Genomic DNA, 144179 nt, shown 5'->3' with positions numbered 1-144179 from the left:
CCAGTGCATTTCAGCTGTTTCTGGAGGGTTTGGTAAATTCAATATTCCTGCATGGAGAACTGATTATATAGAGTTGTTGCTTATTCCTGCCCTTGTCCAGGATTGACACATTGGGCCCAGTATCCAGCCAATTGTTCCTGAACCACCTTCGAGCACAATTAACTTAAACTGCTTCATTTATTCAGCCAAACCTCACTCCCTTCTGCTTGATCTGGGATATAGGTAAGTACTCATCCAAATAACGGGGTACACTATGGAGTGGCCTCAAGCAAAATATCTGCATGTTACGAAACACTAAAGTAGAGAAATGAGCTTATGAGATTTGTATTTTAATTTATTGGGGGCATTTTTAAAGTGCACGCCTAGCCCCACGTCAGTGTTGGTTTTAATTGTTTATCTTGGGCTGAAATCTGAAAGTGATTTATAGATCACAATAGATACAAGAGATGAGTAAGTTCCAAGGAAGGGTGGGCATGCTTAAGTGCCTAATTTACACTGGTGATTGCTGGTGGTGATCACTACCACTCATTTTTGGCGACGAGGAGTTATTGTTCATCATCCTTTGACCCAAATCAAGAGGGAGAAGACAGAAAATGGAGAAAAATTGAGGTATTGAGAAAGATAGAACAGTAGCAAAGGGAAAAGGCATGGATGAAAAAGACCCATCAACAGTGATTGAAAGAACGAGCAAGAATGGGTAGTGGAAGAAAGAGGCAGGACGTGAAATCAAGACCAGGAAACCTTGATATTGAGCAACCCTAGACTTTCAGCAGTACCGGCTGCAAGAAAAACATTGAATCTGCTGCAGTTTCTTTTTGTTTACCAAATAAGTACTGGATCTAGTAGTCCTCCTTCAATGATAAGAGAAGCACATTGTTGGAATAGTTTTTACATGTTGTAACTTTATCTTGCTTGTTTTGTTGGCAAAATATTAAACTCCGATGAATAATTGTTTGGAAAGAAAATTGATATGAAAGAGGGAGCCAAAATTCCTGCACTATCTGGAACAGGCCCTACGGAGGAAGGTTTAATGTCATGTCACTTTGCAGATGCCTGTGGTGTTGATTCAACAGGTTATTTGTTGTCATGGAACACAGATGGGGTCGAATGATTAAGTCATCAGCCATGGAACCAGTGAACCTACATTCCAGTGGCTGCCGCTACCTACAATGTTGTGCATCATGAGCCAATCATTTCTTTAACTTCCTGTTCCTTGGTTATTTTACTACCGAAAAGTGGAAGTAAAAAAAAAACACATCTATGCATTAAATAAATTGCTTGGTAAATAAAAATTAAAAGAAAGGAAATGATAATACTTTGAAAGTTTTAAATAAACAATGTAAAAAAAACAAATTAAACCACTACACTTTATTTATCATTTAAAAGTCATTGAATGTGGTGAATGAGAATGCTCTATTTTTTATTTTATTAGTTCTAGGTTATCACATATACTTAACATTTTTGACATTTCACAGTTTTAGTACTTTTCAAAGAATAATAAACTTTAATAATTTTCCTTACAGGGAAGCCTCCACCATGGTGGCAGAGATCTCAAACTACATGTGACAAGTTACCAACAGTAACCTGTACTTGTAAAGTCTGTTCTAGGAGGTTCCACGTCTGACATGAAGAGGGGAGACATCTAAGTCTTAATCTAAGTGTAAATCTACACTCAGAAATGGTGAATAGCAAAAAAATTGTAGACACATCTGGTATAAATCTACACTTAGAAAAGGCGAATAGCAAAAAAGTGTGTTATTACACCTACGCTTACTACTAAATATGCACATGAGTAAACATATATGTGTATAGTTACCTTTGTGAATGCCTCCTAAGTGTTTACATTTTCGTTAGTTTTATAAAATCTTTCGTTCCTTACTTCCGTTTTTTGACAAGCCTCCCTGTGTCTAAAAAGGAATAACCACTAGGAGGAGCCATTGGCTTCATTATCAGTTTCAGACAGTTTGCTATGAGTTTCAGAATTGTTCCTGATTACTTGGCTCGTGACAGGCACACACTCAAGGTCACTCAAAATATAGAACAGGAAGGAATGTTTTCAGTGACCAAGAGCGCAACTTTATTTAAATAGGGGAACATGCTCTACATCTATGAAATAGGTTCCTCCCTAATTAAATATAGCTGTTACTGTGGAATTGGGACTTAAATGAGACGGAAATTGATTTTATAAAATTACATTTTCCATGGTATAAAACCCTTTCATGAGAGTATTGGAACCTCTCATTCCTATGAAAGACATTAAGTGCACTGTAAATCAGCTAAAAATGCAACGTCTGCTTGGCTACAAGCCCATCAATATTTACCTAGGAGATATGATCACATAGTTGTAAAGAAGGGGTGCTCACCACCTAAACCACTGACTGTGCCTGCCCAGGGAGACACACCGTTGGAGAAGTGAGTTTTAGAATCACTCCTATTCCTTTGCAAAAGGCTAAATATTTACATGAACATAGTCACCTGCTACCTCCTGACATGAAATAAATCGGGGGATGGTGGTGGTGTGTGTGTGTGTGTGTGTGTGTGTGTGTGTGGATAGAGCAGAGCATCGGTGGAGCTGTGCCTGAATGGTGAATGGTGGATTGCAGAGCGGCTGGTAAGTGTGAGTGTGTGTGCTCATGCGCAGAGAGAGCAAGGATAGGTCCAGGGTGTGTTAGAGGGCAGGAATAGAGGGAGCACAGGCAGTGAGTGAGCTGAGAGGCGAAGCTAGAAGGGAAGCTGAGAGAGGTGCAGATAGAGTAGGCAGAGCCGAGGAGGATAGCAGGGATGGGTTGGAAGGCTTAGAGGAGAAAGAGGGACATAGATGGAACATGGGGGAGAGCAAGAGTGGGTGGGGTCACAGAGGAAAGGCAGTGCCAGGGGTTCAGGAGAAGAAAGAGTCAGAGGGGTAGGAGGGGTCTAGTCCAGAGAACAAGAGTGGGTGAAGGATATAGGGAGTATAGTGGAGTGAAGCCACTGTTGGCAAACAAGCAGAGCCCATCCCCTTGCATACAAAAGGAGTGATTACAAAGGATGTAGGTTTGGTGGCAAACCCCACCATTTGTATGCCCCCCCACTCATTGAGGCAGAGTGTGGGGAGTCAAATTTAGGGGAGCAGTATTAAAATGGGTGTTGGGTGCATTATTAAAGGGATGCTAGGATGATGCTGCCTGTTTTTTTTGGGTGCTACTCACGTTCTTGTTTATTGCGCCCTTCCTTGGGGGTACCCTCAAAAAGCAAAGGCCTACTGTGGTTGTGGTATTGAGAGGGGAAACAAGGAACATGTGTTGAGATTATGGGGGGGGGGAGTCAAATTTTGGGGAGCAGTGCTAAAAGGGGCATTGGGTGCAATATTAAAGGGGTGTTAGGAGGCACAGAATGATGCAGCCTTGTTTTGTGGGGGTGCCAGCCACCCACATTGTTTTTTTATTGTGTCTTCCCTTGGGGGCGGGGGTACCCCAGAAGGTTAGGGGGAAAGGGGGGCAGGACTTGGGGATCATGTTTCTGGCAGTTTTTATTACCAACCAAAAGGGTGCTTTGCACAGGCTTACTGTGGTTATTGTATTGAGGAGAAACAAGGAACATGTGTTTGGATTTTTTTTTTTTGTCCTCATTCACCGTGGCCATTAAAGAACCCCTCTTACTTTACCAGTAGTAGAGTAATAGAGTAATCCAGGCCAGGGTATGCCCTTTATTCTCAAACAATCCTCCATCTACCTAGATTCCATGGAGATTTCAGAGCAGGGGGTAAAATCATTAGACAGATAACAAAAGCAAATGTCTTATTCACACATAATATTTTGCCAAATTACCATTACCTAAATCAAAGTTTCCAAATCAATGTTTCCAAATCAATAATGGGTCCAAATATTTCCCCCAGTCCTATTATTTCCCCGTAACCTTAAATCCAATTCCGCGGTACGAAACACATCATTAAGCCATTCCGAATATACTGGAGGGGAAGCCGACATCCATTTTCTGCAAATTTCCCTTCTCCCCAACAGAATTACATAAAATACAAATTTGAGATTCAGGGTTATTCCTCTTCCACTCCTCCCCTGCTGATATTGTGGTTGACCAAAAATTACTAAAGAGAGAGATGCTGCAATTTCCCACTCCAGTATACTCGAGACAGTCTCACATACCTTTTCCCAAAAATAATGAATAACCGGACATTCCCAGAACATATGGATATCAGTTGCTTGTATTAAACCACATTTTGGACATTTCACCTCCTGCCCTCCTTTCATTTTAGACAACTTCTCAGGAGAGATGTAAGCTCTATGGATCGTATAGTAGTGGTTCTTCCTCAAAGCAGCCGACTTAACGGTGTCAAACAAAAAAGTTAATGACTTCTTCCACCACATATGAACTAACTCTTTAGAAAACAATTTACTCCACAAAGCCGTGGGAAGTTCGAACTCACCATCCACCCCTTCTAGAATCCCCCAATACCAAGCTGCCACTCTATGGGGACCTACCAATGGACTCGGAACAACCTCTTCCAAAGCATTGGGCATACTGACTCCTCTCTTAACCCCCTGTGCCCAATCCCTTATCTGCAGAAACTTCCATCTAGTCAGAGAGCCACCCGTGTGTTGCTTCAACTCTTCCCAGGAAAGGAGTACCCCACTCCTGAAAGAGTTCTCCCCAGTACTCTATACCTGCCCGTTTAATTGGTAAAGCCAAAACATCTTGAAAGCACTCTGGTGTACCGGGGGAATCCCAAATAGGTGCATTGCAGTTATAATACGCAACCTTTGCAACTTGTCTAAGCTGATACCAACATTCTGCCAATCCCTGCATAATTTTCAATTTTACCTTTTTTTTAAACTTAGGATCACCAAATTTAAAAATAAAATTACTTGACGCAACCCTTGATGGTAGATGCCATCACCTTAAACATGAGACCCGTTGTCGTAGAATCTGGAGAAATAAATAGAATCCTGGTATTTTTCAAGAGGAAAGCCCAAGCATAATACTGTAGTTCTGGTAATGCCAAACCACCCTTTTCCTTACACCTACGAAGCTTTCTCTGAGAAATTCTAACCCCTTTAGAGCTCCATATAAAATCATTTAGAAGCTGCTTCATTTTATCTATACATTTTTTCTGCATAGGGAGTGGGGAAGCAGAAAACAAGAAATTCCACTTTGGAAGAATGGACATTTTTACCAAATTAACCCTTCCAATAATCATTAAGGGAAGATGAGCCCAACCCTGCAGTAATCCCTTACACTCCAGTAGCAGCTTTTGCTAATTCCTCTCTACTAACTGTTTGATATCCTGGGTCACCAGAACACCCAAGTACCTTATTTCCTTCTTACTGTACACTGATTTATATTCCATATTCCAGGCCATGATCTCCGTCTTTTCCATATTTACCTGATAGCCAGATACCTTGGCTAATCTAAAGATCTCAGGAATGGCAGATAATAGATTATCTGTATACACCAAAAGATCGTCGGCATACATAGCAAGTTTCCTTGCCCAACCCCTACAACGAAAAGGAGAAATCACCGCATTTTGCCGAATCTTTCTAGCAAATGGCTCAATATATAAGTTGAATAGAGTGGGGGATAATGGACATCCCTGCCTAGTACCCCTGGTTATTGTAATAATTCCAGTAAGATTTCCATTCACAAGTATTCTAGCTGTAGGAGCCCTATATATCTGATTAACAACCCCACAGAAATTATTTCCCAAATTAGCTCTTTTTAAAAGTGATTTTAGATAGCCCCAACTTACTTGATCAAAGGCTTTTGCTGCATCAATAGTGATGACCCCCAAAGGAGAATCAAAAGACGTTGCCATGTCTATAGCCCCAATCAGATCATATGCCAATTCATACAAATATCTACCCTTCGAGAAGCCCTTCTGGTCCGGATGTATAAGATTATTCACTACTCTATTCAACCTATCTGCCACAATTTTGGCAAACAATTTATAATCACTATTTAGTAGTGAAATAGGCCTGTAAGATTCGCATTTTGTCGCGTTTTTTCCTGGTTTCAAAATCAGCGTGATAATCGCCTCATTCCATGTAGTTGGGATATCTATTTCATTTAAAAAAATCTTCCCGAACAACTCTGTCAAAATTGGGATGAGTGTATCGCCTAATACTTTATACAGCTCCACTGGGATACCAGCAGGACCAGGGGCTTTCCCGTCTTTGCCACCGAACAACACCGCCCGTACTTCGTCAAAAGTTATAGGGGCATTAAGAAACTCCTGCTGCTGTAAAGTGATTTCCTGTAACACATCAGGAACTAACCAGTCTTCCACCAACTCTTCTCGCCCCTCTACGCTTTCGGTATACAGAGATGCAAAAAATTCCTGAAACCCACACTCAATATCCTCACATCGTGTCACTTTCACCCCTGACTCATCCAAGTTGATTTCCTTAATATAGTTCCTGACCTGGTCCGATTTAGTCTTCCATGCAAGCAACTTTCCCGAATTTAGACCATATTCAAAGTGCTTCAGTTTGCTTGCCTCCCATCTTTTAACAATTCTTGCTTGTAAAATACTTTCCATACGATGTCTTAACTCGGCCAATTCCACCCTCACTGCATCTGACTGAGACGTTTCCTCTTTCCTGACCAACTTCTCTATTTTTTTTACATTTCCTGTTCTAAAAAACGTATTTCCTTTCTAAACATTTTACGCTTATAGCATGCGATACTCATGATCTTCCCTCTTATAACGGCCTTGAAAGTATCCCATACCACTGATAATGATGCCGAGCCTACATTAGTATTAAAAAAGACTTCTGTTTCCCTGCGTAATTGAGATGTCATATCATCCTCTATTAATAATGCACGCTCGAGTGTCCATCTATTATACATTCTCCTCTGAGACAGGGTTAAGTGCAATGACATTGCTGCGTGGTCTGATAAATGAGACGGTAAATATTCTACCTCATTCATGTTCTCCAGCAGTCTACTATCAACTAAAAAATAGTCGATGCGCGAAGCATGGCTATATTTCTTATTAATAAAGGAGAAGACCCTTGCATCCCCTCCCCTCTTCCGCCATATATCACACAGGCCTAGCTCTTTCATCATTCTCCTTAGATATTGCTGAGATTTTTGCGTGCCTAAGGATCTACAAGTATCCGTTCTATCCAATTTATTGTCCAGCACCACATTAAAATCCCCCATCATAATAACCGGGTCTGAAAATTCGATTAACTGAGAGAACACCCGATTAAGAGACTCAATGTCATCCCGATTTGGGCCGTAGTATCCAACCGATACTAAAACAGCTCCCCCAACCTGAGCTCTTACTATTACCCAACGCCCTGCTTGATCTGATCTTACTTTGAGTATTTCTATCCTGACTTGCAAGCCATGTTTGACCAAGATAGCCACACCACTCGTATGAAAATGATGACTAGTACAAATACAAGTTTGCACCCATTTTTGCATCTCAAATAGCTTCTTACACTCATCTGCTGCCAGATGAGTCTTTTGTAAGATAAGAATTTGTGCTGGCGAATCCCTTAAATATTGTAAAATTCTGTTCCTTCTCGCGCTAGTCCTCAGACCGTTGATATTCCAGGAAAGCATTTGCATAGTGTACCTTCCCTTCCTCTGACCTTTGCCTATACTAGCCATTCCTAACTAGCAAGCTATCCCTAAGCCTCAGTGAATAAAGAAATTTTGTATTGCTTCCCCCCAATTGCCCCCCTCCTTGTGACCCACCCTCCCCTACCTCCCTCAACCCTCCCGTAGAGAACCCCCCCACTTTGTCGGCCAACATGGCCCTTATTTTAGAGCGCCCTGCCAACCTGGGAGACTTTAGTGCAATCGGGGGAGAATCCCCCTTCACATATGGTCAGCCTGCTCTTTCCTAATAACAGCCAACAATTCATCTGCCCTGCCCACATCCCTTAGATTGTACATTTTATTATTGTGCATAATTCGGAGAAATGCCAGGAATTTCAACTGCGCAGAAGCCCCTAACTTCTTAAACTCATCCAAACGCTTTCCCAGCTTCCACTGCCTATCCATAGTGAGTTTAGACGGATGAGACCTGATCTCAAATGTCACATTTTCCACCCTTAGCGACTTTTGCCTTAATGCACTGATCAAAATCTTTTCCTTTAGCTGATAAGTTAAAAAGTTAACCAGGATTTTTCGTGGTCTGCTGCTATTTGACTGCCTCGTGAAAGGGTCACGGTGTACTCTCTGGATATCTTTCTCGATCTCTTCTTTACTCTCCTCCAGCTCACATGCAGATTTTATTAAGGAGACCACCGGAACCTTCAAAAGTCTAATATTGTTCTTTCGTGAATAGTTCTCCAACTGCTCCATCCTAGATTGTAATCCATTGCTCCTTTTCATTTAACTCTCGAATCTCCTCTTTATGGTGCTTCAACTCCTCCTTCATCCCCCCACCATTTCCTCTAAAACTTGAATCCTCTCCATCAAACTATCAAATTTTCTTTCCAGTACCTCGCAGGCCTCTCTAATTTCCCCTTGATTACTCTCAGAGCTTGCAAAGCTCTTTTTTATATCTTCCGAAATGGAGAGTATCACAGCCTCCATTGAGGGACTATAAGTTGAACCAGGGGCTAGGGTTTGGGCAGGAGGGGGGCTGGAATCTGTCAAAACCGGGACTTCTTCCTCCTGCCGCGAGATCAACGCAATACTACTTCGGCTAGCCAGGGGGGATTCATATCCTACTTGTACCACCTCTTGGTGAGCCCAGTCATCAACTGGAGTGAAAGAATTATCTTCCACCCCCTTACCAGAGCCTACACCATTCCCACTTGCCTGTACGGTATGTTCATCCATTTTCCCCTGTCCAGGAATAAGCACAATACCCTCCGGTTTCGCACTGAAATAGGCTCTTAGTGAGGGTGTAAGTTTGTTTTTTACTTTTTACCTTCCCTCACCTCCTCTCCTTACAGAGTTCCTCAGTGGTTCCAAAACTTTTGCACAGCTCTTCGCCTGTATTCCGCAAACTTCACTCCCCCCTCACCCTCCCTTAACCCTGGCCCCCCTACCAGAGATGGATTAATAATCTGCTTGGATTCCCCCGGAGGGTAATCCTTGCTGCGCCTCAGCGCACCCGACGGAACTCCAGCGCGGCACGCTCCCAGTGCCGGAGTCTCCCGCCGGGTGCCTCTCCTTCCTGCTCAAGCAGAGCCGACCGAATCCCTGTGCCTCCAAACGCTGGCAGGCACATCTGCAGGCTGACTCGTCTGTGCCGCGCCTCCCAAGGAATGGTGGGTAAACGCTCTAACGGGCTACCGCCTCCGCGTAGCCCGCCATGTTCTCCCTCCCAAAACTCCCATGATTTCATTGCCCCACTGCAGAACATGTTATAAGGTCCCTTGAGATGATTTTTCTAGACCTCATAACCCCAAAAGAGTGCCTGACATTTCATCTGTGAGGACACTTCTAAAGATATTCTGGGAAGAGCCTCACCAACTGTGCACTTTTATACACCAAACATGCAAATCTTTCAACCTGCAAAGCATCAAATCGGACATGGAAGCCTTGAGACAGTGTAAGTGTAATAGTTTTGGGGTGAATATTCTTCCCTGTTTCTCCCACCTGAGAACTGTGGATCTGTTGTTCTTCTTTCACATGTTGCTTCAAAGAGACAGATAACACACTCACTTAATCTCTCAGCAAGCATCTTTGGTTTGACACTTTTATCTTGCTGTTTTCCTTCCAAATCGGGCCCCCTCTTCACCACAAATACAGGCCAATCATTCCTCAGTACTCATCCACTCAGTCATTCCAGTCCTCCACTCTATAGGCTCATAAAAAACAACATGAACAAGAGGCAATTCAGCAAGCAGATTTAAAGCCTCTCTCTGCAATTATGTGCATACTGCTGTCCTCCAGTAACGCTACATGGCAACTGCAGCATAATAATAGGATTGAGAAAGGGGCTGTCCTATGCAAATAATGTCTTCCCATGCTTATTTTGGTCTGAGCGTCCGCTGTGATAAGACCTTCAACATATGGTCTTTACCAGATTTCTAAAGTTGCCAAACTGCCTTAGGCTAAGGATTTTACCAGTCGTAGGCTTTCAGATAAAGACCCTACTCTCATTTCGCAGGGTCCAGAATTACCTACAGTAATCCTCCATACAGAACCTGGGTGTTTGTGGGAGATGGTGGCCTTAATATAAAGGCTGGAGACTAAGACTGGGGTGTTTAAAGTCCCAGTCCCAGTCCCATGAACTATTTTTAGTCCCTTATAATATATCATGAAATTAATGACTAAACTCACACTTACCAATTCTACAGCTCCTATGCCAGCAACATGGCATTCAGGTTGACTCTTTTGTCTTGTAAATTGAATGTTAGTGCTCTAGTTGTTCATTAAACCCTGTGATGAACCTATAGTGAAATCAGCTGACAGTTGCTGTTGTTCGGCTTACATGTTTTACTCAGCATGTCACACTAGTTTTTTCACATGTTGGTACCCCCGATCAAAAGCTATCTTGGAGTACTCTACCCCTTGCATAATATTGCCTAATCAGCAGACCGCTTTTTCTTAATTACACACCTCTCTACATAAGCGAAGCTCATCGTCTTGCACTGGAGTACCCTGACATATTTTTTTACAGAGACTGACTGCAGCGTCCACTGGCCAGGGCCCAATGTATAATCTGTGCTTTACTTATTTTATTCATTGAGGAGTGCCTGTTGTGCCATTAAAAAATAAGAAGCTTAAAAAGAAGGAATACCAGCTCTAGAAGGACAATCATGTTAACAGATCTCAGGCCTGTCATAGGTTTGGAAAAGCCATAGGAATGTGGTTCAAAATAGTTCGGCACTGGGACGAACAAAAAAGCATTAGCATACCGCTTAAACTGGTAGGGTCGACATATGTAGCTAACTTTGCAGAAACGTGGATACAGTTTTTAGGTGCAAAAGAGATCAAAGTTGCGGGGTGCTTACGCAATAGTGCAGGTATTACTGTTGTTAGTGTTAGTAGCAAAGACATACTTTTTTTTATTAATTAGGTTATGGAACACACCAAGTACTTCCCCAAATGCTGATGCTGAAAGTGAAACTATTATGGCAATGTGTGTCTTCTGAGACCAAAAATTATTTTTGCTCTTAGCCGTTTTTCATATTGGCAAGGGCCCGTCAGCTCCACCAACAATAATAAAGTTTTACAAAAACCAAAACGAAACGAACATTGGCTGGTATCCAATGCCAGACCTATTTGCCTTGCTAATGCTTGTTTACTGATTGAACCTGCCTGGCTGTTTTGTACGTATAAAGTAAAGTTAATACCTATGTTCGTCTTGTCAAAATGTCCAAAGGCTTCTGATGTTTTCTACTAGTTTAATTGTAAATAAAAATTCAGCAATGAGGCAGTGTACCACTATCACATTTCCTAATGTGCACTGGTGTGTGAAAAATAATTATTTGTTATTGTATTCATTTTAAGACGTGCTTTGCTAATTAACTCTTGCTCGTAGATGCAGCTGAAGGCATGCTTTGTTGAGGTGTACAACACAAAACATGCTTTCCTAATATGTGCAGCACAAGATATGCTTCACAGTTTCAGGTTACATTTATTAAAGCGCATAGTTAATTACAACCGTTGCACAAACATGTACATAAAAGCTCTTAAAGGAAAGCTTTTTCAGAAAAATAAAACACATACACAGGATGGGTAAATCAGAGACAGTATCTATAGTTGAAAACGTAGTGCAGGATTGTGCTAATAAGAAGTACTAACTGTATTAGGTCGTCCATAAGATAAGCGATCAGAGCATGGAGAGCTGTCAGTGTTGGTGCAGCTCAGGAGAATAGAGTGTACATGAACTTGTTCACGTCTTTTTAAGTTGCCCCTTCATTTATAGCATTATTTAAGCAATTGAGTTTTTTGGTCGAATCTGGTCAGATATTTTGTGAAAACGCACCGAAGCTGAATGTCTCTTGAATTAAAACAAGCTATAATTGCAGGCCTGAGGCAACGAAAACCCCTTTGGTTCCATGCTGGTCTTAAAATAGATCTTCGGTCTTCCAAGTTTGCTTTGCATATGTAGATTTGGAGGACCATGCTCTCTGGAGCCGTTTTGTAAAATCAACAAAGCTCCATAGGGTTGGTCTACTTCGATGGAGGCAGACACAGGAGGGAAGGTAAGCAGCCCAGGTGGTGTCTTAAAAACGAAGCTTTGATCTGGCCTTTAAGAGTGATGCCCAAATACAGTTGTGGTATGAGCTTGGTGTAAGACCTCATTGTAAGCCAGGCATGCCGCCTCTGGCAAATGAATCTTTGTCTACCAGCAGCGAGTGTGCTTTAACTTTCCTGTTTACCAAGGCCATGACTTGCAAGTAGGAAGTAGTTGTCTCCCTTTGGTCTAGTAGTCTGAGGGTTGCAAGGGAATTAGTGAGATAGCCTCTAGCCAGGGAGTGGTTTCTGCTGGTGATTTCAGCCCAGAGATGATGATTCAGAGTCATGCAATTGGCTTGCCTTAGCCTAAAGCAGAGCGTAATGGAGGCTCCTTGCCTTGCTATCCATTGCTTAACTAGGCCAAATTCTAGACGCAGCTGGGCTGGATATGTGTATCCCAGCAGGGTCAAGGCTGAATTGAAAACTTTGGTGATAGACCAAAGTGGGCAGCACCTCTTCCTATTAAGGCTTTGCCACCATAGGTCATTGTTGAGACTAGTTTGGCCTGGATCACTTTCAAAAGAGGCAGGTGGGTAGAAGATGCGGTGGCTGCTTTTATGCACTTGAAGGCTACTGCGAGAGCTGTTGATTTCCGGCACATCAGCACCACGTGTTGATTGAAGGACCCGCATCTACCAAGACGCATGCTCAAGTACTTATACTCTCCTACCACTTCTATATTGTCAGTGCCTAGAGGCCAAAATCCAAGACTGCGGACCAGCTTCCCATGATCATTATTTTGGACTCTTTCAATTGATTTCCATTCCATTGCTTTAGAGTAAGAGACAGTAGCGCACAACAGTTTCGGAGGCTGATTTTTGTTAGACCAAGTAGCACTAAGTCCTCTGCATACATTAGGCAAGTGAGTTGGGTGTTGCTCAGTTTAGGTGGAGGCAATTGATCTTGGCAAGGCTGGTGGGCAGGTCAGCTAAAAAAGAGATTGAAGAGAGTAGATGCTAAGATGGACGCACCCTTGCAGCAGGCCTTGATTCGTTGGAATCTTTCTCGATAAAATGGATCAGTCGCCTAACCTATAATTCTCACCCAGGTGTCAGTGTGGAGAAGGATCAAGGTGTTCAGCAGCGGGTTGGGTATATTGCACCTCGCCAGTTTGCTCCACAGTTTACTTCATCCACTTGATCGAAAGCGGCATTATAATCTAAAAAGGAGAGAAAGAGGGGCTGCTTAGTAGCTTGGATTGATCAAACAGCAAATATATAGCCAGTAGATTTGTTGTTGTCCCCACTCCTGGGGCTGGTAGGCCTTCTCTTCGGCTTCTTGTGACTACTCATTCAAGGGTTGCAGCCTGAATGATGTGAAGTTTGTAGCAGAGTTTCCGATAGAGGTAGTGGAGAGGGCAGGTATAGATATCACTTAATGTTGTGTGGCCAGGTCCTGACGTGGCAAACTGTCCGAGTGGCTAAAATGTTTTGCGAGGTATTGATATTAATTTTCTTCAGAGAAGTTAACTGTGTCTCTTAGCTGCGAGAGGTCAATTAAGTTGTTCATCTTCCAGAATTTATTGCTCCTATTGTTTGAGCGCTTGTACAGTACTTTGGCAGTTAGATTGTCACTAGCATCTCCTTTTTGGGCCCACAGGTGCGTTCCGTAGGCAAGCTTGGACTTTACAAGCCTAGTTATCAATGTATCGTCGCTCGGTGATTTCTGATATTCTTATAGGGCTTGACTTAAATGCTGCTTTAGTTCCTTTTTTCTGTTGGTTGTCAGGTGGTCTGTTTTTGGCACATTGCTGGATTTACCTCCCGTCGCAGCTGGGTTATCGACAAATTCAGTTATAAAGTGCTCCCAGGTGGAATAAATTGTGCTCGTGTTGTTCAGTAGGGTTGTCAATGAGTGCTTTGCTGCCATCAGTTAGATCATGAATTGACCTCAACAACCATTTCACTTTTTTGTTATTTATCATATGTACTCTGGCTTGAAACGCATCTGTTGCATTGCAGTTATCTTACAATAGTGTGAGGGATAGCTCTTGAAGTAAGTGGTCACTTTTTACCCTCAGGGATACAGCAAAGCTAGAAGGCCTCGAGCCAACCCTGTTAGTGGTACCACTTGGGGGGATGGGTCCTAATATGATATATTGGCAAGGTATGGACACCTAGACATGGAAAATATGTGATAGAAGATCATAATTCTTTGCCTTTTGTGAGTTACCACTCCACTCCCAAGATACCTTGATGAAAATGGATTTTTTTCTCCAGAATTTTTATTATTGTGAATTGCATTATTACAATTTACAATGACAGTAATTGTGATCATATAAATTGATAATTGTAATAGTAATTATGATTATATTAAGTACACCAAATACAATGTATACATTTTTTTCCAGAGCTGGTGGTGAATGACCGTGCAGCCCCATGAAGAAGACTGAAACAAGCACATCCAGTCTCTCCGATCCCCCATATACATTTCATTTATGGTCAAATATCCAACATGAATCTAGGCTGACAAGCCCGCAGGACTATTCATCATGGATAACTTTGTCAGAGGCAGCTCAAGTAAGAAATCACATTCCACTGTTAGACATTGCGAAAAATGTGGAAAGCGACACAGTTCCCCAAGAATTTTACCATAGGAAGTGCAGGAGCCTGTTTACTATGGAGATTTATAGACTATTAAGTGAAAAGCTGAAATAAGTGTCAGTGATGATGCTGGAATGAGTGAGTACACAATTAAACACTCAAACAGAAGAACATCATTAAAGTCAAACGTGTATGCTAAAGAATGTATATTTTGTAGGAAGATAAAATGCTACATGGGAACATCAATGTGTAGGAAATTAATCAAGGCCACGAAGCTTAGAGTTGACAAAAGGCATTGAGAGTATGTAACCACTAATTGCGATTCAAAGATCTTAGCAGTTTGTGGTAGGGACATAGTGGCTGCAGAAGCCTTATGGGAACTATTCAAGGGTTAAAGCAAAGGAGGAAGATCATGCATCTATCATTCAAACCGATGATCACTACAAAAAATGTGAGAGATGAAGCATATGATGAACTATTTCAATACATTAGAACTGTGATTATTCCTAACAAAGAGGCAATCCGTGTGACAACTCTCACTGAATGGCTTAAAAACCCTCATGACACGCAGAGGAATACAGGGAATAGATGAATCAACCAAGAAGCATATTAGAAGAAAATTGGACTCCAAGTTCAGTCACAGCCTCCACATATTTCGAGACAACCAAGGAAAATGATTGACCCAACCTGATAGTGTTGTAGTATAGGACGTTGTAAGAGAAAACCAGAGTTTGAAAAGAGAATTATAAGTTTTAAAGGTTAAGGCAAAAGACATGAACAAGATCATTGATCAAACACCATCGTACATAAGAACAATGATTCAAACAAACTTGACATCAACACCATGGCCATATTATCCATCAGATGTTGATAAAGATTAATTTGCAGTCCCTGATTACCTTAAACATTTGCTATTAGGACTTCTGACTGGAGATCCAGAAAACACAAAGCTGTCCAAAGGGACACCTTACTTATGCAATCATACAGTCAGGACATTATATATGCAGTCACAAATGGCCAGCAGAAGCCCCCCAGCAATTGTTGATCCCATACGCCATAAAAATGTTGACAGGCAATGTTGAAATCATTGGCACTTTAAACAGACTTGGTCATGGGATTTCATACTCACAACTGGAAGAAACTGATACTGCCTTGTGGCATCAGAAACTTGCTGCCACCTTTAATAGGCAAATTGTTCTTCCAGCCGACATTCAGCCTCATGTCTTCACTAACTTTGCATTGGATAACATTGATAGGCTGGAAGAGACTCTAACTGGTGAGATGACAACTCATCAAGTCAACTGTATAGTTGTGCAGCCCAAGTTGTTTTGACCACAACCTTTTAAAGATCCTCTCACAAGCATTGAGAAACAAAAGCAAAGAACATTGACCACTACAAATATTGAAGAATTGTTAATGTATGTTTCTGGTGTACAAGTTTGGCCTCAGCCATTGATGATAAGTATCGAAGTCTTGCCGGAATGTGTTGCCCAATTGAAATTTGTACACAAAATAAGAACATAATCCGGGTTGTTACAAGACAAGAATCGAGCCTCACACAGATAATTCCAATTTGGACTGGATTTAACATCAGTACTAGAGACCTAGTTAGTGTATTAAGGGATTCCACTAATGTCCCTGCAACTGATTTGAAATATGTTTCTGAAAATTTGAAACAGTCAGGGCTGATAAGGGAATCACTGCATTTGGCAAACATTGTAGTGGTCATGGATCAAGCTCTCTACTCAAAAGCAACTGAGATTGTGTGGAAGCACAAAACAACGTATGACAGAATTATTATTTGAATGGGCACTTTTCACATCATTTACAATGTCATGTCCATTCTTAGTAAACGCTTTCAAGATGCTGGCGGCCTTCATGACTTTTGCATTGAAGCAGACATGATAGCAGAAGGATCAATATCATCATTACCTGAAGGTCATATGTACAATCGTGTAGTCCGAATACACAAGTGCGTGTATGAAGCAATGTTGAGACTGGCTTGGTTGGAATTTATCCCGTGGTGGAGAAGAATTACAAAGAGAACATTCAGGTTATTTGCTCCTTTATTGAGGTTGTTAATGACTTTGCAAAAGACCTATGCCAACAGAGATTAGACGACCTCTTGCAAAATGCTGTCTTTGCCGAAGTAAAACAGCTTTGGGATGTATTCCTGGAACATTTTTGACAAGACAAAGGAGATCGCTCTGTATTTTGGACGTTGTATGTGGAGATTGTTGAAAATGCCTCACTGGCCCTGCTGTGTGCTGCTTGAGAAGGAAATTGGCATTTACATCTTATCGCCATACGCTCTATGATCACATGGTGCTTTGCATATGACAGATGTTAATCCATTTGGACGAATTCCGGTCGATCAAGCAATAGAGGTAACAGTCAGAAAAAGAAACACAGACTCCCAGTAGTATGACAAGGTTCAACCTCAAGGCGGGTGCTGTGAAAAGATATTATGGGGGTCATTACAACATTGGTGGTAAAAGCTGATTACCGCCGTGCAGAAGATCGCCAACACACCGCCGCGGCTGGGGAATTCCGCCACGGTCATTATGACCCACAGCCCGGAATCTGCCAAAATCTAGACACCCACACAAGTCCACCACGCCAAAGGTCAGTGATAAACTGGCGATAACAAAACCGACACCGTCACGCCAACAGGAATACGCCCACACTATCACGACCCACAAATCCACGCGGCTGTCTTTCAACTGCGGTATTCCATTGGCGGTACACACCACTGCGCTCAAAATACACACATTTACAAAACACATCCACATTGGACAAATCAAAATACACACACCTGATACACATACACCCACCACACCCACACACTCAATACAATATAAAACACACACCCACATCCCCCACAAACCCTTACGACCACAATTGCGACTGAAGACCAGAGAGAGACACCACCAGAAACAACACTAGCACTCACAGGCACTCAACACCATCACGCTACAACCTCTAAATATCACCCCACACATCACAACACATACCACCCCACACATCACTCACACCACCCCATGGCCCCGCAAGGACACCCCAGGTTCTCTGAGGAGGAGCTCAGGGTCATGGTGGAGGAAATCATTCGGCACACCACCATAGCTAGGAAGATGGAGCTATGGCGAAGAATCATGGACAGGGTCAATGCAGTGGGACAGCACCCAAGAACTAGGGATGACATCAGGAAGGGGTGGAACGACCTACGGGGGAAGGTGCGTTCCGTGGTCTCAAGACACCACATCGCGGTTCAGAGGACTGGCGGCAGACCTCCACCTCCTCCCCCACAACTAACAACATGGGAGGAGCAGGTCTTGGCTATACTGCATCCTGAGGGCCTCGCAGGAGTAGTTGGAGGAATGGACTCTGGTAAGTCAAATCTTTCACTATTTCATCCCCCACCCTACCTGCATGCCATCACATACCCCCACTCTCGCCCTCACCTCCATCACTCCAACTCCTAACAGATGTCCCAATATCACAAACCACACATCCCAAACCCAAGCCCTTCATATAACACCAAAGCATGGACACCCATCACCAAAGCATGGCCACTGCACATACCCATACACCCCCCTAAACCATCATCACACAAGGTCCTACACAGGAATGCAAGCACTGGGGTACACAGTAACCCACCCATTGCACACCATGGCACACACAGATGCAATAATCATGCTTTTACACCCCTACAGGACCCATACCCAACATCACCGGACAGGAGGGTCCAGATATGTCCACTCCACCTACAGAAGAGGCCCACAGTGATGACAGCAGCTCTGTCCAACTGGATCTAGATGACCAGCCCGGCCCATCTGGGACCTCGGGACAGTCGGTTCCCCTCACACTGGCACAAGCCACTACAGAGCTTCCCCCTCTGGAAACACCAGCACAGCACCCACCCAGCGGGCCCATACCTCTGTCCCCAGGACACGTCAAGCAGCAGTGTGTCCACCACTAAAGGGAACCCAGGCTAACCCACCAACCCAACAACACCCGGGACCTGGGGGCAGTGGTAGTGGGCACACGGTTCAGGGGACAGGGGCACAGGAACACAGGGGAACTGGGAGGGCTGCTGTGCGACAGGGGGAGGACAGGCCCAGGGAACCCACTCTCCACGAGGCCCTCTCCAACATCATGGGACCCTACCACCATTCCCAGGAGACGATGGCAACGGTACTGGCCAAGTTTAAGGAGACCCAGAGGCTGCAGGAGGAACAGTATTTGGGGTTCAGGGAGGAACTCAAATCCATCAGTTCCACCCTGGGCACCATAGTAGGGGTGCTGAAGGAACTCGTGAACACCAGGAGGGACACTGTGGCACAACAAGTTGCCCCTGACACTAGCCTGGACGATGAACTGCCCACCACCTCCGCCGGCGCTAGTGGACAGGAGGCACCGCCACAGGACCACCATACCAGCACCCCATCCCCTGCAGATGGAGAACCACCCCGCAAACGGTCCCTGAGATCCAGGACAAAAACAGAAAACAATGCCAAGACCCCCACCACGAAATGAGACCACCCTGATTGTCATCATTTGTCCCACTTTGTCACCCTGTCCATCCTTAAACTGCCCTAGCTCCACTTCCTATGCCCCTTTGGACAATGCACCTGTGAGACTAATAAACTGGACTCTGCCATGGACATTCCTCCACCATCACCCCTGACCATTTTACAACCCCCTCCAATATTGAGCACTTAAATAAACACCCTTAAATCACAAAACAATCAGGAGTCTGTCTGTGATTTCGAAATTGTGTATTAGCAATTACAGTGGCAAAATGCTATATCAAATCTAATGTCGACATACCTATGTCACACAGCTCTAGTCCATGAGGAAACAAAGCAGATGTCACACAGTGGGACCCACATCTGTGAAATCGTAAGGGAAAGTCACAACTCAGTGACCATACACTGGGTGAAAATGACAGACAGATGAGAGGTAGTAGAATTAAACCAGATGTAGCAGGCAGTGTTGTCTTCTTACCTGTGTCTCACTGGAAGTATTGCAGGATCACAGTGTTCCTGTTGTCTATGTCCTCTTCTTCTGCTTCCTCATCTTCACTGTCCACAGGCTCCACAGCTGCCACAACACCTCCATCTGGACCATCCTCCTGCAGAAAAGGCGCCCGTCATCGCAAAGCCAAGTTGTGAAGCATACAGCAGGCCACGATGATCTGGCACACCTTCTTTGGTGAGTAGAATAGGGAACCACCTGTCATATGGAGGCACCGTAACCTGGCCTTCAGGAGGCCGAAGGTCCGCTCTATAATCCTCCTAGTTCACCCATGTGCCTCATTGCAGCGTTCCTCTGCCCTTGTCCTGGGATTCCTCACTGGGGTCAGTAGCCATGACAGGTTGGGGTAACCAGAGTCACCTGCAAATGGCGAGGGACAACTGTTAGACACACACTAACTCATAGGGACATCCCCAGACCCAGACAACTATTCACACTGTATTGGGTCCATGTCCTCACCTAATAGCCACACACAGTGCCTCTGGAGTTGCCCCATCACATAAGGGATGCTGCTATTCCTCAAAATGTAAGCGTCATGCACTGAGCCAGGGAATTTGGCATTCACATGGGAGATCTACTGGTCAGCCAAACACACCATCTGCACATACATCAAATGGTAACTCTTCCGGTTTCTGGAGACCTGTTCACTCCTGCGGGCGGGGACCAAGACTACATGTGCCCCATCAATGGCACCTATGATGTTGGAGATATGTCCCAGGGCATAGAAATCACCTTTCACTGTAGGCAAATCCTCCACCTGAGGGAAAACGATGTAGCTCCGCATGTGTTTCAGCAGGGCAGACAACACTCTGGAAAACATAGGCTGGGACATCCCTGATGCTATGGCCACTGTAGTTTGAAAAGACCCACATGCTAGGAAATGGAGTACTGACAGCACCTGCACTTGAGGGGAGATTCCAGTGGGATGGCGGATAGCTGGCATCAGGTCTGGCTCCAACTGGGCACACAGTTCCTGGATTGTGGCACGATGAAGTCTGTAGGTGATGATCACATGTCACTCCTCCATTGTCGACAGGTCCACCAGCGGTCTGTACACCGGAATATGCCGCCATCTCCTCACATGCCCCAGCGGACGGTGCCTATGGAGGAGAACAGCGAGCAGAGAGTCAACCAAAATATTAGCAAATCGACATATGCCTGTATGAGTGTTTAGGCAAGGCCTAGATATGTGTGACGAAGTCCAAAATAATGCCATGTGGCCCCCTGAAACGGCGGCTGCCTGACCTGTAATGTGGGACAAGGGGATATGAGGTGACTGCGCTGGCGTTGTACACCGTCGCGGTAGGCGGTCGAAGAACGTGGCGCAATCCTGCATTGGTTAACATTGGACCCTATGGGTCCCAGGAGCCAATGGCGATGTACGCCGGCGGTGACGGTACGCACCGCCGCTGACTTGACCGCTATTTTCTCTCTGTTCAATCACTTGATACCTGATCTTCAACAGGAGAGGACCTACACTGCAAGTGCTGTTGTGACCTCAGTCTGGAAGAGACAATGGCTCGTGTGTCTGGGGAAAGGGCCCCTGCCTTCAGCACGGAGGAGTTGGAGAAACTAGTGGATGGGGTCCTCCCCCCAGTACACGCTACTCTACGGTCCTCCAGACAAACAGGCAAGTACACTGTGAGCATGCTGTATGGGCAATGCCTGTGTGGAGTGGTGTGGATGAAAGATAGGAGGGGGAGAATGAGGCGTGCATGAAACGACGGTGAGTGCATGTGCGTCATGGCAAGGGTAGGGATGCGGGCCAATGACTGTGACGGTGCGGACGGTAATAACTCCTCTTTTTCCCCTGTACTATTCCTGTAGGTCAGCGCCCACCAGAAGAAGGACATTTGGCGTGCCATCGCCAAAGAAGTCCGGACCCTGGGGGTCTACCACAGACGGAGCACCCACTGCCGGAAAAGATGGGAGGACATTCGCCGCTGGAGCAAGAAGACGGTGGAGGCCCAGCTGGGGATGGCCTCCCAATGTGGGAGTGGTGCCCGTCGCACCATGACCCCCCTGAGGTTCATGATCCTGGCGGTGGCGTATCCGGAGTTGGACAGGCGCTTGAGGGCATCACAGCAGCCACAAGGGGGTGAGTACACTCTCATTCAGCTGACTCTGCGCGCATTGGAGGTGTCTGGGTGGGGGAGGTGGGCTGTGGGTTCCCTAGGCCAGGGTGAGTTTAGTAGGCAAGGACCCTTCTTAAGGCAGGCCGTGTGGCACCCCACCCCACCTGTGTACAGTGCCAACTACACCTAGTCAGGCTCCTGTGACATCCATGTGTGCAGAAATCGGGCATAGCCTTGTAACCCATGTCCCTGGGATTGAATAGGGAACTCCAAGTGCACGGCGTAGTGCAGGGGGCTTCTGTGTCTGTAGTGTCTGCCAACGGTAGCGGTATTGCATGCACTCAACATGTCTTTCTTCTGTCTCCCCCCCCCTTTTTGTGGTCTCCCAGTTCTTGTGTGCATTAGCATAATCAGGCGGAGGAGCAGTGGCACCGGAGCAGGAGGGAGCTGCATCCCACATGGCCCTGGAGGGCGACACTACGGAGTCTGAATTCACTAGTGGGACGGAGGGCGAGGGGAGCTCCACGGCGGGGACAGGAGCAGACACCAGCGATACGGACTCCTCCTCTGATGGGGGCTCCCTTGCGGTGGCGGGCCCATCTGTGCCACCCGCATCTACAGGTACAGCCGCCACCACCCCTACCAGCACCACCCTCCCAGCAGCCCCTCAGCATGAGTCCCGTGCCCGCTCACCCAGGAGGGTGGGCATCTCCTTTGCCCAAGGCACTTCAGCCCCTGCCCCTGTCACCCCTGCTGCCCTCAGTGAGGAGGCCATTGACCTCCTCAGGTCCCTCACTGTTGGGCAGTCTACCATTTTGAATGCCATCCAGGGTGTAGAGAGGCAGTTGCAACAAACCAATGCATACCTGGAGGGCATTCACTCTGGTCAGGCAGCCCATCAGCGAGCTTTTCAGACTCTAGCCTCAGCACTGATGGCAGCCATTGTCCCTGTCTCTAGCCTCCCCGCTCCAACTTCCTCCACCCAGACCCAAACCCCTGTACCTCAGCCTATCCCAAGCACACCATCAGACCAGCATGCACACACCTCAACACACAAGGGAAGCTCTGGCAAACATAAGCACCACACATCCCACAGGCACTCACGCAAGCATCAGACACATGCAGACACACCAACATCCACTGCCTCCACTGTGTTCCCCTCCTCCTCGTCTCCCTCCCAGTCTCGTCTCCACTCACACCAGTATGCACTAAATTCTCAGCCACTACGTCCATCACCAGCACACGCGCCACCACACCCAGCTCACGTGCAGTCACCACCTCCACTACCATTCACACATCCCCTGTGTCCTCTCACAGTGTGTCTGTGAGGCCACCTCCCAAGGTACACAAACGCAGCCACACACCCACCCAACAGCCATCCACCTCACAACAGCCTCCAGCCCATGCACCTTCACCCAAAGTCACCAAACGTACACCTCCTACAACCACTACCTCTTCCTCCACTCCCAAACCCCCTCCAGCTACCCGTCCCAGGGTTCCTAAGAAACTTTTCCTGTCCAGCCTTGACCTCTTTCCCTCACCTCCCTCACCTCCCCCACCCCTTCAGTCTCCTAGGGCCCGACTCTCCAGGTCCCAACCCAGCACCTCAGCCACAACATCGGCGGGACCAGTGGTGCCAGTAGTCACAGGCTTCTGGAGTGCAGCAGGGCAGCCAGTGTGGCAAGGAGCCAGAGCACGGACAGTCCCCCACCTGTAAAGCATAAAAAGTTGTCCAGTGCCCGGCGGGAGAGGGGAAAGAAATCTGCCACCAAAGCCGCTCCCAGGGGTACAGTTGGGAGTGTGGAGACAGCTGCGCCACCATCCAAGGTGGGGAAGGGGCACAGTAAAACCGGAAAGTCTGGGAAGATCTGAATGGCGGACAAGACCGCCACCAGCCCTGCTGCCCAGGACCCCGCCGCCAGCAGAACCGCTGCCCAGGACACCGCCGCCACCAGCCCAGCTGCCCAGGACACCGCCACCAGCAGAACCGCTGCCCAGGACACTGCCGCCAGCAGAACCTCTGGCAAGGGCACTGCCGCCACCAGCCCCGCTGGCCAGGACACCGCCGCCACCAGCCCCGCTGCCCAGGACACCGCCGCCAGCAGAACCACTGCCCACGACACCGCCGCCAGCAGAACCACTGCCCACGACACCGCCGCCACCAGCCCCGCTGGCCAGGACACCGCCGCCAGCAGAACCGATGCCCAGAACACCGCCGCCACCAGCCCCACTGGCCAGGACACCGCCGCCACCAGCCCCGCTGCCCAGGACACCGCCACCAGCACAACCGCTGCCCAGGACACCGCCGCCAGCAGAATCGCTGCCCAGGACACCGTCGCCAGCAGAACCGCTGCCCAGGACACCTCCGCCAGCAGAACCGCTGCCCAGGACACCGCCGCCAGCAGAACCGCTGCCCAGGACACCGCCGCCAGCAGAACCGCTGCCCAGGAGACCGCCGCCACCAGCCCCGCTGCCCAGGACACCGCCGCCAGCAGCACCGCTGCCCAGGACACCGCTGCCCAGGACACGCCGCCAGCAGCACCACAGGCCAGTAAGCGCCAATGATTACGACGCTACTGAGGCCGCCACGGGCAGGATGAAGCACTCTGGGCACAGAGCCCCCTCCAGAACCAGTGGAGAAGGACGTCCACTACCTCTGTCCTTGGCAGGATTAGCACTCTGGGCACAAAGACCCCTTCAGAAACCAGTGGAGACTGTTATCCACTTGAGAGACTGTGGCTTTGCACTCCCCAGGATTGAACAGTGGGCATGGAGCCCCCTCGTGGATCTGGCTGAGGTGCCCCCCTTCCCTTCCCCCTGAGGTGCCTGTTTTATTTCTATCTGATGCCCCAGCAGTGTTCTCTCCATCTTGTTCGGGTATTGAGTGTGGGCCTCGCCCATGCCTTTTGGGCCCAGTGGTCCACGGACTATGATAGTGGAATAACTTGGACTTGTATTCTTGGTGTATATATTTGTTTATAGTGTGAATATCTTTATATATGTACATATTTTTTTGATTACTGTATTTGAATATATTACAATCATTCAACTCATTTCCTTTTGTCCTTGCATTCTTCCAGGGGGGTTTGGTGGGTGTAACTGTAATGTATCATGATGTATTAGAGTGTGTGTTGTCGTGGGTGAGGGTGGGGGTGGGGGTGTTGCGTATTGCGTGTGTGTGTCACTGTTTTTTCCCTCCCTCCTCCCCTGTGTCGTAGGTGCAGTACTCACCGTGGTCTTCGCCGCTGCGTTCGTGCTCCTGGTAAAGGAGCAGGAAGATAAAGGCTGGAAGAATCTGAAGTTCCGGTACCATGGCGTCCTGGTTCCTCGTGGGATGTGTAGAGATGAGCGTTTTCCCTTCCAAGTCCTGTTTCCGCCCTGTTTAAGTTCGCGGTCAATCCGCCCCGGAAAAGGTGGAAGATTGGACTGTTGTAATTCTGTGGGCGGTACATTGTCCTTTGCCTGTCTGTTGGCGGTTACCGCCACAGTGTTAGTTTGTACCGCCTTGGCGGTCGGAGTGTTAAAGTGGCTGTCTATGTTGGCGGTTTCCGCCACGGTCGTAATTCCATTTTTTTCCGCCGGCCTGTTGCCGGTTTTACCGCCGCTTTAACACCGACCGCCAGGGTTGTAATGACCACCTATATGACAGCTGAACACAGAAACACCTTTTTGGGTCAGATAAGGTAAATGGTTCATAACAAAAGATCAGATCCTACTCACGCAGACCTACATAAGTCACTAATTGAAAAAAGATGAAGATACTGTTACAAGAGCTGTAAGTCTGGTTCAAAGTCTGTTGGACTTGAGTTGCAGGTCCCTGGATGGCATTCACGATGGTCGACTGAACCACAGAGATTGACCTCAGGAGGTCAATAGCCTCCTCACTGACGGCAGCAGGGCTGACACGGGCTGCGGCAGAGGCGCCTGTGGCACAGGAGATGCACACCCTCTTGGGTGAGTGGGCACACCCAACTGGGTGGGGTGCTACAGGGAGGGCGGTGGTAGAAAGGGGGGTGGCAGACAATGATGGTGCTGGGGTGGTCCCAGATGGGTCCACCAGGGAGTGTCCACTTGAGAAGGATGCCTAGGATGATGATGTAGATCCTGTTTCCCACATGACACTCCCCTCGCCCTACGGGCCACTGGGTCCCTTGCTGTCAGTGGTTCCCATGGCCGGCAGCATCCCCACTCGCTTGTGCCCCGTCTCCTTTGCCTCCCCATGCTGATGTACACAAATAGAGATAGAGGGAGGGTGAGAGACGGAGAGAGTGAAGGTCATCATATACTTCACATACACACATTACAACATGCGCAGCTTTAGTTATACATCTCCTGCTAGGGAAGTCCCTGTTAAAAACCCTCAGAGCCTACATCATGTCAAAATAGGATACTTCCAACTACGCCATTTGTCCTCTGTTTCACCGACTTCATAAGCCAAGTACTTGAGTACTAATTGACCATCGTGTCAAATCACTTGTAACTCTAAGGCCTCATGCTCATCATGGCATGTCTAAAGCAAAGATTTAATTCCCAAACAGCACATCTCTGTCCATCATCTTATGTCTAAGGAAATGTAGCTGACAGATAACACCATATCATGCCTACTCCGACTCCACACCTGTCCAGTCCATCAACAAAAGTCATGATCCTAGAAAGAAAAGCCATCTCTCTTCACATATTATACAGCACATAGCCTTCCAATCACATACCTACCTGATCCTCTGTACATACCTGACACAATGGCAACATTCTTTGATGAATACACAACACATGGCAGTCCCATACAGTGGCCTTCACAACTTGACATTCCATGTTTGGGGAACACTGTATACTGTATGAACAGCTATGTACAAACTTGTTATAATACTAACAGAATTTTCTGCAGTCACAATTCAGAGAGACTGTCAAATACACAATACCTCCATGTACTGCAATTGGGGGCTACCTAGCACACATGATACATCCACAGACAATCACAAAGGGAATGGTTGCAACAACAAAACTACGGACAGCAAACAATTTCCGCAGGGGGCTCATAACATTCCACCTGACATGCGGATTCAGAACCACTACTTGACAACATGATTACACCTACATCACTTACAGCTGTCCTGACATGTGATTCCCAGTGGCTAAGTCCTGACAAAATACTTACACCACTGTAGACTAATGTAAACATGCACCTACACAACTGCTATTTTACTGACAACATATCCCACATCACCAACAGGTATATGTGAAATTGAAGTGTAGTCAAACCATTGAATCAGGATAATATTAGGTGAGCCAAAACCAAACCGGTCCAACCAGCCCAGATCAGCTAAGGTAAGTGTAGCAGAGAATAGCCTACTATACATGATCAGCCACCAAGTATCCATTGAGACATGATGTAGGCTGGTAATACCATATGTAGCATTCGTATAGCTATGGCATTGGCATATCTAGCATGGACAATGCACATGGTCAAAGGGTCAAACAGCTTAGCCACTTGCCTTCACTACAACAAACCATTGGGAAACAAGGTATTTGGTCACATTTCAATGTAATGCCAAGATATGTTAAAGGCTAATAGACAACATTGGTCCCCCAGTCTGGGATGTCCATCCTCCACAAACTTCACATACCCCATTGTATGAATATGACATGACTATAGGGACATCTTCTCAAACCTTTTAGGGACAGTTCTACATTGGCCATATCAATTGCCTGAATGGGATGTGAGCCTCACATGAAGTGTACAATTCTTTCAGGACAAAGGATAAGTAGGCCCTGTAACTAATATGCCAGGCCCAATGTTGCACATAGAGCAGATCAATTTAAATGGGATTGGCATGAAACCTTAAAGCTACAAAATACAGTTATTGGGTGATTGGTCTTGGGGACACTAGGTGGGAAGGATGATACAGCAGCTTACAGACATTTATATGGCTGGGTAGAGTCACACATATGGCTCAGTCACATGTGCACCCCCACATGCAGTCATACATTTGCCTGGACACAGGTAATCAGCATGTTTCATGCATAATCCAAAGGCTACATCTCTGTTTGTATATTGGCAACTGGAGTACTATGTATTCCCAGTAGTCAACATACCTGCAGCACCTACTACATTGTTACAGCTGCAATACTGAGACAGCATACACTAAACTATCAGAGGAAAGTACATGGATTCAGTCAGTACTTACCCCTTTGTGGTTGCTGTGCTGCCCTCAAATGCCCATCCACCTCAGGGTAGGCCACTGCCAAAATTCGGTCCATTAGTGGGGTCAGTGTCCGAAAGGGCATCCCTCCCTAATTGGGAGGACATCCCCAGATGGGCCTCAGCGGTCTTCTAGGCCCAGCGTCTCAGGTCCTCCCACCACTTCCTACAATGGGCGCTCTGCCGGCTGTGGACCCCCAGGGTCCACACTTGCTTGGCGAAGGCACGCCAAATCATCTTCTGATGGGTGTTAATCAGCATGGATGGCACAGACAAAAGGAGAAAGTCATGTCCACATGAACCATACCAAAAGGAGTGGACAGTACACATCAGTCACAGCAAGTTGGCACACATTCCCATCCTCTCAGCTCACACTCCTTCACAATATACCATCTGCATGCATCAACACCTTCACTAGTTCACATTAATGGTACACCCTCAAACATCCCACCTATCACACATTGCTATGACATTGGACTCACCTGCTCCGCTGGTGCACCATATAGCTGTTCATAGAGGGGTAGGACCTTAATGGACACTAGCTTATCCAGCACTTCAGGGGTGAAGAAAGGGGGCCTATCACCTGCAGGACATCAAGATAGCTTCCAGAGGCAGTACACAGCAGCTCAGGTCATGGAGGTCTAGCTGGCAGCAGTGTCAGTAGTCAAGTGACCATAATGCAGAAAATGGCTGTCACATACATGACCATCAATGCTGGAGGACATCGCCATTGGCCCAAGTCCACCAAAGGCAGCAATGTCTTCCAATGGAAAGTTACACCCCAGTTTTGACCACCTACCGTCATGATGACTTCCGCCAGCGGACATAGGTCATTTCTACCTGTCCAGTACAATAGATCAGGAACCTGCCATTTTAAGCACATTTCATGTATGGAAGTGTTTCCTAATCAGCATAATTTACTTAACCTCCTATTGTCCTGTACATCTGTACATACAGCCCTCATGTTCGGGTGACATATTGTGCATATGTGCACTAAAAGCTGTGTTGTTTGAGGACCTGTGTTGATAGCTATGTACAGCTAGTCAGAGCTTCCTATTTGTTGGAAATTTACGATGAAATCCAAAAATAAGTGTGAATCACATATAACAGATTAGTCTTACACACATTGACAGTGACAGTTGTTTCATAAGTTCTAACCCATTGTCATAATTGACAATGTGCACCAAGGAGGGTGTAATCGGATGCATAGCTATGTGCTGTAACATATATGTCTGATGAAGTAGACGTCCTCTACAGCTATTAGGTGTGAGAGATGTAATTAGCTATACATGATGTGTGCATTGTGCATTTCTCGGTATATGTTTACTTTTCAGACATATCGTCTGAATCGTCATACAATCATGGATCTTTGTAATCAGTTGGAGCCAGAACTGATGCCTCTCATTTGCAATGCCTATAACATACCTCCCATTGTTAAAGTCTTGTCAGTGGTACACTTCCTGGCAACAGGGTCCTTTCAGAATACAGTGGCTCTAACAGCAAGGATGTCTCAGCCCATGTTCAGTCTTGTTTTGAAGGATGTACTGTGTGCACTGTTGAAGCACCCGGACAGCTAAATCAGGTTTTCCCACCGAGTGGATTTGGCCTATGTTAAGGCAGACTTTTTTGAGATGGGACACATTCCGCAGGGTGTAGGAGCCACTGATGGCACACATATAGCCTTTATCCCTCCCAGTGCAAATGAACAGGTGTATAGGAACAGGAAAAACTACTGCTCAATCAATGTTCAGGTGGTGTGTCCAGCAGACCAGTACATCTCACAAGTCACAGCCAAGTGTCCAGGTTCTGTGCATGATTCCTTCATCATGCGAAACAGCAATATCCAACTGCTAATGACACAATCCTACACAGAGAGGGCCGAGCTGGTTGGTAGGTTACCATAGAACTATATGTTTGCGATGTATGTCTCCTGCCATCACAATATAGCATATCACACATACATGTTTGTGTTTTCTTCACGGTGTGTTCACAGGTGACTCTGGCTATCCAAACCGTCCTTGGCTGTTGCAGCCAGTGAGGTGCCCAACCACACCAGGGGCAGTCTGCTACAATGAGGTCCACAGGAGGACAAGGCATGTAGTTGGGCAGACTTTTGGGGTCCTGGAAGCAAGATTTAGGTGCCTGGATTTATCTGAAGGAGCCCTCTTCTACTCGCCTCACAAGGTATGTCAAACAATCATTGCCTGATACATGCTCCACAATCTAGCCCTGAGACATCAGATACCATTGATTGCAGCTGAGGGGGAGGCAGCTGAACCTGTAGGTGGAAATGCTGATATGCCAGTATTAAAGAGCCAGAGGAAGATGAAGCAGGAGACTCTAGGGCACATCTCATCAATCAGTATTACAACTGACAGACAGGTATTTGAAGTAGACCTATTGTTGTGATATAAGTGTGCAACCAGAGGTAGATGGCTGGCATCACACCTCCTTTCTTGCATCATCTGTTGGGGTGTAGTGAGCTCCCGTGCCTATGAGTGAGCTGTGAATGCAGACTGGAAGTTTGTATTGTGTACAGGACAGATTGTTCTGCATTCTCATGTATTGTTACAGCAGATGCTAACTTACACTTATGGAAATGACTTCACAGATGTGACGTTTGATTTGTTCAATGTCCTATCTTCTTTCCCCTTCAGTCACAGATTTGCCTAGATCCTGTTTAGCTTAGTAGCCTTGGCTTGAGAAATACTGTGTCAGAGGCAGATGGGAATTGCTGACAGACGTGAGAAATGTACATGATAGACACCTGGTAATATCAGTTTTAATTCAGTGGGGTGTAACCTTGATTGTTTAACCATCATAGAACTGGGGTGGAAAATGCTTTCTCCATTTCTTTCACCGGTGGGGTAAAGGAGGATGCCAAATGTTAGTGAATGGTTTCAGGACTGGATATCTCAGTTATTATTTTTGTCTGTTTCTTGGGACATGTAAACGTAAACTTTGCACTTGTATAGCGCACTACTCACCCGTTAGGGTCTCAAGGCGCTGTACTCATACCGCTATGGAACCCCTCCTGGCTTTTCCCTGTGAGGCGCCCACTCCTGGGCACCCCCAGGGTGAAGCCAGGCATCCAAGCGCTGTTGGGGCCATTGTGGAGATTAAGCAAGCTATTGCCCAGAGTTGCAGAGTGGGACCCATTAATTAGATTAGGCACCGAGGCGAGAATTATCTGGTCCAAGGGAATTGAGCCCAAGACCTGCCGAAGCGGGACTTGAACCCTGGTCTTGAGCCAGATCTCTGCTTCAGGGTCTGCCACTCTAACCATTGTGCCACACTTCTCTACTTGTAATTTAGAAGCTATGCTATGGGTATGTGAAGAGCCTATACCAGGCGATATAGAGGACTTATGGTAATCTACCTACAAAGCAGGGGCTCACAAATGAGCCTGACTTCTGTATCCTGTGTATTTGCATTGTATGACACCTTTGCGTGCATCCTGATGGTACTCTCAGTCATGGTCTAGATGCTAATTGCAATAATACTAACTATACATTTTTTGTAGAACTGGATTTCAACCTCTTTGACATCTGTCCCGTAACATTTCTGCTGTGATGTTTCCCTGCTGATGAAGTCCTCGTTTGATGTCCATTACAACGGCTCTTCGATACAGTGGGACATGACACACCAGAGTTGGCATGCATGACATCACTATTGTACATGGATTATAAAGGACACATACAGAGGACCGGTGTTTAAGTGTGATTTATTGTGCATATCAAAAGGAAATCTATAACAACAAGACTAATATAAATGAACATAACAGTGATGGAGGAGGTTATGGTGGATGCTCGCTGCTACACCAGTTGGTAACACAAAACCTGTGTCCTTGTACCATGGGAAAATGGAGTTAGGTTTCAGAACAGTCAACAGGGTGTATCCGTGGCACACAATGGGGACTAATCTGGTGAAGTTCACTTCCTGGCAGTGGGTTTGATCTTGGCATCTGCTCCTGCTGGATGTCTGGGTGGATGTCCACGTTTGCAGGTATGTTCTTAAGCTACAGAGGGAGGGGTATCTGAGACATGACCTTTCCCTGGCAGGGCCTCCATTTCACTAGCAGCCACAGATGTTGAACGGGCAGAGGTTACATTGCTAGTGGAAGGGGCCAGGTGATGTGTGGAGAAACTAATAAGGGTGGTATTGATGTCCCTCAGCACCCCTGCAATGGTAGACATGTGGGCATTTTGTGCCTGCCTCTGCTGCATGATTTCCTGGTGGTGGTCCCTCTGCAGCCTTTGATTTCCCCCAACATAGTGATGATTTGGCCCAATCTGTCTAGGGAACTTTGGCAGGCTCCCAAGACTTGGGAGATGGTTTCCTGGTCAGTTGTGTCCCATTGAGCGCCCATCCTCTGGCCCACAGCATCCCTCCCACGCACCCTACCCCCATGTGCCTGTGCCCCTGGCACAGTGTGCCCACTCCCAGTGGTACCAGGTCCTTTATTGCCAGGAGTGGCATGGCTAGACTCAGGTATCTGTACTGTTGGACACACAATAAATAATAAAGTCCTTGGGACACAAGTTTGGGGGTGAATGGTTGCCAGTGATGTTGTTGCAACAGGGTTGATAGGAGTTCATGTGGGCAGGGTGAGGCTGAGAGTTGTTGACTAACCAGGTGTCCCAGAATGGCTAGGTTGTTTGTCAGTGTCCAGACACCCAAAGGTGTTGTCCTCACTGGGGCCTTCACCCAGAGGGGGGCTCACAGTCTCAGGTATTCTTTCCATGTTGGCAATGGCAATGTTACATGTGGAGGGAGTGAGACACAGAGTTCAGGTTAAAATGTGTGTTTTGTTACATTTGTGTGTGATGCAGACAGTGCCTTTATGTGATTCCCTGCAATTACATTGACAGCTGCTGCACAGCATACCTTTGTTGTACATACAACTCTGTGACTTAATTTCCATACTCCATGTTGAGAGTTGTTAGACTAGGTTGGTAGAGACAGAACTGCAGATGGGATCTGATATTGCCTGACTATTGACATGACTGTTCACCTCTGTTACCTAGTGAATAGTCAGGCTTACTAGATGTCACACATTACAGCTGCACAATGGTGTCCTAGTGGGAACACAGTATGTGAGTATGCAATGGCCACTGTCATGTATTTAGATGCTGTGCATGTGCATTGACTCAGCCATCAGACTTTCCAACCCAGGTCAGTCTATTTCTGTCTTGTGATATTTGATCTGTGGTCATTATGAATGGTCGCTTAGCTACAGCTGTGTTTTGCTTTGGTTGCTATTGTGAGTGTGCCAATGCATTGCTGTCATTGCCATGTACTGTTCATCACTTGATCAATCTAGATGGTGGAGCTAGTAAGTTAGTTGTACATATATTACATGTGATGTGTTGTGCACATTCCAGGTTTTTACAATGATGGGTTAGTGCATTCTGGGAGTCGTAGTGATATGATTAGCCACTAGTTAACTTGCCTTTTCCAAGGGCAGTGTGGAGAGTTGGACTCAGTGGAGCAGTGCAGTGGAATGCCAGAGAGGGGCATTAGGTGATTTGGTGAGAGGTATAGCTGCTAAAATTGTTCATTAGGGTGGGTTTGGGTGGTGTGGGGGGGCATGCTGGACAAGATAATTGTGTGACATACATGTTGGGGGCACTTACCAGGCTCCAGTCCCCCAGGTATGCCTGTCAGGCCCTCAGGATGCAGTATGTCCAAGACCTTCTCCTCCCATGATGTGAAAGTAAAGGGAGGAGGTGGAGGCCCACTGCCAGTCTTCTGTACGCCTAGCTGGTGCCTGGATGCTATGGAATGCACCTTCCTCTCTAGGTCATTCCACCTCTTCCGGATGTCCTCATTTGTGTGTGGATGACTGCCTACAGAATTGACCCTATCACTGTTTTTTGCCACAACTCCATTGTCCTGGCAATAGATGTTTGTTGGACCTGTGCTGCGAAGAGGTGTGGTTCTACCCTTACTATTTCATCTACCACAACCCTCAACTCATCTGTGAAATACTAGTATTTTTGAACTTGCAGACAAAATTGTAAGGCTAATGTGGTGGCCTGCTGGACAGGAATTCCAAGTTTGCATTTAACAAAGGCACTTGTCCTTGTCTGGAAGCACTGGGCAGCTAGGTAGAAATGCAAAGCCTGCCAGAAACCAATATTAAGAGACACTGAGCTAAACTGTGGGTAGGTGGTTAAGGATAAAACACCCTGTTGGTGCATACATTTAAAGTGGATGAACCCTATGTTGTGCAACATTCCCAGGATGCTTTATGCAAGCAGTGTAAGAGGGGGCTCCTGGCACTACACTTTTGAGATTTCAGGGAAGGACATCTCGCCTTTCCTGGGAAAAAGACTACCACAGATTTTTGCAGCCAAAAGATGCATGTTTCATCTGTTGAGTCAGGATTCCTGGTCCCCAGCAGCGCACCATATGGCAATTTCCCCCTTGATTTTTTCATATGAGTTCTTGGAGAGTGGGCACTTTCAGCAAAGACAATTTGCTGAATGTATAGAAAGAATGTGTACTATTAGATGAGTTACATTTTTTTCACCCAGGAGTAGTTTTTTTTTAGATTTTGTCTGCACAGTGCTTTCACTGTGCTTGCAAAATCACTTGAAAACAAAAACAGCTTAAAACAGGCTTAGAGCCCACCCATTACATACATTACTATTGTTCCCTTGTTTCCTACTAGTCAGAGGCTACTCCTTGCCTTCGCTTCATTCTGGGGCTTCATATGTTTTCTGCTGTGGAGCCTGAACGGAGTACAGCTTCCTGTTTGTGGCCAATGCCTTTCCATTGGCCGCTGGCTCGTGCAAGTATTCTTTTTTACTTTTGGGCATGCACTCTTATATAGTGCATGTCTCTGAAGTCCCACTCCTTCACCCCGGCCTTCATCCCACTATTACTGCTTCCTCTCACATGCTGCTTTCCCCCACCCTCTTCTCACTATCTGTTTCTTCTCCCTCACTTCTCCTGATGTCTGTAGTTTGTTTAATTCACCCCTGCCCTCCTCCTGCTGTTCGTGTTTTGCTTTCCTGTTCTTTCCTTTTGTTGCTTGCCTCCCCAACCCGCTGTGCAGCACGAAAAAAAATATTTGACAAATCAATAGATGTTGCATAGATGAAACCTATTGGCTTTGCCAATGCTTTTTGTGAAAGTGCCCAAAAGGCCAATTCAGCAGCATGTCCATATGTTTTTGTAATTTAACATCCCATCACTACCATCAGACAGATGCCAGCTCAATTCAGCCGGCCAAAGATGATCATGGTTTACCTTGGTATGAGGGGTCAGGCTGCAGCTATTGTGACATTGTGAATATGTAGATTGTGCAGTATGTCATCTGTTCTCTTACTGTGTGCTTAACAAAGTTTGTATCAACTGGTCTTATCTTCTAAAATGTATAGGCTGAACTAATCTCAGAAACAAATGATCAAGCTAGCTAGTTTAAACAAGGAATGGCAAAGGAAGTAGGTTTTTCCTCTGTGAGATCTATTCGCTTTCTCAATGTTTTCTAGACATGTTTCATGGCAGTGCAAGTTGCTGTGCAACATGGCTTAAAGTAAAGGAAAAGGGGGGGGCATGACATGGGCAGTGTTGGCTGCCTCATAGCTCTATTATTGTTTTTACTTTCAGCCATGCTGCACAGCAGTGTGGTCGATGTTTTGCAGCATGGCTAAAAAGTAGAACTAATTCACAGTGTTTTCCCTTTAATTTAAGCTATGTTGCACAGCAGCCCGTCCTGCTGTGCAACATGTCTAAAACCCTTGACAAAGCCTATAGATCTTGCATAGGCAAAACCTATTGGCTTTGCCAATGCTTGTTTCTATTGCACAGCTATAAAATAGATGCACGCTGTTGCAAACATAACTTTTAAGTGTGGGTTTGCAGTGTTTGAGTGTATAGGGGATAGCCTGGTTTTAAGAGGGAGCCTACATTGAAGGTCGGCTTGAAGGATCATTGTGGCACTGGCTGAGCAGCTGTCTTGCTACTGCTGGTCAGCTGTGGGGATTTCAGTGTGTCACCTGGTAGCACCAGAGATAATTCAGAGAAGCACTACCAGTGTCGCCTTCCTAGGGGCTACAAGAGTGGGTACAAGGGAAGCGTGGCAACTGACACCATATGAGAACAAGAGATACAGCTTGAGGAGGGGGGATATAATAACCAGTTATAATAAACATTGGGTCTTATACCTATTTGTTATCACCAATTCTTGTTCTAGGTACAATTATATCCAGAGCTGGGAGGCCAGAGTCGGGTAGCCATGCCACTTTATAAGTTCCACAGAATAGAATAGAATAGAATAGAACAATGTTTCCCAACCTGTGATCCGGGCACCCCTGGGGGTCCGCGAAGACTACTCAAGGGGTCCGTGATTGCTTAGAACATGAAATAATATTAACAGATTAGGTCGCCAGCCCACAGTAATGACTCAGTGGAGGGGTCCCTGGATTCCAATAATGATGCAGTAGGGGTCCCTGGGTTACAGTAATGACAAATTGGGGTCCATAGAAGTCAAAAGGTTGGGAACCACTGGAATAGAATACTGATATGACTGTTCATTGACCTTGCTTCTCCAGCAAATCATAGGTATTATTCCTCCGGTTTGATTAATGCTCAAGGACAATATAAATCCAATGCCTCCTTCTAACTCATCACATATGTAATGTTTGTTTTATGAATGTGAGAATAAATAAAATGGATGCTAACAACATAACATTTCAGAGTAGAAGGCTTGGCAGAGGGAGGTTTGTGGCATCACAACCAAAATTCAGGTTTTCAAAACAGCCATCAGCCACTTAGTCACAATTTTCACTATCCTATTTTCACCTGCATCAAGATGATAAAAGGAAACAAACTAGATGGCACCGCTCTACCATTCTCTGGCCAATAGGATGCCAAGCCTAACCTGAATCTTACTTGCCCTTTAGGTCTGGCAAAATTATCTGCACCTTTCTGTAAGCAAGAGAGGTGAGAATCTTTATCCATCTATTTGTTGTGGTTGAGGAGTAATTTATTCATTTCTTGCTTTACCAAATTTGACAAACAGATCTTCCAAGTTCCTGAAGAACAATCAACCTTAGTGATGGCCTAGTAGCACCTAATGTCCTAATTATGAATGGTCTTGTGTTTTCTCACCTCTGTGTGAACCTCGGTGGTACAGGGGTCAGAATTCGGAGATATGTGGATTTCCCCACACTCAGCAATTTCCCGATATGATAAAGTCTGCACCTTTTGTTAAATGTTGGCCATCCAAATACAAGAAGTAGGGTAAGCGCGGTCATTATGCACAAGTTTACAAGGAGAACAAAGAGGAAAGCGAGGAGTGATAAATGGAAGAATTGCAGGATGAATTTAAAAAATGTTTTGTATGTCACTGATGTTGAGACAGTGGAAATTAAATGTGATGAGGACAGAGTGATTATGCCTGAATGTGAGATATACGTTGGAGTAAAGTGATTCAGTCTCTCTTTTCACTCTGATCGAGAGAGCAAATATGAGAAAGAGTGTTTGGGTGAGATGGCATTGTGTTACACAGACCCAATAGTAATCCAGGTGATTATAAAGGATCTCGCATTAATCTTATAGGTTTCTCTCCCATGACGATAGTGTTCAGATGAAGGGAGACCATGATTAAAGATCACGTGGCGAAAAGAGGGGAGAATTTATTGTCCTGGAGACACCAACATGATCTAAGAATTATGTTGAAGAATCTCACTGCACCTGAGCAGGTTATAATGATCTCAAAAGTAGGGCAGATGTGGCTATAGCGAAGAGATTAACAAATTAAATTCAATAATTATTAGTACTTTTGAATAATTTGAACATATGATGATTTTAAAGAAAGGGGCAAGACCAGAGGTGCCCAAAGTGAGCAAAGTACAAAATATAATGTTGGAGTCCTTAAGGTTGGAGTTGTACCGATTGGAAGTTTTCTGTGTCATTAACAACATAGTCTGTGAGTGGTTAGCCCCAGTGTTTATAAGGCAAACGTATGGTGATAACGATGTCAGAATATGCATCAACCTTCGCAACTAAGATAAAATCATTAGAGTTGGTAGGCAACTCCTACCCAGTATATCATGAATTTGAAACTGTGGGAGGCCTAAGTATTAGGTGTAATAGACCGAGCCTAAAATTACTATTGTTTACTATTTCAGGAGGAATAGAGACCACTGACATAACTTGTAATAAGGTTAGCAGCATGTTATTCTGTCTAGCAGAATGCTTTTTGGTTTGGCATCTGCTGCAGCATGTTTCAAGAGGGTAAAGAAGAAATTGCTGGAATGCGTAATACAGGTACATTTCTTCCTAGGTGATCTCTTGGTGTCTGAGAGAAACAGAGATGAACATGTTCAGGTATTGATGGTTGTATTGGAGAAATTGTAGGAAAGTGGTCTTATGGTAAGAAGCGAGAAATACCAACTTGCAATGTCATACCTGTGGCACACCAACTTAGGTAAAGGAATGAGCCCAAAGTTAGACCTGATCGAGTCTATCACTAAGGCACCAGTCCTAAATGATGAGGGCCAGCTATATGTGTTCTTGGGACTGGCTGCATAGTACTCCAAATTTGTCAAATGCTTTGCCTACAAAATATACTATTTCATCCTTCACGAAAAAAGGTGGAGAGATTTGTGTGGAATGAGGATCACTCGGACACCTTTCTCGACATCAAAAGGAAATGGGCAAAACGCTCACAGTGATGCATTTTGATATCAATGTGACGACAGTATTGATGTTCAATGCAGGTTTGTATAGGTCCTGATAAAGGCAGTTTGAGGATGATTAAGAGAGGGTAGTGGCACTTTCTTCTCAGTCTCCTAAAGGTGCAAAGACCATTTATTCTGTAAATGAACAAGAGGCGCTGGCCTGTATGTGTGCAATTCACCATTTCGAGGATTGTATGTGGGACATACCATTTATTGTTAGGAGTGACCATCATCCTCTTGACAATGTACTCTCCTGCTAAGAGTGTGAGAGAGATACATCCAGATAAGAAGTTGATTGAAAGGTGTGGCAGAGTATAATGTTTTGTGAACTATGAGCCAGGATTGATGAACAAAACTGCTGATTATCTCCAGACTACTAAGGTCGAACCTTGGATTTATTAACAAAACTGCTCCAATTTTTCCTGTTTATGAACGTGCTGTGGAGAAACGAAAGGGATGAGGCCACACAGAATGACCATGGAAATTATATTCAGGTGTTGCTGAATTACAGCAATATGTGTGATGCCAAGAAACAATTTTGTATGGTTAGGGAAAACCTTTACATATTGGAGAGGAAATTATATATAATCAGTAAGTAGGTACCAACCAGACGGCATTAGAGAAAAGGTGAACAGTTTGCCTCATGAGAGTCATCTTGGCTCAAATCTCATTAACCGCTTGAGTGCGGGCGTCGGCCACTGGCCGACGCCCACACACCCTCCCTGGTGCGGGTCACGACCACTGGCCGACACCAGGAAGGGCATTAATAAATCCTCGGGTGCGTCGCGCCCGAGGATTTTTTTTTTTTACTACCCCCGGGAGACACGGAAGCTACCGTGTCTCCCCCCACCCCCCACCCGCCCCTTTGTGACGTCTGCGCGCCGCGAGGCGCGCTGACGTTGCAAAGGTGTTTTCCCCATGAAAGCAGGAAGCAGCCTTGCGGCCGCTTCCTGCTTTCATGGGGAAAACGGCCTTTTACACGTTCGGGAAGGCCTTGTAAGAAAGGGGAGAGTCTCCCCTTTCTTACGAGGCCTTCCTGAAAGTGTTTCCTGGCCCCCGATCGCAGCACAGCTGCGATCGGGGGCCAGGAAACACTTTCAGGAAGGCCTCGTAAGAAAGGGGAGACACTCCCCTTTCTTACGAGGCCTTCCTGAAAGTGTTTCCTGGCCCCCGGTCGCAGCTGTGCTGCGATCGGGGGCCAGGAAACACTTTCAGGTTTCCTGGCTCCCCCGATCGCAGCACAGCTGCGATCGGGGGGGCCAGGAAACATTTTGAAAAGGCCTCGTAAGAAAGGGGAGACTCTCCCCTTTCTTACGAGGCCTTCTGAAACGGTTTCCTGGCCCCCGATCGCAGCACAGCTGCGATCGGGGGCCAGGAAACCCCACTAGACACCAGGGATTTCACTTTTGGGGGGCGGCCCCCCGGAAAACGGGCCACCCCCCCCCACCGGCATAATTTTTTTTAGATGTTGCCCCCTGTGGGGTCAATTTTTTTTTTAGATGTTGTAGGGTTTCCCTGGGGGCCATTTTAGCCCCCAAGGAAACCATACAGCAACTAAAAAAAATATATATGTATATATCTATATATATATATATATCTATGTAGATAGATATATCTAGGTACATGGATATATCTATAGATATATCTATGTAGAGATATATATATATATATATATATATATATATAGATCTGTATCAAAGAGATTTATAAAGCGCGCTACTCACCTGTGAGGGTCTCAAGGCGCTGCGGGGGGGGGGACAGGGGGAGGGAAAGGGGCTAGGAGGTTCACTGTTCAAAAAGCCAGGTTTTGAGGCCCTTCCTGAAAAGAAGTAGATTTTGGGTCTTGCGAATGTGGGTTGTGAGTGCGTTCCAGGTTTTGGGTGCAATGTAGGGGAAGGATCTGCCCCCGGTGGTGGTGTGTTTGATGCGGGGGACAGAGGCGAGAGAGAGGTCAGCTGAGCGGACGTTTCGTGTGGGGGTGTGGAAGGTGACTCTCGTTGAGGTAGGCAGGGCCTGTGTTGTGGAGTGATTTGTGTGCGAGGATGAGGATCTTGAAGGTGATCCTTTTGTCAATGGGGAGCCAGTGGAGGGATTTGAGGTGTGGAGAGATGTGTTCGTGTCGGCGGAGGTCGAGGATGAGTCGTGCTGCGGAGTTCTGGATGCGTGTAGTTTGCACTTGAGTTTTAGAGTGGTGCCGGCGTAGAGGGCGTTTCCGTAATCAAGCCTGCTGCTGATGAGTGCGTGAGTGACAGTTTTTCTGGTCTCTGTGGGGATCCATTTGAATGTTTTTCAGTATACGGAGTTTGTTGAAGCATGAGGAGGTAAGAGCGTTGATTTGTTGGGTCATAGAGAGGGAGGAGTCTAGGATGATGCTGAGGTTGCGTGCGTAGTTGGCGGGGGTGGGTGCAGGGCCTAGCGTGGTGGGCCACCATGGGGGGTCCCAGGTGTTTTTGTGTGGGCCAAAGAGGATTATTTCGGTTTTGCTTGAGTTGAGTTTCAGGTGGTTGGCTGTCATATATACATCACTTTTGTCAATATGTGTGTGGTTTCCCTGGGGGGAAAAGGGTCCGACTTGTCTAGTGGCAGTTTTAGTGCCATAAAGAAGCGCAGAAGGTTTATATGCCTACTGCAAAGAGCACATCTGTATTTTATGTAAATAGCTGAGTACATTAGTAAAGTCTATGGAGAGATGAAGGGCACTTTTGCTGGGTGGTAATGAGGGAATCCGAGGAGGAGGGACTGGGAGCACCAATAATGATTGTTGGACTGGGCGCAGGAGGTGCTAAAGACTGTGACGAATGGTATGTGACAAGGTGTTTTTTGAGTGTCTTGAAAGTACGTGCTGATTGAGGGAAGAAGCGCAGGTAAGGTGGCCTCTACTGTTGCACGTATCTCACACACACCATCGATTTTGTGACTGTCTACGTAGGCTAGTGTTTTAGAGCAACAGTTTAGCCAATAGCAGAGATGGCATCTTGATGGATGACTGCTGCCTGCACTTGGGTTATAGAGGACCGCTCTGACATAGGATCAGAGACTGAGACATCAGATACTGAGACAGCATCTGAGGGATAGGACAATGGCGCAGACTCTGGGAGTGATTTTTCAGGCAGAGGAGTCCCATTCGAAAACTCCTCTTCCAGTACATTATGAGGGAGGTGATGAGGACAGTCCTGCTGTCCCTTCGCAAGCTGTTCGTGCAACTGGGTAATAGTGGGTTAGGCCAACCCAGAGAGCAGGTGAATGCGGCGGCAAGCAGAGAGAGAGTGCTCTCTTGGGAGCTCACCAATTTAGTTCAGCCCCAAATTCCACCACCCAAATCATATTGTGGAGACATCAAAATTGTCTATGGCAAAACAAACTGGTTTTGTAAGGCAGGCACCTGTGTTTTTGGTCCTGGATTCGGCGGCCATATAGAGAAACACACTAAACCCAAACATTTCTGGAAACTAGACATTCGGGGGAGTCCACAGAGGTGTGACTTGTGTGGATTCCCCAAAGTTTTCTTACCCAGAATACCCTGCAAAGCTGAAATGTTGAAAAAAAACTCTATTTTTCTCGCATTTCTGTCACACAAACTACAGGAATATGCTGGGATCCACAACATTCCTACCACCCAGTGACTCCTCACCTGTCCTGATAAAAACACTACCCCACTTGAGTGCCTACACCTAGTGCCTGTGTCAGGAATGGATCACCCCAGGGTCAACAGCTGCCTCACGTAAGGACCAACATTGACCGTTGTGTGATCTATTCCTGTCGCAGGCACCAGGCCTAACCACACAAGTGAGGTATCATATTTATCGGGAGACTTGGGGGAACGCTGGGTGGAAGGAAATTTGTGGCTCCTCTCAGATTCCAGAACTTTCTGTCACCGAAATGTGAGGAAAACGTGGTATTTTAGCCACATTTTGAGGTTTGCAAAGGATTCTGGGTAACAGAACCTGGTCCGAGCCCCACAAGTCACCTCATCTTGGATTCCCCTGGGTTTCTAGTTTTCAAAAATGTGCTGGTTTGCTAGGTTTCCCCAGGTGCCGGCTGAGCTAGAGGCCAAATTCCACAGGTAGGCACTGTTTTCTATGAAAAAATGTGATGTGTCCACGTTCTGTTTTGGGGCATTTCCTGTCGCGGGCGCTAGGCCTACCCACACAAGTGAGGTATCATTTTTATCGGGAGACTTAGGGGAACGCCGGGTGGAAGGAAATTTGTGGCTCCTCTCAGATTCCAGAACTTTCTGTCACCGAAATGTGAGGAAAACTTGTTTTTTTAGCCACTTTTTGAGGTTTGCAAAGGATTCTGGGTAACAGAACCTGGTCCGAGCCCCGCAAGTCACCCCTCCTTGGATTCCCCTAGGTCTCTAGTTTGCAGAAATGCACAGGTTTGGTAGGTTTCCCTAGGTGCCGGCTGAGCTAGAGGCCAAAATCTACAGGTAGGCACTTCTCAAAAAACACCTCTGTTTTCTTCCAAAAATTTGGATGTGTCCACGTTGCGCTTTGGGGCGTTCCTGTCGCGGGCACTAGGCCTACCCACACAAGTGAGGTATCATTTTTATCGGGAGACTTGGGGGAACGCCAGGTGGAAGGAAATTTGTGGCTCCTCTCAGATTCCAGAACTTTCTGTCACCGAAATGTGAGGAAAACTTGTTTTTTTAGCCACTTTTTGAGGTTTGCAAAGGATTCTGGGTAACAGAACCTGGTCCGAGCCCCGCAAGTCACCCCTCCTTGGATTCCCCTAGGTCTCTAGTTTTCAGAAATGCACAGGTTTGGTAGGTTTCCCTAGGTGCCGGCTGAGCTAGAGGCCAAAATCTACAGGTAGGCACTTCTCAAAAAACACCTCTGTTTTCTTCCAAAAATTTGGATGTGTCCACGTTGCGCTTTGGGGCGTTTCCTGTCGCGGGCGCTAGGCCTACCCACACAAGCGAGGTATCATTTTTATCGGGAGACTTGGGGGAACGCCGGGTGGAAGGAAATTTGTGGCTCCTCTCAGATTCCATAACTTTCTGTCACCGAAATGTGAGGAAAACTTGTTTTTTTAGCCACTTTTTGAGGTTTGCAAAGGATTCTGGGTAACAGAACCTGGTCCGAGCCCCGCAAGTCACCCCTCCTTAGATTCCCCTAGGTCTCTAGTTTTCAGAAATGCACGGGTTTGGTAGGTTTCCCTAGGTGCCGGCTGAGCTAGAGGCCAAAATCTACAGGTAGGCACTTCTCAAAAAACACCTCTGTTTTCTTCCAAAAATTTGGATGTGTCCACGTTGCGCTTTGGGGCGTTTCCTGTCGTGGGCGCTAGGCCTACCCACACAAGTGAGGTATCATTTTTATCGGGAGACTTGGGGGAACGACGGGTGGAAGGAAATTTGTGGCTCCTCTCAGATTCCAGAACTTTCTGTCACCGAAATGTGAGGAAAACTTGTTTTTTTAGCCACTTTTTGAGGTTTGCAAAGGATTCTGGGTAACAGAACCTGGTCCGAGCCCCGCGAGTCACCCCTCCTTGGATTCCCCTAGGTCTCTAGTTTTCAGAAATGCACAGGTTTGGTAGGTTTCCCTAGGTGCCGGCTGAGCTAGAGGCCAAAATCTACAGGTAGGCACTTCTCAAAAAACTCCTCTGTTTTCTTCCAAAAATTTGGATGTGTCCACGTTGCGCTTTGGGGCGTTTCCTGTCGCGGGCGCTAGGCCTACCCACACAAGTGAGGTATCATTTTTATCGGGAGACTTGGGGGACCGCCGGGTGGAAGGAAATTTGTGGCTCCTCTCAGATTCCAGAACTTTCTGTCACCGAAATGTGAGGAAAACTTGTTTTTTAAGCCACTTTTTGAGGTTTGCAAAGGATTCTGGGTAACAGAACCTGGTCCGAGCCCCACAAGTCACCCCTCCTTGGATTCCCCTAGGTCTCTAGTTTTCAGAAATGCACAGGTTTGGTAGGTTTCCCTATGTGCCGGCTGAGCTAGAGGCCAAAATCTACAGGTAGGCACTTTGGAAAAAACAGCTGTGTTTTCTATAAAAAAAATAGGATGTGTCCATGTTGTGTTTTGGGGCATTTCCTGTCGCGGGCACTAGGCCTACCCACACAAGTGAGGTATCATTTTTATCGGGAGACTTGGGGGAACACAGAATAGCAAAACAAGTGTTATTGCCCCTTATCTTTCTCTACATTTTTTCCTTCCAAATATAAGAGAGTGTGTAAAAAAGACGTCTATTTGAGAAATGCCCTGCAATTCACATGCTAGTATGGGCACCTCGGAATTCAGCGATGTGCAAATAACCACTGCTCCTCAAAACCTTATCTTGATCCCATTTTGGAAATGCAAAGGTTTTCTTGATACCTCTTTTTCACTCTTCATATTTCAGCAAATGAATTGCTGTATACCCAGTATAGAATGAAAACCAACTGCAGGGTGCAGCTTATTTATTGGCTCTGGGTACCTAGGGTTCTTAATGAACCTACAAGCCCTTTATATCCCCGCAACCAGAAGAGTCCAGCAGACAAAACGGTATATTGCTTTCAGAAATCTGACATTGCAGGAAAAAGTTACAGAGTAAAACATAAAGAAAAATGGCTGTTGTTTTCAGCTCAATTTCAATATTTTTTTATTTCAGCTGTTATTTTCTGTAGGAAAACCTTGTAGGATCTACACAAATGACCCCTTGCTGAATTCAGAATTTTGTCTAGTTTTCATAAATGTTTAGCATTCCGGGATCCAGCATTGGTTTCACACCCATTCCTGTCACTAACTGGAAGGAGGCTGAAAGCACCAAATATAGTAGAAATGGGGTATGTCCCAGTAAAATGCCAAATTTGTGTTGAAAAATTTGGTTTTCTGATTCAAGTCTGCCTGTTCCTGAAAGGTGGGAAGATAGTGATTTCAGCACCAGAAACCCTTTGTTGATGGCGTTTTCAGGGAAAAAACCACAAGCCTTCTTCGGCAGCCCTTTTTTCCCATTTTTTGGGAAAAAACTAAATTTTCACTGTATTTTGGCTATTTTCTTGGTCTCCTCCAGGGGAAACCACCAACTCTGGGTACCATTAGAATCCCTAGGATGTTGGAAAAAAAGGACGCAAATTTGGCGTGGTTAGCTTATGTGGACAAAAAGTTATGAAGCCCTAAGCGCGAACTACCCCAAATAGCCAAAAAAGGGCTCAGCACTGGGGGGGAAAAGGCCCAGCAGCTAAGGGGTTAAGATGCACCTCAGGAAGCAGTACTGGTGGCTCAGGGTGGACTGGATAGTATACGATACAGAGAAGGAGTGTGTGCAGTGTGGACATAATGAAAAAACTGAGGTTGTCAGCTTTGGAGGTTGTGGAGATGCCATGGTCCAAATCGCTGTAGGACGTTGTGGGCCCATTTCACCTTCTCCAACCTTCAGGGAGATTTGTCATCTTACTTGTGACTTATGCCACAAAGTAAGTTGTCACTGGTGTGTGAGTTTAGTTATCACCCACTTGTGTGAAATATTTAATCAGGGACTTCACCATCACACACCAAAACACAGCTTTCTGCGCCGCTCAAGGTAATAGGTTGACTGAAAGAATGAATACACTAATCAAAACTTGTTTACAGAGAATGGTTTACTAGAGGAGGTTGTTGACATGTGTACTGCATTAAACTTTATAAACTAGTAGTGTGACTGGAGACCCTCCTTTTTCAGCTTGAAGGAACACCTTGCTAGCACGAAATTGAGCCCATTGTGAATGGGGTGTGGGTCAAAGAAGGGAGCAGTAGAGAGATATTTGGTGTCAGGAAAGTTAAACACCATAAAAGGAAGTGCACAAGTTCATCTGGCAAGGTCAAGTGTGGTAATTGGCGTGTGGGGATTGAGATGTTGGTAAAGAAACCTGAATTATGAAGAAGGAAGTCACACATTTCTTTGGGCCTTTTAAGGTTGTGGCAATCCTGAAAATTTTATGGCAGCAGATAGAGGTTATGTGTTAACCCTACTTAAGTTGTTCATACCTGGTGAAGGGGATGTTTCTGTGGAAGTGGAGTGCTTGCTGAATGCAAGGTCGGGTAGTTCTGGATATACAAAAAAAATTCTGCATGTAGCTGGGCAGTCCTTGAATGTATGGAGGACTATTCGAGTTAATGATAGAATGATGTTTTCCTCCACTCTAAGCAGAAGGTTTGATTAATTTGTCCTTTTCTGGTAAACACCTGAAGCTGGGGATGTTGATTGTCAAGTTATAATGGTATTTATTTTTCTTCTATAATGTTTTCATTGTGTAATAAATATTCCTTATATATATCGTTAATTTATAATTTTCTTTTAATTTTCTTCTGTCAATCGGTTTGTGCAAATGGATGTGTAATGGTTTGTATCCAGAGTACATTTGCTTGAATAATATGAGATCGCCCAGAATTCCGTGAACGGAAAGCAGGAATGTACACAGTTCAGATAGACAAAGCTGCCTTTCTGACACGTCCTCTGGCAGCTGCTTTGGGTAACAAGCTTTCAACAAGCCAATAGACTCATCTTGTATCTGTAGGGTAGGAAACCTGGCAGTTACCAGTGGTAAGAAGAATAACCATTAAAGCCCTTTGCGTTGCACACCAGGCGATCCATGGCATTCAACAAGCCTTCTTACCATCCATACTACCAAAGGAAAAATCTTAGCTCATTCCTGTCAATTGACTCTGAACCAAAATCTCACTAGGGTGGGAGCTCCTTCTCATTATAAATGTGCAGGATCCAACTAAACTACGTGCTACACCCAGACGAATGGCTTCCTTGTGATACAATCCTTGCAACTACCAGGCTGTGCACTTATGCTTAGAACCACCAGCCTAAGCTGAGCATCCATGCTTACAACCAAATATGTAAGCCATGTAGCTATTCTCACAATAACAAGCATAAGCTCTGCTTAGCCACATGTCCATTCTTACAATCACAAGCCGCCCTCCACACTGTGATATTGTATTTTATTGTATTGCAGCATTTATATAGTGCTTACTACCCCTCTGGGGGCGCTGAAGTGCTTGCCTCCATAAGTAGCATCATACATCAGGCACGATGTATGGTTGGAAGTGTGATATTTTTGTTATAATCCTATGCGGTAAGCGTTTCCATCTTGCGCATGATGACCACCAAGGTGCAGTTATCCTGTTTTGAGAGCAGCATGTAGCAGTGTTGAGTCTGGAGACACTCTCCGCTCCTCACCCGTGATAACAAAACTGAACACTGATAGATGTCACTTATACCAACAGCTTTGCTTATTTCAAACCCAGTCATAAATTAAGCTGGCGACCCACCCACCTGGTCAGCGGTGCTGTACGCAAATCAATAAACAAATTCATTCCGACGCAGGCAAATTGATGCCCACGTCTCACGAGGGTGACCGCGTACCCGGGTATGGGACTGTGCTCACTCACCTTGGACTATTGTTGACACGAGGGCAGATAGATGGGGCAAGGGTCGGGACTGAGGATCAATTATTCCATATAGGCCCCGGGTACGCACAGATGAAAAAGAGGGTCAGGGCTGAGAGCACTGACAGGGTCATTCAGCAGAGGTAAAATGCGCACGTTTGCATTGTGCCAACTCCTGCTGGGTAGGAGTATCTCCCTCGGAGAGCCACTGCAAAGTGACAGAGTGAGATGGGCCTCAGTTAGAGTTGAATTCGACTGAACTTTGCATACTGGAATCTCAAGGCAAATACTTGCAATGGGAAAATTGAAACAGCTCCCTGAATGCTAAGTGAAGCTGGCGATAAGGCCAGGACTCGCTGAAAGAAACACACATGGCTTGGGGATCTTTGACAGCTACGACCTCCCTCTTTCCATACTAACCCCAAGTCTCCTCTCTGCCTTGCTCCCTCCTCCAATGTTTCCTCACTGTATGTAATCTAAAGGAGGAATGTATGACTCCATAAGCACTCCCCACAGACTTCTTTTTGCTAAAAGGACTTTCCACAAGTGAGATACCTTCATCCAGACGTGACTAGTTAACCGAAAAAGCCCTTTCCACTGTGATATTTAATCTCCTGCACAAAACGATGAAAGAGAAACCACAGGTCCCAGAATGCAACCTGCAGCTGGCTAAATAAGCAGGAATACCTGAATGCGCCGTACATGATATGGGATCACTGGGAGCTATGATGACCTCGCTCTGTAAAATCAAGGTTAGGAGTCTCTGGCTTCTAGCGAGTCCACTCACTCCTTTTTTTTTGGCCATGACCTCACTTTGTGTGAGACAAGTAATATGAGCCTGAGTGGCTCAATCATTACCTCTACCCCAACAGTCTGTATCTTCAGTGACTCCCTGGCTCCACTATCTCTCCCGCTTGTAAATCTTCGGAGCCCATTGTCCTTCACGCCTTCCCCCGCCCCTCCTGTTTAGTCGTCAGCGTTCGTCGCGTGTATCCAGACTGACCTTTGAACCTTGCCAGCCACTGAGCTTTGTAAACAGCGTGTCCCCGGGGGAGACACCCAGCCGACACCAGCTGAACACAGATCCCCCCTAGAGTTCAGACTCAGGGCTCTGACCAGGCGCAGGGCACAGCGCTCCCCGCTCCTGATTCGGGCTCGGGTCACCCCCTTCTCTGCGCCGCCGAGAGCTGCCCCCCTATCACTGGTTCCAGTCAGCGTCTCCCGGTCACCATGCTGTCCTACCTGAAGTCCTTCCTGCCGAGCCTGCCCTGGGACATCTGGAGCTGCAGCCCTCTGGACTCATTGCTGCAAGGTAAGGCATATGAGTCCTGCTGCTCTTTAGGGTGGGCACAGTATGGAGGGGTGCACAGACAAGGCGGTGCTTTCGGGGTCACAGAGTAGGCAGCCCCCCCCCCCCCCCCCCCTTAACCGCTGAATATGAAACACATCTTGGCTGCCCCGTGGAGCGCTCGGAACGTAGAGCCGTCAGTCAGCCCAGCGCCACAAGGGGACCGGTAGCCGATTGCACTATCACTTAGCTGTCAGGCCTACAAATCCCAGCATGCTCTTCTTTTAGCAGCAGTGCTTTAAATGGGCCGGTACCATCCGGTACGACGTACCTACATTTTTTTATTTTGAGAGGGAGAGTACCTACAAAAAAAACGTAGTACTTTTAATTGGAGAGTACTGGCACTTCTCAGAGCACCTCTATTTTTCCATTTCAAGCACTGGTGAGCAGCAAAACGCGAATGGATGAAACCCTTCGATTCACAAGCGGCTGGTGGACAGCTTAGACCTGGCTGGTCCTCAGTGGCATGAAGCAATGATCCCCCCCCCCCCTTGCAGAACGCGATGAGGGTACCTGCGTCTGCCATGTCTCATAGCTACTCATTGGCCATGCACTTAAAGGCTGGAAGGACTCGAAGGACTGAGAGTCCCCATCTTTTGTTGCAGGGACCTGCGTTATGTCCATGACTGTCCTCCGGATTGTACAGTGCTGCGAAGTGACAGTGCATGCTGTGCCCAGGCGCAGAAGACCGTTCTGCCTCTGGTGCACGGATTATCCAGTGTATGAAGACAGATTCCCCCCTCGGGTGCAGCGCACCACGACACATGCACTCAGATGTGTTGTTAGGCCACAGTTACAGTCAGTGGTCCCATGCTACAGTCGTTGCGTTTCAGCATACAGTACTAGCTGCTGACTGCAGGCCCTCACCCTGATGCACTTATATCTCTAATAATAGATCCCCATTCACTCCAAGCATGAACAAGAGATGTGTGCGCCACTACCAAAACATTTCCCACATAAGCCACACCCATAACCCATATCATTTCAACCAAACTCGAGCATTCATTATAACTCAGCTACCCACCTACGTGTCAGTAGGTTTTTGTCAGTACACCACTCTGTTCACTTCCAACCCCAGACACTTCCCCCGACAGGCCACGCTTCCATCCAAGCACCTGCCCCCCCCGCCGCCCCCGCCATCATATTGTAAAGTACCAACTATTATCTAATGCGCGTCAGTGCTTCGTAAGTGGTACGAAGCGCTATAGAAATGCTTTTCAAAAGTCTCTCATTTAAGCTGCATGCTCGTTGCCCTAAATAGCCAAAAAAACACTAGACTGCCTGAAAGGCGCCATGAATCTTTCGACCAGTGGACATCTACAGACAGAGACCTGGAAGTCCTCTGCACTGCATGGGGAACAGAGGGACTTCTAGACCTGACTGAAGGTAGAAAGTGGCAAAATAAAAGGCTTTTATGTTCTCCGAGGAGCAACATGGCAGAGTGAACGCTATGGGCGAGTGAGTACTCAAATGGCAACATGTAATTTTGCCTGAGGCTTCGAAATCCCTTGCCCCAGAGCCGATGACGGCAATTGAGACTGGGCATCTTAGATAAATTGGCTTTAGTTTTCCTAATGGAGGCTTGTGTGTTGGAGTTAATGTACCTTGTTAGTTTTCGCCCACCTGCGACTTCTCTAAATCCTATTTCTCGTATCATGGACGACAGATTTATGTTGAATCACCTAGCAGTACCAGGTCTGAGGGATATGGGAGAATTAATGGTTTCGGTGAGTCATGCCTCCACTCTGGCAATAGCTGCTTCGGTGCCAGAAATGTGCTTAAGGACATGGGGTGTGAATGTCGGATTTTCTCAGAGTTGGTGAGGGATATGGTCTTCCATTGAGGGGAGGGGTGTTATGATCTATTTTACGGGGCTTTTACTGAATGGCATAGGAATTCAAAATAGGTTGGCAAGATGGCTACTCCTGGCAATTGGGTATTGATCCGCGATGAGCCGGAAAGGTGTTGCTAGAGGAGTAGTGCGTGTAGGCTGGTAAGAATAGATGTACAGGTTAATTCGAGTTGGGAGCAAAGAGTGATTGGACTCATGGATCTTCCTTGCGCACCCCCCCCCCCCCCCCACTAAAAAGATTCTCAACTGAGTTTGTATATGGAAAAGATGATGAAAAGGAAAAAACGTAATTATGTGTGTGTTTTACATTGGACACAATTTAATTGCAAGTTATTCCCCATTCCAACTCCCGAAACATGCCACTGGGAGGTAAAACCATCCAAGGTGATACAGTAATATCATGAGGTAATAGTATTTTCCTGTGGTTTATTGCCCAGCTATCCTGCGTATTATGAAAGGGCCCCACGTTCCCGTTCAGTGCTGTGGCGCGCCTTTAACTGGGCGTGACAGCACAGACTGGGACAGTGCGCCCTATTACACTAAGGCCCTGATTTATACTTTTTGGTGTAAAACTGCACTAACGCAGTTTTGCACCAAAAAGTTTAGCACCGGCTTGCACCATTTCTGAGCACCAGCCGGGCACCATATTTATGGAACAGTGCAAGCCATTGCAAAGCGTAGGCTGGAGTAAAAAAAAGAAAGACGTTAGCCGGGTGGGGCTGGGGGTATGGAAGAAGGGGGTTTTGCACCAATAAATGACGTTAGACAGGTTAGAGTAAAGAGAACGCCTATTTTGCATCTCATTAACGCAAAGTAGGCTTCCACGTCCAAAAAATGACTTTAACTCCATAAATGTGGCGCTCAACGAGTCTAGCGCCAAAGTATAGATATGGAGTTAGTTTTGCACCAAATGTGCATAAAAAAATGACGCAAATTTGGCGGAAAACAAGTATAAATATGCCCTTAAATGCGCTCATCTAGGTGCAGGTATGAAGCGCATTACTGAAACCCAGACCAGCTCTCTGAAGACACCGATCTCCTGTTCACTGAGACAGCAGAACTGGCATCTGGGAAGAGCGGGTTCACTGTACAAGGATCCTGGCTTCCTCTGTGGACACTTCCAATGGGGCATTCTCAGGGGTTATACCGCCTGCGTCTCCTGTTTGTGGTATACAACCAGTGCGCCTCCTGACAGCCTCTCAGACTCCCCGCTGGTGTCTATAATATGGCGCAGGCCCAAAGGCAAAGGAGTCCCTCAATTGCATTGGGCCACTGCCCTGGATGTGCAAGAACTGTGCTCGCATGCCAATTGCGTGTATTGGACGTTAGGTAACAGAGCTCCAGGTGAACTTCACAAGATTGTATATATGGGATATGAGGAAGGTTGAGGAGGTAGGCAGTAAAAGCTTCTACAAAAGTTGCACAGAGAGATGTGTGTGGGGGCATTTCCAAATGAGCAGAAATGCTCTCAGCGTCGGCCGCCACAAATATCAAGGGGAGTGGGGGCAAATAATATATTTTTTTAAAAGACGTACCGTTCCCACTGCTGTCTCCTGCTGCCTCACTCATTGCTCTTTTCCTGTTCTGGTCTTCCAGCATTCAGCGAAGCTCCTTTGCCATTGTGGAGGAGCCGCCCCTGAAGGGTGTGTGTGGGTCAGGTTTTGCCTGACCAATGAGACTTCAGACTCTGCTGCCACAAAGGGTGGAGCAACATGGTGCATGGTTCTTGTAGATGAAAGCATTCCCTTCCACCATTTTCTAGAGTTCCTGAAAAAGGATTTGTAACCTTGGGTGACAGCTTCACGTAGTACCGGGTTGAAGTCTTCTCTGTGCCAGATCACACCTATAAAGAGGACGGCTAGGTTGTTGTGATTTATTTGCAAGAACCTCCACTGTTATAAGGCTACAAAGTAATAATCCAACTGCAGTCATGAAAGCATACTGTGTGATTTTGGTGGAGAACATCCTGTAACGCAGCGCCTCCAGTCCCTGACTGCCTTCCTCTCCTGTGAGTGTGCTCCCCCCTTCTTGCCCGTGTACCCCGAGTGCTTGTGCTTGTGCTGACTAAAAATCCCTTTTTTCTCCTTGTATCCCGTGCGTGTGCCCCCGAGTGACTGAAATTCCCTTTTCTCTCCTTGTATCCCGTGCGTGTGCCCCCGAGTGCCGTGCGCCGTCCTCCCCTCTCAGCCCCTCCTTTTTAGTAGATTTTAGTAGGCTCTTGTTCCCTTTTCGCCGTCTTGCCGATTTTTCCCACCGCTCCTACCGCGCTTTTCCAGCCGTTTTTTGCCGCTCTTTTTTTGCCGCTCTTTTTTCCCGCTTCCAGCTCCCCTGCCCGCCCACCTCCCGCCTCCCAGCTGACCCCGCCTCCCCACCTACCCCTTAAATGGCGGCCGCTGCGAGGCAGAGGTAGCGACCACTGACCCTCGGGTAGGTCGCTCCCCTGCTCACGCAGCGCCTCCAGTCCCGGACTGCCTTCCTCTCCTGTGAGTGTGCTCCCCCCTTCTTGCCCGTGTACCCCGAGTGCTTGTGCTGACTAAAAATCCCTTTTTTCTCCTTGTATCCCGTGCGTGTGCCCCCGAGTGACTGAAATTCCCTTTTCTCTCCTTGTATCCCGTGCGTGTGCCCCCGAGTGCCGTGCGCCGTCCTCCCCTCTCAGCCCCTCCTTTTTAGTAGATTTTAGTAGGCTCTTGTTCCCTTTTCGCCGTCTTGCCGCTTTTTCCCGCCGCTCCTACCGCGCTTTTCCCGCCGTTTTTTGCCGCTCTTTTTTGCCGCTCTTTTTTCCCGCTTCCAGCTCCCCTGCCCGCCCGCCTCCCAGCTGACCCCGCCTCCCCACCTACCCCTTAAATGGCGGCCGCTGCGAGGCCGTGCAGCGGACGCGCGCCGCTGGCGCGCCGAAGGCGCGCCTAAGGCAAGCCCGTCTGCGCCTGGACCGCGCCCAGCGCCCGAACCCCTGGCCCCCGCGCCCCCCGCTTGACCTATGACTCCGCCACCCTCGCCAACCTCAACCCCGGCCGCGCGCCGGGCTGCTACCGCGCCACCCCGAAACGAACCCACGGACCCTTCACCTGCAGCAACTGCCGCTTCACCTGCCTACGGACCCACACCGCCACCACCAAGAACGACGCCCCCGGAAGCAACCTCGAATGCATCCTGGTCAACACCCGCTCCGTCCACAGGCACGCCATCGAACTGTGGAACCTCATCAACTCAACGAACCCAGACATCGCCTTCCTCACCGAGACCTGGATGAATCCCTCCTCGGCACCCGACATCGCCATAGCCATCCCGACGGCTACAAAATCATCCGGAGAGACCGCTTCAACCGCACCGGAGGAGGCATCGCCATCGCACACAAAAGCTCCATCAGCATCTCGACCCACACCGACAACTCACTTCCCGACGCCGAACACCTCCACTTCGCGATCCACATCGACCCCAAGACAACCCTAAGAGGCACCCTCATGTACAGACCACCAGGACCCCGCACCAAGTTCAGCGAAGACATCGCAGACTTCGTCAACCCCCACGCACTCTCATCCACCGACTACATCCTCCTAGGAGACCTCAACTTTCACCTGGAGAACCACACCGACAACAACACCACCGCCGTTCTAGACAACCTCGCCAACCTGGGACTGAAACAACTGGTCAACACCCCCACCCACTACGCCGGACACACGCTCGACCCCATCTTCTCCTCAAGCAAACACATCACCTTCAGCCACACCACCGAACTCACATGGTCGGACCACAGCTGCGTCCACTTCAGCTTCAAGAAAACCACTGTGCATCACCACACCCGGCAACCACCAAAAAGACACTGGAACCGAATCACCACAGAACAACTCGCAGCAACGCTCTCCCTGAACCAACCCACCAGCACCAGCAACCCCAACGAGGCCGCCAACAACCTCACCAACTGGATCTCCGACTGCGCCAACCTCCTGGCCCCTCTGAAGACCCAAACCAACACCAACAACCACAAGAAAAACTCCTGGTTCACCACCGAACTCAAAAACTCCAAGAAAGAATGCCGCCTCCGCGAGAAGACATGGCGCCTCAACCCGACAAAGGAAAACCTGACAGCTCTCAAGGACAGCACCCGCCAACACCACCAACGCCTCCGCACCGCACGAAAAACAGCCTACCAGAACAGACTTGACAACAACGCCCACAACAGCAAGGAACTATTTGGCATCGTCGAAGAGCTCTCCAACCCGGACGCAGAAACCAACCCCATCCCTCCCTCACAGGACCTCTGCGACTCCCTCGCAACCTTCTTCCACCGTAAGATCGCCGACATCTACAACAGCTTCACGACCACCAACATGAACCCGCCCCCGGAAGCCGCAAACGACATCTCCACCATCCTCGCCTGGAACCCTACCACCACCGAGGAAACCACCCGCGTCATGAACTCGATCCACTCGGGATCACCCTCCGACCCCTGTTCTCACCACATTTACAACAAGGCCGACAACATCATCGCACCCCACCTCCGAGACGTCATCAACGCCTCCCTCACCACCGCTACCTTCCCTGAAAGCTGGAAACACGCAGAACTCAACGCCCTCTTAAAGAAACCTACAGCAGACCCCACCGAACTCAAAAACTTCCGGCCTATCTCCCTCCTACCGTTCCCCGCCAAAGTGATTGAGAAAATCGTCAACGCTCAACTCACCACCGCCCTGGAAACCTCCGACTCCCTCGACTCCACTCAGTTCGGATTCAGGGCCAACCACCGCACCGAAACCGCCCTCATCGCAGCCACGGACGACATCCGAGCCCTGACCGACAAGGGTGAAACCGTGGCCCTCATTCTCCTGGATCTCTCTGCAGCCTTCGACACGGTCTGCCACCGCACCCTGATAGACCGCCTCTGCAGCGCCGGCATCAGAGGCAAGGCCCTGGAATGGGTCATCTCCTTCCTCTCCGGAAGAACCCAGAGAGTCCGCCTCCCCCCCTTCAGATCCGCAGCCACGAAGATCATCTGCGGCGTACCCCAAGGATCCTCCCTCAGCCCCACCCTATTCAACGTCTACATGACCCCCCTGGCAAACATCGCACGCAAACACGGACTCGACATCATATCCTACGCCGACGACACCCAGCTCATCTTATCCCTCACCAACAACCCCACATCAGCAAGGACCAGACTGCACGACTGCATGAAGGAAGTAGCGACCTGGATGACAGACAGCCGACTGAAACTGAACACAGATAAAACGGAGGTCCTCATCCTCGGCCCTACCCCCTCCACATGGGACGACTCCTGGTGGCCCCCCGCCCTAGGCAGCACTCCCCAACCGACCAACCACGCACGCAACCTCGGCTTCATCCTGGACTCCTCCCTCTCGATGACCAGACAGGTCAACTCGGTGACCTCAGCGTGCTTCAACACCCTCCGCATGCTCCGCAAGATCTTCCGCTGGATCCCCATCGACACCAGGAAGACCGTCACCCACGCCCTCGTCACCAGCCGCCTGGACTACGGGAACACTCTGTACGCCGGCATCACCACCAAGCTGCAGAGGAAACTTCAACGGATCCAGAACGCCGCAGCACGACTCATCCTGGACATACCTCGCCACCACCACATCTCCGGACACCTGAGAAAACTCCATTGGCTCCCGGTCAACAAGAGGATCACCTTCAGACTCCTCACCCACGCACACAAAGCCCTCTACAACCTCGGACCCAAACTCATCAACTCCCGCGTCTCCTTCTACACTCCTCCGCGCACTCTGCGCTCCACCGGTCAGGCCTTGGCAGCCGTTCCCCGCATCCGCAAAACCACAGCCGGAGGAAAATCCTTCTCTTTTCTGGCAGCGAAGACCTGGAACTCCCTGCCCAGTCACCTTCGCGCCATACCCGAACACCTCCCCTTCAGAAGGCAGCTCAAGACCTGGCTCTTCGAGCACTGACCCCCTCCCCCCCAGCGCCTTGAGACCCTTATGGGTGAGTAGCGCGCTTTATAAATGTGATTGATTGATTGATTGATTGATTGATTGATAATTTAAGGATGTCCTTAGTGGTTCATAAAACCAAAAGTTAAAAGGTTGTTTTGCTGTGGAACTGTGAATTAATTGGGTTGAGGGTTAGTAACAGAAATAGAGGAACTGTAGGTGTTAAAGTGTTGGTGTGAGTGATTTGAAAAGTAGAAATAAGGAGCTGTAGGTGGACAGCACCATTAGTATAGGAGATATAGCAGTTGAGAGCAACAAAGGAAAATTTTTGTCTGCAGGATTTGCTGAACAAGGGTGGGACTAGGTGGGTGTTGGCCTCGGCTCTTTCAGAATGGTCATCCCCAAACTCTCTGCCTTCTCCCTCCTTTTTTCTGAATCTGTTGATAAAGTGCCTGTGAACTATTCTTTAAAATACAGTGAGATTGGCTTACACCCAATTAGCACATTTAATATGCTTGTAAGACCCCAGTAAAGTGGTACTACATATTCCCCGGCCTGCAGCTTTTATTGTGCCACCCACCTAAGTAGCCTTTTAAAACATCTCAGGCTTGCCATTGCAGCCTGAGTGATGTTTAAAACTGCTATTTCGACCTGGCACAATAATCCTTTTGGCAATCCTTAACCTTTCTTTTCCACACATGTAAGTCACCCACAGGCTAGGTCCTACACAACCCCAAGGGGAGGGTGCAGTGTTTTTCAAAAGTTGGATGTTTACTATTACCTTTTACATGTCCAGGTAGTGAAAAACTCTTGCATTTGTTTTTCAGTACTGCAAGGCCTACCTCTCCCATAGGATACCATTGGGTTACCCTATTACATCTAATAAGTGATAACTTGCAATTGGGAGCAAGTAGGGTTGTTGGGTTTGGTATCTAAAGAATTGTAATTTAAAACCCTCTTTAATGGTGAAGTCGTATTTTTAGTCACAGATCTTTTTGCGTCTGCAGCCTCTGTCCTGGGTCACATAACTAGGTGTATCTGGTAGTTGGTCTTTGTGTATTACTCCCAGACAGTATAATAGAATAGGCGTTAGCAGGATGGGCCATCTCTGACGTGATAAAGGGGCAGAGCTGTCACCTACCACACTTACACATGACAATGACTCTGCGCAAGCACTCTCACAAAGGGTTTGACACTAGTCTTTTGTGTCCCCAGACAAGCTGGACCCAAATGACCCACAAAATCTGGCTATATGTAAAACTGCTTTGTAGTACCAAAATAATGTAATAAGACCAATGTACAAGATCTGTGTAATTTCTTACTAAGGATCTACTCTGCACATTCCAGTAACTCATTCCAAGATGGAACCGCTTTCACATATTAGCACCAGAAGCCAAATTGCTCTTCAAACATTTGTGTGTGCTCTGAAGCCCTCCAAATTGGCTTATAGCACAGTCATGAGTTAATTACTTTCAACAGGGTTTCCATTGATATTTTTCTTCCACCACTGAAACGTCTCGATGCACAGTGAATTTGTCTTATAAATTACAATTATTGTTTTTTCTTCTTTGTAAGATTTGAATTAATCAATGCAACTAAAGTAAATATTAAATATCAGACAGTGAATTACCAATATCTGTACCCAACAGACAGGCCGATAACAGATAACTGCAATTCAACAGCGTACTCTCTATTAACAAATGAGGTTCCTGGGTCATGTTTTCCACCTAAGGGGTAAGGCTTGGACTAATAGATAACTCTGTCACCTGGACACCTCCTTTTCATGCCTTATATTTTCTTTTAAAATCACCCATTTCTACTGCGTTAGTCCTCTTTGTTCAATTGAACGATGCCAATCCCACAGCTCCTAGAATACACTGATTTGTCAATAGAAAGCCCGAGACTGGAATCAGTGTGTATTGGAGACATGGAGTCATCTGGTGACCCTAGGAAGGACCATAGTTTCAGGCCTGAAAGGCAGGGTGCTTGATGCACAGAGGGACATCCTACGGACATCCTTCTCCCACAGGCCTTCAGGCATTCACACTCACACATTCTACTCCTCCAATCATAAATAGAAAGAGCATGGTAATCCTCCTTAGGAAAGGATGGGGGATAGACAAACCAGCAGTGACTGGAAAACCTGATATCCTGACCACAGAATCCCTTGGATGACCCACTCAATACTAGTTTATAGAAAAGTGCGGGGTCCAGATGGATCTTTGCCAAGGTCTAATTGCAGTTCCTTTTCGGTTGTGACCTGTAAGTTCAAGGCAGACAGTCATTAAGTATTGACAGGAGGAGGTCAAATGGGGTAAGGGGTGTGTGGCTGTAGATTCGTTGGTGAAAATGAGGCGGTGTTCAACTTTCCACTATTTGTTCCCCCAGGTCTAGTCGCTGCCTGTGCTGTCTCAATCCTGTGTAGCTTCATGAAGGTGTACCTGCTCATCATGTGCCTCAAGTGAGTATCTATTCATTGGTCGTTTAATCATGGTCAGTAGTACCTTCTCATCATGTGCCTCATGTGAGCATCTATTCATCAAGGATCGAACCTTGAGCCTCCTTAGTACCTGCGCTTAATGTGCCTCCGGTATCTATCATAAGTATGACAATTTATCTCAGTAGCAGATGCTCATCATGTGTCTCGGTAAATATCTATTTATTAGGGGTGGAGTCATGGGTCTCAGTAGTACCTCATCATCAGATATGCCTCATGTGAGGGTTTATCAATCGGGGGTCCTATCTCGAGTCACGGTGGCAGCTGCTCATCATGTGCCTCAGGTATACATTCATCATAAGTCACTTCCTGAACCTCAGTAGTACATGCAGGTTTCCATTAATTACAGGTGGGACCATGGGTCTCAGTAGTGCCCCATCATTATGTGCCTCATGTGAGTGTCTATTCATCAGGGGTCTAACCTTGAGTCTCAGTGATATCTGCTCACCGTGTGCCCCAGGTATCTATTCATAGTCGGTGTATTCCTGAACCTCGGTAGTACATGCTCATTGTGTGCCTCAGGTAAGTACCTGTTCATTACTGGTGGAATTATGGGCCTCAGCAGTACCTTATCATCATGTGCAATTGTTAAGGTGGAAGCATGGGTGTCAGTAGCACATGTTCATCATGTGTCTCAGGTTACAATTGGCTCATTACAGGTGGAAGCCTTGTGCTCAGTAGTAACCGCTCCTCATGTGCCCCGGGTGAGTATTAATTACTGGTTCAAACATGGGTCTCAGTAGTGCCTGATCATCATGTGCCCCATGTCAGTATATATTCATCACAGTCTAATCTTGGGCATCGGTAGTACCGGCTCATCATGTGCCTCAGGCATCTGTTCTTCATGGGTTTATTCATGGCTTACTAGTACATGCTCACCATGTGCCAAATGTAAGTATCTATTCATTGTGGGTGGAGTACTACGCCCTGGTAGTACCTGATCATCATGTGCCATTGTTAAGATGGAATTATAGTCTCCACTTGCTCATCGTGCCTGAGATAAGAATCCGTTCATTACAGGTGAGAGCCTTGGTCTCACTAGTACTAGTGCCTCAGGTGTCTATTCATCATGAGTCTCAGTAGTACGTGCTCATAGTCTGCCTCATGTAATTATCTATATATTACGGGTGGAATCATGGGTCTCGGTAGTACTGATAATCAAGTGCCATTGTTAAGGTGGAAGCGTGGGCCTCAACATTACCTGATCATCAAGGGCTGTTGTTAAGGTGGACTCTTGGGCCTCAGTAGTACTTGCCAAGCATGTGTCTCAGATAAGAATCTGTTCATCACAGCCGAAAGCCTTGGCCTCAGTAGTACCTGCTCCTTGTGTGCCCCGGGCGAGTATTCGTTGCGGGTGGAAGCATGGGCCTCACTATCGCCATCTTATTGTTCTCCTCAAATAGGAACTGCCCATCGTCTTCTGAACATCCCTTTGAGGTGTTGAGTCACTACATTTGTCACAGGTACCCCCATTGAAGGATACTCAAAATTCTTCCGACCTTTTGCCATGATGTAAGAAAAGGTGAGGGATGGTCTGCACGTGTCCTATTTTCTAAGTCACGTGTACAAGGTACATGATCCCACATGTTGTGGGTAGACCCCATGGTGGTGTCCTAAAGAGAGGATAAGCCCGAGTCTATGATAGTGAGCCACTGGGCTGTGGAGTGCAAAGGTCATGTATACTCTAATTTTATGGATGTGAGCCAAAGGTCATGTATGCTCCAATTGTATGAGTTTTCGCGATGGGTGTTCTCGAATGAGCTGTGGCTTGTGCACCCCTTCGCCTTCATGTCTCAGGTTGTCAATTTGTGAATTAATGTTTGCCTGCGTGGGCCTTCCTGTTGTGCTCCATCCCAGACTGTGCTTGAGCTATTGGTGGGGTAGCGGGGTGGTTGTGGTCCTAGGGAAGGTGCTTCAAGGGGCCCGTCTTGTTGTCAGTTTCTTGCATCATTTTCAAACTTCTTTCCGTGGTGTTTATTTTGGAAAAAGTGTTGGAGCTATTAGTGTGTTCCTTTTGTGATCTGCTACCTAATCTATGCAATTATTTACACCCTCTGCTTGCCATCTCTCTGAGCACATCCTTCTCTAAGTCACGGTTGCTTGCCTTCATCTTTATTAATTTAGTTCTCTAAACTTCACACAATTTGTTTCAAAGATCACAACCTCAGCTTTGAAAATAATACCATTGCAATGTAGGAATTCTTAAAATGCTCTTCCTCGTTTTTAATGCCACCAGTTCTTCGGTGTCAGTACTATACCCCACTAAAGCTCACACCTGGCGCTGCTTAATTTGCCCCTCTACAAAGAAACGGGAGCAAATGTATGGACTGATTTGCCTGAGTGCACAAGACAAATTCCAATATCCAACAATCCCAGCACTGGACTAACCATTAGCCTTGGGATCCAGAGCAGGGTTTGGTTTGGCACAGAGTGCTTCAACGCCTTGTCAAGGGTAGCAAGCACTTCATAAAAACAATTACAAGTGATAAAAATATCAAATTGTAAAAATACTCACCGGGATGAAAAAAAAGTTTTAGTGTTCATAACTATCACTAGAGGCTTGACCTGAAGTCGGTTAGAGTCAATAGGAGAAATTAGAAGGCATTAGGTAAAATATTAATAATAATTATCATCATCATGGTAGTAACATACATCTTGCTTGCGCATTCATAGTAAACTACCGCTAGGTGGCGACAAGCTGCCTTTTCACTTTCCTAGAGAACGTTTTTATTTCATTTAGGAGGTGAGTGAGCCCCCGCAAAATCGTCTGACCTGACTGCCGCTGTGAGCTTTTCCTCTCCTCTCCTTGCATGCGCTCTCTCGCTCTCACTTTGTTCCTACTTGTGATCTCTCCCTGCCTCGCTCTCTCTCTATCACTGTCTCTGCTTCTCCTCCCCAGTGGATCTTAAGAAGGGGCGGGGCCGAGTGTTTGTTTTTGTGCAGGCCAGCGTTGTATTTGCTCTAGTACAGTGGGTAAGTTCTCTCCTTGCTTGCTGCCCGTCCTCGCTGTCTCCCTCTCAGTGTCTCACCGTCACTCTTCATTGCTCCGCCTCGTTTGCTGTGTTTTGTTCTCTGTGGCTTGATTTATCTCATTTTGCACACATTCTTTCTTGCACGGCCTTCTCTCTGCTCCCACCCTCACTTGCTCTTTCCCTTCCCTGCCTCCCTCGCTCTTTCTCTCACACTTTTGTTCAGTCTTCCCTTTGCAGTTTCTCTCCCTCTCACCTGTTGGGGGAAGTTGTCTAACGTGAAGTGAGGAGGGGTCTTTCTCACTGCTTTTAGGAACGTGGATTCTGTATTTTTTTCAGTGTGAAGGTCTGCCTAGTGTCTGGGATATGAGACTTTATTATCTTGCTACACGTGGTTGTTTTTCTTGCTTTAGATAAAAAAAAGTTGCTCGTTGCCAGGCTAGCCCCAGACAAAATTCACTGGGTTGTTCAGGAAGCAGTGATAGATTTCACTTGACTAGCAAAGTAATTGGAGAGATGGAAATATATATTTCAAACATGGGTTCATAGATGTACTACGGGCCTGCATTGCTCTTGCGTGACGCAAGTTGTCACAAGTAGACACAAGTCCTTTAGTGGGGTTTACTAAGCCACGCAGAGCCACCATGCGTGGCTCAGCATGGTTTAGTAAATCCAAAGTAACGCAAGGCAACGCCTTTTGCTGCCTTCTGTAACCTTGCAGCAGGGAGGCATTGCATGGGTGCAGAATGGGCATTCCCACGCATCCACTCATAGGATTTTCACTCCAGATTTACAAAGAGTTATAAACTTGGAACAGTGTCAAAGTGGTAGTCTCCCAGACCCAGGCATAACAAGGAGAAATATCTTTATTTCTACTTGTTGCTTCTTTTTGTTATGTGTGATACATAATGTATCACACATAGAAAAGCGGAAATGCTATCACACATAGAAAAGGGGAAATGCCTTTAAGGATTGTTTTTGTGCAGGAACGTGTGCCTTCCTGCACAAAAACAATCCTGCTTGTAACGTAGGCGCTCTTGCACCATGGTTCAACGGTGTCTGCGATGGCGCTAGGACAGTGGGACAGCGTAAGGATGCAACAGAAAAGTGCCACGTATTTGTAAATATGGCACATTTCTGAGGTCTCCCATTCACACAGCTCAGCAAGTTGCCTTGGTGTGTTGCGCGAAATGTTAGTAACTCTGTTCCTTAGTGACAAAAAAGGGTAACACCAATCCATCTCACTCATTCCCAGCATTGTATTAGTCCCTTTCTTAAGCTTTATAAATTAGAAATGGCAATATAGATACGTTTCTCCTTTTCAATATCATGCTCGTGTGTTGCTGGGGTCATGTATTCAGCAATGACATTTCTTGAATTCTCTGGCTAGTGGTTGGGGAGACAAGTTCTGGTGTTACAGTGACACCTGCAGGCTAAGACTGGGAACGCTCGTGGAGCAACAATCTTGGCGCTCATAAATTTCAAAGCTAGGCACAACCAGTGAGCAGAGCACCAGAGTTTGCCAAAAAATATATTTATTTATGCATTTATATGTAGCGCGGACATAACCCAAAGTTGTTAGAGCTCGTTACACTAAATCAGTTTAATTACAAGAGACACAAAGTTACAAACAGTTGCTAGGTATTAAAAAAGGCACAAAGGAGTGGGTTGAAACATACGGATATTGTTTTTGGCAGGAGGCGTAGCTGTAATAATGGAGGCAGCGTAACACTACGGTGGCAGTAGTGTTAAGCTGCACTGTGAGCCTGCACCCCAGGCTGTAGCTAAATCCAGTGGGGGCTAGCATAACTCACTCCACCCCCCCACCCCCCCCACCCCCCTCGCAGACGCCAATGGAGATAAAAGCATAACAAATATAGGTGTTGCAGAAAAGAAAGAAACAACAGGCCAGGTTGTTTGACCAATGGGATAGGGACGGGGTATGAAAGTAAACTAGTAAAAGGATAGCTTGCGCACAATTCAATAAACCCGTAAAGCGTACATAGTGAAGGGCAAGCAAGAGAAGTACTATATGATATCAGCAGAGATGTGCAGAAGGCCAGAGAAGGTAAGTGATCTTGGAAGAAACCAGAAAGTGGCAAAGAGTGAAATAAACCAAAGTAAAGTACTGAAGTCAATGGATATAAAAGGCGAAAACACCCAGAAAGCAGTGAGAAGGTTGGGTTGGCAAGAAGGGGATGTATCTGAGGGGGCCAAACTGTGGTTAAAGCCATACGACAGCTAGAGCTTGAATATTAGACACTTAGGGCCATATGTACGGACACTTTTAACCATAGACACTGAATGGGTAAAAACCTTTGCTACATCTGGCCCATAGATACTATTCTCAGACTCGATCAAAATACCTTTGAATCTGGGAAAGTTACGCTCCATTTTAAGAGTTGCATAGTAGGGGAAGGTACGTAGAGCGAGTGGCATGAAATTCCAATTCTCATGATGCTGCCAGAGAATGTTTACTTCCCTTACTTTCTGTTTGTAATGTAGGAAGCTGAAGAAGAAGTGATTCTGCATACTGAAATCCTCATTGACCATCAGGGATTTTCAGTTTCTCAGCCAGCTAGGAGACTAGAGATGTGTAGGGTTCTGTGTGATGGAGGCCATCTTGAATTATGGGAAGGTATTGAGGTGTTAAAAGAGCAGGAGTAACGTGGTCATATTTTGTGCATCTACAAACAAAGTGAGCGACCGCATGTAAAGCAGTTCTAAGGGAGTGAGAGTGACATTTAGTAGACCAGTGAGCAGCGAATTCCCATTATCCCATCTAGCTGAACAAGTACCTATAGTATGGTTTTAAAGTCCTGTTCAGAAATAAACTGTTGGACACCCCAAAGCAGCCTAACTTGGTAACAAGAGCTCTTGGCAAAGGCTCGCCCTTTGAGGATAAGTCTGCTGACCTAGGGATCTGATGTTATTCACAACAGCCAGTCTATGCTCCAAGAGAGTAGAGGAATCAATCCACAATTGAGCAGACAGGTTGTTTTTTTCTTTTTTTAGAAGATTAACAGAAACTCTTTTGAGGAGTTGAGTTTTAATTGATGATGAAAAGTCCATCTTTGAATGTTTTCCAGGATGTTGAAGAGCAGAGAAATGTCAATTAGAGATGCAATGTTTAGATGGACCTCGGTGTCATCAGCATTTTGATTACAAAGTAACACACAATTCCTAAGGTTAGTCCGATTGGTTCCAAATAAAGAAGAAAACACCATGTTTGTGATAAGATGGAGTCCTGAAGAACCCCTTCATGGAGACTGACTTGATATAGATTTACCTATTTTAACAACTTGGTTTCAGTTAGACAAAGTTGAACACTACACTTCAATGCCCAGTCATTCTTTTAGGATGTTGATCAAAGGTTTCAAAGGGAGCTGGTAGGTCTGGAAGCACAAGTATCCATACGTTTTCTGGTTCAAGGAAGTGGAGAGCATCATCAGCATATTGTAGAAGAGCTGTCTCCAAGCTCTCGTCCTGTCTGAACACTGGAGTGAATGTTTTCAAGGAGATTGTTAGACTAGCTGTGATTTAAGCAGTTTCAAGTCTAAACAACTTTTTATCACCTTCCCTAGGAAATACAGCAGATATTGTTAAGGTCATTCATTTCCACTGACGGTCTCTTCCAATGGAGGGAGAAGGGGTTATGTCCAAACATGGGCAATCTAAAGTTCTGCAAATTCTATGCAGCCCATTGCACTACATAAATCACATATAAACAATGCATTCGCCAATTTCTAATCCATTAGAGAATATACTTAGAACAAGCAACAAGTTAATCAGAGAAGTCTGGTAGAGTAGAATGTGTTTGGACGTTTCTTAGAGATGTTTCCAGTCACTGTATCAGCAAAGTCATATGAGGGTTCTACTTTAGTTCTAATTTCCATTAACTCATACGCTGAGACATTTGTAAGATGAGACCAGACTGTTAGAGCTTTAGGGTTTAACTTGCAATTCATTGGAATTTCAGCAGCTGGAGGAAGTGACAGTTTGTTGAACTTCATTATCTCAGTGAAGAACTTCACAAAATCATCTGATCTGGATTCGGGGACATCAATCATGCCAAAAGATGTTTGGGCTATTGGATTATTCAACTATTTCAATCATAGGTTTTGCGCTATTCATGGAATTGTCCAATACTAATTTGGCCTTTAAGGACTTTAATGTGTAATTTTTTTTTTTTATAGCTTCTTCCGATTGCCCCTGTCTCGGTAGGATTAGAAGGAGAACTGTCTCCTTATAATCCCTAGTCTTCTATGGCTCTTTTCTTTGCTCTTATAATTCTTTGACAAACCAGTTAGCAGAGTGCTGTAGTCGTTTTACTTTTCAGAACAGCTCAATCATCAAGAATGTCCTTCATGCAGTTGTTGTGATAATTTGTGGAGCCATTGAAAACTTGAATAATTCAAATGGGAAAGGGGGGCATTCACACTAGTCTCCACTTGCATGTCTGTCAGTGTTAATATTCTTGGTGTTCCGAAGTCAATATTCTTGATATTCCGAGATTGTAGTTTTCTTTCTTTCTTTCATGACCAAATGTTTTTCAATGGGCAAAGGCTATCTTGTAAGGGATCTGGAGTTAACCAGACCAATTAACCCAACTAACTAGGATGCAGTCATCAGTGGTCGGCTGGAAATCCTCTGAAATAATCAGGTCACAAATGGGGCCTTTGGAGTGCAATGTTTGGCAGCAATGGAGGAGCTCATATTTACAAAGGCACACAGAGTGCAAGTTAACAGCATTGTCATTAGCATCACCCCAATGAAAGTTGAAGTCCCCATGGAAAATATTGGACTCAGAAATTATTAATTGGTTTTGATATACTCTAAGCATTCCTCGGAGAGTATATTTTTTTATCACCGGGGAGTGATAGATGACATTTAACCTGACATTAAGCACAGACAATTCCAGAATTGAGCATTACAATGAGAGTGGTGTTGACTAGTGTGAATCCTTCTGCAGGGCATTGCATCCTATTGAGTAACTCTACACCACTTCCCAACAGCCCTTACGGTCACATCGGTGAATGGCGTAATGTGGTAGGAGAAGGAGGTGCAGTACACTGGGAGGGATCTTTGAGCCAGGTTCTGTAGAGCTGGGAGATCTAGGCTGAGGTTAACAATGGTGACGACAACCTTCAGACAATGCTTTACTGCCGATCAGAAGTTATGCAGCAGATATCACTGAAAGGAGTAGATGGTTTTGGAGTACGGAATAGCTAGTGTTTCAATAGGAACTAGAATAAGGTTGTTATGTTGCCCCTTCAGGTAAAGGAAGAATAAAGTGTGGTATGGGGGTTGGTTATATTGGAAATGGCAAAGTTGACAGGAGTTTGGTCTTGGCCAAGGTTGCTACGAAATTCTGGTAGTCATCTTTCAACAAGTTCCCGTAGTTCCCTTTTTTTTTAGAGTGGAACTCAGTCTTATGACTCGCAGCTATTCCTAGGCAGCCATGCCCACCCATGATTGTCCTTCAGGGAGAGGGCATTGAGTTATCAATCGTAAGTGGCATTTGAGGTGGGGCTAGGGTGACCACCTGGCACTGAGGCAAATTCTGGACAGGACTGTAAAAAATTCAGGACAAAGTGTCAAAATTCAGGACAAAAATTCAGGACAAAGGGTCAAAATTCAGGACAAAATTTCAAGAACAAACGTCAGTTTTACAGAGACACGCAAGAGAGGCCATGCCTCACTATGTTGTCAGTGCATTTATTTACTTTTTTTTTTAACATAGCACTAGTTATTCACTGTGGACCTTTTGTGATTGCCTCCTGGTGTGCTACATTCAGGTGTCACATTACGTCCTTGTTCAGTAGTAAATGAATGCCCTTCACGGCAAGGCCATCACCCCTACCCAAATCTACCCGATCTTTCCTGAAGAGAAAGTAACAGCAACATTTTGATTATGGTTATGAACATTTCAAAACCCCTGGCAAACAGTTTGGGAAACATTAAGGTAATTAACCTTATGCTAGTTTAAACAAATTGAACAAAAACATCTGGCTTACCCCAACCGCCCATGGTCTTTCAACCTAATTTTTTTTAAAGAGGCAGGGCAGATGGTCTGGGTGACAGTCTCACACCTAATGACAGGATGTGATGTACCCATAACTTGTCTGTAGTCTCACTGCACTAGAGTGTATGTTTGGGACTCTACATTTATCTCAGAAATGGGAGTCTGGACTACCAATCAAAGATAATAAAAGAGTAGGATGAAATCGAGATCAAATGGGAGATCCACGGCAAGTAATTCAAAGGATTGTTGCTAACAACTGGATAAATAAAGAAGAGAAGAACAAGGTGGGACAATTCCTAAAATCAGACAAGATGGGTCCACCAAGACTATTTGAAGGTATTGGGCACCTGGGGAGTTGTCTGCACACAGGAGCGAAACAGAAGGGGCACTGTCAAGTGGTTGAGCAATCAACACCCATCCACCTTGGCAAACTCTTCTGGTGCAATGGTTCGCATGTTAGTGCTTGTGAAGGGTGAGCAGGGGCCAGACCCCTTGCAAGGTTGTGCAAGGCAATTGCCCGCTTAGTCCATGTCTTTATATGGTTTTGAAATTGAGCAAAAGCCAAACTGGAGATCTGGTTATTCCTAAGTGTCAAGTACACATAGAATCTTCAAAATATTTGGGATGTAAATTGCACAAACAAAATTTACAAATTTTAAAATGTAATTAGTGTTTCTTTAACATATGGCACTGTTTTCACCTTCATACACAATTAGATCTCAGATTGAACTGGGAACCAGTTACCTTTTGATACCTAATGATTAATGTCTACCATTCTTACACTGATTTCCAGGATGAAAATCTCGGCAGAGCGAATGGTCCCTCCAAGCCCAGTTTGCTTTTTGGTCTTCTCTTCTGCTTTCTGTACAGGCCATGTGGCACTAGCGAAGATGGTGTGCTACCCCAATGATAGTATTATTTTGCAAACCTTCCCCTGCTCATCCTTCATTCCTTCTTCAGACAGGCCACACACCTGATTTGGTCGCTGCGGCACCATCGGGAGCTCTTTCCACTCTAAAGCTAACTGTGACTGCGGGTGGATTAGATCTTCTGGACTTAGAATGGTTTTATTCAGCTGCAGATGTCCAATGGGTGGCTCACTGGCTTTCTGCCCACCTCCCTGCATGAGATGGGGTTTACCAGTAAAGACTTTTAAGGAAGGCTTAATGCACTGCTCATCGTTTCCTACTGACCATTCTATGGATCACCATCCGGGGTTATCATGCATGGCTTTCTCTTGCCTTGCCAGAACCTGTAAACTCACTGACACGAAAAAACCCTATGCTCCTGCACTAACTTTGCTAAGCCTTCCCACTCGCACAGGATGGCTGTGCTCAGAGCAACTCCATCAGTGGAATGTTGCAGGTGTCTTAAAATTGGGGACTTTGTTTCTGAACAGTGAGCTACTAAATTTCCAAACCCTTGTGGCAGACTACCATCTTCACCCCGGTAAACTACTTACTTACAACCACCTTAAATAATCATTAAATGCCCTATTTCATGTCTGCTACCTAGCACTAACCCTACAAGAGGTGTGCCAGAAGCTCTCTACCATAGGAAATGGTGGCAAACTGATGGAATGGGTGTACAGACCTATCCTGCAACATGGAAACCACTCCAGGTCTTCTTGTCATACTGCCTGGGTGATTGATGTACCAAACCTTTGCAAGATATGGACTAAAATACTGGACTTTCCCCACAAAGTATCCCACAGCTGTCACTTTAAGTAAATTCATAGTGCTTCCTTGTGAATGCATTCTGCCCGTTGCTTGCCATTGGCCTTGTGGTTTGTAACTCACAATTTGTTGCTTTCAATTTGCTGGCTTTATTTGTTTTAGGCTATGCAGCTTGAATTCCTCCCTTCCCTTGCCAAAACCTTATTTACAGTATCCTGCCGAGTGCTCCCTTTCTGTAAACAGGCCTGTAAATCTTGTTCTTATGTTGTCATATTTGCTGTGCATTCAAAGAACAAAGTCAAATGTCAGGCTCTGTCTTCGGTGGGAACTTAGTGTTTACTTTCCTTTCTCTGACTTCAAAGTGAGAGGATTTATGCGACAATCTTGCTGGATACTGGGGATAGGAAAGAGTTTTTCTATCACATGACAACATTTAAATAGACTTCAGAATATATCAGAATTAGAAGTACAAATCAAGCACATTTTTGTTCATTCTGAACTGTGCAGGAAACAAATACCTTTACATGATTAAAACAATTAATTGCATTAGGTGATGCAATTTCCACACATCATTGTCTCTGCACAATATAGTTTGATTTGAAAAACTGTATATCTGTGCAAATGTAATGGTCATTTCAATCAAAAATGTGTTGTCTGTAATGGCAGTGTGTTCCCACACCATGCATGCTCCACTCCACTCTGCTCTGCACCACTCCACACAACTCTGTATCACTCCACTTTACTCCACTCCATGCCACTGCACTCTTCTCCATTCGGAACCACTCCACATTATGCCACTGCTCTCTATGCTACTTCACACTATGCCTCTCTACTCTACTCTGTACTACTCTACTCTAAGCCACTGCGCTCTGCTCGTATGCACGCCATACCACTCCAGTCTAGGCAACACCAATCTAATCCGCACAACTCCACTCTCTGCCACTCTGCAACGCTGCACTGTACGCCACTGCACTCTAAGCTAATACACTCTATGCTACTCGGTCACATGCCACTCCATGCCACTGCACTCTAAACCACTGCACTCTAAACCACTGCACTCTACACTAACGCACTCTAAACAACTGCACTGTACCCCACTGCACTGTACTTTGCACCACTGGGCTCTATGCCACTGCTCCTATACTACTCTACTCCACACCACTATGCCACTAGCTTTAAGCCATGCTGAACAGAAGCTACTCTGGTGTATAACATGGCTAATGGCTAAAACACATTAGCAAAGCCAATAACTCTTTCGTAGATGAGACCAACTGGCTTTGCCAATGTTTGTTAGTACTATGAGGTACCGAGGTACCTGAAAGAACTGTAAAAAATACAATTACATTATAATAAAGGCTGCTACAAAATGCGCAAATACATTTCGGTTAAATTAAAAAAAAAACGCTTCTCAAATACAGATTTGAATAATATACAGTTTATACCTAGTGCTAAAAAAATGTTATAACACTCCATTAAAACCACACACTCCACAGCTCACCTTGGAAAACCATTACAATACCTCTCTGAAAGAAATATCTTTGCCACCAGAAAACTTCAAGTGTCTCCTTTTAGTAAAGTCAATGCAGGTTTTCAAGCCCCTTTGTATTTGCAGATTTACCAGTTGTGCACATTTGCATGTCTTTAGGGAAGGAGACCCCCTGGCAAGAAGGCCTTTTCTTATCTGTCTGCCCCTCCCTCCCTCAGAGCACAGGAGACCCCCTGCCTTCCATCCCAGCTGGGGAAACTCCTCTGCCCCTAATTTCGCCCTGCCTCCTTTGCCCTCTAGGTGAAAGGCAAAAATTACGGACAAATGCCATCCGTTAAAGCTTTCATCACGGACAACGGACAGCAGGGCGAAATTATGGACAGTCCGTGAAATTTACGGACGGGTGGTCACCCTACGGTGGGGCGTGGCTAGGCGCCTATAGAGTAGGACGTGAACTGCTGTGCTCCTACAGCTGAACTCCACCATCTGAAGGCTCCTACACACTATTTGCCCTATTCGATCCTTTTTTGCTAATAGCTAAAGAGCCCATTTCAAATGCATCCCGGTGTCACGTGTCATGAGGGTCTCTGCTGAGCCAAGCTACCGATCTGATTGTGGAAAACTGCGAGGCCGATCTTCAAAATAGCGGAGCAGATCGGAGAAGAAGGACGCATTTCCCATTACTTGCTACTCTGATCTCTTCTATCTACAGAGGGGAACCGATCAGAGTCAGAGGACGTCCCGGGGATCTTGCCCTCAGATCGCGGCACGCTTCTACATGAGCGCCGAACATTGTTGGGCTCGGACCGCCGGGGCCCGTGCAGCCTGTGGATTACCGAGGGGAGCTGAAGAACCTCTGCGTATGCAGCGGAGCGCTGAGCGTGCACAGCGGCCCAGGTGCAGACTGCTAGGGCACGTGCCGACGGCCCTGTAAGTACTGATCTGCCGCTCAGTACCCCTGACCACGGCTATGAGGGCCTCATTGTTGTGGCCTGTAGAGACAGCCTGGCGTGCTCCTTACCTGACCTCCCCTGGTGGCCCCCGGGCTGCGGACCGGTCCCGACCAGAGGCGAGAACTCCGAGATATCATACCCCGAGGTCGCGGTGTCCTCCTGCTGTGCGGCGAGCCTCGCTGGGTGCGGCGCGGCTGCAGCCTGTGAAGGGGGTACAAGTGCACCACTAGGAGCACGGGGGTAGGCCGCTGCACACCCTTCGGCGACCTGGATGTCGGATGTAACTGGGATGTGGCATAATTAGGAACGACCCAATTGCCCAGTCGGTACTGCACTGCCTCCCTGTACCGAAACCAGAGGCTAGGGGAGCACCTGAAAGTGCTCCATTATTGCAGGCTATGAGGACGACCCACTGAGAACCCACGTGGAGGTCCACAGAGCGGCAACGCGGGGGGGGGTGGGTGGCTAGAACTGTAAGGCACCATAGCACTCTGCAGCACTGTCACCCCCCAGGGGTGTAGAAGACACTACATTTCGTGGGGGGGGGGGGCGGGGCACGGGCAGCCTTGCAGACTTTTCATTGACCCTATAGAAAGTCCCCGTCGTCTGAGAGCCGCATGCTTCGATAAATGCACACCCTGGCATATTTCTGAAGTGAAATAGCAAGAAAGGATGGCATGTTGTCACAGAGTGTAATTTTTGCTTTATTTTTAATTACATTCTGGAAAGTAATTAGAAAATATGTGAAAAACATGAAGCTTGAATCTTCATGTACCAGGCAAACAAGGTTGGGAGTGAAGGAGCTAGCCAGTGGTAAAGTGCTTATACTCTCTCCTTTAAGTTGGTAAAATTGGCTTACATCAAATTGGCACATTTAATTCATTTTTATGTCTCTAGAAAACTCGTACTACATTTCCACAGGGCCTGTAAATTAAATGCTATTATTGGGCCTGCAGCACTTATTGTGTCATCCACTTATTCAGACTTTTAAAACCTGTCTCATGCCTGCCATACAAGTCTGTAGGGCATTTTTAAACTGCCATTGCAGCCTGGCAAAATAAACCTTTTGCCAGGCCTAAACCTTCATGTGTAATGCAGGGTAGGCGCTAAATGGCCAATAGGGCAGAATGCAGTGTATTTCAAATGTTGGCCATGTGCTTTCAAGTTTTACATATCCTGGTAGTGAAAAACTCTTAAATTTATTTTCCACTACTGCAAGGCCTGCCTCTCCCATAGAATAACATTGGGTTACCTTGTTACATGTAATAAGTGATACATGTCAACCGGGAACAGGTGGGAAGTTCAAGTTTGGTGTCTAAAGAATTGTACTTTAACCCCTCTTCAATGGAGAAGTTGGATTTTAAGTCACAATTCTGAAAATTACACTTTAAAAAAGTTGGCATATTCTTGTCCTAACCATTTGGTGCCTACAGCCTGTGTCCTGGGTCACAGGACTGGGTGTTGTTGGCAGTAGGCCTTTGTGTATTCCCCTCAGACTGTGAAACAAAGGTGGATTATGTGTTGGCAGGGTTGAAGTAGCAGAGCTGTTCCTCTGCCCAATTACATTTCAAATGGGCTGTCTAAACACATTCACAAAGAACTTGACGCCAGTCTATTGTGATCCCAGATCCCTTAGAGCCTGAGTAGGGGAAGGGAGGAAATTCCAGAACCAGAAGTGGGGGAAGTCTAGTGATTTCTCCACTTCAAAGGCTTGCACCAGGTATAAATCTCGTACCCTCAGAACTGCTCTTCATTACACTCCTGAACCTGTGGGAGACCACAGAAGGACTACCTTGTACTTCACTGGACTGCCCTGCTGCTTGAAGCTAGCCTTGTTTCTCAGAGGACTATCCTGCTGCTTCAGATTTGTTTTGTTTCTTGGAGGAATGCCCTGCTGCTAACAGAGGTCCGCTCTGCTTCTTGAGGCCTGCCTTTTTCTACAGAGAATGGCCCTGTTGCTTGAGGCCCTGTTGCTTGAGGCCTGCCTTGTTCTTTGGAGGAAAGTCCTGCTTCTTGAGACCTACCTTTTTGCTTGAAAGAGAGATGACTATCTCCTTGAACCCAGGAATACCAGAGTGACTCTAATGGCCAGGAAGCTGACCTTCTGTTCTGAGCTATAGAGGCACAACTAGCTTCAGGGACCTCCCTACAACTATGCAGCTGATCTAATGCAATTGGCCTTGCCTGAACCTGCAACTGGACATGTCTGGACCTGCAACTGAACCAGCCTGAGGCCTGTTGGCCTTTGCTGGAGTGAGCTCCTGATCCCCAAGAGGTGCCTCCCCAAGTCATGGACCCTTGGTTGCCATTAGTTGAGCTCCCCCAGTGAAATCCTGAGCTTTGAACTCTGTGCACAGGACATTGAGAGGGCACCCTTTTCAGCTGGACTAACCTAGTTCCTGTATTTGGCTCGCCTGCATTCCATTGTGCCAGCCTGAACTTGTGACTTTGTCCTGGTCTAGTGACCAGATGCCCACAGTTAAGAGCTTTCTATGTCTTGGTGCTATTTTTACTTAAACCTCTAAAATAACATATCTCTGATTCTACTGATTGGAGGTTTGTCATTTTATTTATAAAAAAATACTCTATTTTCTAACTTGGTTGGGGGGGGGGGGTGGTTCTTGTGTTGAGTTTTCACTTTATTACTGTTTGTGTGCTGCATAAATACTTAACACAGTGCCTCTAAGTTACTCCTGGCATATTTTATGCCAGGCCATCAGATGGTTAAGCACAAGTTAATTTAGTAACTTTTGTGATTTACACTGACTAGGATTGTGGTTGTAGCTTGAGGCAGGTTTTCACTGCACTCAATTTTTACACTGTCAATCATTCAGTAATACCCCAGGTCTCTACAAGAGGCTTACCAATCTGCTTGTCAAGAATGTCAGAGCTTAGAAACAATGCTATTAAGAAAACCTTGACCAGAACCCCAGTTGGCAATTCACTGGAGTAACAGACAGCACCACTCTCCTAAATGTGGTCCTGTGTGTAAGTTTTAGTCAAATAACTATTAGATTTCTAATCCCAGCTTCTTCCTTTCAATAAAAGTATGCTGTAATAACCACTTCATTAAAATCTGTACAGGGCTCCCAACAGTGCCATTTGTCCATGAAGGCAATCTCTGGGCATTTTTATCAGAACTTACCCCACCATACCTGCAGTGCTGTGGGCAAGGTGGGATCAGGAAAAATGATTATTATTCACATCCTTCCTGTTGGAAAACTGTGAGCCCATGTTGAAATATATTTTCAGCATATAACTGTGCTTCCATTTACTTTAGCATTGCACAGGGCAGGGAGGGGGGTTGGGGATATTACTACATACAGTTAAGGTGTATTGCTGGCTCTCCTGTGGCTGGAAGGTGGACGCTGAGGCACTGTATGCCCACACAAAATATATAACACATTAAAAAAGCTTAACATTTTTGCTGTCTAATCTGCAGGAAGAATTAGTGTAGATGGATGCCATGAGTGTAGAGTGCTCACAAAACGAATAACTTGCGATGCAGACAAATATGACATGAAACATGCCTTCTGTATGAGATGCTCACAAAATGTGATGCACCGTGTGTGTTTTGGAGATAAATGCTTTACAAATGTGAAAAGCCTGCTGTGAAAGAAACAGATAAATAAAACATAGTATTTGAGATGTTAACAAACAAGTGTTGTGTGTGCGCATGTGTGTGATTGTTGTGTGTGTAACGTTTGCCAACACAAGATGCAGTGTGCGTTTGACAAGACATTCAAATGCATAAAGCTTGTTGTGTGAGACAAAGAGTAGCCTACATCATACCGTGCTTGAAACAATTAGAAACATGGTACCAGCTTTCAAAGATGCTCACAGAAATTCAGTGTAGTGAAATATGCAGAATGAGATTGGTGTTGGTGGTACTTAGTTAATAAGCAAATCTAAGGTCTTCTGTGGAGCCCGGCTTTAATTCATAGAATCATCTGAAGCGTTCTTGTGTCAGGTATTCTTTCTTTGAAAAGCACTCTGAGGTTGTTAACAATCTCGGAAGGGTGTGCACTAGGTACAGTCTGAATGTGTCGTACAAAAAAAAGAAAATTGGGAAACCACTGTAACAATTTAAACATTGAGGGGCAAAGTTGTAACTTTAGATGCAACATAGCACAGTAACTAAAGTTGCTTTCCCAGATCAATGGGAGGGAGTCGACCACATCTACTAAGGTATGACACGGTCATGTCTCTCTCTGCACGTAACACATTTGGCAGACTTGTGCCAATGTACAGACACACACTTTTGTGTGTGATGTCAAGCAAAGGTTTTTGGAGTGGGAGGGTACTGTTCTGTACAAAATCTATGCTTTAACATAGTTTAATATTTTTATCACTGTATATATGCTTTAAGGTGCTGTACATGTGAAAAGTTTACAAAGTTTAGAGAGAAGAAAGCTTTACTCATTACTTATGCCTGTCTCAAGGCGGTGCAAATTTTGGCACAAAATCCGATCTTCCTTTTTTAAGTAAATAGGGCTTGCCCCAAAAACTATGGATGGTTACATGGGAATGGAACCACATGGAAAGTAACCTTTCTGCAATGTAGTGCTTAGCTCTACATTGCATTATGCTCGGCACCTGGACACCTAACCTGCCACTTGCCTGTGGCTTCCAGTTCCTGCTTGTTCCATACTGATCCAATGCCACCGCAGCTGCCTCGGTTTTTCTGAATGGGTTTTCCCACTAACCATTCTTCCTGACAACAGAAGCCCTGCCCACCCCAGACCTACTTAATGCAGGCCGAAGTGCAACCATATCAGTAGGCACCTGGACACCTAGCCTACCACTTGCCTGTGGCTTCCAGTTCCTGCTTGCTCCAGGCTGATCCAGTGATGCCACAGCTGCCTGGGATTTCCTGCCGGCATTTTCCCGACTGGCTTTTCCCACTCACGTTCTTCCTGCCAACAGAAGCCCCACCCACCCCAGGACCTACTTAATGCAGGCCCCAGCACAATCACATCAGTAGGCACCTGGGAAAAATCTCAGAGACCAGCTGGGCGGATGCCTTCAACACCTCCAAACCCGCTACCGCCACCAACTTCGAACAGGGAGTGAAAAACTTCAACACCTGGATTACCAATTGCACCAACAGCATTGTCCCCATCAAGAGCAACATCCAGAGAAAACCCTCCTAAAAGGACAGCCGGTACAACCAGGAACTCCGAACAGAGAAATGAGACAGCAACAAGTTGAAGGGGAGATGGCACGCCAGCAAGGACACTCCCAACAGAGCAGAGCCTTAAAGACCTCCCTCAACATCAACCACCACCTGTTGAGGACAACAAAGAAGACAGCCCTTGCTTCATGCATCAAAACAGTGCCAACAATACCAAGAAACTTTTCAACATCATTAAGGAATTCTCCAACCCAACTGCCAGCAAAAACATAACACCCTCACAGGAGCTATGTTACAACCTCACCCACTTCTTCCATGTCAAGATCGCAACCATATACAGAAACTTTGAATCCCAAACAACACCTACAGACTTCCTTGACAGATACACCACCACCGTAACTGACACAAACCACACACTGACCACCTGGCACATACTCTCCATCCAGGACATCACCTACACCATGAAATTCATCCACTCTGGAGCTCCCAGAGACCCATGCCCCCCCCACATCTTCAACTTTGGGAACCAAAGGATTAGCCAGGAACTCACCACAGTGCTCAGCACCTCTGTCACCACCTCAACAATTTCCAAAACCTAGAAACATGCCTAAGTGAGACCACTACTCCAAAAACTCAGCCAACCCCAGCAAACTCAAAAACTACCGGCCAATCTCTATGCTCCCATTCCCAGCGAAGGTACTGGAAAAGATCATCAACAAGCAACTCATGACATACCTGGAGCAGAACCAGCTACTCTACGCCTCCCAATCCGGCTTCCATAGCAGTCACAGCTCAGAAACTGCCCTGATTGCAGCCACCGATGACAAACCAAACCATCATCGACTGAGGAGAAACAGCAGCTTTGATCCATCTTGACCTCTCAGCAGTTTTCAACACCATATCCCACCACATGCTGATTGAAAGACTCCACCCCCTCGATTTCAAAAGGGATGCGCTTAGATGGATCACCTCCTTCCTCACTGGAAGAACCCAGAGGATCCACCTCCCACCTTTCACCTCTGAATCCAAGGAGATCACCTGCGGTGTCTCCCAAGGCTCTTCCCTCAGCACCACTCTCTTTAACGTATACATGACCCTGCTTACCAACATCATCAGATCCCATGGTCTCAATATAATTTCCTATGAAGGCAACACCCCGCTCATCCTCTCACTCACCGATGACCCCTCCACAACCAGAACCAACTTCCACAGATGCATGACAAACGTCACTGACTGGATAAAGAACAACTGTCTGCAGCTGAACACAGACAAGACCAAAGTACTGATATTTGGCAACAGCAGCAACACATGGAAGGACTCCTGGTGGCCATCAGACCTAGGACCCGCGTCCACTCCCTCTGACCACACCAGAAATCATAATTGACAACAAGCACACCGTGAAATCACAGATCAATGCCATTTCCTTCGCCTATTTCCTCACTTTGCACATGCTACAAAAGACCCTAAAGTGGCTACTCCTACACACAAGCCTTAATGGGACACAGGCCCTCATCACCAGCCACCTCGACTACGACAATGCCCTCTATGTAGGAATCGCTGCACTCCTCCTAGAGAAAATACAGAACGCAACAGTCAGACTCATCTCGGCCTTCCCCGACTAACCCACATCACACCCCACCTCAGACAACTCCACTGGGTCCTCGTACAGAAGAAATGCCAATACAAGCTAGTGACCCACTTACAAAAGGCTCCACAGAACCAAAGACCTGCATACATTAACCACCGACTGAACTTCTACCAACCGTCAAGAAGACTACAGTCTGCCTCCCTTTCACTTGCACATACTTCCCGCATGTATTGAAGCAGATGTGGAGGACGCTCTTTCTATCACATTGCAACAAAAACCTGGAACATCCTCTCCACGCACCTCCAGACCATCACCTCAGTTCAGGAATTCCGAATGGCCCTCAAGACCTGGCTGTTCGAATAAGCCCCCGGAACCTGCAAGCGCCTGGATGCCCTAATGGGTGATTAGCCGCGCTTTATAAATCCTGATTGATTGATTAGGTAACTTTGCAATGCAAATCAGGATGTGTGTTTAAAAGTAAATTCCAGCATAACACTTGGTTTGTGTCACTTTTTGTGTGGCACAAACATACGGAAAAGTTTAGTAAATTTCCCCTTGAGTCTTTCTTCATACTTTGTCTGTCTTATACTGTGTGCAGTCAGTAATACATTTTGAAATTGTCCTACATATAGTGCTTTCACTCCCAGTCTTGGACTTCATAGGTCTATAAACACACAAGTCACTAGTCCCCAGTGACCAACCGGTTATACATACAGATATCTGTAGTAATCATATTAACCTAGAGGTGTAGAAGTGGACCATCCACTGATAGCTAAAGCAGGCTTGAACCTGAAGCCTGGATCAGATTGGTTTCCAGTTGGAACCTCAAGCCTATAACAAAACAAGCTTTCATGTGGCTTCTGCCTGCCACCCTCACTCTACCCTCATGCACAGAGTAATAAGAAAACATTAACATTTGAAGTAAAAAGAGAGACGAAAACCAATTTAGTGCTGATTTGTACAAAGTGAAACTAGCAAACCTGGATTAATCATGGCTTTCCCGCTTAACCAAATTGTGTGATCTTAGCAGGGGCGGCTCCTCCATTAGGGCGGAGGAGCGTTGCCTCTGCTGTCAGCAGCGGCAGCTGCAAAATCTTTTCAAGAAAGAGATAATAAACTGTGTTTATTATCTTTTTCTTGAAAAAGGGCGGGCCATTTGGGTGACAAGCACTTGAGGGGAGTGCACAGAGCACTCCCCTCAGAGCGCATGTGTGTTTGGCTGGCCGTCTCGGGCCGGCTAAACACACATGCGCACAGGGCTCTCTCCAGCCCAGCAACACAGTTGCTGACTGGGCGCTCCCAGCCAATCCTAATGCTGCTCTAAGCAGCATCAGGATTGGCGCAGGGCAGGCTGGGAGCCTGTGCCTCCAGCAGAAGGCAGCAGAGACAGAGGAGCGGTGGAAGACAGAACACGGTGTTCAAGAAAGTTAATTTTTTAAAATTGTATTAATATTTTGCCCCTCCCCCATGTCACCCGCGAGCCGCGACTGTTTCTTAGGCACTAGTTTTGTTTTATTTTACCCATCTTCTTTTTCTTCAGTATTGCTAAGAAAGGACCCTCAGATACATGAGTTCAGAGTACCAGCTGTACAAAATCTATTGTGTTTTATTTAACAGACGGTAATGTTGCTCTATTTATAAGAATGTGAATTTCATAAAGGATTCACATCATGTGATGCCGGTCTGGACAGGAATGGTTCTAAGTTCATGTTTGAAAGCTATCACTTTTAATAAATACTTCTTGGTGGAGCTCTATAACATGACATATTGATGACACAACTTTCACATGTTAATGAAATAAACTTTTTGAATTTTGAAGAGAATTTATCACGTGTTACGTGATGTTTGGTGTGATTTTAATGGCAAACATTCTCAGGGCTCAGCTTGTGCACAAGCTCTAAGAACTAAGCCTGGGATCAGGTCTGACTTGGCTTGCCCTGGTCATTTGTTGGCTCGCCCATATCCATGTTAATCAACTGAGCTTTACTCTCAGAGCAACGCATTTCTCACAGATCAGTTTATCTTGCATTTATTTTTCATTTAAGGTATCTCCAATTATATTTTACATGCAGTTATTGCTATAGTCAGGGCAACTGGGAATATATGGCAGGAAGGACCTATTTATGTGACAGTACTGACTAAGTTATGAGGCAGTAAAAAACAAATTATATTTCTTCATAATGTGACACTTTTTATGATGGTATTACTTCATTTTATTGTCATTTGTACACATCCCAGTGCTATATGGGCAAAGGTTTTACCTCATTAGTACCAATTTAATGCTCAATATGATATGAAGGCTACCAGCCTTCAGAGGTGCGAACCTAGAGGCAAATTTAACAAAAGTGGTGCTGCACTTAGTGCAGCGCCACCTTTTTTGCGCCCCCCCCCCTTTACGCCACCATGTGTGCGCTATATCTAAGATACGGTGCACCATGGCGGTAGTCAGGGGTACTAACATCATAATAATTGATGCTAGTCCGGCGCTTTGCACGATTAGTGTAAAAAATTATAACGCTAATCCAGCAAGGCACCCAGAGGCCCATTGAAAACAATGGGAGCCTCCCTTTTAACCCTGCTCTTAGCAGGTGTTAAAAGTGTCAATACAAATGACGCAAAGAAATCTCGATTTCTTTGTGCCATTTTTTCAGCCCCCCCCCCCCAGCAGCAGAATGCACCCCCTTGCGTACATTATGCCTGGCGCAGGCATAATGTGGTACAAGGGGTTAGAAAGTGGCGCAATGCAAACATGGTGCCACTCTGTAAATATGGCGCAGTGTTTTTGGCCTTACAACGCCACATTAGCGTCAGAAAAATGAAGCTAATGTGGCGTTGGAATTGCACTAGTCCCTCTTAAATGTGGGCCCTAGTGCTTCAAGCATGTAAAAGGCCTTTACAATCCATCCCAAGCATCTTCATTAGGAGGAAAATGCGACATGCACTTTACAATGCAACTGGGCCTGTAGCACCCACAGTACACTTTGCTAAAGGCAACAATTCACTGGAATGAGAAGAGAGGATGAACTTGGAGGGCTGGGCCATTAAATAAAATAATTTATAGAATCTGATGGCAAAATATAACCTTTTTCATGAAAGGTTCTGTTTAAATGACTTATGTAATAACTGGCTTCAAGGCACTAAGAAAATGTAAAAAAAGTTATTAACATTGGTATTCTGTCATAAATATTTTGTAACAGTTCCTTGACACTCACAAGAGTTAGCAAAGCCTTATTGAAATTCACATATATTACAATGTAACAGGCTTGTTCATTTATATTTAAAGGAAACTTGCATAACCTTTCCTTTGTAGTAGTTTAATGGGGGACAAGGTGCTATTGCAGTGTATTATTCAATGGGTGAAAGATATGCTAATGGAAACATTTACCCCAGTTTATGTGTCCGCTCTGGAAATGTGCTCGAGAGAGAGAGCGAGACCTGCAGGTGGGATAAGAAGCAATTAAATAAGAACACAAAGACTCCTCTACTTTTAAAGGCCTTTGAATGACCTGTGAAGTACTAGAATCCAGTACACAGATCGGTTAAGGATCCTCTGTGTCATGGAAGCTGCACCAGCCAGGGCTACAGCACAGCAGGCAGGTGGGGCAGGGGATCTGAGCACTTGTAGAGGAATAGGCGTTGCACGCTTGGATTCAGGGAAAGAGCCGTGCAGTATTTAAGTCAGTAGCCCATTTAAACTTCATTCGTTTTTCAGTTTCTATGCTTTTAATGCACTGAAAAATCAATGGAGTTTAAACAGGAACTGCAGTGCTGTTTCTTTTTGAACTTTAGGGTTGTTTTTCCCCATCGTCCTCCCACCTTTGTCCCCACCTCCAAAATCTGGGGGGGGAGAAATCCCCTGCGTCCCCCACACTTCCTTCGCCCATGTCAGCCCCCACTGCACAGCATTGAAACAGGTGAGCTGGAAGGGCTGCTAGCAGTCCCCTCCTGGTAGGCCTCGAAATTGCTAGAGCAATGTATAGCATCCCCTTACTAAAAGTACTGCCTGAGACTAGGGGCTAAAACTACTTAGTCCTACCCCTCGTCCCTTCATCCACTCTGTTGGATCCTGCACTGTATTGGAACTAGAGTGCCTGTAGTGCTCCACACCATAATCATAGCATGGATGGGACACACAGCCTGCTCCCTGAGATATCTACATGACTGGGATCTGAGCAATTGAACTGACCAAGCCCAGATTTGAGTACTTAGACCCTCTGGAAGTGCTGGTGCTGGGGATTTTTTTCCCTCTTCCCTCCTACCACTGTTGCAGTCCCACAAGTTGAGGAGACTTCAGTTGGGGTACATCTTTACTCTGGTGGGGCTCCAAAGAGCTGATTACAGGGGAAGTGCGGAGCTGTCCCTCACGCAGAGCCTTGGAACACATTGGCTGGTGGAGCTCCACAGCTCTAGAGAACCTCTTGGGCCTGAAACCTACCTGAGAGTCCAGTGCGGACACAGATCATAGTGTTGCCACTGCTAGTACCCCTGAAGAACAAAGGTAGTGAGTGTTGGCTCACGGATATGGCTTGGACTACACCCCCACACCGGCTCTGGAGTCTCATGGAACCCACTTAAGAGCAAACTTCCCTACTTCACCAGGCATATACCCCTCCGGGGACTTGAACTGTTGGACTGCAATGTTATTCCAAAAAGAAAGAGGTGCATGACCCTTGCCCCTTCCAGGAGTCAAAGCCCACTAACATAGAGGAGGTAGCCTTGAGCACTGGATTTCCAGCTGGGGAGCACAATGGAGCGATACTTGACATCATACTACAGGCCATCGCCGGCTCTCGTGAAGCACTTGAATTGAAAACTGATTTAATGGTGACGGACATGGGGCTCTTGAGAGGTGACCAACAAAGACTAGCAGAAGGAGTCACTACTAATGAATGCTCCTCGGAGGACATTACCCCTAAAATATTGTCCATGTGTGAAAGAATGTCACATGTGGTGGGCAGAGTTATGACCTTGCAAACCAGGGCTGAGGATGCCGAACATAGGACTCGAAGGAATAACTAGGATTATCGGACTGCTGGAGTGCATAGAGGGCTCGAATGCGAATATGACTAGCTTTTTGGATCACTGGCTCCTTGATGAAGTGGCCCCAGAATGTGCACACTGTGTGTCTGCAAGACCACCATTGCCTGGTGTGACCCCTCCATATCAGTAGTGGGCAAACTGAACCAGGGCTAGCTCAAGGGAGACATAATGATGGAGAACCCCAGGGTAATGATTTTTTTGGACTTTACCAGGGAAGTCCAAAAACAGAGAGCCTCTTTTATGGGCACCAAGAAGCACCTAAGGCAACTAGGGATCTTCTATGCCATGCTGTTCCCTGCCAGACTGTGACTGCTGCAGGGGATCGATGTGCACTTATTTACCTCACCTCCATTGTTGTGGGACTGGATAGATCGCCTCCCTCAAGTGGGAGAAAACTTTGCTGCTGAGACTCGGCAGACAACTCTGGGACCCCATAGGAAGAAAGTAAGGGGTGGAACTGGTGCAGTCCCGTCTGTCACCCAGGCACTGCAGGAACGGCGCAGAGCAGTGGAGGTGGTGGCACTGTAAATGGAGCAGGCTCTACCCCCCTTCTGAGATTAGCAGTGATGAAATAAAGTACACTGACTCCAACCACATAAAAACTCAAAACACTAACTACCTTTGGTTACCGCTGTCAACTCCGAGATCATTTGACTGAATCGGTGTTGGCTGGGTGAATCAGTGCTCTATTCATAGCACACCACCAAATGGAGACAGTGCTTGCTCTATTGTTATCTTGCTGCCGGGTTACATGTGGGCTTCAGTATTCTGTTTGACTCTTTCAGATGGTGTGATGTGAAGCCAGGAGGCGTCATAGCTGGCACACACCCCTGCATTGAAGTTATGCATGTGATGATTGCACAGGTGTCTAATGTTTTTTCATTGGTTTGTATGAAAAATCATTTTCTTTTTGTCCTGGGGCTCGGGAGTTAGTTCTCTAGGTCTTGTTCCCAGGGCTTTTGTACATTGGGTGGCCTCTGCAAGCCTGTCCCAGACTCTACCACAATGAATCTGAGCTCTAATTTGAAAGAGGTTTTGAATCTCCTACTTTAGTTTCCCAAGTGCTTCTATGATACTCTGCTTTGGCGTCCATCCTCACTTTTAATTTTATCATCAGGAATGTTAGGGGTCTTAATAACATGGCCAAAAGGTACAAGGTACACATGTACCTTAAGAAAAGAGGAGTGCATATTGCCATTCAGCAGGAGACCCATCCCATTGTCACTGAGAAGGAAGCGATCCGCAAAAGATGGCGGGGTCAGATATATGCCACAAACATTCACCCTTTGCCAGATGGGTTTGCTGTGGCTCTGGCTGGGGTTCCTGTTCCAGACAACAAGTGAACTGATTGACCCTAACAACAGAAGATATGTAGTAAGTTGCAGTCGCTTAGCAGGACAAGACTTAGTCAATGTGGGATCTATGCTCTGTTCTGCTTATCTTCAAACTAAGGGAACAAAGCTAAAGAATGCAGCACTCTTAGTCTGAGTATTGAATTAAATAAGGCATTTCCCAGGGCTCAAATAAAAGTATACCAGAATATCAATGTAAGCACCAGTAGAAGAATAATAAAATGAAAAAAAATGCAACATATCAACAATGAATATTATGCAGGGAATATATATATGTATGCATGCACACAGTAAAGCTGAATAATTATGAATTAAAAATGCATCACCAAGGGGTATTGAATCCAATATCATCTTTGTCTTTGCCAACATCAAGCTGTGGAACCCTGGAGAACTAAGACAGTCTGACTCCATACGCACACGCCCGAAGGGAGACCACGTTGAACAGCTAGCACAGAGACTCCTTGTAGTATGATCTGTGAAAGAGACAACTTTCATCATTCTCGCAAATAACCTTTATCCGCTGGTATGTATCCCCATTTCTCATGTCCTGGTTTAATGCCAAACAGGACATTATCTTTGCCCTTTGCTATGGTTTCTGTTGGTTCAGGAGGACGATTTGAGGATTCTACCCACACCTTAGCACCAGGGTTTTTTTGTCATTTGAGCCTAAAACTCCCTCCCCACGCACTGTAAGAAGGGCTGGGGCAGTCTCCTTTTTCACTATTCCTCCATACACTGGGATAATTACAAGTTGTATTATCAAATCAGTGTCTCCACTATTCAGGAGAATAGTTTTTAATTTTCCTTTATAGTCTGCATCAATCACTCCCCCCCCAAGACCTGAATACCTTTCAGTGTCAATCCAGATCTAGGAGCAATCAATCCGAAATGCTCCAGGGGAATCTGTATTCCAACACATGTTTCAACAAATACCATGTCTCTTGGTTTCAATAGGTGGGTTTTTAAGGCATGCAGATCAAGATCTGCTGATCCTGGTGTGGCTCGGTATGGAGCTAAAGCTCCTGGTTTTATTTCCCAATACATGATGGTGGGATTGTATATGTAACGATGGGGTCAGCATTTGCATTAAAGGGTCTCTGTATTTGTCATGGTCTGTTATTAAAAATGTGGAGGGCTTCATGTAAATGCTTTCTCCAGTTTCTCAAAGTTCCATCTGATAGTTTTGGTAATTGGGCTTTCAGTTAGCCGTTCATTTTCTCAATCAGTCCTGCAGCTTGTGGATAATATGGAATATGATAAATCCACTCAATATTGTATTGTGAGCAGTAATCTTGCACCAATTTTCCTTTGAAATATGACCCGTTGTCACTCTGGATTTGGAGTGGGACTTAATACAACATAACAAGTCCAGACTTTTAATGGTATTATACTGTCTGGCACGCTTGTAACGGACGGCAATCAGGTAACCTGAATAAAGTGGTCATTGTGAGCCTGGCCGTCTTCTGACCGCCAGGGTAAAGTGGCGGGTTTGCTGCTGGTAACCCGCCACACTGCCACTCATACCGCCGGGCTGTAGATCTTCATCCCCGACCCGGCGGCTCCCGGAGTGCCGCCTGCAGTATTGTGACCCGGCCTACTGCCATGTTTTCCGTGGTGGTAGCCCCGCCACGAAAATCATGGCAGTAGGCCTACCGGTAACAGGGAATTCCTTCCCTGTCACCGGTAGGTGGGTCCCTCACCTCCCCCAGCAAGCACCTGACCCCCCCCACCCACCGTACAAACACAACCCCCTCACCCACAATCCATACACTAACCCCCCCACCCCACTATTCTATACACTAACCCACACCCCCTTATACTCATCCTCACACACACAACACCCATTCATGCAACCGCAGAAAGGCATACACCACACAACTGCCCACTGCCCCTGAACGGTTACATGTAACTCAATGTCTCTTTCCTGTACATGCATTCACTCATACATCCCAACACGCATTCATACAGACATCCAAACACGTACTCAGTTACGCATACACACTGACATGCAGACACGCACTCACACATTCATTCACACACTCAGTCACGCACATACAAACCCCCACCCCTGTTGGTCGATCACCTTACCTGGTGGTCGCGGTGGTTGTCCGGGAGGGAACGGGGTCCATGGCGCTTGCTCTGCCACCAGCGCCCCGTCAACACTACACCGCCACGCCTATTACTAAGTCATAATAGGGGTGGCGGTGTTGTGTTGACGTGGCGGTGCCAGTGGAGCAACCTCCACTGCACCGCCAACCACCAGTATGGCTGCTGGCGGTTCTCCACCCACTTTATAGAAGAGAGCCGCTAACATGGCAGTCTGATGACCGCCGTCACTGACTGTCTTGTGGCTGGTAGGACTTCGGCGCGAAGTCATAATGACCGCCTCAGTGTCCACTGCTCTGCAAGCGTATTGCCACCTGGGACTAGTCAGTAGTGGGCCAATGTAATCAATTTGCCATATCTACCCCGGCAACTTCCCTCTCCGCCAACTGACCTTTGACAGTTTTTGGGACAGATTTCTGTTGTGTGTGTTGACAAATAGGACACAGCATGATCATGGTTTTTATTAAATCTAGGGGAATAATCATCCCTCCAATCTCTTCCCACCGGTTAGTGGCCTTCCTCCCAAATGCCCTCATTTTTTTGTGCCTACTTAGCCATCCCCACCAAGTCGGAATCCTGTGTCGCCACTTCTTCCTCTGAGATTTTGGCTTTGTCGTCTGCAAGGGAATTAAACCATCATTCTAGTGAGTCGGTGTGACAGTGGGTGGTATTTTGCTCTAGCATTTTTCTAAATTTCTTGCCACAATTTTTTGCCCCACACCTCCTTAGAATGTATTTGCCATTTATGCGCAGGCCATGTGGGAAGCCAGGTGGCAAACCCATTGGCGGAAGACCAATAATCCGTATAAATGTGAAAGGTCCCAGACAATTCTTGTGTCAATGCCTGATATAAAACATACAATTCTGCATATTGACTACTCGTCCCTTCTCCTGTAGTGGATAACAACTTCTTGGTGACTGGGTTATATGAGATTGCCTTCCAATGACTTTTGGCCCCCACATACGTGGCTGAACCATTGTTAAACCATGCATGCTTCCTATCCTCAGGGGACAAGGATTTACATGGCTCACCCCACCTCACTGGTGACTCTTCTCTCTCTGATACCTCCTGCACCATCTCATCATTTTGAACAGGGGCTTGTGCCACCTGTTCATGCAGGGCTGCTGTCCCTGCTCGTCCCGCTTGGGCCCTGTCCTGTATGTACTACTTCCATCAAATTATACTGGCCTCTTGTGCTTGTCCTATGCAGTGAGTTTTAGGTGATCTTATCACCCACTGCATTATTGGAATCTGAGGTCTCGGAATCACATTATCACCTGGGGTCATTTGCTCAGTATCCACTAAAGCCCAGTAACAAGCAAGTAACTGTTTCTCAAAGGGAGTATATCGCTCTCCAGCATCATGTAGCTTTTTGGTCCAGAAAACCAGGGGCACCCTCTTTCTTCCTTGTTTTTGCCACATGCTCTAATTTGCATATTGCCCCTGAACGGTTACATGTAACTCAATGTCTCTTTCCTGTAGTGGCCATAAGTCTAAAGCCTGTTGCTTCACCTCCTTTGCCAAGTCAAACGCACACCGCTGATGCTCTCCCCATTCAAACTCATGTTTCTTTCTTGTCACTTTGTACAAAGGGGCCAAAATCTGTCTCAAGTGAGGGATATGCTGTCTCCAAAAAACAAACAATCCAATGAAACGCTGAATCTCCTGCTTAGTACAGGAAGAGGCATATTGCAAGATCTTTTGTTTTGCTTGCGGCAACACCTCTCTATATCCCTGATTCCACTGAATTCCTAAAAACTTCACATTTTGAGAGGGTCCTTGTGTCTTATATTATTAATCATCCACCCTTTGCTCTGCAAGAGTTTCACAACCCTGTCCAACTGAGTCTGCATCTGTTCTTGTTTCTCTCCCTGAATCATCACATCATCAATATAATAGGACCATTGTACCCCTGGAATGACAGATACTTCATCCAGGAGTTCTGCCACAAGCCGATGACAGATTGTAAGGCTATGTGCATAACCTTGGGGAGCCTTAGCATTCGGAATTGTCTGCCGTTCCATGAGAATGCAAATTGCTCCTGGCTCTCAGGGGCCAATGGTATAGAAAAGAAAGCTTTGGCAATATTAATGGTTGCATACCAGGTCCCTTTATGTTTTTGTATTCTCTCAATAAAAGTGATGGTGTCTGGGACTGCAGCAGTCGGTGGGGGAGTAGATTTGTTCAATTTGCCTTAATCAATAGTCATTCTATAGCCCCCACCCGGTCTGCGCACGGGCCACAGAGGATTGTTCCCCTCAGTGGTGACTGGAGCCACCACACCTGCCTCCATCAACTCCTGTATAGTCTCACTTATTTCTTCATGCCCTCCAGAAATTCACTAGTGTTTCAAATGAACCACCTTGGTTGCTGAGGGCACCTTCACTGGGGGTATCTTCAGATGGCCCACCCTCACTGCTGCCACTGAAATGTATCTCTTTGATCCGAACTGATAGCAACCATAATCCAAGTATAAAGTCATCCCCTTTAGAATGTCAATTCCCAGTATATACTCCACTAGGGGCACAATCAAAACAGTATATTCTCTTTTTGGTGTTCTCCCTATTTTCGTTTTAACAGTATTCTGCACAGTAGGGGTTTGCTTTCCACCTAGTCCTGTGATTGTGTAATGCTGACCTGTAAACTTTTGGGGATTTCCATAAGTTAAAGAGGCCTACGCTCCGGTGTCGACTAATGCCCGGATCCTTTGAACATTTTTGTGTTTCCACTGAATTTCTAAATCAACATGGTGTTTGTTATCTTTATGAGCCCATCCCTGTACCGGAGCTTGGCCTTTTTCCTGATCTGATTTAAACCTGTCAACTTTTGCCCAAGTCAGGCCTGGATATATGCTCTCATATCTGTGAGGAGATTCCTCTCCTTCCCTGTTCTCAGCAGTTAACCAATCGCTGTCCAAATCTTCCTTCTCTTTCCCTCATGAAGAATCGTTTTTCTCCCTCTCTTTTCCTTCCTCCTGCACCTGTGGCTGGCCCCGATTCACTTGTTAATTATCTTGGTTGTTCACTTTCCTACTGCCCTCCTTTTTGTCCAGCCCTCAGTAGCAGCTCCAGGGGCACTGAAGGGGTGGGGAGGCACACGCATGTGGGGGTAGGGGGATTGTGAGGGAGGGAATAAGCATTTATTTTATTAAATACAAAAAATAAAATGCTTACCTTTCCTCGCCAACGCGGATGCTGCAGGCACAGGCTCCCAGCCTGCCCTTCGCCAATCCTGGCGCTGCTCAGAGCAGCATCAGGATTGGCTGAGAGCGCCCAGCCATGGTGCTCCCCAGCAGACTGGGAGCCTCCTACGTTTTGTACTCCTAGCACTCATCCCATAATACAGGAACAGTTTAGGGGTTATCAGGGTAACCAACAGATCACCCTACTGCAGCTAGCAGTCGTGGGTTGTAGCCAGAAGTATCCTACAGAATGAGATTGGCCACAAAATGACAAGCCCTGGTACCCTTTAAGAGATGCAATGCAGAGAATCAGGGAGGAGGGAATGAAAACTGATATTTTCCTGGGTGATGCTCACCATCTGTTAGGTGGACCGCTCTCTGTGTCAGTGTGAAATAAAATTATTTGCCTTCCTCCTCCACCTTACAAGCAGGTTATAAGGACACTCCTAATTAATCAGACAGATGGGCTGGAGATAGTTCGCAAACTTAGGAGAGCTTACCTGATTCCACTTGTGAAGCCCTGGTGATCTCACTACAGAAGCCGGGCTGCCTCCCCCTCCACATATGATGTTAGGGCATACCGTCCCCTGTCCATGCGCAATATGGACTATAACATACTTAGCTGGGTATTAGCCAGTCTCCTATTACCATATATGACTAAATTGATCCATGCTGACCAAGCTGGGTTCATTCTGGGGTGGAATACATCACTTAACATTTGGGGGCTTCTTTCAATCCTAGATGCTGAATTCATGGATGACCGTACGGAAGGGGTAGTAGTGATAGACACTGAAAAAGCCTTTGATAGCTTACATTGGGACTTCGTCTATCGTGTGATGTCGAAGATGAGTATGGGGTCCTTGGTTTGTCCAGTGGTCTAAACTCCTGTGTTTGGCACCTACAGCAGGAGTCTGAACCTGTAAATTTGTCTCCAACTCTTTCGCAGTATGGTGGGGGTCTAGACCGGGATTCACACTTTCCCTATTGCTGTTTGCCATTGCAGTGGTGCCATTCGCTAGTAGTGCATGCTATGGTGCATCCTATTGGGGTTGGCACTACAGGGCATTTCACACTATACTTCCCTTTATGCAGAAAATATGCTCTTGTTTTTGTGAGACGTGAGCACACGCCTATCAGGAGCGATAACACTACTGGAGCACTTTGAAAGGGCATCAGCCTTGGGCGTTACGTGACAAAAATTCCATCTGTTTCCACTACGTGGCGATGTACCCCAAGACCTTTGAGGGCTTACCAGGGAAGGAACATGCCTGAAATACCTAGGTGTGAAAATTGACCATGATACCTAGGACCTCCTGCACAGAAACTATGCTCGCGTAGACTTCTGGAAGTCCTTACCATTGTCAGTGATGGGATGAACTGCAGTGGCAGAAATGGTGGCACTCCCATTTCGGCTGTACTTTTTTTCCCACATCGCCTAATATTATTTACTGATGGATATTTCAGGACTTTAATTCCCTGATGATTGAGCTTATCTGCAGAACGGACAGGCGCAGAGTAGTGATGTCCAAACTACAGCGCTCAACAACAGAAAGGGGCTGGTGCCGTCAGACATGGAGCCCTACTACTTAGCAGCGCAGCTGCAATTGTTCAACCAATGAATTCATTTTCAGATGAACCCTGTGGGAGAAACCCCCTGCTCAGGTTGAGCTTTCATGCCCTATTTCAGGTCCTCCTGAATCCCAGACAACCACTCTGGGAGGGTCACATGGAATTTCAAGTTGTTCGTCGATGTCGGCAGTGCAGCCTACAGCGGACCCATACCCATGCACCCCATGCACCGTTGCAATGGCTGGAGCTAGTGGCTCAGTGGTGCGTTGAGGAGGCTCATGGACTGGACAGCATACTGGGTGACCTATATAGGAGATCGCTACAGAGACAGGAAACTTCTCCTGTTTGAAGATTTCTCTGCAGCTTTTCAGGTACCAAGGGGACAATACCTATTGCACTGGGTGGTGGCTGCAACACTGAGGGACCATTTGAGGAGTGGTACTGCTGAACCTCTATACATAAATGCTGCCAGAAACTCTGCACTACAACTGGGCACCTCAAAGCAGTTACATGCCTGTATCAGGCATTACGGGCTAATATTGTTACACCATTAGTAGAGGTGCGGGAAAAATGGGAGGGGAACCTCACACTCCAACTCATAGAGGCAGAATGGGCCACAATGCTCGCCAACCCATCTCCAGTATCTCGAAATGCTAGATTCAAATTGATTAGCTTTTACTTTCTGCACAGGGCCTAACTCTACTCTGGTAAAATTAAAAGGTTCTACCAAGCTGCACATGTGTCCTGATTCTTTGGTAAGGGAGAAGGTGTAATAGGAGGAATCCCCATGATATTTAAGTTAGAGCTGTTCTGTAGCAAATGGGTATCATGAGGAGGAGTTTGTCTAAAGCAGTGTGTTGGTTGCGAGAATTCTGACGAGGCTCTGAAATGATTAGCACTGAAACACATGGAGGGAAACATAGCTCACTTTCAACCATTTGGTATATCAGCAATTGAAGATATATTCAGCTATTCAGAACCTTATAAAGAGTTTCCACCCAAAGACCTGTGTTGAGAGTGAAAAGTAGTAGATCTATTTTAAGGTTTCCCTTCTGGCAGGAGTTTATTGTTCTATGTTCCAGTGGATTCTTCCCTAGTATTATGTTTGAATATTTTAGTGACATATTTATTAGATTGGGGTTAGATATTCTTATAGTAGTGATGGCCTGATTTAGTCAAATGTGTGGCAAGCAAGGGAAGATCAGTGGAATATCCTTCAGAGTTAGCTAAGTGAAGGGGGTCCCTCTTAATCATGACAAATAATGAAAGGCAATGTGAAAAGGAGGAGCGCAGCAGCTTAATAAACACTGTTCATAACCGGACCAGGCCAGCAAAGCAGTCACTAGTTGGCCCAGATTACTTGGAGTGTTGCAATAGATATCAATAGAAAGCAATATAAAGAAGTCCATGATAGAGATGACATTGTTGTGTGTGTATTCTCATTCCTGGGTGGCATGTTATGGCCAGTGACACAAGGGGATTCCAAGGTCTATGACATGTGGAGTCCTCCCCGTGTCAGTTGGGCCTTGGTGTCTTACAGGACGGACCTGTTTCCTTTGTACCGTCTAACTTTGAAATAAAGAGAAAGATTTACTTACCTGTGGTTTCTGATCTTCATTGACCGTCACCACTTCAGACATTACCAATATGAACAAAGATGCTTGTCTTGTTAAAACAAATGCCTCTCAAAATGAAATCGTGGGATAAGAAGCAAGTGGAAGCAAACATGAAGGCTTATGGTCTAATTACATGAAACCAGACAGCAAAAGGTAGGCAGGCCTGAAATAATTTCAGTGATTTAATGCTGTTGTAAACCCTTGTCTTAATGGCCGACTCAAGGAAGAACGCTCAACCCAAATGGCCTCATGTAAGTCTTGAGAAGGAGGCAGGCATTGAGATGCCAGCTTATCGCTCCCTCCCCTTTATCATGAGACGTGCACCAGAAGATATGATAGGAGATGTTGGGGACAAATATGTTTAGCTACACAAAAACCTAACCAGCTGATAGGCTCATTTGGATGAGGAAACATTATTTCTCTGTATAGCGGAGGTTGCTTATTTAGTTTTAGAAGAAATATTCTTAGATTTGTTTTTTTTTAAGAAAAGGATGCAAATACTTCATCCACACTAGGTGACATGCTTCAATTTAGGGGTGCTTCTACATCAGCCCCAACTGGTGATAGGCAGATTCGTACAGAACTCCTATTGGGAGCAAATGTTTGTGGTTGCATGAAGGATTGTGAGTAACGGATACAATTGTAGTAAGAAATGGATAAAACAATTAGAATGTTTATTGAGACTGAATTCTAACATACTGTTGGAGCTCCATCAAATAAAGGTTCTCACCTTCAAATAAAGAGACACAGACAAAGTCAAATTCATATGCAATGTATTCATGATCCAAGAGCCATGTGTCCTTGAACAACATGACCAATATGGAGTAGTTCCATCAGGTCTTTTATACATGAAAACCACAAAGGCATGAAAATACATTGTCCAATCAGAATAACAGAAAGGTGATTTCTTCAGCAATACATAGTGTGATGTTGATCAGGAGATGCGTACATTACAAAAACAATATGTACCCAACCAATCAGCATCAATGAATAAGCCATGTGGCATGCGTGCTAACAGCATGATACAATATGTTGCGTGATACAATATGTAGCAAGGTGTAATGTCCACATGCCCTAATGGCTGCTATTTTCCAGAGTTCACAAAAACAGCTTCTCCATCACCCTTGACCAATCAAGTGTGAGCCTAAAAAGTCAAGCAGTATATGGTTATAGATCTAACTGGCTGTTCCTGGGTAAGCGAGACACCTGCATATCACGTGATGTGTTTTTGAGCAAGCCTTGCATTACAAGCGGTTTCAGCAGAGTACATTTGTTTAATATAGATCATCCGACCCTTTGCATATGTTTTGCAGGCCTGCTCATCATTGAGTATCACAGACTGGAGACAGGCCTGTGAAAATACAAAATGAGTTCTTTAGCCAGTTTCCACAATACAGTGTTCAAAACAGTTGAAGATAGGGTGAATAGTAGTTTTTATGATAACTCCCTCATCTTGCCCCTATAAAAAGGTGAGAAAACATTCTTTGAACAAAGTGGGCAAACATTGAACTAAAGTGTGTGTGTGTGTGTGTGTGTGTGAATCAGAGGCACCAATATACCAACTGACACTTTAATATTATATTCATGGACAACACAGTGTGTTCTGTTGTAAAGGAGTTAACTAATTACCTAAAGTGACTAGTATGTATAAATGGTATGAGAGTAGGGGGACCGTTTAGTCAAAGACAACCATTGTAAAAACGAATAAACGGAGGCCATATGTAAAAGCTTGTATATCTTTTCCATCTGAATTAGAGTTGGGGTTCCAGTTAATTGGAGCTGGTAATGACTATTGATCCAGATACACACATATTTAGAGTCGGAAAAATAACTAATGTATGCTATATGCAGGGGGTTACCTAATCCTTATGGTGTTGTATGTAAGTCAGGTGTAAAATAATCATGAGTTAAACAGATTTAGAATCAATGAACTATTTAATGTATGCTGTACGCTGTGGATCACCTGCTAGTTCTTTTTAAAAGTACCCTTCCCTTTACCTGCTTCCTGGTGTGTTACCAATTGTCCACCCAATAGATTCTTCCCAGTCTCTGCTTTCTCCACTGATGGGTGAGTGAGCTACTCATTTTAAAAGACTATGCCTCCTTTCTGATCCCCACTAGGTCCATGTGTGGCTAGGCATGTCATCAGGAGCTAGTGGCACGCCATGACACAACATAGTATGTGCCCCAGCTCCACAATTATAGGGCTCCATGCACTCATGGTATGTTATTTGTCAACTGTAAAAAAGTTTCACCGAAAATCATTTTTCTAAACAATCTTTCCCAAATAATCAGGTGGGCCGAGTTCTTTTAAAGTAACATTCACAGACACAATAGTATTCAGGACTCTACACAAACCTACTAACTATTACAGGTATGAGTCAGGTAGTGTCTTAGGGCCAGATGTACGTAGCTTTAGGTTGCGATTTCCTAATAGTGATGTACTACAGTGTGTTTAACACTGTTTACGATTGCCAAAAGTGTTGCAAGGGATCTGCCTCATTAATATTCATGAGTCAGGTCGCAATTTGCTGCCCATTTGGGAATGGCCAGCACTCACAGGGAAGGTGGCTTGCTGAGGTCAGCTGCCCACCATGTCTGTGACTGCTTTTTCAATAAATCGTTTTTAGTTGTTATAATGCAATTCGTTTTCCTTAAAGGAAAACAGGATGCATTACAAAAAGAAAAATGAAAATTTTCTTTTCATTTTTTAAGAGTATGCAGTGGTCCGTGTGACCACTGCCTGTTCTTAAAAATGTTTGAACCCACATTCACAAAGGGAAAGGGGTCCCTTGTGCACCCCTTCCTGTTTGTGAATGGTTACCACCAACTTGAAGTTGGTGGTTATCTGCTAATGTTTTCCAACCGCATTCCCAGGCAAAAAACATTCCTACATACCAGTGTGACTAGCTATTAGGAAGGGACGCTCTTGGCATGCCCCTTCCTAATAGCAAGTCACAAACCCTATTTTAACGAGTCAGTAATAGGTTACTGACACACAACATGGGGTTGGTACATGCCAAAAAACATTTTAACTGTCACAAGCGGCCTACCGTTTGCGACCCGTAAAAAGCTTCATACATATGATCCCATGTAGCGTATAGCTGAGGTATATCAAACGCTGCTGCCCCATCTTGACGTCACCTATGACAATGTGTGGATATCACAGAGCATCGGCACGAACACCATCTTTTAAATTGAGATCACTCTGAAACATTTTTCTTGTCAATTCATATACCGAGTGGCTGATTTGGAGTTTGGAGGATTGGGTAATGTCCATCAGGGTGACAGGTTCAATTAGAGGCTGCTGCCTGCCCTGCAAATATCTCTTAACATTGGCAAGAATTGCTGTCATGGCATTCCTGTCTATGTTGTAAAAGTTTAATGGACACCCCCATCAAAAATAATGGCAATGATGGGAGTTATCTTCCCTGGTGTGGGGGTCATTTTATTTTTTATTTTTACTGTTCCTCACCTCCAGGTTTTACCTGGTGCTGACAGATAGTAAAAATAAAAGCTCTTTGACCTCCCTCTCTAAATTGGGTGGGACAGTCTGATGGCTAACCTCTGACGACCTGTACTCTGTCATGTCGTGGAAGGAATATGTCGACGATGAAGCTGGAGTAGGCTCCGTCATCAACATACTGTCTGTCTGCCCACTTTTAAATCAGAAGGCCGGACCCTGAGTTTGTCAGAGAGGGTACTCCTTCAAGTCAGCCACGAAGTGAATGAATACTCAAACTTGGGTTGCAACAATCCATGATTTTCATTTACCTACAGGACACCATTTCTATATGTTCCTTTTGGATCTTCATGAAGGATCTAAGGAAGCTGTGTAATTTATTCATGTACCCAATTCATATTTCAGATTTGTTTGCTTCCTTTAACTCTCCTCCAGCCCTACTCACGTAACATGTATGCTGTGCCTATGTATCGCTTCATCATCAGGTCGTGTCCTGTGCTTATGATTTTCCTTATGACCAGATGGGACGTCTTATGGCTTTGTAAAAAACAATAACAGATTCTGGCCATAATTCTGATCTCATACAGCAGGGATAAGGCTGCTGTCAAGGCGTCAGCCTCACCCTTGTTGTATTATGATGTTTCCACCGGGCTGACCAGTGAATCGTCGTATTACAATGTTTCCGCCAGACAGCTCAGTGGAAACAGTGCACCAAGGTCAAAGACTGTTGCACACCAGCACCTTCGGAATGCGCACTGTCTGCATGGCAGACAAAGCACATTCTGAGGGTGCTGGCAGGGGTGCCCCTCAGCACTGGATTTCCGCCAGCCTTTCCATGGCGGTGCAACCGACATGGAAAGGCTGGCGAAAAGTGAAGTTGTGATCAGCACTGCAGTGCCACCATGGGCATCACCGTGGCTGACCATGACTTCCCACCGCCAACTCGTTGGGTCTGTGATCCTGGCGGTGGTGTCCTGGTGGTCTGACCACCAGGATTATAATCTGGAGGTTGGACCGCCAGGAGTGCAGCGGTCCAATCTCCACCATGAGTTTGGAGGTCTCAAGACTGCCAAACTCGTAATTAGGCCCTCTGTCTGTGTTTTAGATACTGATGATGGTCCAAATATCTCTGCCATGTGAAATTAAATATCAACGATTACAGGGAGTTTAAGGTAATTTGCAAGGTTGACAAACTGACTTCATACTAAAAAACAATATCACTTGTATTCATTGTGTGGATTTTTGTATACATTTACTTGATGCACTTTTAAAACGCTTTTGGATTATTTGAGATCCAGCACTGCATTTTATGGTCAGTTACAGACCATCATTGTCAACCTGTATATAGATAGGATTAATCGTGCACTTGTTGCAGAATGGCACTTTTCTTACGACTCAACACATTTCAAGTTCACAATACAGGGAGTGCAGAATTATTAGGCAAATGAGTATTTTGACCACATCATCCTCTTTATGCATGTTGTCTTACTCCAAGCTGTATAGGCTCGAAAGCCTACTACCAATTAAGCATATTAGGTGATGTGCATCTCTGTAATGAGAAGGGGTGTGGTCTAATGACATCAACACCCTATATCAGGTGTGCATAATTATTAGGCAACTTCCTTTCCTTTGGCAAAATGGGTCAAAAGAAGGACGTGACAGGCTCAGAAAAGTCAAAAATAGTGAGATTTCTTGCAGAGGGATGCAGCACTCTTAAAATTGCAAAGCTTCTGAAGCGTGATCATCGAACAATCAAGCGTTTCATTCAAAATAGTCAACAGGGTCGCAAGAAGCGTGTGGAAAAACCAAGGCGCCAAATAACTGCCCATGAACTGAGAAAAGTCAAGCGTGCAGCTGCCACGATGCCACTTGCCACCAGTTTGGCCATATTTCAGAGCTGCAACATCACTGGAGTGCCCAAAAGTACAAGGTGTGCAATACTCAGAGACATGGCCAAGGTAAGAAAGGCTGAAAGACGACCACCACTGAACAAGACACACAAGCTGAAACGTCAAGACTGGGCCAAGAAATATCTCAAGACTGATTTTTCTAAGGTTTTATGGACTGATGAAATGAGGGTGAGTCTTGATGGGCCAGATGGATGGGCCCGTGGCTGGATTGGTAAAGGGCAGAGAGCTCCAGTCCGACTCAGACGCCAGCAAGGTGGAGGTGGAGTACTGGTTTGGGCTGGTATCATCAAAGATGAGCTTGTGGGGCCTTTTCAGGTTGAGGATGGAGTCCAGCTCAACTCCCAGTCCTACTGCCAGTTCCTGGAAGACACCTTCTTCAAGCAGTGGTACAGGAAGAAGTCTGCATCCTTCAAGAAAAACATGATTTTCATGCAGGACAATGCTCCATCACACGCGTCCAAGTACTCCACAGCGTGGCTGGCAAGAAAGGGTATAAAAGAAGGAAATCTAATGACATGGCCTCCTTGTTCACCTGATCTGAACCCCATTGAGAACCTGTGGTCCATCATCAAATGTGAGATTTACAAGGAGGGAAAACAGTACACCTCTCTGAACAGTGTCTGGGAGGCTGTGGTTGCTGCTGCACGCAATGTTGATGGTGAACAGATCAAAACACTGACAGAATCCATGGATGGCAGGCTTTTGAGTGTCCTTGCAAAGAAAGGTGGCTATATTGGTCACTGATTTGTTTTTGTTTTGTTTTTGAATGTCAGAAATGTATATTTGTGAATGTTGAGATGTTATATTGGTTTCACTGGTAATAATTAATAATTGAAATGGGTATATATTTTTTTTTGTTCAGTTGCCTAATAATTATGCACAGTAATAGTCACCTGCACACACAGATATCCCCCTAACATATCTAAAACTAAAAACAAACTAAAAACTACTTCCAAAAATATTCAGCTTTGATATTAATGAGTTTTTTGGGTTCATTGAGAACATGGTTGTTGTTCAATAATAAAATTAATCCTCAAAAATACAACTTGCCTAATAATTCTGCACTCCCTGTACAATATATTCTTTTTTATGTTTACTTCATATTTTATTGCTGCTTGATTTTGTCAAATGTATTTGCAGTATCAATCATTAAGACAAATGTTAATTTTCACAGTGCAAAAAACATTTGCTCAATATTTTCTAACACCATATGATAGATATTCTTCCTAAAGCTGCATCCAGATTCCTATACCCAATTAATTGCTTGCTAATTGCGCTTCATCCGGGGTACGTTTCTGTAAACAAAAAAAACTATCAACCCTAAGAGAAAAAACATCTTGATTTTTTTCCTCGCAGTTGTTTACATATGCACTGCTGGGATGTGTAACAATCTTACCCAACACCAGAGTAGTGAGTGACATTACTATCCTTCCAAGCTCTTAACTCAGACTACGTCACGGGGGACTTTACTTTCACTTTCAACAACATCGAGTAATGCATGAGTGTTGTGATCTTGAGAAGTGATGTTAGGTTGTTTTTCGCATTTGCATTCCTTGCACCTCATTTCATGTCTCTGTTTTTGCGGTACTTGTATGGTATCTCCATGCCTCCCCGTGGGCCTGGCTCTGCCCTTAGAATGTTCATGGTTCTCACATGGTCCAGTTAATAGCTGGCTGTTGATGATGTAGTCCGAAATAAATCCAAGTGCACATACCTGTGATTTCTATCATCATTCCTGGCTTCTTGAATAAACATCTGTGCCTCTGAAACGTTGTGTCATGCTTGGAGTTAGCCTCAAGAGCACACTGCAATGAGTTGGGCGGGCATGGGTCGTTTACATCACCACCTCTGTGGCGTTGGTCAGCAGTGCTTATGGGGACAGTGATTCACAAACTCTCCTCATTGTGCTGCTTCAGCCTGATCCTGTGCCTTTCACTACCGGCAGGTAAGCCATCTTAATGAACTGATTGCAGCTGTGATTTGTAGAGTTTACTTCGCAGTTTCCCAATTGGTTCAGTCTCGCTGCAAGTGCTCATTTCTTACTGAATCACTCCCCTCAGAGTGAATGTGCTTACATTATTTTAGACTAAACAATGTGCTGGATGCACTGCAAGCTTTATTTAGCCTTTGGAGTGTGCCCGTGTCCCTGCCCTCAGTCATTATCTCTTGTGTGCTCTGAAGTAAAAACACTCCGCGTGTGACGCAATCATATTTCTCGTGACTGACGCCTTCATTTTCAGTAATTAAAATGTCCACTGTTTCACCCGCCACCAGTACTTGAAAATACCCACAAGGCCCCAGTGCCCATGATTAGCCCAGATTTAGAGGCAGATGTAAAAAAAACATTGGTCACAAAATACAGGTCACAATGTGCGACCAGTAGTTTGCAACCAGTGTGATATTTTGCGAGCTGATCTATGTACTAATAGGCTGGTTCTCAAAATTCCAAATCACTGTGGGTCACAATTCAACCTACCTCATGAATAGTAGCAAAATATGTCCCAAATAGCAATTCATTATGATTCACTGCCATTGCAAGGACCTGAGAGCTTTCGCTGTATACATAAAGAAACATGGTGGCCAAATCCCAAGTGCTTTCTAAGTGTGCATAAATAAAGAACCATTGTCTATCCCAGCCAGTTACTACCAACCCAGTCATGACTTTTATAATTTTATTCTTACCTTTGGCAACCAGCCTGTCACTTTGATGAAAACTGCCCTTTCTACAACCTCTATCAAGTGATTTCCAGAAACCTTTGTTCTCACTTTTGTTCACACCTTTGTTTGCACGTTTCACAGCCATGTTTCACTCCAAACCAAGGCATCGCTTCCCACAACTTCTTTTATCAAACTTTGTTTTGTTGTGCTGGCTGTATCCTCAGGACAATGTAATGAAACTCTGTTTTATCGATCTACATTGCGCTACACTACACATCACTTTTACTAATGGTTGATCTCATGTTTGAACTTCACTTAGTTTACTTCTGGTAGATGGTTTATTTGTAGCCCACCCCCCCTTTCTTTCAAATTATTGTCTTGTCTCGTTCGTTGTCTGTTGAAGTGGTAAAATGTTTATAATTCAAACTTTGCCTGTAATACTCTTGATATGTGTAAACAATATCCAGTTTATAAACCAGAGTATCTTTTTAATTTTCCTTATTTTCCTTTTTATATGTTTCTCTGCAATACTGATCCAGTATTTTGTTTATCTTTTCAAGATGTTTCTTCCATTCCTCTCTGTTGGAATGTTGTTTTTATCTTCAAACTGGTATTCCATTTTTCAACAATTTCCAAGACTTTTGCCAATTTTTCAACTGTAAAAATGATGAGGCCTAAAAAGTTTTTTTTTTTAATGGTGTTCCAACTCTCTTATGATCCTCTTTGGTTACCACATAGTGTAGGTTTCAAATAAAGTCTATGTTCTCGTAGTGTTTTGCCAGAGTTGTAGTGTGAATTTTTCTATTTATTTCCTTTCTCATTAGGGTTTTAAGTTATCATTTTTGTTGAATGTGTATGATTGATTCTGTCTTATTTTCAGTAATAGTTTCTTTAAGCATGACCAATATTTTGTTTACCTGTCCTTCAGCATAAAAATTTATAGATGCTCTGTTGTCTGTCATTTGCTCAGTCTCGTCACATGATATTTTGGTGGGTGCTTGTGCTCAAGGATGTGCCAGAAAAGTCAACACTACAATGACCCACTAAGGTCAACACTACAGTGACCTCTTAGGGCAGCCGTCTCCAATCAGTGGATCAGGCGAGCTACCAGTAGCTCCCAGACACCTTCAAAGTAGTTCACTTGAGTTATTTTTTAAATAAGCACAGGGTCACATTTTTCCTTTAAACTTATGAGAAGGTTTTGTTTACTTGACATTATTGACATCAGGCTCCAGATAGCAGAGCCTGGTATTGAGCAGTGTTCAGTCAGATTTATGGGCCAGGCTGGGGCACAGAGGTGAAGAATTGCCCCATATCCCTACTGCTATTTTTGGCTTAGGTATTAAAAGCACATGACACGAAACCTCTGTGCCTTCTTAGAAAAGACCAAATTCTTGGACTCATGTCAGGCAGGTTTCTGCCCAGCTTACTCCACAGAAGCAGTCATCCTCTCTGTGATAGATGACTTATGCGAGGAATTAGATAAAGATTTAACCAGGTACTGGTCTTCCTGGACCAGTCTGCAGCCTTTGACACAGTGCATCACAATCTCCTAGTGGACCGTGCTGAGGCCACTGGGTTTCAGGGCCCAGCACTTGACTGGATCATCTCCTTTCTAAAAAAAAAAAAAAACACTCCCTGTCAGTCTACCTAACCCCTTACAACTATTCTAAGGTCCACCTCGACTGTGGAGTCCCACAGGGCTAGTCCTTTCCATCACATCTCTTCAACCTTTACATCTGCCTACTAGTCTACTCTCTCAATGATAGGAAATGTACAATTTACAACTATGCTTATGACATGGAACTACTTCTCAGAATTGACAACTCCCAAAAATCTAAGGAGAACTTTCAAACTACAATGCTGTTCATCCATGATTGGACGAACAGGAACCATCTGAAACTGAATACAGATAAAACCGAAATTGTCATTACTAAAAGTAAGATTGATGACTGGACAGCATCATTATGGCCCCTGAGATAGGAGCCCACCGACCTAAAAAAGTCAGTAAAGAGTCTTGGGTTGATTATTGATGCCGAACTAACATGAAGCCACAAAAAGGAGCAATAATCTCTTCATCCATCGTAATGCTTTGTAGAATCTGAAAAAACACTACATTCCTGACCCCAGAGACACTCATCTAAGCTGTCATTGCATTTGTTATCACTAGGATAGACTGTGCCAACTCCCTATACGTGGGCCATCCTAAATGCCTTACCAATAGGATCCAAACCTCTCAGAATGAGGCAGCCCGATTAATACATAGACATAAACAACCTAAATGGTGCTATATCACCCCCTTGATAAAATAACAACATTCGCTGCTGGAGAAACAAAGAACTATATCCAAAAGTGGTTGCATCATCTTCAAAACGCTCAACAATAACAGTCCGGCATTTATTACCTCCCAAATTCAGAAGTTCACCCCAAGTGCACACTATGCTCCGCACATATGGACTATCTTTTGGTACCTAAATTCAAGAAGACATTTACAAGCAGCAGGCCTTTTGCTCCCAGTTGCCAGTAGACACTGTGCCATATTTACAGCTGAAAAATAGTATTTTTTTTAATAGAAGAAATTTAAAGTGAAGAAAACTTTTTCTATGAAACACTAAGGCCCTCATTATGAATTTGGCGGGTGGCGGAGACCACCTGCCTAACTCATTCGCACGGAAGACCACCATGCCGGTCTTCCATCCGCCATCCCTATTAAGAGTTGCCTGCTGGGCCAGTGGGCAGAAACGATGGGGAACATGGCCTTAACATTGATGAACTGGCGGCAATGTGGCGGTGCGTTGGGTATGACAGCACCCATTGCTCTTTTCTACTGCCCGTAATTCGGGCAGTGAAAAGCACAGCTGGGCTGTCCATGGGGCCTCTGGCACCCCCTTTCTGCCAGCCTTTGCATGGCGGGCTACCACTATGCAAAGGCCTGCGTAAGGGGGACTCATAATTCCCAGGGCAGCGCTGCCCTGGCAAATTGACACCGCCTGTACCACCAGGCAGGCGGCAACCTGGTGGTGTCGGCGGTCCAACCGTGGTGGCTCCACCGAGGTCGTAATGTGGAGGCTAGATCACTGCTTTGGCAGCGGTCCGACCTCCACTGCGGCCCTGGCTGTCACCTGACCAACAGGGTCGTAATGAGGCCCTAAGTCTTAATGTCTTTCTCCAACTTTAATTAAGCCAATTATACACCTAATGTTTTATGAAGTAAAACTCCTCCAATTTAAACAAATGTATTTTTCTTTTATAAATTTAAATGATGAGTTTTATGGAATACATATAAACAAAGTTAACTCCAGTTTAATTTTCTCAACACAGTGCCAAATTCATAAGTGAACAATACAGGCATTATTTTAAGTGGGTGAAATTTAAAATGTTGAAAAATATTCCATATTCTGAACATTTTTAGGCACTTTAATTTTTTTTAAATGGTTATATATTTGTATTATGCATGTAACGGTGCCACATTTGGCAAGAGGTATGCCCTGTGCCTCAAGTACATATGACACAGTCTCTCAGTCACCTGTACACATATATACCGTTCATACGCACAAATGTTCATACATCCCCAAGGATTATGCTCTCACTGACACACATGGCAGCCCTGCCATAGTGCCTCTAGTCAAAGTATTTTGTTCAAACCATAGTAAGTGGCTCTATGGACATTAGGCTTAAAGTCAGTTATGCTGGGAGTGGAGGGGGAGGTCTGGGAACAAAGAACGAGTTGCTTAGGCTTCAGAAGCTCACAATGAGTTTCACTGATCAGAAGTTGGAGACCCTTGCACTGGGGTCTGCCTGAGCACTCCAGCTTTTAGAGTCATTTTCCTTTGGATTCCATTGGACAAACAACCACAATGTACACCAGATTTGTCTCGCTACAAACTGGGCGGACAAGTTTATTATTAACATTTTTATAGGCAACATGAAATGATTTATACAGCAAGATTTATATGCCATTAACATAGTGGAAGCATGATGAATGGTAGACTGATTAAATCTTGGAAACACATGACATTTTCTGCAATCATCGACTATTATCTGTGAGTCATGTAACTTCAGTAAAATAAGGTAGCAAGGCTGAATGGGAGATTGGTGAAACAAAGTTCGATTACATCGTCCTGAGGGTAGAGAGAGAACTGGTAATAAATCAAGGGTTGATTAGAGAGTTAATGACAAGAGGATCCTTGGATGGAGCAAAGCATGGTTTTGAATGGTGCTGGTGTGAACAAATGCTTCAGCTGACCACTCTGTGGAGATTAGTGAAAGGGCAGTTTTCATTAAGTGGTTGGCTGGTTGGCGAAGGGTAGAACAATGTAGTTAAAAGTCATGAGAAGGCTGTAGATAACATACCGTTGAATGATAACAGGTCTGTGTTTATTTATGCACATAGAGAAAGCACTCAGGACTGGACCACTGTCTCTGTTTATGTACACAGAGAAAGCTCTCAAGCCTGAACAACCAAGTGAAGTTGTATAAAATGAGAAAACTAAATTTTTGGCAGTAAACTAAGTTTCTAATTCTGTAAGGATCCTCACAGGGCTTACGTGGGCATATTGGCCTGGTGGGGTTTAAAACAAGACTTGACATCCTGTTGCATTTTCAAGTACTTGTGTCGAGTGAGAGAGTGCACATTTTGGCTATGGCAGGTTGTGCATTACCCAGTGATGGCCAAGGTGGTGGTAAGGTCTCTCATGGTGTACTCTGATTTAGGAGCTTGGAGGGATAGTAATGTCACTCACTACCCTAGTGTTGGTGAACAATGTCACACATCCCAGCATGGTTTGTTAAAACAACTGTGATGAAAATATTCAATATGTTTTTCTGTTAGGGTTGATTGTTATTTTTGTTAATAGAGGTTTACCCCTGATGAAGTGAAGGAGGTGAAAAATCTGTTGGCTTTAGGAAATTGAGCTGTGGGATTATCTGCAGAATATCAATTGTATGGTTTTGCGAAATACTAAACAAAACGTTTTTGCAATGTGAAAAGGAAGGTGCGTGATATGGATTGATACTGCAAAGAAACTTTACAAAAGAATAAAACAATAACATGTAGTAACAATAACAGAGAATATATTGGAATGTTTATTTTCAGTTTCTTTTATCAGAAAAAAGCGCCATTCTAAAATAGGAGTGCGCAGATATTCCTGTATAAAATAAACAGGTTCACAGTTCCTATATGAGGCCTAGTGCATCCCTGGGAACATGGAAATTATAAATTACAGACCTGCCAACTCAATAAAACATTTCACAGTGTGAGGAGGGGGCTTGGCCATAAAAGAGGGAGGTGCCGAGAGTTGCTTTTCTGAGAGGCACTTCTGCTCCTCAACCCTCAATTGCCCTCTACTCCAAGAAATTAAACAAAGAACAAAAGCGTGCCAATGCTGTTGCCACCGATGTTCTGGGGTGTTTTCACACTGTTTAATTGACATCAGCTACTCATAACCTCCCACAAACTTAAAAGCCACTATTGTGCAGTGGTATCCAGCTGTTTTCCCTCCCACCGTGTGATATTGGCTCCTCATCGGCTAAGTGTGTGAGGGGGGAGCCTATGTTGTGTGAGGCACAGTGGCACCATTTGGGTTGGCAGGTCTGAAATTATGCAATGAATTGTCAAAGAAAAATAGCTCTAAAAAATCAGGAGTGCTCATGCCAGACCCCACTAGGTCATTGTAGGTTTCACTTATACCAAAGACCCTCAGAGGTAAAGTAACCATTCATATTTAAATTTATGTATTTATTTATTTATTTATTTATTTGTAGCACCAGCTATCATTATAATCATTAACTTGGTGCTAGGAGCAAAATTCAGTAAAAGGGGCTAAGGCACGGAAAGGAAAGGACCAGCAGAAACCAAGCAGAAATCAATCAAGAGAAATGTGAGGTTTTTTGGGCTTTTCTAAATTTGGAGTAATGTCCAGTCAGTTGGAGCCTTCACTATATTGTGTCAGAAAGGCTATCCTTCGGTCGATAGATCAGTGATTCTCTGTCCTCTGATACTCACTCCCTAGTAATTGTGCTAGTGCTAGGTAAATCACACCCTTTACCAAGCACAGTGAAATATAGGGGGTCATTATGAACACTGTGGGATTCCCCGCCGTGTTTTTGATGGCGGTCTAAACACAGACCACCAGCCTGTAGAAGACTCCGCCAGCCCTATAATAAACCTTCCACTGGGCCGGCGGGCGGAAACAGTGTTTCTGCCAACCGGCCCAGTGGAATGCTGGGCCAGGACATTGCCGATGGCTCCACATGGAGACGTCGTCAATGCCGCAGTGCGGAGGGTGCAGCAGCACCTGTTGCGCATATCACTGCCCATAAATCGTGCAGTGACATGGGCGCCGGGCTGTGCACAGGGGCCCTGGCACTGCCATGCCAAGTGCATGGGCAGTGCAGGGGCCCCCAGGGGGGGCTCCTGAGCTCCCCTTCCACTAGCCTTTCCCTGGCAGGGGAAACCGCCAGGGAAAGGCTGAAGGAACATGGATTCTTTATCTGCAGTGCTGCCCTGTCTGATAGAGAAATCCGCCATCATCAGGCTGCCTGTTGGCGGTAGCCTGGCGGTGGCGGAGGGCCACCTGTGGCGGTCTTCCTTTGTTCATAATATGGCGGGCCAGACCGCCATGCCGGTGGCGGTGATTTCCGCCACCGCCGGCATGGCGGTGATTTCCGCCACCGCCGGCATGGCGGTCTGGACTGCCATGTTCATAATGACCCCCATAGAGTCTATCTGAGCAGGTAATATTAATGTGAGATGTTCTGCTTCTTGGTACAGGCACTAGTGGTAATGTCACTCTGTTTCTGTTTCAGTGATCCAGATAAGCAATCCGAGAAGGAGAGTATAAGGCGGCAGGGTCGGCTGATGGAGGAGCTGCACTTCTGCGTCCTCACTGTTATTTTCACTGTTGTGGGGACCCGTGTGGCTGCCCTGGTAGTCCTGGAGTTCTCGCTGAGGGCTGTTTCAATGCTGCTATCCCAAAATCAGGTGTGTTTGCAGTGTCAGAAGAGGTGAAATCATATCATGTTGGTGTTACCCAGGAAAACATTTGTTACAATGACAAGTTATAAATATTAACCTGCACTAATATACTAGCCAGAATGTTGTGGTGGTTAGTATATTTAGGTTAGTGTAGATTTACTATTCTTAACAGCACATCTTCATGACTTTAACTCCACAATTACGTGTATACCCTTAATATATAATGATATTGTGCCGTTGGTATTCTAAATAAATATCATAGAAGATCGATAGTTAAAAATAAATATTGTAGTAGAACACAACAGAGGACAGTTATAGATCCTTGTTACGTTTTACAAAACTAACATTTACAATGTCAGTATATCTGGCCTATAATTGAAAGCGCCTCTTCAATCGCTGGTGAGTTTAGGCACCCACTACTTAATCTTAATATTACAACAAAAGTAGAATAAAGAAAAATACTATGTCATAAACATGGCAGACACTTGTAATTAAAAAACATGCAAAAAAACCTACAGTGGGCTTTCATCTTGGAATGATATTGTGTATAGAATGTAATTGCTGTACTGATGTCTGAAATGTTGCTTCTGAAAAGAGCAGCCATTGTGGAACAGTAAAACAAGAATAGACTGTGGGCAGTCAATCTAATAAGGCCGCCCTGTTTAAAAGCACTACAGATGAAACGAGTGCTAATCGAGGGGGACAGTAGTGTGGTCTGGGAAGTTGTTGGGTGACAAAAAAAAATAAAAAAGGAAAGAAAAAGAATAATTTCACTTAACCAAATCGCAGGTAGAGCTGCAGGTTTGCCATGGCAACCCCTACTCCCCAGCACCTTGAGACCCTCACGGGTGAGTAGCCACGCTTTACAAATGCTGATTGATTGATTGATTGTTAGCATAATTACAATCAGCACTTACAGGTCTATTTCCTTTACCTTATGCATTTCACTATAAGAAAGTCAGACAGTCTGCTTTTATCATACCTTTTCATAATAAGCAGATCAGATTTATGGTATCTGGCATACCTTTTCACAAAAAAACAATCAAGCCTATATACTGTATAATTTTGCTTTTCATCATATCCAACTCAGGGCTGCTGCACTGATCATATTGTTTCCCACAAAACAGCCATCAAACATAAAGTCATAAAATAAGGCATCTGTACAAAATTACACTAGGCACAACAATACACAACCCCTCCTAATATGGCCTAACAAGGAATATCACAGTGAAAATCTTCTACAGCAACGGTTTGTCAGATAGATAAAACCAACACCAAAACCATTGCTAACTACAGCGATATGTGAGATTCCATGTAAGAAGTACTTGTCTTTTAACAAAGTATTATAATAATCCTCCTTAAAGACATATTTGTTTTAGCATATGCTTGTCACAATAAATATGCTGGGTATACTGCCTTTGTTGTACCCCATCATAATGAACAGCCCATGCCTATGGATTCTTACATATGACCCTGTCGTAAGCAATTTAGGCATACCATTGAGCAAAATCTTCCCCACAAGGCGCAAAGTGCAACACAAGAACTCTTTTTCACTGGAAGCACACACTTGCCCAATCCAATGCTGTACTTAAGGTAATCAACATGAAGGTGAAGCCAAAGCCCCTCTCTCATTAGAACTTCTTAAAACTGTCTTTCTGTTGATCACATAAGTCATGTGGCAGCTGTGTTGTCAAGCCAAAAATTAAAAAAGAGGGCACATAGGAATCATCTTAGTATTTGCATGAGGTGAGGCTTTATCCCGTCAGTCTGCCAGAAGATAAAATACATCACTTAGCATTTTTCCTAGGGTGTTCAGGCTATTGTGCAAGAATAAGGGGGGCTTATAGCTAGGTGAGCACAACATGAACAATGTCAGCGTTTCCTAACCTTTTGAATTCTGTGCACCCCCACTGAATCACTACTGAAAGCCACAAACCCTGGCCAGAGCGGTTTGTATGATTTGGACCCCAAGACGATTCACAAAAATACAGAAACAAGTATGCATCAAACAAATACACAATTGAATAAATATGTTTTTAATTCAAAAAACAAAAATATACAAATATCGAAATTTTAATTTTAATGGGAAGGTTGGAGTGTTTGAAAATGTGATTTTATTTCTAAAATCCAAAGTCATATGCTAGACTCTAGCATACCACTTTCTCATCGTTGCTCCTAATGCATGCTTTCATTTTGTCAGTTGCACACCAGTGCTTCACTTAAGGCTGCCAGTCATCATACAAGGTTCTGCTTGTGGTACTTGCTCTGCTCCGGTGAATTAAATAGAGGATAGCAACTTAGGGCCAGATTTAAAGTTTGACAAATAGTACTCCGTCTCTCAGGGTGACAGAGGCCAACAACTCTGCCACCCTGACAAACTACCGTTCACCAGCTTCCGAGATCACCACTGGTCCATGTTGTAGTGCTTTTTTTTTATAACTCTGCCACCCTGACAAACTACCGTTCACCAGCTTCCAAGATCACCGCTGGTCCATGTAGTAGTGCTTTTTTTCTTGCTGATTCGGGGCACATAAAGCGCTATCTGATGAACTGAAATCCATGACTGAGGCTAGTCATCAAATCAATACATTTAAATATTGTGTAGCGAATTAGGCTTCACAAGGAAGACCGAGCGTGCTTAAGTTTTCAAACCTACAAAAAGTTTATTAAAGGTAGAAAGGTTTACAAATCAAATTCAAGACCATTGAATTAACATCAATCCGTTATCAATGCATGAATAAATTTTGCAATTATGGATGTTCAAATCAATCGGAGCTATATAAATGAGAGGACAAATGACTATAAAGTTGTTTCAAAAGGAAAGGTTAATTAAATCAGTTCTTTATAAAGAGCGCACTCTACTCTGCTCTAGGCTTTCTCAAAGTGCACAACGTGCACAAAAGCATGTCTGCAATATGTCTGAGTTGTATCCGCTGTGCACTAATTTAAATCACACAATTCTAATGTGTGCTACACCTACACATGGCTCCCACTAAACGCTCCCATCAGGTTAAAATAGAAAGAGACATTTGCTAGCTCCTTAGTTTCTCAGAATCATTTACAATGCCGCTTCTCTAGGCATCCTTCAAACTTACAGTTATCTGCAACAAACAAGAAATATTGGCCCAGCCTTTACTCTGCAGGTGCCCTGTGTCATCTAATTAAAACATTCTGCAGTTATCACATAAAGAAAAACATTTCACATGGGAAAGAAAACAAGGGCACATTATATTTGTAAATGTGAGTTCAGCTTCTCCTACAAACAAAAGGTACACATGTGATATAAAACAAGATAACAACCAGATATAAGCCATTTTATACAAAGGCCTACATTACCTATGGTCAATCTAAGCAAGAATAATACACAGTTAGTATGTTTGTGTGAGCACATGTTAATGTCGATTTAAAAATAAAATAAAAAGGCAAAACGTTTAAAAGGAAAAGCAACACTGTCAGTCCTCCCTCTGGTGACTTTGGGAGTCACCAAACATTATGTCCATATTGCTTTCAAACTTCCCTTACACAAGAGTTGTTGACTTTGCAGCTTCTGCCTAGATTCCACTAGATCCATCAATGTATCATACATTTTACTGTGCAGACTTCAAGTTCCACACCTTCTCATTTCCATTTTCTCCTACTCGATTCAGGCAGCTGCTTCTCTCCATTGTAACTTGACCATACCTTTGCATTTATTAGTTTTAACCCAATTGTAAAAAGAAATAGACATATCACACAAATTATAATGATTAATATTGGAATTAGTATTTTGGCCAGTATACAATTACCAATATCACTAAACCACTCACCAATCTTCGAAAATCCTTCCTCTCGTGCTTCCCAGGCACCTGTCTTCTCCAAATCCTTTACCTCATGAGAAATCTCTGCCATGTTAGTTACAAATGTGTTAATTTTGTTACTGTTATCTGGAATATAAATGTAGCATTACTGGACATGTAGCTGACTCCATGAAGATATTCAAAGAAAGCCTGTTGTGCAAAACCATTGTCCACATAGCTACAAGCTCAGCATTAATAGTAGTTAAAGCTCCAGCTGTTGTAACTGCAAGACGATCTACCGAGGGAGACCGCTTTCTAATCTACGAATCATTTAAAGCTGTACAGAAGGAATCCTAGTACCAAACGTGTCACCTACTACTTGTTTAGCTCTTTCATGAGCCACTATATCCTTATCATTAAGGTCATCTACATGATACACTTTAGGGAAACACTAAAGGTAAATAACATATGCCAAAACACTTCCCTGGAAGTTGAAAATAAGCTTTCTTCCACACATGTAATACATTCCCCTAATAACGGTTTACTCTCCTTTCAAATATGCTTCTCACATCAGTTTATAAGCCCAATCACAGTCACTCAATCCCACCAACTCCGGAGTTTGAACCTTTTCCAACCCCACAGTGCATGTCCGCTGGCTGTGCATAGCAGGGGTTGGCTGTAGGGCGTAGCCAATGGCTGGGCCCTGCACCCAAACTGCCAGCAGGTGGCTAGCCCTTGCACTGCATGGCTGCCCACGTAACGGAGGACAGCCATCCCCAGCTGAGCATGGCCTTTGGCTGCGCTCAGCGGGAGTTGGCCTTATGTCCTGGCCTGTGGCCAGGCACTTTGTCCAATCCAAAGGCAGGCTGTAAACTCTTGCTGCATACAGACACTGGTCGTGTAATGGGCACTGCAGTCCAATAGGTGTGTGGGTTATATTAATTGAGTGATGATTTATTGAAAGGTAAAGGCAGACTTCATCTGTACAACACCTGAAGGCAGGAGGCTTTGATGCAGCTGTACCTATGGGACTGTCCCTGAAAAGGTTAGAGAAGGGGAGGCTTTGGCAGAAAAAGGACTGACAGCTGTTGCTCTGTCAGGTCTGTCAACAGTAGCATATATTTCTGTAAATGCTAGGTGGGAGCACATCTACTCTTTCTCCCTGGTTTGCCCATCACTGCAAGATGACTCCCTCCTCCCTTGGGTCAGGTCACGAAGGGGGCTGGGACTGCAATAAAGCAACACATTCTCCTGTATGCCTTCCTCCCATCTGTGCTGCTCTCCCAGTGAAGAACTAAACTGGCATGTGTGTGGGACCAAAAGTGCTATAGATGAGACTCCTGTTCTAACACAATAGCTTGACTTGATAATGAGCCCTGGCTCACACAGCTTGATAAACAAATTATCACATCTCCTTGGAAGGTAAGTACTCTTTCTGTGGAAGACACAGTTTTGACCAATTCAGAAGCTGTGCTGAGATGAACCAACATCTCGACGGAGTCACGGTCCCTATCTGTCAAGTCAAGACAAATAACCTTTATTTTGGCTAAAAAGCCATAAAAGTGAAAACAAACATCAAGAAAAAAATAAGAAGGGGTCAATAATAGCGATTCATGTACAAATTCAACTTCAGAAAACCAAAAATCAAATTGTGACATAAAACATGTATAAACCCAATGAAACCCAATAAATATCCAAATTAAAACAGATAAAATAAATTAAATCAATTAAAATAAACAATCACAGAAAATTGCGATCAAATCAAGGGGATCACCCCTGAGATAGAACAACACTTTCCTCTGCCTAATGTACCACATTAACAACAAAGACCTAGAAACGGCAAAAACAACACGCAGCCTATTATCACCCCTTAAAGTTCTGAGAGCAGGTCTAACATTCCTAAAGCCCAGATTATGGCATACAAGCAAATTCTATTTCTTCCTAGGACTTTGGTACGAGGGACGAAAGATAATAACATAATCCACTGATTGCACCACATTTGAAGAAAAGGGGCAGTAACTAGTACAGACAGATGCACCTTGCCTCCAGGAATCCGTAGTCGAACATACAGCAAGGAAACCCATGTGGAATTTAATGTAGAGAGTTTTCAATCCCGGTGGTTCGATGTCATCCAGATAACCTTTCAGTCGATAGCTCCTTTTTTGGAATTTAAGGATGTCTATGAGGCGGCCGGTACTGCCAGAGTTTAAAGTTAAATGATCAGTGTGGAGCGAGAAGGCCTCTTTACGTTATGGCTTAGAGACTGTTGAAGCATCTCCCGGATGCAACCATAAGGCTTCATACCCAGTCTGCCATAGGCAGTCTTTAACCACCTTTAGCCTGGAGATCTTACTTGCACCAGGCAAACCCATCACTTCTTCTAGGGCACTCCAAAAAGACGCATGCTCTGGGAAGTACCACAGCCTCCACTTCTACAACAGGGGTTTCAAAGTGGCCACATCACTTTTTTGTTTTAAAGCAAATTCCAGCCGTAGAGGACACAAAGGGGTACTCAATGAAAAATTACACACATTTTTCATAAATCGATTCTCCACAAGTTTGAGGAGTCTGGAGTCTAAATGGCCCCACAGCCGCCCCCCCCATACAAAGAACCCCCCTCTGGCCTAGCACTTATAAGCTTCTGACACTGGAGAAATTGGACAAAACCAGGAATTACGTTGCGCTCCTCAAAATTCCCCCAGAACACTGCTCCAGGCTGAGCTTATGTTTCAAGACATGGGCTGACCAGTCAGATTTTCAATAAAGGGTCTCCCCAAATAATTGAATACCTGTACACAATCAAGCCTTTCGCTATTGTAAGAAGGATTAGAATGAGAGACTGAAGAGGGAGGCTCAAACACCATATTTTTAGTCTTACCAAAGTTTATCTCCAACCCTCGGTGCTCACAGAAAAACCCAAATCAAACGAAAATCTTTTGAATAGGAGATTTGGAGATCAACAGGGTATCGTCTGTGAACAGTAAGGCAGGGACCATGGAGCCAGCCAATGACAGAACATCACGCTCACATTCCATCAGCTGGGGTACCAAAGCATTGATGTAGAGGAAGAGAGTAGGAGCAATACACATTCTTGTCTCATTTCCCTGTCAACTGGGATGGGTCAGTGAGCTCTCCCTGTGGCCCACATGTTACCCAGGCATTATTCTCAGTATCTAAGGCAACTATAACTTTTAAGAGATAGGCATGAACCCCCATCTCCCTCAATACCCTCCAGACAGATGCTTCGGGGTCAAGGTCAAAGGCTGGTCAAAGAACAACAGAGACAGACCTGGTTGATTGTGCCTACGCCCTTTCTAAACTCAGGTTGCAAGGCTGACTAGACATCCAACTCATCCATCCACTCCTTCAATCTATTTGAAATAATGCGGCAAAATAGTTTTTGCACATTATCAATTAGGCTGATTGGCCTATACTTAGTAGGTAGAGAAAGGTAGCCCTTCTTAAATATAGGAATGATGTCCGTCTGGTCCAAGAAGAAGGTATAGGACCACCAGCTAACAGGGCACTAAAGAACAAAACAAAATAAGGGCACCATAAGTCCTTGAACAACTTAAATAAATCACTGGGCACTTTATCCAGACCTGAAGCCTTACTAGGAATTATTGAATCTAAAGCTTTAGATATCTCCCTGCTTGTTATACAGGGGACCTGCAGTGAGATAAATTCCACATAGGTCACAATAGACATCTGGTCAGTGGTGATATCACCCTTCAAGCAATGCGGTGACCCACCAGAAATTCCCAGAGATAGGAACCCACCGAGAAGACCCACAGTGCCAACCTGAGGGGAGGTAATATTGTCCACCCAAGACCCTGTACACACTGCACTGCCCCGTTAGAGTCCTCCGCCGCTGTATAATCCACTTATAGTTCACTAGTGAAAGCCACAGAATACAACTGGGAGAAGTGGTCTGCACAGGCTTCTGCCACAATGCTGGTGCCAAGTGGATCCCCGCTGGTACAGTCTTCACCCACAACCACATGCCATTAGGTACAAGATCTTTACTTTTAAGGGCATCCAACATCGTGCTGGAAAAAATACCCGAAGTGAGGAAAGATGTCAGGCATTAGACAATGGAAGGTGCGAGGGAGACCACTGGAAAGAATGTTTTGCAATTAAGGATGAGAACTTTACCAAACAGATGGTAGGTTTTTCACTGAAGGATGTGAATTCTTTTTTGTGAGATGGATGTGACCCAGATTAAAGTGTATGTTTCATTTAAGTCCGGACCCATACTTATTTGTGTCTACATTTGTAGTGTGACGAGCCTTTGCTAATCTGTGTGAATGTTGTAACTATCCAACTTCTTCACACAAGACATCGAACCTCCATATAAGGTTCTAATAGCACTCTTAAGGTGCAACTCAACAACAATACCATAGGTATCACCTTTTGCAGATCCCAGTTACACATTTTTGGTTTATCAATCAAAACACATCTGTCTGTCGGTAACGCAAGTTAATACCACCAATTCTGATTTCAGAACTTATTAGTGAGAGTTATAGTTTTAAGGAGTCATTTCTTTTTCCGTAGCTTTATCAATTGTTATTGAGTTCTTAGAACATAATCTTGGATAACAATATCTGTTAATATGTGTACATATGTGTATAAATATATGGATATATACACATATATACTTATAAATATAAAATAAACTTAACATAATGTTTAATATGGCAACCGCATGAATAGTCAAAATATGCAACAATAAAAATCATATGTATTCATTCATATATATGTGTGTGTGTGTGTGTGTATATATATATATATAGGCCCTCATTCTGACCTTGGCGGGCGGCGGAGGCCGCCCGCCAAAGTCCCGCCGTCAGGTTACCGTTCCGCGGTCGAAAGACCGCGGCGGTAATTCTGACTTTCCCGCTGGGCTGGCGGGCGGTCGCCTTCAGACCGCCAGCCAGCCCAGCGGGAAAGAGGCTTCCACGATGAAGCCGGCTCGGAATCGAGCCGGCGGAGTGGAAGCTGTGCGACGGGTGCAGTTGCACCCGTCGCGTATTTCACTGTCTGCGCAGCAGACAGTGAAATACATGTAGGGGCCCTCTTACGGGGGCCCCTGCAATGCCCATGCCAGTGGCATGGGCACTGCAGGGGCCCCGCGACCCCCCCTACCGCCATCCGGATCTCGGCGGTCCGACCGCCGGGATCTGGATGGCGGTAGGGGGGGTCGGAATCCCCGCGGCGGTGCAGCAAGCTGCGCCGCCGCGGAGGATTCAATGGGGCCGCGGTACACTGGCGGGACCCCGCCAGTGGTGCCGGTCCGACCGCGGCTTTACCGCCGCGGTCGGAATCCCCATTGGAGCACCGCCGGCCTGTCGGCGGTGCTCCCGCGGTCCTCCGCCCTGGCGGTCAAAGACCGCCAGGGTCAGAATGACCACCATAATGTTTAATCAGATTTTATAATGCAAAAGACTTTGCCATCGTAAGTGTACATGGCTTCACCTTCGAGATATGGTTAATTTACTGTGGCATTTACTTTCAACTTCTTGATTTTCCATTTTTTACTTCTTTTCAAACTAAGTGTCCCAGAATGCCTCATTATGGGTTGACTGTGCACTAGTAGGTAATGAATATTGAAGAAGGACTCACCAGCCGTGAACAAGACTCTTCTGGGTTGAAACACATTGGTGTTTGTTGGTGTGGATTAAACACTGTAAATTTTCAGGAGAAATAGAGTGCAGTGGTTTCTTTTCTTGGAATCTTGGATTGGTCTGCCTCCTACCACTAGCACCGGACATTTCAGTGCGCCTTGTCTGATTTATGACCATTTGTATAAAAAAAAGGAGATGCTGCACTCCCTGCACTCCCGGAGACTGCAAGAGACTTATCATTTATTCCTCTTGATTTCAAATGAGGCTAATATCCATCATCACGTAATAAACTTGTCATTGAGTCCTCTAAATTTCAAATGAAGCTAATGTCCAGCACCACGACGCGTTTCGACACATCTGTCTTCTTCCTGGTGGTTTCTGCCGTCATGACTTACGAGCAGCATTCTGGTATTTATAGTCCACAAAGTTCTTTCACCTGAAAGCAATAGAGGCACTTCCCCTATCTGCCGCACATTCATTTCTTGCTGATTAAAGGTCATATGCATTTAAAGTTGTTTTTAGATTTTCAAGATTTCTTCACGCTTGTAATGTACATCCTTGTGTAAAATAACAACTTCTTATTTAATAGCAACCACCAACTTTCCACATCACATTTCCTCCAACTCAATGTTCATAAGAAACGTGCATAACTGATCTTCGTCTTTAACAGCCTCCATGCTTTTAGTTAAAGTGAAACCTGCAATTTACTTTCTGCTCGCCATGCCTCATTAAATAAACTGTAGTGAATAACCTGTTTCAACTAATCTGTCTTCTTCCTGATGGTTTCTGCCATCATGATTTACGAGCAGCTTTCTGGTATTTATAGTCCACAAAGTTCTTTCACCTAAAAGCAATAGAGGCACTTCTCCTATACGCCTCACGTTCGTTTCTTGCTAATTAAGGCTCATGTGTGTTTGAAGTTATTTTGAGATTTTCAGAATTTCTGCACACTCAAAATGTACATACTTGTGTAAAATAACATCTTCTTATTCAGTAGTAGATACATACTTTCTGCGTCACATTTCCTCCAACTCGATGTTCATAACAAACGTGCATTACAGATCCCCATCTTTGACAGCCTCTGTGCTTTTAGTTTAAGTAAAACCTGCGAATTACTTCCTGCTCGCCATGCCTCATTAAATAAACTGTAGTGAATATGCAATCTCCAGAGCCCGATTCAGGGCCACATCAGCAAAATAGGATCAAATATAAGGCAACCACTCACCATATTGTACGATGGGATAGTGCCTATATATATATCTATACACACACACACGCACATATATCTGAATATATCAGTGAATCTAAAGATTCTATCTTGCACAATTTGTTTCAATGGATACTATAGAATATTAAAACTAGACAAATAAGAACAATTAAAATGGAAAATTGGACGAAAGAATAAACAGATGAGATATACATTATAGTGATAATATGTATTACATTAGAAATGTATGTAAATTAGGAAAATATTCAGAATTGAGAATTTGTGGATAATTGTAAAACAATTATGTTAAAATTATTAAGGTTGGCCATGATAGTAGAGTGGATTAGCAGATGTATTATGCTTATTCGTTAATATATTAGTCAATAGAACACAGAAAAGATCCTGTTTAACTTTGTTATGAACATACCAAGTATTCCATATGGCTGGCATGTATAGTGTTCCACAAAGTTTTACAAGATAACTTAGAAGCGTCTTTCTGGGAGGCTGTTTTTGGTGGAATGGAATGGCTACTAGTAAATCCAATATTTTAAAACTATTACAAAGAGTAGCCTTGAGTAAAGATAACAAACGTAAGAAAATGACCACGAAATGAGAGCCAAACGGTGTTAAATCTGACTTGCACCGTGTCATGAGTGACTGATTCCCACTTTTTTAAAAAGAAATAATCGTGATCAGGAAGAGCGGACTACTTTAGTATGCTAAATCATTCTAAGCCCTGCAAGACAACATACATCCTCTTCTTCATGCAGCTATTGCACTCCAACATCTCATCCTCAGGCAGTCTGAGGAAGGTTCTCACGTGGTTCTCAAAGCCAGCACCCTAAGATTGGAGTCAGAATTATAAATGTATAGTTTGTGCAAGGTCATACTTTGTGTTTTTTTTTTAATGCTCCTTTTGTCCGGCTGAATGGTATTCCTCCTGCTATGTGATATATCCCAGTAACAAAAAACTGGCATTGTATTAGCTTCTCCACAATCTAGGGAGCACAAAAGATTCAGAGATATTTTCCAAATTTCTATAAGAGATGTGCTAGATAAAGCTTAGCTTTCTATAGATGTTATAAAAACACAATTTGTGAAAAATGTTCTTAGGTGTATTTAGACAATCCTGTATCGATATTGAGCATGCCCAATGAGTAAGCACAATGAATGCTCATTGGTTCTTTCCCTCTGTTTTTTTTCTTCTAATCCCAGGGAACACAGAGCAGCAGCCAATTGTTCTTTCTGTGCCAGTACTCTCTGGGGTGTGGCATCACCTGCGGCCTAGACTTTCTCCACGAGGGGGCACCGCATCGCACCTGGAGCCTAGTGCTTGCTGTAGGGCTGGCTAGTCTGATCATGTTCTACTCGCGGCGACTGTGCAGGCACATCTGTACCATGTATGAGCTCCACAGCAAGGAGCGCTACTGCGGAGCCTGCATCTCTCTGCTGACCACCTGGCACAGTATCCCTCGGGGCCTCTGCAACGCCCTGAAAATGACCTTCATTGTGGCTGACTTGGCTGCCATCTCGCTTATCAACAAGGACTTCCTCACCACCTCAGAGGCAGTACGCTTCTGGACCCCGCTCACCATCTGCTATACCCTGCTAGTGATATACATGCAGGGTAAGGACAGGCTCATTCACATTCATTAAAACCTTTCTATAAATGTCAGGATTGTGGCACTGGCTGCATGTGCCCTGTTGCACTGGTTGCAGGTGTCCCATAAATGGAGGGAGGGATTCAGGTAAGGATTTCAAGTGGGAGTGTTTAACTTCCTAAATAAAGAGGGTAAAAGAAAATTCTTATTTCTTATATGAGTATCTTCAAGCATATAAAAATATGCATATGTTTCAGATGTCTACATTTTGGCCCGGTTATTTTTTGAAAACCCATTCTTCTTTAAAATTCACATAAATGAGAAGATATATTATTCACCTAACAGACTCTCTATAGATCATGTAGTACAAAGAACACAAGCCCTTCCTTTGGTGCGTCAGTGTTGATGTCACTGATCTGGACATATTCCTAGAAGAGTTCAGGTGGAAATTTGGGTAGAGTTCTGTGTATCTTTTACTCCTTATTTGTTCCCATTGGGAGTATATCCCGATTACATAGAATAAAACAGACCAGGATACTACTTGCCAGGGCTTTGACTGGGAGGGACTGCAGCTGTTTAGGGTGGTAGAGAGGTATGAAGCAGTATCTGCTGTGTATGTGACAGAGGGATCCACATGGACTGATGAATCTTCTGTTTGTTTCTACTAGAGGAGCAGCAGCAGAACCCCAGTGATCAGATGGTGTACCAGACAGTGTGTGTGCGCATGGGCGGCCTCCTGATCCTCATGTTGACAGTAGGCAGGTGGTCTGACATCCTGCACATCTTCATCTCGCTGGTCGCCGAGCTGTGGTGTCTGATTCGTGCAGGAGTAATGCTGGATATCTGCCGGGAACAGGTAAGAGAAGGAGAAAGGGATATGACTAGACAGGATGAGCAACATTAGAAAGGTAAGTGACAGGGTGGGATCAGCATTGAGATTTGCAGGAGAAGAATCGTGGCATCAGAACTAAACCAAGAAGCCCATATGTCCATGCAAGCCAAATGTATACGGCAGTACTTAAAAAAACACACCCAGGAGATATTATGGAAGGCACAGTTGTGGCCAGAGAGTGGGTAGCTGCGGTAAGCAGAAGTATTCACAGCTGAAAGTTGAAATGCAGATATGGAAAAGTTAATCTAATCAATTATTTACATTTTCTATACTATCCTTGGTATTTGCTATGGAGACATTTTAGGTGCATGCGTAGTTGACTTTTTTTTTTTTCTAAAGTCCTTAAATATGTGACTGGTTTGGTTTGTTTGACTTTTGATAATAAGTAGCATTGTCTTAAGTCATACAATCTCACTGGAATTAGTGGGTGGCTGAACTGGTGGGGCTGATTTCCATCCTAGTCTGGTAGCAGCAGATCATTCCCGAGAGGCAACCCTGACAGCTGATCACATCTCCAACTGGAATTATCTTATCACAGGACCTTTCTTCCATTGGATGCTGGACAGACACTTCTGCTACCTACCTTTCTCTTTATTATCTGTCATTTTCCTTGAAACCCCACCTTACCATTTCCCAGCTTTTCCATCTTTTCTATTTAAAAAAAATGAAATAATGTAAAATCAATTTCCACCATAAAACTAGACAGACAAGGAAATGTGTGTATGTGTCTGTCAATCTAGAATTGAAATACTAAGAAAAATATGTTCTATTTTCGCCAACTGTTTGTGGTGTCATGTGATACATGGTGAACATTCGTGTTAATTACCCAATCAAAAAAGAGTTATATTCTATTTAAAAGAAGAAGGATCTGGAATTCATATCAATTGACAGTGATTGTGAAATGACTCACGAAAGATATGAAATCTAGTCCAAGATAAATGTATGCCCTACACATATGGACTCAGTAGTCAAGCGAATAAAGTGAAAATGATTTCAAAGCAGCAACAAAAGGGCTTGCTACTGGTCTCTCTACAAATGCTAAATAGATCCTATGGCTAAGTGGTCACCTCACTGCAGTGTTTATCGTGTGTATTACCGCATTAACTCCAAACCTGTAATTAACCCCAAAATTGTCATTTATATTTCTGGAGTAAAGACACATCACTGAACCTTTGCCGTCATCCTTTACCTCATGTGTAATTGCAACAAAATATATGGTCATGTATGAATTATATTTAGTTGCAAAAAGAGATTTTGTCATTCAGAGAGTGGCAATTTTTGCCAAAAACATTTTTACTTGGACATTCTTACAAATTTAACTTTCGAGTAACCCCGCTAAAAGCTTTATATTGTGACACTTGATTCTAGGAGTACAAAACACAGCCCCATATACACACTTTGTTTGTTCGTTCTACAACTATGATTTTTTTTAAAATAAATCTCTTTATTGAATTTTACAGTGAACAGCTCTTACATTGATTTAATAAACAGTGTTATTAAAATGCAGTTATGAGATTCTTTTATCATTGTTTTGCTTCTGATCAATTTATACATTTAGTTTTACATTTTTTATAGTTGGAATCTTTATTGCATTTGGTTAAAGGAGCACTGTAAAAGTAATGAGAAAACTGGAAAGAGGATAACAAAAGAGAAAGAAACCGGAATGGGGTTGCGAGAACAAAGCTATATATAATGTGTTAGGGGAGGGTGAGAAAGATGCTGTCGGTGGAGATGCATTGGTGGGGGATTTGACGGTTTCTTTGCGGGTGTTTGTTAGAGCGGCGGGGCTCGTGTGGGACTTGGGGGGTTCTATATTGCAGTCTTGTGTGTTTCCTTTAGAGGAGTAGTGCGGGTACCTGTATAGGGTTTACGGTTGTAGTGTCTTGTTACTGTAGTCAATTGCTGTTAGCTTGTGTCAATGATCTAAGGCGGGCGGGTGTCATCTTTTTCGAGTAACTGCTCTAGGAAGGTGTCCCATATCTCCGCATTTTTAACCACTATCCCTATATCTTTAAATGAGTCCAATGCATGTGTTTCTGCATTGGCCCAGTGTATTAGGTCTTTATGCCATCTGTTTATATCTGGGGTGCTAGGGGACTTCCATTGTGTTGCAATGAGACGTTTAAAGATGATAAACGCTAGGTTTGTACATCTATGTTTTTGGCTGTCTTTTTTGCGTCTGTGACGTATGCCCAGTATGCAGGATTCGGGTGTAGGATTCAGCTTTAGACCCGTCCATTTGTTTGTCTGTTGTGTGACGGTGTGCCATGTGCAGACTAGTGGTAGGCAGTTCCAGGTCATGTGACAAAAATCTGCTTTCATGGTTCCGCATCGTGGACATTCAGACGTTGCTTGTGGAAACATACGTTTTATACGAAGTGGGGTTAAATATGTCTGGTGTAAATAATTAAGTTGGGTGTATCTGAAGCGGGTGTTGTGGGAAATTTCCCACGTGGTTGTTAGGGCCATGGTCCATTGTTGCTCTGTGAGAGGTGTTTGTAGGGCCTTATCCCAGTGTGATTTAGCTTGTGTTTGTGTTTTTGCGGGGTAGGCTTGTAGTATTTGGTATATTTGAGATATACTTGGTTTTGTGTTAATATCTACTAGTAGTTCATGTAAAGTGGGGGCTGTTGGTGGTTCTGAGTTGCCTTGGCCCCATACTTTGCGTATCAGTCCTTTGAGTGCCCCGTATGTTATGAATTCCCCTGGTCCTAGGTTATATGCCTCTGCCAGTTTTGTGTATGTTATGTATTGCTCGTCTACATATAGGTCGCCGATCTGCTGTAAATCTTTTGCTATCCACGTCGCTAGATACAGTGTGTCGTGTAGTTTATTTATCCCTGGTATGGCTAGTAGGGGAATCTTTGGTGAGTATAGTGGTACGCGGGTTCCCTGCGATACATTTCGGTTCCAGGTACGTTCGGCAACTGTCATTAGTGCATTTTTATGATGTGAGGCGTGTGTCCCTCCTATGAGCCAATCTAGTATCCTTGTTCTCCCTAATTGTGTTCTCACTTTGTGCCCCTCTGGGCTTGGGGGGTCTTGTAGCCAAGTCATGATCCAATGCAACTGTGCTGCTGCATAATAATGCTCGAGGTGAGGTACCCCCATTCCCCCCTTTTCTATTGGGAGGTAAAGTTTATCAATAGCCACCCTTCTACGACCATTCGCCCATATCAGTTCAATCAATAATTTGGTTAATTGTGCAAAGAGTGTTTTTGGTAGTATTAGTGGTAGTGCTGTGAAGTAATAGAGTAGTCGAGGTAGTACTATCATTTTGGCCAGAGCCACTCTTCCCATAGGTGAGAGGGGTAGTGAGCACCAAAAGGGTATTGAGCTTTTAATTGATCTAATGGCTCTGTCCAGGTTGCCTTCCTTTAGATCTGTAGCGCTATGATAAATATGGACTCCTAAATATTTAAAAGTGGAATGTTCCCACTGTAAAGCATCATCAGTTGACGTTTCGACATGCGGTGTTGGAGACGGACACATGGGGAATATGCATGATTTGGACCAGTTGACACGCAGGCCAGATAGGTGTCCGAATGTGTTAAGTAGTTGTAATATATGTGGGAGGGATTCTGTGTGGTTGCGTAGGTATATTAGTGCATCGTCTGCATATAGTGATATTATGCGGAATTCTTCGCCATCTGGGATACCCCATTCTACTGTTTCATTGCGGAGTCTTGCCGCGAGTGGTTCTATTGCGAGTGCAAATAATAGTGGTGATAGCGGGCAACCTTGTTGCGTTCCTCTCCCTATGTCAAATTTCTCTGAAATGATTGCGCTGGTTTTAATCCGTGCTTTGCGATTAGTGTATATTATGGATATCCAGCGTGTAAAGCCAGCGCCAAATCCCATTTCTTGTAACGTTGTCATCAGAAATGACCAGCCCAGAGTGTCAAAGGCTTTTTCCACATCCAGTGACACCGCCACACTGGAGTGATCCTGTTCCGGAGTCATAGACATGATGCGTATTAAGTTTCTTATATTAATAGAGGTATTACGACCTGGTATAAAGCCAGATTGCTCTGGGTGTATCAGGGTAGTCATTAGTGGCAGGAGGCGATTGGCTAGAATTTTCCCCAATATTTTATAATCTGAATTTAATAGAGATAAGGGTCTGTATGAGCGGACGTTTAAAGGGTCTCGACCTTTTTTATGTAGGACTACAATTGTCGCTTCCCTTTGTGTTTCTGTGAGTTGTCCTCTTTCATATGCTTCTTGAAGCATAGTTTGGATGATGTGATTATCTGTGGTGTGAAAGTTTGGTAGTATTCGATGGGAAGTCCATCCGTCCCTGGGGTCTTATTGTGTGCCAACTGTTTTAATGCCTGTAGTATCTCTTCACTTTCGATTGGTCTATCAAGGTTAATTATTTGTTCTGCATTTAACCTCTTCCATGGGGCTTGCTGAAAGAACTTTGCCAGTTGTGTCGGATGTGGGGGAGGTTCAGTTGCGTACAGTGTACTATAGTATTGTTTGAATGTGTCGTTGATCTCTTGTTGTGTATTTACCATTGCGCCTGTATCTTGGCGTATAGCATTTATGGGAGTGACTTTCTGTGTCCCTTTTGCTAGCCACGCTAGTAGCCTGCTAGAACGGTCGCCTTCGGCGTTTAGACGTGCTATGTAGTATTTGTGGTCAAATTTACGCAAGCGTGTCTCGGTTGCATTCCATTGATTTTTTTAGGTTAGTTAATTCGATATTATTGCCTCTCCCCAAAGCCAATTCACATACTGTGTTGCAAATTTTACTTTCTGTTTCGTGTAGTTCTGCACTTAATGCTCGGCGGACCCCGCCTGCTGTTGCTATGCACATGCCTCTAATAACTACCTTGTGTCCGTCCCATTCTACAACACGTGATGTTGTTGTCTTTGTGTTAATTGCAAAGTACGTTTCTATTTCTTCTGCTATTTTAGCACGGAAAGGGGGATCTCGTAGTAGGGTGAGTTGTAGGCGCCATGTTGGTATGCATGTTGATTGTCTGCCCCATTTTAATGTTACGAGTAACGGGCAGTGGTCTGATAGGGTTTTGGCCAGGTATGTTGCGTTATGTATCGTATGTGCTAGCTCGTTAGTGCATAATAATAAGTCTATTCTCGTATGGAGATGGTGTACTGGTGAGTAGAAAGAGTATTCTCTATCTGTGGGGTGTAAACGCCGGCATATATCTTGTAGTTCTCTTTCTTGTGTCCATTTATTAAATGCACAGGACAATGTCTTGCACTGGGTATCTCTCGTTGGGGGGGGGGGGTGATCTATCTAATGACATCTCAATTACGCTATTAAAGTCACCCCCCCATATAGTGGGTATGGTCGGGTCATATGGGATTTGTGTGGTGATGGTTCGGAGGAATTCTCCCTGTCCTGTGTTGGGTGCGTATAGTCCAATTATCGTTAGTTGCTTTCCGTCTAACTCTCCATCCAGGCTAGTGTATTTTCCATTATTGTCTGTGTGTGCGTTTTTGATTGTGTATGGTACACCCGGAGCTATCCATATTAATACTCCCTTCGCATATGTCGAGGTTTTGGTTCCGTGTGTTATTCCTGACCAGTTTTTGTCTATTTCACACAGTTTGTGCGCTGTGGCATGCGTCTCTTGTAGGATAGCTATGTGTATTTTGTGTCGTTTAAGGTATGAGTGTATCTTACGTCTTTTGGTCATATTTGGCAGTCCCCTAACGTTCCAGGTTACTATATTATATACCGTTATTTTGTGTGGATTGCTTGGAATAGTGTGTTTCACGTGTCCCGGGTCCCAAGCCATTACTCACGTCACGCCCGAGTCTCCTTTGTGTGGGATATTAAGCATCTTGTGGGAGAGAGTGAAAGTAAAAGAGAAAGTAAAACTTACATTGGTTAATCTAACTGGGGGCTGCAAGGCACAACTGGTGCAAATGTTTACATTAGTTACTGCAAGGTCCATTCGGTAACCCATTGGGTTGGGGGGGGGCGTTGTTATATTTTCCGGAGTGTCTCCGAATTCCATCCCGGTTGTTTGTACTTGCATCCCTTCACATGTTCCATTTTGTGCCAAGTCTGGTTGTTGCTCGCGTGTAGTGCCTGGTTTGGTTTCTGCATAATTCTTTTTTTTTTTTTTTTTTTTTTGTTCCAGGTTTACTTGATTTTCGGGGAAGAATTTCTGTGATATTTTCGTTGTTCTGCTTTTGTTCTTTGAGTTTGTGAGTACGCATAAAGGAAGTCCTGCTATTTCAGAATTAAAGGTCATCTGCCGAACGTGGGGTAAACGTTGGCCCTGTGGTGAGTGCCGACGTGATTAGGCCTTGTTGAATGTTCGTTGAGTCGGAGTCTGAATTGTTTGTGTCTTGGTTGGATCGAGGCTATATGGATGAAAACCTGTTCGCCAGTTTTAAGATTTGGAGTTGGTCCGCCTCTACTTGCAATTTCGTAGGACCCGATTCAGTCTTGCGTGTTGATTTTTTTCTTGCGGCGTGGTTGTGGAGTCAGCCACTCTTTTTGTGTTCGGATCTCGGCTGTAGGGTCTATCAGGCCTTTCGCGTGTATCCAGGTCCATGCATCTTCTGATGTTGGGAATATGTGTGACCTTTCACCGTCCACTACCCGCAGTTTAGCTGGGTACATCAAGGAGTATGAATAGTTTTTATCTCTCAATATTTGTTTTGCTGTGTTGAAAGTGGCACGTTTGCGTTGGACTTCAGCTGTATAGTCTGTGTAGGCCGTGATTTTTGTATTCTCTATGTCAATTGGGCCTGTTGTGCAGAAGTTTCTTAGTATCTGGTCCCTGTCTCTGTAGTTAAGAAGTCTTGCGATTAGCGGTCTTGGTGGGGCTCCCGGGCGGGGAGGACCCCCTGGAACTAGATGTGCACGTTCCACTATTAGTAGAGGTGGGGGGTCGTTTGTAAATATTTTTTCACTAAGCCAGCCCTCCAGGAATAGTTCTGCGTTTGGGAGTTCGATCTTCTCCGGAAAACCGAGGAATCTCACATTATTGCAGCGAGATTGTCCTTACGCCTCGTCAGCCCGCTTGTTTAGGCGTAATATTTCAGTTTCCTGTTGTTGAAGCCGGTGTTTTAGGTCTGCTATGTCTGGTTGCGCCGGTTTAAGGGTTATTTCAGTTGTTGCGACCCTTTCTGCGAGTTTCCGTTGTTCCATTCGAAGCGTGTTAACTTCGGCCACTACGGTGTCTATTTTTCCTTCTATCGATGTTTTGGTGTAGAGTATTGCCTGAAGTACCTTTTCCATTTGCACAGAGTGGGCGGCTAGGGTCTCCGTCACTTTATGTAGGACGTTTGGGTGAGGTTCTGCCTCCATTTCTGAGGCTGATGAGGGTCCAGTTTCAGTTTGTGTTTTTTGTGTTTTCGGTTTCACCATTTTTATATTAACCTTAAGTTCATGCGTATCAGATTTTAATTTTATGCAGTTTGTCTACCGCGGTGGCAACTCGTTACGGAACCGTTGAGCAACAGCAACTTACCATCTAGAAGCCCTGATTTTGTAGATGTATCTGCACGTGTGTTTGGTGTTATGTCGCGTTTTTGGGCTAAATGAGGTCGAGATCCTTGTTATTTTGCGTGTATGTGCAGTGGTCACTTTGTGAGTCGCTTAGTTCCTTATTTAGCCGTGTCTTCCTGTGACATCCAGATTGCGCCCTCCGACGTCTTTCGCACTAGTGAGTTTCTCTGTGCAAGTTGTAGAGGAACTATGGAAATGTTCAACTGTAGCAGAGCGGCGTCGCGCAGCGGGCCCCGTTCGATTTGTTGGGTTGAACTAAGCGTCGGTGCTTATTGCGCACGTCCACCGATGTCGGTGTTGTCTACGGGTCGATGTGGGGCCCGACCTCACATCCAACATTTCTCTAGGCCCTTTGCTCCGTACCACCCCGCTGATCCCGTCGAGGTTCAAGCGAGTCTGAGTCCGCATCGCAGGTGGTACCGCCCGCCCTGGACCCAGCTCCGCAAGTGGTTTCGGCGTGGGTAGCAGCGTTAGCAGCGGTGCGAGTCAGAGCCCTGGTATACGGCCCGGGGTCGTGCGCTCCTCACCTCTGTCTCACTCAGCTCCGCCAGTCAGGTTTCTCCCGGATTCGGGTAGGCCCGCGCGTGGGCGCTGCCTTGGCTCCCTCGCGGGTCATCCAGTTCGCACTCGCTGCGTCATGGGTTTCCGTTGTTCGGTTTTCCTTATTGTGTTATCCTTCTTACACTCATATTCGGTAGTTTTCATGGGCAATATCTGGGATTTTGGTGCTTTATCAGGATCTTTTTGCCGGCTGTGGACGGAGCTCACTTTAGAGCGTCCTTTCACTGCGCCATCTTGACCACGCCCCGTTCTACAACTATGAATGATTCTCTAATAGCCACTCATTCTTCACTCCTGCTATCAAACATATGTCCAGGGGGACTCAATCAGTAACAGATTTTTGGTATACGTTTCGAAAATGTAATTAAGTTCTACTTGCATGAACGTATTTCATGTTAATGTTCCGGAAATCTGTGCCTCCTGGAACTACCTATGCATCTATAAACTATAAGGCCTCTAGTTGTGAAACCACTAATATAAATTGTTCACCATTTCAAGGGGCTCACCTCCAGTTGTTCGTAATCCTTCTTAAAATAGGTCTGTGTATAGGCAGTATATAAAATAATTCTATGCACAGCCATTCTCTGTGTAATTATATGATGTAAATTGTGCATTAAAAGATAAATGACTCTGATACTTCATTCTCCATGGCATTGTACAACTACTATTGAGCAATGTCTCTATAAAATAAACTAAAGAAACTACCTGCAACCACACTAACATATCGTACTATATTCCAGCTCATTTTTCCAACACTGTTGATCCCTCCTGGGCCTCCTTGATCTATCTGTGCTGTGCTAAGCAATCCAACATATGATCAAATTTAAGCTGCTTCACCTCCATCAGCCTTCTAACACTGATCTGGGGCACTTAGAATCAACCTTCTGGTGTTTAGGCTGCACACAACTAAAGTATTAAAATATATGGAACACCTGGACAGATAGGAGGGAGGGAGGGAGAGAGAGAGAGATCTATATAGGTAGAGGCTGCTCGCAGAAGGTTGGGAAAATATGGGGATCAGACAGCGGCTGCTGAGGCATCATGTACTGAAACCAGGACACTCCAAATAGGGAGGGTGTGAGATGTTGAACACACTTTGGGGTGGGGGGGGACTGGGAGGGCATACACAACTGCCTAGAGCCAAAAAGATGGGACATGTCTCTCAGCTTGTTCCAAAATTGACTGCATATATTCTGTTTAGAATTTACTGGTTGTGCCGACCGGTGGGGAGCAGAAGGCCTGAGATGGGGTAATGTTTTGTATGAAGTGTCATTGCATTGTTTGTTGACTGTTGTTTACCGATAACAAAAAAATATTTATTTATTTTTAAATATGAAACCGCTTCTATCCTTGAGCCTTACTCTAACACTCATTCTCTTGGTTTCTTTTTACCTCATTGATAATAGTTAATATGTATTTTAAGTCTCTTTGTAAAATAATTATGCACTTAAAGTCTTATTAGTTTATATATCTAATATATATAATATGCGTGTATGGCCAAGTAGGAATCAATTAAAAAAAGAGGCAACCCCACTGTGAGTTGCTGGGGATGTTAGATCACTCAAGTAATTTTTCCATATTGATTGGTATCCCTTGATTTTATTCCTCAACTTGATAGACTAGAAAATTGATCTTCTGAATAAGTCCTGTTGAGTTTAAAAAATATTTAACTTTCATGGTATCTTCTTATCAGGACTTCTCCCAGAGGCAGACTCGAACCCCAGCTAGAAGACCCACTGTTCAGAAAATGCACATAGAAGATAAAGATGCCTGAGTCCATATGCTTGGAGGAAGAAGAAGATACCCTTTTGTAACAATCTTTGATTGAGGCCTTTAATCCTCAGTAAACAGTGACGGGTCATGAGAACAAGCCGCGGATACAAACATGGAGAAATGTTTTAAGACTTAAGTTTGATCATCACTCTGGGCACAAGGGAAGGGGCAGGGGGTTTGTGTCTACCTGTGAGGAAGCAATTCCCTAGGCTCAGGGTACCTCTCCCCCCTACTTTCTGGCCCTAATATTACAAACACATCCATAGTGGAAGGCTTTCTCTTCTACGTGATCTATTTACTGCAGTAAGAATGTGTGCCTACATTATAAAGACACTTGCCATAACAGGCACTGTTTCTCTCACTGTGCATACACTTCCTCTCCAGAGTCACAATATTGGTCCATGTGTGAAGACACATGAAAAGATGAATAATTGTTATTAATTTATTGAGAGCTGTAATTTTATTGTAGTTGAAAGTCAATTGTAATACTGTAGAGCCAATGAAAAAGTAGAAGAGGAGGATTCTGTCTACAACAGGTGTGTTATGAAGGTCTTTGGAACACAACATGACTGCAATAAATGATAGTATACAACAGTGTCTATTTAAAGACTTTAAACACAATCATCCAAAGCCCAGGGGGCATACTTCACTTGCAAAGTAGCTTGAAAAATTTGAATGCACAACTTATATTTTATCAATGCACATTTATAATGTTTAACAAATTACAGCTGTGCTGTTATATGCAAAATGGTTCCTCTAAACATTTGTTCTTTTTCTATGAAGGTGACTATGAATAGAGATTAAATTTACTGCTGTAGGAAGATGAGGAGAGGAAATACCCAGTGATGGAATACATATTTTATTTGTCATACCCCTATACTTAAAAGAAAATGAAAAGCAATCCTTAGGTAATACGAAATTTCCTCTTGAGGTTCAGTTGTAAAGCGAGCGTAACTGAGGGCACATTGATGATCTAACTGGCCACCAATCTTTTCTGTAAAAACAAAATCGGAACAACCTTGAGTAGCCAACACAGATGCAGACACATTCATGTACAAAACTCTAGTTTCACTAAAGATATGTTGTTTTCTGGGTATGTGACAGGAATTAAAGTAGGCAACACCAAGAGTTGCAACATTTTAATGAACGGGCATGTGATTCTCTTTCACCACTGACACTACGTAATGTCACCTTGCCTGTTTCCTGCAATGTAAGCATTGATGTCTCTCGAGGTCCAGGGGAGTTCCGTGTGTGTATTCAGATCAATTGACGTTTTGCTTCTTGTGGTCTTGTGTTTACAACACCAAAAGCATAGTTAAGGGTAACAGAATAATAAATGATCTACGTTAATACTCCTGGATTGGCTCAACATCCCAACAGTGGACAATGTGGGAGCTGTCCTTGTTATAACCCAGCTATACCTGTGAAAGAATTTGACGAAATATGATCTCTTTGAAAAAGATAGGACACTTGAGTGTAAATGCGCTCCCTGGCAATCTACTTTCCTGTGGCAAGTATCTGGTCTGGTTGTCATCATGAACTCCCCTGAGGCCAGCAGCAATAAAGCTAATTTATTTTGAAATTGCTCTCCACCCTTGGTGGAGTCTAGACACTCTACCGAAAATGGTGCAGATTTACAGAGACGCAAACACCAAAATTGTTAGAGATGAGTAGAGTATTATCTCTGCAGCTAAAATTCTACATAATTAAAATTCAGATAGATATCAGTCCCTACATGGCTCAGTCCTATATTTGATGCATTCCCCAGTGGCGTAACAAAACAGGAGCCCATGCAAAGAATATGGAGGGGGCCCCTCATCCAGACTCACTAGGCCAAGTGCTGTGCTGAGGGGGCTCCTTGGAGCTCTGGGGCCCCTGGCACCGCGGGGGCTGCAGGGGCCTTTGTTACACCACTAGCACTCCCGACTTCATGGAGTGTAGATCTTCCCTATTTAAGAGAGTGATAAAATAAATCACTAAAACTTAATTGTCACCGCAGAATTCATAAAGAGACAATGAAGACCTCTTGACCAGAAGACCCATAACTCCTTTCCGAAGCTTAGGGTATGCATTTTCTGCTACCATCAGGACACAGAACGCAGAAAAAGGTTATGCAACAGAAAAGGGCAAGAGATACTTCATCTGATACAGAAAGTAGGATCAGATCTGATGATAGAGAGGGAAAAGAGATGCTAGGCCTCAGGTGGGGGCAGATATTCTACAACCTGCAAAGGAAATAGGGAAGAGGTACCAAATTTTGGCACCTGAATGACAAAGCGGTACCACACCTGTCCCAGAATAAGGACCGTGTACCAGTGCTGGCACATTTGCTACTAGAAAGGGACTGGGAAAAAACAGCTGGTACCTGGCATAGAAGGTTAAAGACATATCAGAAACGAGGACAGAGGAGGAAGGACGTATAAGACATGATGCAGGACATGGATACCAGACCTCCCATAGGAAACAGACACATGTAGTAGACTTGGAGCAGTAAGAATGAAACAGAAATATACTACATCAAAGACATGAAAGAATTTAGGTCCCCTACTGAGCACAAAATAGAATGAAGCATCAAACATGAGCAAGGAAGTAAGATGGAGTTGACAGAATGGCACTAACAAGCCAAAAGGCCCCAGACTTGTCACTGGAAAAAAAAGATGAAAGAGCTGACACTGGAACGCAAAAGAGGTGCAAGATCCGGAACAGGAAGTAGAGTGCTGCACCTAGCCTGACATAGGAAGAGGAATAGTTGGAATAAAATGCTAAGCATGGTAAAAAAAAGGAAAATGTTATAAAGAAGGCGCAAAAACAGGAACAAGGTACCAGATATGGTAGAAGGTTAGAGGAAAGGAAAAGAGCCATACCGCTTGGCATTGAAGGATAAAAGAGGTAACAGTCCTAGCAAAAGAAGGGAAAAAGTTACAAAATAAGGCGTGTCCTTAAAAGACCAAACCAAACATAGAAGTAAAAGATTTGATGAGGAAGAGCAAATAGCCATCAAAACTAATACATGTAGAGGAAGAAGTTTCAGACTTGAGATGGAAGAGGAAACAGCTACCAGCTGTGGCACAGAAATAGAGTGGTACTAGATCTTACAAGAGAAGAGGGTGTTAGACTGTCAAAACAAAAGTAAAACCCAACTACGCATGACATGTTAAGAGGACACCCTTCACAATATCCCGGTGGGACACATTGTTTGGACTTACTGAAAAATAATTGCAATATTGTGCAAAGCAACAGCCTCTGGAGTCACTCTTACTCACCAAATGACGGTGGTGTAATAAACATGAAGGAATAAAACTACTTTGGGCATATTATTTTGCATTAATAAAAATGCAAAGATGTATGTCACTGCGCATTGGGAAGCAATAGCAACAGTAAATCTAAAAAGCTGAACTACGAACTAAAGTGTGCCTGGGAGTTGACGTATTATTTCAAGTCATAAGGGTTAGAGCAGAACAATGATGTTTTATGTCGCAGTCCTTGGGCAATGGATGTATTATCACTGTTGACACAACAATTAGTGTGTTATATTGCACAAAGTTGTCAAATGAAATATGTATGGTGACACAAAACTCATAAGTCTTACTCCAGTGATAATGTTGTGTTATGAACAACAAGTCTTTTCTTTGTGTAATGTTGTTATAACCGGCCCATGACACATATGAATCTTTCGATAAAGACTTAAATAAAATCTAAACGAGCAAAGTGGCACCTAGAAGCGACTTTTTCAGTTCTGTGTGTTTTTCTTTAGTGCCTGAACAATCTCTAGGCCTTTTATAGACGAGAAGAAAACAAAGTGATTTATTTCTCCAATGATAATGATAATATTACATTCATTGCATCTCTTCTCTCCTAGTTGAGCAAATTACCAGAATAATGTGGTTCAGAAACTGATAGACATTGAGAAATCTTTTGTTCATCGGAAGATGGGTATCATATATTTCACAAACAAAATGGTTCTGTCATATAGACTTAAAACGTGTTTCTTAGTTCCCTTAGTAAGCGGTTGCACGGTCCTTTATACATCACAATTCAATCAGATAAAGAAAACAAGCATTGGCAAAACCAATAGGTCTAGCAATGGCTTTGCTGTTTTTTATTTTTAATCACAGATCCGAGTTGGATTAATGTGCACAAAGGCATGTTAAACCTGGGGAGAAGCAACACGAAGGGTGCATGTGGGGAATGGAGCAGAACAGGGGTGAAGTGACTCAGAGGGTGGAAACAACACAAAGGGCACAGGTGGGGAAGCAATATGGAGGGCAGGAAGGAATATATAAGGGCGAGAAAGCGGAATGGAGAGCATTTACGAGAAGCGCGTGGGGGGGGGGAGGTGGAATGGTTCTTAATTCAGTTTCCTCCAAACAACGCTTAATGTGTACACAGCTTGCTGCAACTCAGGGTACACCTCTATTCCATACACACGTCACAAGAATACAATCTCACAAAATAACTTTTCCTCAGACTCATTCATACTTCTGCTAGCGAGAAAGGCAGAGCTGCTGAAGCACGCTTCTGCAACAAACCCACTGGGTGCAAGCGTCACTTCCTCGTGCTGCCATTGTTTCTTTTTCACTGGAGAGAGATGCTTTCAGCACTGTGCTCTGCTCCCCGTTAGCACAGTTCAGTTCACCAAAATCACACAGTTGAATGCAGCTCACCTGCAGCAATTGAAAGATAGAGGTCTGCAAAGTCTGCTGGGCGGTAGTGGTCGGGTATTACAACCCCATTAGAAGTGATGTGTTTCGGAGTGCGCAGCACTATGGGAAGCCGTTCATGTCAAAATTACAGCTCCCTATATAGGACACCTCCTGGAATGCATAGCGTGTTGCAAAATGAATATGACATACACCAGAATGAATGTACTATGTGTCAAAATAAATATGATGCCTGGCAGAGTGAATCTGACTTGAACCAAAACAAATATGAAACCAGGCAAAGTGAATATGCTACTTAGTGATTATTATGAATAACTCACACTCAGAATTGAATAAGAGATATACTGAAATATATATCAATCATACTGAAATAAATATGGTCCTCACTGTAAATAATAAAGCAATCACTGAAACACATACAATATTTGTCAAAAAGAATGCAACATTTCTTGAAATGATTGACATATGCCAAGAGGAATATGACACACATTGGAATGAATATGAGAGCTTGAAATGAATATAAGGTACTGAAATTAAAATGCATTATTCTGAAAGGAATATAATGTGCAATGAACATTACATTTATAAAAAAAATGAATACAGTTTGCATTGAAAGTAATATGACACACATTGACATGATTATGATATGTGTTGCAATTGGTATGAGTCATGTTAAATTCAATATCATGCGTTAATATGAATGAGACATCTATTGAAAGGAATATGACACATGCTAAGATGAATATGACATTAAATGAATATGAGCCCTTTTGAAAATAATTGAACATGCCTTAAACTGAATATGACCAATGCTGACATTAAAATGAAACTTGTCAAAATGAATGTTATGCTTTGAAATCAATATCATACACATCAACATGAATATTGCATATATTGACATGAATTTGACCTATGTTGAAATGGATATGACCCATGTTAAAATTATAATGTCAGGTGTTAAGATGAATATGACATCCACTGACACGAATATACCATTCATTTAAAGCAATATGACACATGTTATGATTTATATGAACCATTTTCAAATGAATATGACATCTGATGAAGTTGATATGACCCATATCAAAATTAATGACATTCATGAAAATTAATATGACACTTATTAAAATGGATATGAAACTATATGAGATAAATATAGCATGCTTTGAAATGAATAAAGCACATATCGAAATGAACACAAGCCATGTGTAAATTAAAATGCTCACTGTTTAAATATGGCTTGCCTTGAATCGATGTTGATTTGCTTTAAAATCAACAATACATATTGAAATTAATATTACATTTTCTGAAAGGATATGATATGAACACAAATTAATTAACTCAAATAATTTGTTTTTGACTATGTGCTACATTTAGTTTTTGCCGGCTTTTGGACCCTGAGCACTTTACCACTGCTGGGCAGTGCTAAAGTGCAAGTGCTCTCTGTCTAAATTTGACCTGATGATTAGTTTATCCATGATTGGCATATTTGTTTTACCAGTAAGTCCCTAGTATAGTGCAACATGTGTGCCCAGGACCTGTAAATCAAATGCTACTATTGGGCCTGCAGCACTGATTGTGCCACCCACATGAGTAGCCATGTTTCAGACCTGCTACTGCCATTTCAACCTGCGAGTGCACCCACTTGCCAGGCCCAAACCTTCCCTTTTACTACATGTAAGGTACCCCCCTAAGGTAGGCCCATGGCAGCCCCATGACCAGGGTGCAGTGTATTTAAAAGGTAGGTCATATACAGGGGTATTTTACCGGTCCTGATAATGAAATACTGCTGTAGGAAAGTACCATCTTTCTTGGCATGTTACCCCTATTTTTACCTGTTTGTCAGAATGTTTTCTGCTTTTCTCACTGGGATCCTGCTGGTAAGGACCCCAGTGCTCATAGTTTATGGCCTAATGTGTGTGTCTGTATAGTGCTTGACTGTGTCACTGAGGCTCTGCTAATCAGAACCTCAGTGCTTATGCTCTCTCTGCCTTTAAATGTGTCATTGTAGGCTAGTGACTTCATTTACCAATTTCAATTGGCACACTGGACCCCCTTATAAGTCCCTAGTATATGGTACCTAGGTACCCAGGGCATTGGGGGTTCCAGGAGATCCATATGGGCTGCAGCATTTCTTTTGCCACCCATAGGGAGCTCAGACAAACCCTTGCACAGGCCTGCCATTGCAGCCTATGTGAAATAGTGCACACACTATTTCACAGCCATTTTCCCTGCACTTCAGTAACTTACAAGTAACCTATATGTCTAACCTTCACTTGCTGAAGGTTAGGTGCAAAGTTACTAAGTGTGAGGGCACCCTTGCACTAGCAAAGGTGCCCCCACATAGTTCAGGGCCATTTCCTGGGACTATGTGAGTGCGGGGACGCCATTACACACGTGCACTACATATAGGTCCTATACCTATATGTAGCTTCACAATGGTAACTCCGAATAAGGCCATGTAACATGTCCAAGATCATGGAACTGTGCCCCCATTCCAAATCTGGAGGGCCAATTCCATGCATTCTGGGGGCTCCAGCGTGGACCCCACTACCGCCAAACCAGCTCTCTGAGGCTTGCACTGCAGCTACAGCTGCTGCCACCTCACAGATAGGGTTCTGCACTCCTGGGGTCTGAGCAGCTCAGCCCTAGGAAGGCAGAACAAAGCATTTCCTCTGAGAGCATGGTGTTACACCCTCTCCCTTTGGAAATAGGTGTTACAGGCTGGGGAGGGGTAGCCTCCCCCAGCCTCTGGAAATGCTTTGAAGGGCACAGATGGTGCCCTCCTTGCATAAACCAGTCTACACCGGTTCAGGGACCCCTTGTCCCCTGCTCTGGCACGAACTGGACAAAGGAAGGGGAGTGACCACTCCCCTGTCCATCACCACCCCAGGGGTGGTGCCCAGAGCTCCTCCAGTGTGTCCCAGACATCTTGCTTTGCAAGGTTTGGGGGACTCTGGAGGGCTCTGAGTAGCCAGTGTCAGCAGGTGACATCAGAGACCCCTCCTGAGAGGTCCTTACCTGATAAGGTAGCCAATCCCCCTCTCAGGGCTATTTAGTATCTCTCTTGTGGGTTCTCTTCAGATTCTGCTTGCAAGTTTCCTTCGGGAATCCTCTGAAACTACTACTTCACCCTCTGACCTCGGATCAACCACAGTCTGCCCAGGAACTGCAAGGGATACTTTTCTTCTGCAACTTCAGCTCCGGCCAGCAACTGCAACAGTTTCCACAGTGTGCACGCTCTGGGGACTTCCTGTCTTCATCCTGCACCAGAAGGACCGAAGAAATCTCCTGTGGGATGACAGAGTCATTCCCCTGCTCACGCAGCCACCTTCCAAGATGACGACCGATACCCTTGGACTCCTCTCACAGCGACGAGCATGCTCCTAAGGATACAGATGGTTGACCCCATTGACATAGGCTGTCCTGAGGTCCTGCTGACGCAATTTGGAGGAGGTAGGACCTTACCTTCTCTGAGAGCGACGGTACCCCTATGTACTGCATCTTATTCACCTCCTGAGGCCTCTGTGCACTATTTGCAAAATTTCTTTGTGCACAGCATGGCCCAGGTCCCCAGCACTCCATCCTGTGACGCTCAACTCACAGAGTTGCTCTCTTTGTAGGTTAGAAACATATGTTTAAAGGAGTGTTTTGTGGTACAGGTACATACCACCGAAACCTACTCTGAAGTGACATGAGTCTGTATTTGGTAGGCCACATGTCCACACATGCACAGGGAAGATACTTTCTGTGCCCACCATGCCAGCCCTTTCATTGTCACTCAAGTGTGAGGGTGAAGTCTGTACTATGATAGTTGCCTGTAGGGACTGTATGCATTGAGTCAGTGTTGCAGAGTGTAACTGTGTTTGTCGAGTCAGGCCTAACGAGTTTACCCTTCAGAAACCACATTGCTGTGTGGTGTTTCATTGTGCCTCACATCACAGTATATGTTGCTGGAGCATCAAATACCTGATGTCATTAGGCTTGCTTAATCATTGTAGGCCTTGATCAGGGTAGTGGGTTAGTCTGCAGATGAATCTGAAAGTGTGTACTCATGTCCCTGTACTTATTGGCATGTGCTTCACACTTGTGGTGTGTTGACAAATTGCCCATTTTATGCTTGGTGTTTCTGACGTGTGTGACACAATCATTTGAGCAAAAACTTGTGTTTGTAATCGTTTGATTTGTCTCTTGCATCCATATAGGTAAACACCCATTAAAAGAAGGAGATTTGGAGAGCCATCGCCCAGGAGGTGCAGACCGTGGGGGTCCATAGACGGCAAAGTGCCCACTGTTGCAAGAGGTGGAAGGACCTGAGGTGCTGAGCCAGAAGATCTCAGAGATAAAGATAGGGCTGTCCTCACAATGTGGGCGGCACACCTCAAAGCATGACCCCCCTAGGGGCCCGCATTCTAGTAGTAGCATACCCAGACCTTGATGGGCATTTGCAGGGAGCACAGCAGCCACAATGAGTACAAGACATATTACTGCCTGTCACAGCCAAGTTATTGTGTTAGGTTCTGACATCTACTCCTGATGACTGGGGATGGACCATGTGTAACACACAAGATGAGTAAATGTTTGTGTAGATAAGTAATTTGGTGCATATTGATGTGCCTTGCCTAGTAGCCTAGGGACCTAGGACACAACTGAGTACAATCCACAAAACAATTGTTCTCCAGGGACAACACATTGCTTTGTACAGAGATCAATCAAGGAAGGTTTGTTGTTGTAGTGGGTCTGAAGTCTACACAACAGACCACTACTCCTCAGTGTTACAGTCCAAAGAAAAAGAAGTGATGGATCACTGTCCTCAGCCATGTGTCTGGTCAAGTGAGTAAATTGACATCTGCTCCCAAGAGGCAACTTGTTTTCAGTGTGTGATGAGTGCTGGTGCCTCACTACTGTCTGACATGTGAAGGTGGCATCACACATGTGACAGAGCATACATTGTTCTTTGGGTGCAGCTACAGATCAAAACTTTCTCTTGGTATGTGGGGAGTGTCCATTGACATGATTTATGGCCCATCACTGTTACCAAAATTCCTTGTGCTGACATGTTAGCATGTGTCTCATTCTCTTTTAACAAAATGTGTACACTGCTGTTTCATGCTTTGTGTACCTGTGTTCACAGGAAGATTTCTGTATTCCCTCACATATAGTTGCATGCCAGCCTGTCTTTGGAATTGGACATATGCGATGAGGCTACATTTTATGTGGTGCCACAGACAGGAGTGTGTCACCATTGATTGTTGGCTCACACATACTTTCAGTAGCAATGAGAGATATAATATGTAGGACTAGAGTTTTTACACACAATGTCCATTTCCATGCCATTGATGTGGCATCAAGTGGCAAAGTGCACTGCACATGTGAAATGGGAAAGATTTGTTGCCTGACTGTTGGCACACATCATGGCGTGACTTGCAGTCTTGTTGGAATCACATGTGGTTGGGTAGAACCATTCATCCACGGACATCTGGGTTTGCAGGACCAAAATGGAGCCAGTGATGTAGCTTCCCATTGGGCAACATGTCCAGGGCCTTCTACAAGTGCTTGCACATCCCTGGGCCTCTCCAATATACAAAGAACTAATGGCTTCTACTGATGCAATCAGAGTTTGTCATTGTAAGGGGTGCCATATAGTAGTGGTGATTTTCCAGGGGCTAGCTGTTTCATTGTGTTATGTATTTTAGCAACATATCTCCCTGTCAATTTGCACATTTTGACTACAGTGTACATTTCCATGCCAAATATGTAATATATCTGCGCAACATTAGTACTACCTCCATGACTCAATTAGGACAATTTACACATGGTGAAGTGTGCTTTGTTGACATGTTTCTAGTGTGACGTGAGTATTTCCATGTCACCTTCTTCAGGATACTTTACTGCTGTCAGCCACATGGCAGGATTTGGAGCATCATTTCTTATTGTTGTGTTATTGCGAATGTGACAAATAGATGTCTGCATGACCTTGCGTAGGATCTGTTGGAATGAACTTGGCATTGGCCTACTATTGTATGACAACAGGTAATAGGTATGCTCCATGAGGCAAAGCATTGAAGGTGATATGGTGTTCTACTTGTTCAATGGTTATTATGATTGCACAACTTCACCCATGCAATTGGAGATCTGAGACCTGATTTTCCTGTGGGCAACTGTTGACAGTTCATATGACATACATGCATATGTATGATTCACGTAGGAGCCACCTTGAAGTAGTTTGTTGCTGGGGCCTAATTGACATCATTGTACTGTTTGTAAATTACACCTTTTGTTCAGGTGTGATCAGGTACATGTAGAGACCCTTTTCCCCTTTGTATTTGGAGCATCATCCCAGGCAAGTGAAGGAGACAGGGCGAAACCAAGTGGGGAAGCATCTGGCCACGGTACCTCCAGTCATGACACCACCGACAAGGAGGAATCCAGTGGCCCGGAAGGTGAGGGGAGTGTCACCGAGGAAAACGGATCAACCTCGTCATCTTTAGATTCTACCTCCAGTGGCCACTCCCTAGTGGTGGGGGACCCATTAGGAACTGTTCCTGTACCATCCTTGTCCGCCACCCCCAGTACTTGCACCACCCTTCCTCTTTGCTCCCCACCCAGTTGGCCATGCCCACTCACCTAAGAGGGTGGGTGTCTCCTTTACCCTAGGTACCTCAGTGCCAGCCCCTGTTACTCCTGCTGACCTGAGTGAGAAGGCTATTGACCTCCAGAGTGAGAGGAGTATCAGGAGGTCAATACCCTTCTGTGGGCCAGACTGCCATTGTGAATGCCATCCAGGGGTTGGTAAGCCAACTTCAGACAAATGCTTTCCTGGAAGACATTCATAGTGACATGTCAATCAATCAATGAATCAATCAGGAATTTGTAAAGCGCACTACTCACCTGTGAAAGTCTCAGGCACTGAGGAGAGGGGGGAAATGAGGGGTTGTTCCCACTGCTCAAACAGCCAGGTCTTGAGACATTTCCTGAAGGTAAAGAGATCTTTGGTCTGGTGCAGGTGGGTGGGAAGAGTGTTCCATGTTTTGGTGGCGAGATGCAAGAATGATCTACCGCTGGTTATAGTTCTGCGGATGCGTGGGACGGTTGCGAGGGCGAGGTTGGCGGAGCAGAGTTGCCGGGTCGGGTGTAGAAGGAGAACCGTCTGTTGAGGTATTCTGGTCCGTTGTTGTGCAGTGCTTTGTATGTGGGTGAGGAGTTTGAAGGTGATTCTTTTGTT

General features: G+C 44.9%; 1 protein-coding gene across 1 annotated transcript; it reads left to right on the top strand.

Annotated features, from left to right (window-relative positions):
- Window positions 1–48934: 48934 nt before the first annotated feature.
- TMEM82 (transmembrane protein 82) lies at window positions 48935–136018 on the top strand. The gene is made up of 6 exons (XM_069240119.1): window positions 48935–49368; window positions 59551–59623; window positions 109194–109368; window positions 121185–121596; window positions 122239–122426; window positions 132214–136018. Exons 1-6 carry the CDS (start codon window positions 49287–49289, stop codon window positions 132292–132294), a joined length of 1011 nt encoding a protein of 336 aa, XP_069096220.1. The 5' UTR covers window positions 48935–49286; the 3' UTR covers window positions 132295–136018.
- The last annotated feature ends 8161 nt before the right edge of the window (window positions 136019–144179 follow it).

This window comes from Pleurodeles waltl, chromosome 6, assembly GCF_031143425.1.
Source record: "Pleurodeles waltl isolate 20211129_DDA chromosome 6, aPleWal1.hap1.20221129, whole genome shotgun sequence".
NCBI lineage: Eukaryota > Metazoa > Chordata > Amphibia > Caudata > Salamandridae > Pleurodeles > Pleurodeles waltl.
This window is presented reverse-complemented; position numbering and strand designations above follow the sequence as displayed.

Bases quoted from the DNA above. Each gene is read 5' to 3' on its own strand.
- TMEM82 (XM_069240119.1), top strand. From the start codon at position 49,287: ATGCTGTCCTACCTGAAGTCCTTCCTGCCGAGCCTGCCCTGGGACATC. The intron at 109,369-121,184 runs GTGTGTTTGCAG...TTCTAATCCCAG, and splicing joins TGCTGCTATCCCAAAATCAG to GGAACACAGAGCAGCAGCCA. The intron at 121,597-122,238 runs GTAAGGACAGGC...TGTTTCTACTAG, and splicing joins GCTAGTGATATACATGCAGG to AGGAGCAGCAGCAGAACCCC.